The 119034-nt window shown below is 48.8% G+C and overlaps 6 protein-coding genes across 6 annotated transcripts; 3 read left to right on the forward strand and 3 right to left on the reverse strand.

Annotated features, from left to right (window-relative positions):
- The first annotated feature begins 4501 nt into the window (after window positions 1-4501).
- Window positions 4502-13708, forward strand: SAMD13 (sterile alpha motif domain containing 13). Its single transcript, XM_066597851.1, has 4 exons — window positions 4502-4595; window positions 6905-6983; window positions 8222-8333; window positions 12309-13708. Exons 1-4 carry the CDS (start codon window positions 4586-4588, stop codon window positions 12450-12452), a joined length of 345 nt encoding a protein of 114 aa, XP_066453948.1. The 5' UTR covers window positions 4502-4585; the 3' UTR covers window positions 12453-13708.
- Window positions 13709-22302: 8594 nt separating this feature from the next.
- LOC136621952 (uricase-like) lies at window positions 22303-39499 on the reverse strand. The gene is made up of 8 exons (XM_066597852.1): window positions 39240-39499; window positions 34361-34579; window positions 33377-33493; window positions 31980-32058; window positions 31698-31884; window positions 29979-30102; window positions 26775-26858; window positions 22303-22477 (listed from the first exon to the last, which is right to left on the reverse strand). The coding sequence occupies exons 1-8, from the start codon at window positions 39267-39269 to the stop codon at window positions 22403-22405; spliced, it is 915 nt and encodes a 304-aa protein (XP_066453949.1). The 5' UTR covers window positions 39270-39499; the 3' UTR covers window positions 22303-22402.
- Window positions 39500-50907: 11408 nt separating this feature from the next.
- Window positions 50908-74184, forward strand: DNASE2B (deoxyribonuclease 2 beta). Its single transcript, XM_066597854.1, has 6 exons — window positions 50908-51078; window positions 58047-58218; window positions 61115-61193; window positions 70381-70542; window positions 71809-72006; window positions 73750-74184. The coding sequence occupies exons 1-6, from the start codon at window positions 50954-50956 to the stop codon at window positions 74097-74099; spliced, it is 1086 nt and encodes a 361-aa protein (XP_066453951.1). The 5' UTR covers window positions 50908-50953; the 3' UTR covers window positions 74100-74184.
- Window positions 53683-55143, reverse strand: PPIL1 (peptidylprolyl isomerase like 1). The gene has a single exon (XM_066597855.1). It carries the CDS (start codon window positions 55100-55102, stop codon window positions 54596-54598), a length of 507 nt encoding a protein of 168 aa, XP_066453952.1. The 5' UTR covers window positions 55103-55143; the 3' UTR covers window positions 53683-54595.
- A 6899-nt stretch (window positions 74185-81083) lies between the features above and the next one.
- RPF1 (ribosome production factor 1 homolog) lies at window positions 81084-90679 on the forward strand. The gene is made up of 9 exons (XM_066597856.1): window positions 81084-81346; window positions 82352-82408; window positions 82732-82812; window positions 83155-83250; window positions 83496-83649; window positions 83820-83902; window positions 85118-85299; window positions 85381-85507; window positions 90163-90679. The coding sequence occupies exons 1-9, from the start codon at window positions 81116-81118 to the stop codon at window positions 90202-90204; spliced, it is 1053 nt and encodes a 350-aa protein (XP_066453953.1). The 5' UTR covers window positions 81084-81115; the 3' UTR covers window positions 90205-90679.
- A 3224-nt stretch (window positions 90680-93903) lies between these two features.
- GNG5 (G protein subunit gamma 5) lies at window positions 93904-102550 on the reverse strand. Its single transcript, XM_066597857.1, has 3 exons — window positions 102394-102550; window positions 100942-101080; window positions 93904-95866 (listed from the first exon to the last, which is right to left on the reverse strand). The coding sequence occupies exons 1-2, from the start codon at window positions 102472-102474 to the stop codon at window positions 100955-100957; spliced, it is 207 nt and encodes a 68-aa protein (XP_066453954.1). The 5' UTR covers window positions 102475-102550; the 3' UTR covers window positions 93904-95866; window positions 100942-100954.
- Window positions 102551-119034: the final 16484 nt, after the last annotated feature.

Raw genomic sequence — 119034 nt, forward strand, 5'->3', positions numbered from 1 at the left:
GCTGAGAAAATCGTTCGAGATTTGTGCGTTACGAGATGCATGTCTCGCGCAAATCGGCCCGATTTTTTTTTTTTTTAAATGCAGTCATATACACAGAAGTGATTTTGTATTTTTTTCCTTTAAACCCTCGCCGCAGTGCAGGAACAAAATTGTGGCATGTCCCATCTTTGGGCGTTCCCTCAGACGTCTCGCCCGTCCTTTTCAATAGGGCCAGAAAACATTGCACTGTGTAAACAATGGGAATCACTTGCCATGGCTGATTGCAACATCCCAAAAGTGATGGGAGGTGTTTTTGACGCAGAACCCCCTTGCATCCGCAGGGGCATCATATGTGCACCAGCGATAGTTGGCTGAGTTTCACGGCCCCGTATCGTGCTTGCCCATGTGAAAGTAGCCTAAGACTAATCAGCAGATAGGTGCTGCTGTCCTAGGACACTGGCTGACCCTGGGTCATATTGGCTTAGCTATATGGGATGGAGAAGGGTAGGAGATCTAGGTTTTGGTGCAACATGTTGTTGGGCATCAGATGGAGACTGAATGGAGTTGATAAAAATTTGGTGTTTTAGAAATGCACTTTATTCATAAGTAGCAGGTAATGTGTTTCAGCGTCTGCAGACCCCTTCATCAGCGTGCAGATCATACAAACTCCTCAGTCCAGCTATGTGATTAATGACTGATGGGTTCTGCCTAGATCTGTCTTCTCCATTCTATATCTTTGCAGAGGGATGATTTATTGACTCCTTTTCATAATTAAGCAAGCCCCTTCTGTCTCTCCACTGACAATTCAATTCACAGTGCAATCTGTGGCAAATCGCCACAAAAGAAGTGATGCGTGAGATCGGCCGTAGATACGGATTTAGTGCAGAATACGCCATAAAAATCTATAGTAAATTCACCCCTTTAAATGAGTTCCCCAGCTTCATAAATGTGAAGGGTGGGATGAGCCATCAATATCTGAACAGTGGCAGGCTTTCTCTTGGCATCACTGGTGCCAATCAGCTGCTGGAAGGAGCGCCTGTCGCCTTCATTGTTTGCGCCTGGCGATTGTCTGCTGCTGACTTCTCCTGAGCAGTGGTGATCGGACTGTCAGAGATCATAAACCCCTAAGGACCGAGTGCAGTAAACATACAGAGCTTGGTCCTGGGCTTTACACCCCACCAATAGAAGTTCGGCGCCGGGATTAAAGCCTCTGCTCCGGCAATCAAGCAGGTCGGGTCCTCGGCTCACTCAATGAGCGCTATGTACTAATGAGGGAAAGTAGAAGTATTACTTCTGCTCTTCAGCCTGGCCATCATGTGACTGCTGGAAGCCTCCTGTCACAGCAGAGCTGCAGGGTCCTACAGAACCCGGTAAGCTCTCGTATTGTCACTACAGGGGGATGGTTTTACCTATAACTTGGGCTCCTATGGACGCCGCAGCTACCGTGGAACAGTATGAGGGGAAAAAAGCCAATGTGAATGACCCCCGGGGGTCTTATATGATGTCATGGGGGGCATAGATGGTAGAAAAAAAACTTACAACAATAAGTTAAAAAAAAAGATAAAATAAAAATCTATGCATAAAATAAAAATGGCCGATGCCAACCACAACCATCGCCGTACGCAACCTGTAATCCAAAACGATACAAACTATTATATATCAAATCACATCTGAAACAAAGTGACAATCCCATTCCCGTACCTTTTTACTTTTTTAGTGGAAATATGCTAATTTTAAAAACAAACCTTTACATTTTGAAAAAATCTGTTTTACCCTCAATAAAACTAAAAAAAGGGAAAAAATAGTCAATTAAAAACGACATTTAAAAAAAAAAAAAAAATAGCCCTATGGCTAGCTTGACATTGGTGAGTGCGATAGTGAGCTTGGCAGTATGCGCTGTCCCCGCGGGTGCATGGCGGTTTTATGTCAACACTGCTTGGCATCACTTTGGGGAGTAGCGATCCTCCATCTCTCCCTGCCGGAGGATCGTAGAGTTTCTCCCATTATTTTCAACAGGGAAACCTTGCAGCGCGCCGCGTGCACTTAGATGTGGTGTGATGCTGCCGCCGGCCACGGTGCGGACAATGGGAGGTGACGGCACGGCCACAGATAGGAGTTGCTGCAATCTGTTTTCTGCATCACTGTGCCATGCGGGAAAACATTGCTCATGTGTATCCAAAAGGATGGGGCTCATATTTGTGTGTCTCGCAATGCATAAATCAATAGAAACTAATAGCTGCGGGAAACACGGCAGAAATCCGTCCGTGGGAATGAGCCCTGAAACCCAAATAACCAAAATTAACCTTGATCCCCAAATAGGATGAAACCTGCTAATGAGTGTACGGAGCCCCTCCCCCTGTAGAACACCTTTCATCACATTGACTCTTGATACTTAGTCGGTCGGCCTTCAGGGGGCGACACTTCTCCATGGGTGCGCCAATGACTTGGATGGCACCTTTAACGCTACACCTGGACCTTTGGAAAGACCTCATTTATGGATTGGCACAGTTAGATGGCGCTGCAGCGTATGGTTATTTGTACGGTATTGTATATCATACAGTAAGTCCTGCAGGAAGGAGCCCATAGCCGGTAAGTACGCCCCGGTACTATGAGGCCGCGCTCGCACACTTGGGATTATGGCAGGATTTAGGCCGCCATCACACGGGCGTATTGTCATTGTGCGCCACATGATGCCAGTAGCCCGTTGGTTACTGCTGGGTTGCGCACACAAGTATGTTGTGTTTTTTTGTGTGTATTACTCGTGCAAAAAAAAAAGGAATTTGCGCTATTTTGGCGAGTCTGCAAGTTATTGCGTGTTCTGCGGCTCACACCGTCATGGGAGCGCGGCCTTAGCTGCAGATCTATAAGATTTGCGCCATGTTGTTGTGGTCTTACGCTGCTCACTGGCATCGCCCACATTCATGTATGTATATAGTCAGGGGGATAGCGGGGCACAGAAGCAGGGTCTCCCGGGTCCATTCACTTATGTAGGTGTTTTAGGATCATCAGTTACTCCTCCTGGCAGAGGGACGCCGCCACCAGATTACTGAAATAGCCAACGTCTGCTAGGGGCGATCTGCCGGAAACTACAACTCCCAGCATGCCCTGACAGCCATAATAGCTGCCAGCTGTGGCCGTTGGGGTAGATGCAGACGTTAAGCGGTAGATCTGAAAATACACAATGGCCTGTCCACGGGCAGATCAGAGCCCGCTGCGGAATCCGCCCCTGCCCGCAGCCGAGGGCGCTGCTTACCCTTCCCAGTCTTCTATTTTCTTCACTGCAAATGTGGAGTTTTTTTTTTAAATTAAACTCGTGGAATTCGCGGTCCATCCGAAATTAAATTGCGGATGGGCCGCGGATCAGATGGCTTCCATTGACTTTAATGGACGCTGTCCGTGTTGGGGTCGCACTGAAATGGAGCACGCTTTAATTCAGCTGCGAACGCCCCTGTTTCGCTATGGGCAGCGTGATGCACAGATTCCGCAATTCAATGCTGGCAGCCGTAACGCGCCACTCTGCACCCTGCGGCACGGCGGACGTATTCACACCGAGAGGCCCATAAATCGCACGTAAAAGAAGCCATTATTATTCTGCGCAGGGATGCCTCCGTGTCCGGCAATATCTCCCATAAGCTTCTACCGAACCGTATAAAATCGTGTTGCGCTCCCAAGTTGTGCGGAGGACCAGCGAACGCGGCGCACTTTTTCTATTCTTGCTATTGAAACAGCGAGTAATTTTTAAGCATCGGTTGACGAGCACGGGCGGCGATCTCACATAATACATCACCCTCACAGGGCCGCAGGTGTGATGGCAGACTGAGAGAAGGCTGGTGTGGGACTACAACTCCCAGCATGCCGGCAGTATACGGATGTGTAACCTGGGGGCTCTGCAGCTGTTATGGGACTACAACTCCCAGCATGCCGGCAGTATACTGCTCTGTAACCTGGGGGCTCTGCAGCTGTTAGGGGACTACAACTCCCAGCATGCCAGCAGTATACTGATCTGTAACCTGGGGGCTCTGCAGCTGTTATGGGACTACAACTCCCAGCATGCCAGCAGTATACGGATCTGTAACCTGGGGGCTCTGCAGCTGTTAGGGGACTACAACTCCCAGCATGCCGGCAGTATACTGATCTGTAACCTGGGGGCTCTGCAGCTGTTATGGGACTACAACTCCCAGCATGCCAGCAGTATACGGATCTGTAACCTGGGGGCTCTGCAGCTGTTAGGGGACTACAACTCCCAGCATGCCAGCAGTATACGGATCTGTAACCTGGGGGCTCTGCAGCTGTTATGGGACTACAACTCCCAGCATGCCGGCAGTATACTGATCTGTAACCTGGGGGCTCTGCAGCTGTTAGGGGACTACAACTCCCAGCATGCCCGGACACTAAGGGGATCTGTAACCGTCCGTAGCCTCTGGCAGCCGGCTGGGGGCGCTGTAGTCCTGCTGTTATATAACGCCTTCTGTGTAACACAGCCCTTCGCGGGGAGAAAACTACATCTCCCAGCATCCTCTCTGGCGGCCGCGGCTTCTGATTGGTCGGACTGCGGCTTCTATCTGGAGTGTGAATGTGAGGGAGGAAGCCGCGGCTGACGGCAGGGATGAAGAGAGGTGAGTGGGGGGCAGTATATAGCAGGCGGTATACAGTGGGGAGGGTCAGTGTACAGCAGGCAGTATACAGTATGGTGCACAGACTGGAGGGGGTGTATACAGCGTGGTGGCAGTGTACAGCAGGCAGCAGACTGTACACAGTACACAGTATGGGAGGCAGTGTACAGCAGGTAGTGTACAGTGTGGTGGGCAGTATATAGCAGGGAGTATACAGTGTGGAGGGTAGTATACAGTGTGGGAGGCAGTGTACAGTATATAGCAGACACTATACAGTGGTGGGGAGTGTATAGCAGGTAGTAGGCACTGTACAGTGTGGTGGGCAGTGTACAGTAGGCAGTGGGCACTATACAGTGGTGGGCAGTGTAGATCCGGCAGGGGGCACTATACAGTGTGATGGGCAGTGTATAGCAGGTAGTGGGCACTGTACAGTGGTGGGGAGTGTATAGCAGGTAGTGGGCACTGTACAGTGGTGGGCAATGTACAGCAGGTAGTGGGCACTATACAGTGTGATGGGCAGTGTATAGCAGGTAGTGGGCACTATACAGTGTGATGGGCAGTGTATAGCAGGTAGTGGGCACTGTACAGTGGTGGGCAGTGTATAGCAGGTAGTGGGCACTGTACAGTGGTGGGCAGTGTATAGCAGGTAGTGGGCACTGTACAGTGTGATGGGCAGTGTAGATCCGACAGGGGGCACTATACTGTGTGGTGGGCAGTGTACAGTAGGCAGTGGGCACTATACAGCGTGGTGGGCAGTGTAGATCCGGCAGGGGGCACTATACTGTGTGGTGGAGTGTATAGCAGGTAGTGGGCACTGTACAGTGGTGGGGAGTGTAAAGCAGGTAGTGGGCACTGTACAGTGGTGGGGAGTGTATAGCAGGTAGTGGGCACTGTACAGTGGTGGGGAGTGTATAGCAGGTAGTGGGCACTGTACAGTGGTGGGGAGTGTACAGCAGGCAGTGGGCACTGTACAGTGGTGGGGAGTGTATAGCAGGTAGTGGGCACTGTACAGTGGTGGGGAGTGTACAGCAGGCAGTGGGCACTGTACAGTGGTGGGGAGTGTACAGCAGGCAGTGGGCACTGTACAGTGGTGGGGAGTGTACAGCAGGCAGTGGGCACTATACAGTGGTGGGCAGTGTATGGCAGGTAGTGGGCACTATACAGTGGTGGGCAGTGTATAGCAGGTAGTGGGCACTATACAGTGTGGTGGGCAGTGTATAGCAGGTAGTGGGCACTATACTGTGTGGTGGGGAGTGTATAGCAGGTAGTGGGCACTATACTGTGTGGTGGGGAGTGTATAGCAGGTAGTGGGCACTGTACAGTGTGGTGGGCAGTGTATAGCAGGTAGTGGGCACTATACTGTGTGGTGGGGAGTGTATAGCAGGTAGTGGGCACTATACTGTGTGGTGGGGAGTGTATAGCAGGTAGTGGGCACTATACAGTGTGGTGGGCAGTGTATAGCAGGTAGTGGGCACTGTACAGTGCGATGTGGGGCTTCCCTTGAGAACAACAGGAAATAATTGCCAATCCTCTAATGCGGCAGAAAGACGAACCGGAGGATCGCTGCTTGACAGAAGTGATGGGAGGCAGTGTCTGGCGTGAGAGCGCCTGCTGGCGAGCGCGATGTCAGGTCTAGTTTCTCCACCCAATATCGCGCTCGCCCGTGTGGGAAGACTGAGGGGGCCATGAGGACAAATGTCCTTGAGCGCCTGGAAATGGTTCCGACACACAGGGGTGTAACAATGGCGCCCCCTGTCTGTGGATGGCGAACAACGTAACTGTTGGAGCTGCTGGTGCTTGTTGGACGATCAGATGCTCCTCTCTACTGGTGGTCTGTAGGGGGCGTCCTGAGCCCGGTCACCTTGTGTGCCCCCATGCACTAGTCCCAACACCCCCTAACAGTCTGATGAGACGCTCCTCTCTACTGGTGGTCTGTAGGGGGCGTCCTGAGCCCGGTCACCTTGTGTGCCCTCACACATCCACTGGTCCCAACACCTCCTAACAGTCTGGTCAGACGCTCCTCTCTACTGGTGGTCTGTAGGGGGCGTCCTGAGCCCAGTCACCTTGTGTGCCCTCATCCACTGGTCCCAACACCTCCTAACAGTCTGATGAGACGCTCCTCTCTACTAGTGGTCTGTAGGGGGCGTCCTGAGCCCGGTCACCTTGTGTGCCCTCACACATCCACTGGCCCCAACACCCTCTAACAGTCTGGTTAGAGCAGCCCCGGTGTGAGGGCCTCCATACCAGCGGTGATCCTGTAGATCCCAGAGTCTCTGCATCCCAGTAATCTTGCATTCTGTTTTCTTCAACAGTTATAGAAACCAAAGAAATGGCCGTCCCGGACGCGGAGGAGGCGGAGGGCAGAGAGAATGGCTCCACCGACTCCAAAAGGTAACTTCTGCCATTGTCTGCCACATGAGCGGTGAGAGGTATAAAGCCCGATGCAATGGAGAAGTGGGGGAGAAGGACCTCCCCAGCGGATCCGACAACACCCACGATCAGTCTGGTGTCCATGTGGCCTGCAGGGTGTCAGCGGGACGTTGGAGCGGTCGTATTAAATGTACTGAAAAACATTTACACATTTCATAGTGGAGTGAAATGTAAAAAAAATATTGTTTCTACGGCGCACATACTGTGACAAAAATGGCGCACTAACCTAACTCTGTGGGTCAGCGCAGCTACAACGATAAATCTTTCCATTTTCGGCCGCCGCCTTCTGACCATCTTGAGTAGTTTTTTGTATTCCGACACAGTTGTGCGCGGCTCATTTTTCGTGTAGTTGGTATTGGTGCCATTTTGGAGTTGATATAACTTTTTGATGACTTTTTGTAGATGGTCACCCAAGAAGTGCATTTCTGGCACTTGTGCATTTTATTTTTTTGCAGGCAACGTTCACATTGCAGGATTTTATGTAGGAGGCGGTAATTGTTTTTTGTTGTTTATTTATTTTTTTAATTATGAGTACAGGAATTTAGAAAAACTTTTATTCTAACAATTAATAGAACTATTTATTTTTTTACTACTCATTTTTCCTTTTTTTGAGGGTAGGGACTAGAACTTGCAATTGTCTGATCACTCCTGCAGTACAGGGGCATAACTATAGGGGGTGCGGTTGCACCCGAGCCCAGGAGCCTTAGGGGGCCCATAAGGCCTCTCTTCTGCATATAGGGAGCCCAGTACTCTGAATAATGCATTATAGTTGGGGGCCCCATTACAGGTTTTGCTGTGGGGCCCGGGAGCTTCAGGTTACGCCTCTCCTGCGGTATATTGAGATGCCATAGGATTGCATTATACTGTATTCTCCCAAATACATGTTTTGATAGGCAATCAGCCATGCCAACCGAATGGCACCTTGTAATCTCATCGCAGGGCAACCTTCGAATACCGGTTATGGCATTTAAAAGGCTCACAGCTGCGATCACGGCTGTTGTGGGCTGGTGTCAGCTGTCAAAGAGAGACGGCACCCCCCATGTATGGAGTAGGATTGTCTCCCGATCCCGCTCCATATGAACCCCGTACGCTGGGACGTATATATGTACACCCTGGGGCATGAACGGGTTAATAATTCTATATTTCTGTTCAGTCTTGGAGTTACTGTAAGGGTCTTATGTTCTTATTGTGTCCTCCAGCTCCATAGAGAACGGCCGACCCCCGGATCCGGCACACTGGGCAATCGATGATGTCGTTAATTACTTTAAAGCAGCCGGATTTGAAGAACAAGCGGTCGCCTTTAAAGATCAGGTACGATAAGAGCGCTAAAGGAGAACCTGCGGCTGCGTGAAGAATCCCGTCTGTTCCCTGTGTTTGTACCCCTGAGGTTACAAGATGGTTTCTACATTGTTTCAGTCTGTGGCTCGCGTTTGGCGAGAACCCCTTCCACCCGTAACGTTCATTTTGGGGAGAAAGGGGGAAAAGTCTGCAGAACAGAGACCATATATAAATATCTATAAATCACAGTAAGTAAATGATCATTTACCCCCCTGTCGGACCCACCAAGGCAGGTTCTTTAACCCCTTCAGTGGTGGGTTTCTTACCCCCCTGTCGGACCCACCAGGGCAGGTTCTTTAAATGGGCCAATCATTTAATTTCAGCTAATTTTGCAGTCGCGTTCCAAGAGCCATAACTTCTTCATTTCCCCATTGACCCGGCCGTATGAGGGCTTGTTTTTGGCGGGACAAGTTGTACTTTTTGATGACATCATTTTTGGGTATATATAATGTATTGCATAACTTTTGTAAAAAAAAAATTGTAGGGAGATTGGGGGAAAAAAAAGAAATTCTGCTGTTTGTTTTTTGGATTTCACGTTTACGGCGTGCAGAATAAATCATGTGATGACGTTATTCTCTGAGTCACATGATCCCGGCGATACCGAGTTTATACAGTTTTTATGTTTTGCTATTTTTGTACATTTAAAACATTTTTTTTCTTAAAGGTTTGCTTTTGTGTCTTCACATTCCAAGAGCCGTATTATTTTTTTTCCCATTGCCAGCGCTCTAGAAGGCCGTGTTTTTTGCGGGATGAACTCCAGTCTTCATTTATCTCATTTTTTGGAACATGTAAAATTTTGATTGCTTTTTATTCCTTATTATCGCTTATTATTTTTTCTAGTGGCAAGATTAACAAAATCTGTAATTCTGCATGTTTTTTATTTTTATTTTTCCCCGCATTCTCTGAGCAGTATAAATAATGTATTAAAGTAATTCTACAGGCCGGTACGATTATGGCAATACCAAATTGTAAGAGGTTTTTTCTTTTTCGCAACTTTTTCACACTTAAAAAAAAAAAGTAATAAAAGTTTAGATCGCCCTCCTTTTGCCATATCTATAATAAAAAAAATCTAAATCATAAAAGAAAAATACATATTTGGTATCGCCGCGTCTGTAAAAGTCCGATCTATCAAAGTAGTGCATTATTTACCCCGTAGGGTAAACGTAGTCCGAAAAAAAAAAAATAAAGAACGCCAGAAATGCTCTTTTTTAGTCACCCTGCCTCCCAGAAAAAATGCAATAAACAGTAATCAAAAAGTCGTATGTATATTTTCTAAATTAGTACTAACGTAAACTACAGGACATCCCGCAAAAAATGAGCCTTTGCTCAAGTACATCGATGGAAAAATAAAAAAGTTATTGCGCGCAGAAGATGCAGCAGAGAATAATTGAAAAAAATTAAATGTCTTTGAAAAAAAATACAAGTACTACAGCAAAAAAAAACTATACAAGTTTGGTATTGTAGTAATCGTACCGACCCATAGAATAAAGTTATCATGTCGTTTTTGTTGCAGTTTGTGCGCCGTAGAAACAAGACGCACTGAAAGATGGCAGAATGTCGTATTTTTTTTCATTTTACTCCACTTAGAAATTTGTAAACGTTTTTCAGTACATTATATGGTACATTAAATATCACCACTGAAAAATACAACTCGTCCTGCAAAAAGCAAGTCCTCATACAGCGACGTCGATGATTTTTTTTTTTTTTAAACGTGGGGAGGAAAAAAAAAAGGGGGGGGGGGGAGGGCCGCGTCATTAAGGGGTTAAATGTACTAACTTCTTCCTCTGGGTTATTACAATGCAGGGATACCACATGTATAATTTTGTTTTGTTATTTTATTTACATGCTGCAGTCGCATAGACCACGGCATGTAAAGGGTTAACACAGCAGAGATCGGAGGTTTTCTCCATTCTCTGCTATGTAAGAACTGGTGCCTGGCTATCCTCTGACAGCCAAGCACCAGCTCTTCCTTCCATAGACACTATTGGCTGGCTTCTGTCAGGCCAATGGTCTCTATGGCAACCTGTAAACAAAGCAGTGCAGGACTTTGAAAATAGAAGCGGGAGATTGCCAGCAGATCGGCAATATCTTCCTGCTTCTGTTTTTCAAAGTCCTGCACTGCTCTGTGTGGGTCTGTGCAGGCAGAGCACACTGTCACAGCTTGTGACATTGTGTTCTGCAGCTCCCATAGTGAAACATAGCCCGGAAATCTTCTGGGCTATATCACTATGGGCAGTGGAGCTCGTCCCAGAAAATTTCCGGGTGTGCCACTCAAGGGGTTAAAGGGGTTTTCTGGGCGCAAACTGGAAATTCTGAAAATGCTGAACTCAAGGAGGCGCAGCTAACTGGCGGCAACCGGGACCTTTTATCTCTTCTTCATCCCGTACGGCCATCAATCTGCTGCTGTGTTTACATGCAACAGTCTTGCCCACAACTCCCAGCATGCATAGAGCTTGTTTACCAGCCATCGCTGTAGCTCCGCCCACAGCTCGTGGGTTCTGCAACTTATTAGCACCTACCTTCCTCACAGAGTGCCAGACAAAGCCGGCTGCAGCAGACCGGACCTTCCGGCACTCTGAACTGCATATGATCAATACAGCGCAGGGCTCCCGCCCTCCCATCATGCATTGCTCTCAGACAGATGTTGGAGGCTACGGACAGGGGCGGACAAGATGTCAGAGGGGTGGAGATATTTTTCAGGCGGAGGGTCGTGAGGCATAGAAAATAAATGAAAGTATCTTGACCGGGAACAGTGAATCTATAACAAAATGATTTCTTGTGATGTACGTTGGACTTTAACCCTTTCAGGATTGAAAAAGATTCAGTCAAACTTGTGGGTAGTTTAAAACTAGGGGACAAATATGTCCTCGGCCCTTAAAGAGTTGAAAATGTTAGTATGTGCCCAGAATAAATAATTATTTGGAATTGTATCCTGCTATAACGCTATGTTACCTCTAGATGGCGCCCTTGTTTTATGTCTAACGCCAACAGTGTCTTTCAAATAACAATGCAGATAGGAAATGGGAAAAACCCTGTCACAGCGCCACCTATTGGAAGGTGGCTTCCCTGTAAGTCAGCGTCTTATCTATAGGCCGCGGTCACCCGAACGATCCGGATTCCGCATGCGATATCTCGCAGCAGAATCCGAATGTGACCCCGGCCGGCGATCCTGCATATCTGCAGTTTCTGTACTGCGGATGACTGCGGACACTCGCCACCGAACATGCGTAGTACAGAGTTTAAAAAAAAATATATTTGTATTTCCTGCGCTGTCGCTAGGTTGTGGGAACCTGCGTCATTGCCTACCTGCAATGTCAATTGCAGATAGGCTGTGGGTTGTACAGCCTCCATTGACTTCAATGGGGGCCGTCCACATGAAGTCCGCAGCAAAATAGTAGAGCATGCTGCGATTTTTTTTTTTTTTATTTATTTATTTATTTTTCTTCTGTTCGTGGAATATGCAATTCGTTTCCGCGAGTGTGAAGAAAAAATACTTTTTTTGTTCTTGTGGTTGTTTTTTTTTTTTTTAACATGCCATTCAATGCATGCCATTTGCTGCGAATCCTCTGTGCGGACGCTGACCGTGCGATTCCGCAGTAGAAATCCAGTTGTGTGAGACCTACTTCAAATGGATGATGAGCGGGAAACTCCTCTTTGCAGATGGAGAAGACTCTGGCTTGACTTATATCTTCAGTCATGTTAGAAAGTCAGACATCGATTTATAAGGAAACTACTTTCTAATAGGTGGCGCTGTAGAGCTACTTTTCCATTCCCTGTTTGTATACCTTTTTCCCAGGGAGCATTGCAAGGTCTATAGAAGACTCCCTATGCCAACGTGACGCTCTCAACAAGGAGAACCATTATTAGACCCGCAGAGATGATGGAATGTATTACATTGTATCGACCTCGTATTTTGGCGTTATTTCTCTCTTTCTGCCTCCATATCAGGAAATCGATGGTAAATCTCTGCTGCTCATGACCAGAAACGATGTTTTAACTGGACTTTCACTAAAACTGGGCCCGGCGCTGAAAATCTACGAATATCACGTGAAGCCGCTGCAGACGCAGCACCTGAAGAGCAGCTCCCCGTAAGACGCGGTCTGTCATGTGACATCCTGTCCGCTAACCTAAAGCAGAGGATGCGTGAGCTGGGAATGGACACGCGGACCTGTGCAGACTTTCCCGCATCCCATAGGAAGATTTATTGTATTTCGTGATACTCAGAAGAATCTGAGAACTTTGTTAGTAAGTGACTCCCGCATGGAAAAATCCTATTGTGTACAGAACGTCCGCCGTCGCAAGGTCACGTGACTTCCTGCCTGATGTCGGATTGGGATTACTATGTGCCTGGAAATAGCTATGAGATTAGCGGTTTTTAATTTTATTTTTTTTAATTATGAACCTTCTAGATTTATAATACTAAACAGCGCCCCCTATTGCTCACACTGAGTAAGATAAAAATGAATTATTGGATATACGGGAAATGAAGCTTAGGGATAGAAATATGTAATATGTGCGGATCCCAGATGAATGGCGGACGACTTTATATATATATATATATTAGTGCTCGTCCCATATGTGATACAAGTGCCTATCGCTCTTGGCATCAGCAGCCCACCATTATTATGAATTATTGAGTAATTGGATCAGCGGCCGCCATTACCGCGGATAGGCTGGATACGGAGCCGGTAAGGATAGGGCTTCATGGTGACTTTGACAAACGGCCAATTATCACCATATTGCAATAGCTCAGCCAAATGTGCGTGAACGCGGTCATCTTGTTTCTCGTAAGTTACCGCCACCTGACAATCACAAAAAATCCAATCCTGCGGGACGACCGCTGCGGAAATTGAACCCACAGACGTCGGACCGCACCGGAAGCAGTAGATGTTCTATGACAATCGTGCGCTGTAGAAGACATTTGTAGAAAGGGAGTATTCCACCCACTGCGCCGCTTAAAGCAGCTTTATATAAAAGTATACTTGTGGGAAACTGCAAAAGTAGCGACTCCCTAATGTAACGTCCGGGCCGCTTCACAGCAGAGGGTTTGCTTTCCGCCTGGCTGTTCCGTCAGCAGCAAAATGGAAAGAAAACATGTTTAGTTTTAGAATCGAATGGAACTGAAGACCTTCAATCCTTTTCCCAATTTTCTGTCTCCATTCCGTTTTTTACACTGGAAGAAAAGCGCAGAGCGAGTTGCAAAAACGGGACAAAAGCTGATTTTTTTTTTTTTTTCTTTCAATGTAATCAAAAACAGAGGAGAGCAAATAATTTTTTATATTTTCTTTTCCGTTTTCATACCTGGTTTTATTTCTGAGCGCGCAGAAAGGACATGAGAATACGGGAAGGGGGGGGGGGGGAGCCAAGCATGGTAAACTGCTGAAAAAACGGAGAGGAACTTAAAGCATGTTGTTCGTTATTTGTAATGATTTGTTTGATGGTTCTGACAAAAAAAAAAAAAAACGGAAAAAATGCTCTCCGGTAATTTTCCATTTTGTAGAGTTCGGTTTATTTAGGAGGGAACAGGTCCAGAGTGGTGGAGTAACACTAAGGAAGTAATGGTCGCCTGCTCCTGTTCTTGACATCCAGACAGCAGTGTAACCGCTGCATCCAATCACTGGCTCTTCTGCAGCGGTCACATAATCCGGTGTCGGGGTGTGCACCCAGAGTTAGAATCCAGCAGGAGATCGGCCACCCAAAAAACGGGAACATCAGAGACAGGTGAGTATTACTACTTTTAGGGATCTTTCACACGGGACGGAATTATCCTACGCGGACGCTGCTGCAGCTTGAATGCCGCACCTGTTGAAATCCACACATATAAATAAATAAGTCTTGTTATTTGTACAGCGCCAACTTATTCTGCAGGGGTTCAGGTAATTTATTTAAGTTGGGTACTAATTTTACCGATGATGGAAGGCTGAGTCGGCTACCTGAACCACACGGGGATTGAACTCACAACCTTCAGGTTGTGAACGGACGCTTGGGACTGCGTTTCTGCGCCGCATGAGACATCTTCATCTCAAAACACAAGATAAGTTCTGCAGCAGAGAAGCTTTCCGCTGTGAGATTAGGGACTTCCTGCGGAATTGTTGTTGCAGATTTCAAACATCTGCAGGAAAAAAAAGGCAAAAAGATGTTCCGCAGTTAAAAACGCGACAAAATCCGTACTAATTAACAAAATCTGCATCTGCGTCCTGCAGAGACTTCTGTCCGATGTGAAAGGTCCCTTCAGGTTATCAGAGATGAGTGTGACCAGTGCGACAAGTGATTGCCACGGTTTCCTCCCGCCACACACTTGCCATTTCAGCTGCGGTTGGCCGGAGTGTTCCAATATGGCAGATCGGGTCTTTGGCAGACTAGGGTGTATTTTTTTTTACTTTGGGTCTATTTTTCCCTTACTTTGAAAGCAGCGGCTGCCTAAAAAGGCCAACACATGTTATACCGAGCAGCCATCCTCTTCTGTGTAAGCCACCTTAACGATAAGCCTATAATCCCGTTTACTGACACTCTGATACCGAAATGTGACATCAGTGGAAACAGAAATGTAAAACGTTTTGCTGCACAACATCAGTAATGTGTTCCCCTCAGAGGTGTATAATGTGACCCTCTCTGTCACCAGACACACATGGAGCCTGTAGTCGCATGCCGTACACGTTGTAGCGGATCAGGATTAATGGATGCAATGGCTTCTGGGAAGCCACAGATCATGGTGGGCGGTAAGGGGCCGAAGTAATCACAAGGCATAGGGTCCGGGACACATGGAGGCCGAGGAACAAGTTACTATTGTCGCCACCTGCACGGCCGATCTATCTGTTTGGTGGCCGCTCGCTTCTGACTTCATTGTGATAGTGGGGGGGGGGGGGGGGGGGGGCTGGCGGGAAAGCTGGAAGGCGGCTTCATCACTAAACAGTAAAGACTCCATGAAACCATCGCCTTCCATTATAGTGCGCAGACTCTCGCAGAAAGACCATCGCCGCGCTTTGTCGTCCGGTTGCGGAGCTGATAACATTCAATCAGCAGGATAGCGTTGCAGATGTTTGCGCAGAATCTTTCACACGGTCGGCGGCGGGACGTCCAATTCTCTGCTCGCTCCGACGGTGGGGTTCTGAGGACCGCATTTGAGCACGGACGCGACGCTGTTTCCACACTTACGGTAGACGGCCGGATGAGTTTTCGATCACAGATGGAACCTTTTTCCTTAAAACCGGAGTACCGCTTACGAATTGTGCGCCCGCTGGGCGGAGCTTCACCAAACTTTGTTTGAAGAAGACTGATAGATGTGAAAATCAAGGACACAAAACGCTCTTCCTTCTTTATCGGCAGCCATTTTGTCTCATATCCCCCCAGTGATGGTGGCAGAATGAAACTTTTTGGGCTTCATTTAGCAAAACGGTCTAACAGTAAGACGGGCCTTGTTGCCCCTAGCAACCAATCACAGCACAGCCTTCGTTTTACCTCAGCAGTATAGGAAATAACCAATCACAGCGCAGCTTTCATCTTAGCAGCTTCAGAAATGAACGCTGTGCTGTGATTGGTTGCTAGGGGCAACAAGGACGTCTAACTGGTCTACTAAAAGAACATTTTGGAGTTTGTTTTCATTGGTATCAAATTTCTGTATCTGAGTGTTATTAAACGGGAGTTATGGGGAGTCACATCGGGGGGAACAGCTGTAATATCTGATTGTGGTGGCACTTCGGGCCTCTTTTAACAAGCCTGTCTAACAGTAAGACGGTCCTTGTTGCCCCTAGCAACCAATCAGAGCGCAGCTTTCATTTTACCAGAGCAGTTAAAGAAATGAAAGCTGCGCTGTGATTGGCTGCTGTGGGTAACCGGCAGAGTGCAGCGTTCATCTCCACACCGCTGAGGTAAAGTGAAAGCAGAGCTGTGATTGGTTGCCGTGGACAACGAGGACCGTCTTACTAAATGAGCCCCTCTGTTCCTAGTGATTGGACGATGTTTCGGGTCCTTCATGCCCTCGTTATATGAAAAGACTTTATTTCATCCTCCACGGAGATGTAGTGTAATTAACAAGGCAAAGCTGTGGCAGCGAGTCGCACACGCTGTTCGTATGGCGGCCGCTATGAGGTGACTGCAGTGTAATCTGTAACCTCTGTGTGCTGAGATTGGGGGGAAACGGGAAATGTGCGTTGTTGGGGACCCTTCGCACACGACAAGACTGTCCGCAGGACGCAGTGCAGACGCGGCTTTAGCCAATTACTGCAGATTTTGTTGCATTATTAACTGCGGCACGCCTTGTGGAATTTATTGCGTTTTTTTTCTACGGACTTTAATTGTGTCATTAGGGTAATTTCACACGAGCGACTGCGATATTGGGCCATGATACCCGGCCTGCTGTCGCGCTCGCCAACGCGTGGTGTCACCGCGGATACAAGGCGTTTCTGTGTAAAAACCGCCTCATATTACTTCAGAAGAGCGCGGAGTGTTTCCTATTGTTTTCAGTGGGAAGCCTGGCGTCGCACTCGTGTGCCCCTATAACGCCGTGCGATGCTTCGCCAGCCCCACTGAAAATCGTATGCGATGCAAGGGAACGCCCAAAGATGGGACGTGCCGCGATTTCTTTTTTCCCCGCACCGTGATGGGTTCCTATTCGGGCATCTTGCAACACACACATCTTGCGCGATTTTTCTCAGCTGTATGAAAGCGTCTTATATCGGTATGTCAGAAATTCGCAACAACAATTCGGCGAGGCGTCCTTAACTCTGCGTCGGGGAGATTTTCTGCTGCGGAATTTAATCTTGCGGTTTTGAACTAAAGATGCGTCTTTAGTCTGCTAAAAATGACTTATTTTTTTAATAGGTGTGCGGCGCTGTGTGGCCTCCATGTTTGGTCCGCGTGTTGGGTGGATTTTTTTTTTCTCTATATGTTACGTATATTTTTTACTTCCACAAAAAAAATCCTGAAATAAGCCCAATTCTTTAAAAAAAAAAAAAACTACGAAAAAACCCTCCAGTGTACGCGGTGCATGCGATCCGTTTTCTCATGCAGTCCGCTTCTTTGTGACAAAACTTGGCAGTGTGTGTTGTACTGTATAATAATATAAGGCCTCATGTCCACCGACTCGCACGGATTCCGCATGGCGACCCTGCATACCCGCCGTGTCTTGCGGTTCTGTACTGCGGATCTGTGTGGCAGTGCCGGCCGACGCGTTGGCGTACATGCGCAGCGCAGATTTTTATTTTCAGACTCCTTTTCCCGTGGAATCTGTGCCCCATCTGCAGCATCAGTTGTGCATGGGCCGCGAATCAGACGGTTTGCATTGACTACAATGGAAGCTGTCTGCAGAAACCGCAGTAAAATGGAGCATGCTGCAATTTTTTTTTCCATCTGCAAGCAGAAACCGCAATTGGTGCGTGAAACGAGCAAATACTTGTCCATCAGGCTGCGTTTTTTGTGCAGCTGAAAAAAAATGCGCAGCAGGGCGTCTCTGCTGGACGGGATGTGCCGCCGACAGCGATGATTCTGTATGGGGGACAATCCATCGCACAAATGATCATTCAACAAACCAGCAGCAATCATTAGATCGGCCCTTGTGAAAGGACCCTTCTAGGCGCTCTATTACAATAGTTTATCTGCCTTTGACCCCATGAAAACCCTTCCTGCTCCGCTGTCCTGGCCACTCCCTGTTGTACAATTGGGTCTTATTGAAGTTGGTCGCCAACCAACCGGAATTTCTTAAGCACAAGTAAGAAAACTAAAACAGAGTTCTGAGTGATTCCTATAAGGCACAGCGACAGGAGGTGTTGCCATGGGGACACAGAAGTTTTTGTTTTTTTACAGATTACTTGTAAACAAATTTTAAAACCCAAGTCCCGAGCTTCAGCGCAGATCTTGTAGTTCCCTTTTCAGTATATTATGTTGCTATCTTCATCCAAAACTGCTGAGTTAACACAGATTATTTCCTGGTTTCACTTCTGCTTCTGCCGCTCCCTCCTTGGGGGAACTGATTACTGCAGACGGTAGAGAGAACCTTGTGGCGTCACTCTAGAACACTGAATGGGTAAAGGGGTCTCGGCAGCGTACGGCCCCCACAGCTCGTGTTGTATAAATGATGGGAGTTGTAGTTTACGGACTGCCAGGAGTTGGGGGGTGCGGTTCTGTGGACTCAGCCGTTGTATATATATTGATGTGCCGTCTATAATCCGCCACTGCTTACATCACTTATAATAGCTCCGCCCCTATTCTCATATAACCCGATAAGGACCAATCATCGTACATATACCGCACTTATCCTGGGCTTTAATCCCACGCCATCGTAAATATATGGCGCAAGTTTAAAGTTCCTGCAATCTGCCGGGAGCAGGTCGGACGCTCGTCTGTCGGCCAAGGAGCTCGAGGAGAAGACATGCTGTGTCTAACGGCTTCTGTCTTCTCCTTTCCACTATATGTTGTGAAGGGGGTAAGCAGCAGTGCCATTTCCTCTATTGGACCTGATGATCGCTGGCGACCCCTGGCGTAGCAGGACTTCTGGGTCGTAGCCCTGCGGTCACTATAGCGGGGACATTCAGTGGGAGTGTGCGTGCGCAGCCTGGAGCTTTTAACTCCGATGCATGATCCGCACCCTGACTGTCAGGGCTGACCGCGAGCACCAGGGGGCAGGCAAGTATGTAAAATACCTCTTGGGGCTCCTGGGAACCTGCCCACGGGCAGCAGGACTTAGATTATGGTATTCATAGCCGGTGACGGGTTCCCTTTAATAATGGGGTCACATTTGAGTTTAGGCACCAGGGGACTTTACCTTACCATGTATCCTGGATGGCATTTGTGCACTAGTCGCCGCTACCTGCGCTACGGGTCGCACTTCTACGCGCTGTGATTTTTGTTGCATTATGTGACCAATGAGAAACCGGAATTTTTTTATGCTGTTTTTGACTCGCTCTGTGCGCTCGCGTGTTGTCGGGTTTGCTGGCTCCAGATTAATTCTGTATGGATCTTTCTAGAAGGGTGACGCCTTTATTTTTATGAATTTTATATGGAAACTGCGATGAGATTAAAAGACCAAATAGAACACGGCGAGCGGTATGCAGGATATGGACGTTCTTCCTACCTGGCCAGTGTGGCCCCTACATGGGCGGTGTCGGCACCGCAGCCTGCAGCATACGGGTCACTGGACCTCCTATCACGGTAAGTCATTCTGATGACCAGTAGTGTCCAAACTGCTCTGCAAAACCACATCTCCCAGCATGCCCGGGCAGCCTCAGACTTTGGTGGTATCCTGGGAGTTATAGTTTTTGCAACAGCTAGAGGTTGGAGGAAACTACTGTAGACTTGCCAAGACTGGTTCAGATTAAACGCCCATATAAGATGCCACCTAAAAGACTTTTGTGACGTCAGTGCCAGGAGCGAGCCAATGCTGGCGCCACTGGTCAGTGGGCAGTGTCTGGGTATGCTTGGCGACTCTCCATTGACATGATGGGAGTTCTGGACCGCTCCCACACTGATTAGACTGCAAGCGCCCGTTCACACCGTTTTCTGGATTCGTCCAAGGATTCTATCTGGATCGCCAAAAGCAGCATCCAGACGCAAACCTGGATGACACCGCAGGCTTCCATTACTCAACCGGAGACCAGCATGGAGCAGGGCTTTGTTATTTCTGGCAATCATGCAACAGACACTAGTGTGGTTGACTATTGTAAGGAACCGCAGAGTCGCCTACACTAAACAGTTAAAAGAATGGTGGGCTGATGCTTACCTCCCTGACAGACGTGCTTTTGGTATACAGCAGGTTAGTGGGGCCTTATGGATATGTTTTGTGAATGTAAGCAGCTACCTACAAGAGGTTTTTCAAGCAGCGCCTGCAGTCAGTCCCGGGATACACCGGGTCGGAACCCAGCACTTGCAACAGGAACTGCAGGAGCTGTGTAGAGTCTGCTGGGGTCATGGAGATGGGGATACACGTGCTGGAGCAAATGGGCCCTGAGATAGTGGATTGAGTAAACGAAGATCAATTAGGGAATATCTGGACAACGCTTTCTTCCCGTCGTACTCTGCGGACTGTAAGTGAGGTTAGCCTCCATAGAGATGGTGGTTGTGCACACTCCTAGAGACTGAGTCAGTGTAACAGGAACACTACATCTATTCCTAAAAGGGACATTGCTCGCAGTATATAGTGGGAAGGCTGCTGATTGCGGTTTATTATACTGTTAGCAGTGAGTGGATCCTTTTCTGAGGAGCGACTTCTGTGTTATAGAACATATCTTTGCAAAGGAAATTTAATTTTGTTTTCCTGCCACCGCCGTTTTCTCATTGCTGTGTAAATTTTATTAATGGAACGGAGTTGGTGCAGGCGGCACTGCGCCAATAAAACCAAAAGCCAAATTTTTTGCTTGTTCTCATTCTGGGACTTAATTCATTCTATCTTCAAAAATAAACTTCCTTTATATTTTTGGTACCACCACTACTCACGTCATGTATATGGCGGGGGCTTTCTGGCACATTGGTAGCGTATTAGATCTGCGTATTGAGTGGCCGACACTGCTCACATGATCAGTGCTGGCCAATTGGTGAGCAGTGTGAAGCGCCTCGGACTACCAATGGCCACTGCAATTTTTTAACTGTACGTCTTGCAAGGCCAAAAACGAGGACTAGTAACCAGTGGACTCAAGGAACAAGGGCTTAGAGGACGGACGGCGGGTTATGTAACTCCTCCCTCCGATCCCCGAGACGGAGTTACTTATAATGTTATGGTATAAATATTACAGATCGGCTCATTGATTTGGAACCGCAGATTATGGAACAAGGAAAATGCTGCTTTTACATTTTTTGATGTTGAAAACCAAAGAAGAGATTTATTTCATTACTGGAGAAATCTGCATGAGCCGACACAAATATCTACTAGAACATGGCCGCCCCTCGGGTGTTTCTTTTTACCTTCTGTTGGACTGGAAATCACCCAGATAGAATTTGTGATTGGTGGTGGTGTGCATAGCGTAGATGGGGACCCCATTGCGGTACCACCTAGGACAGAAGGGCATGGTGCTTCATTCCTCCTCCATGCTCTGTCCTTGGGCCAATTGCCTACTTCTTTGTTTGCTTTAGAGAGTTCTGCACAGCTTCTCCTGCCTAATTGCAAAGGGGATGAGACCCACCGAGGCTGAGCCCCCCTATCTTAGGACCCCATAGCAGCCACATTGTTTGCCTCTATGGTAAATATTCCTTTACCAATTACTTTTGTCAGAAAGCAGATCATACAATATGTAATAATCGGCCTTGGTCATGCCATAACAGACCAATAACGTGTAACTTCCTGCTAGTAGCGGTATATGAGGTGCATGTATTAGTGTTGCTGGCTCATGGAAGCACTATGACCGCCACTATTATGGAGACATAATAACTTCATTTGGTATGGGAGCCTTATGACGGGTACAATAATGACACTGTAATGGGGGCACCATGGCTGGTACTATAATGGCACTATCCCTGGCACAGCTATGAGGTACTAATGGAGGCATTTTGCCACCACTATAGAGCCACAGTAGTAGGGATGATTATGAAGGCATAGCTAGAAAGCATTATGGGTTGTACTGTAACGGGGGCACCACAATTATGGAGGCACATCAGCTTTCCCTGGCACAGGGGCATTATGACTAGTATAATATTGGGGCTGGCTCTGTAATTGAGACACTACAACGGCCACTATTATGGAGGCACAGTGGCTTGGTCTGGCATGGGGGCCTTACGACTGGTGCTGTAATGGCACTGGAGCTGGCTCTGCTGTGGGCCACTAATGGAGGCACTATGACTGGGGCTGTAAGGGGTATGTAGGCATTACAGGCTGGCATGTAGTGGGGGCACGGTTACCACATCTACCCGTTGCTCATCAGTACCGGCAGAAGTTGGCGGTAAGATAGCCGTGTGCTTACGATCCCCCAGCAGCCCCCAATCTGATTGTATAAGACATCTGGGCCCAGAATCCTTCAGATGGCTCTGAGATTCCTTTATTACTTTGGATTTATGAACACATCCAATAATAAGATCACATGATACATAATTAGTGGTGATTGGCCGTCGGTCACAGAACATCACAACCTGGATAAAGCTGTTCTCCTCACAGTCCCGGTGATTTTCCCAGAAGGTTTGTCTGAGGGTTGCAGGATCTGTGGAAATATCAGAGATTCTTTATTTTTCTGACATCTGCATCACCTGTTATACCGCCATAACGTTCTGTACACCTGTACAATAATAATATACCGCCATCACACTCCCTACGTGTGTACCATAATATTATACCACCATCACACTCCCTACCTGTGTACCATAATATTATGCCGCCATCATACGCCCTACCTGTGTACAATAATATTATACCGCCATCATACTCCCTACCTGTGTACCATAATATTATACCGCCATCACACTCCCTACCTGTGTACCATAATATTATGCCGCCATCATACGCCCTACCTGTGTACAATAATATTATACCACCATCATACTCCCTACCTGTGTACAATAATATTATACCGCCATCATACTCCCTACCTGTGTACAATAATATTATACCGCCATCACACTCCCTACCTGTGTACAATAATTTTATACCGCCATCATACTCCCTACCTGTGTACAATAATATACCGCCATCACACTCTCTACCTGTGTACAATAATATTATACCGCCATCACACTCTCTACCTGTGTACAATAATATTATACCATCACACTCCCTACCTGTGTACAATAATAATATACCGCCATCACACTTCCTACCTGTGTGCAATAATATACCGCCATGATGTACCATACCTCTGTATAGTAATGTTATACTTCCATCATATGCCTTACCTGTGTGCGATATTATACTGCCATGATATGCCATACCTTTGTACAATAATATACCACCACAAGACTTAACTACCTGTGTACAAAAATAGTCTACCGTTATAATGTTCCATGTAGCCGTACAATATTTTACTACCATCATACTCCCTACCTATGTACTACTGTCATATGTTGTACCCCAGTACAATATATTGTACCACCATCATGTGCTGTACTACGGTACAGTAATACCATAATGCAGGGGTGAAGACATGAAGATGCAAATACAATTAATCAGGTAAGACATTTCCCTATCTAACAGTAACAGAGCTTACACTGCTGAACTGCATTCGGGAGTGTCATCATATACCGATACCATAGAGGGCTAAACCAAAAAGCACTGAGAGCGTAAAAAACATCACATGATAGAGGCCACAGTCCCAGCCTGATAGATAGAGAGGGTTAACATGAAGCTCTTGGGCCCTAATGCAAAATCTGTAACAGGGCATCATTTACAGTATTGTCCCAGAGGAACAGCGAGTGCCTCCTAAGTTTATCTTGACCTTAGTAAAACATTTGACAAAGTATCTCATACCATCCTTATTGGAAAAATGACCAAATACGGGATTGACAAGGCAACTGTTAGGTGGATTCACAACTGGCTGAGTGATCGAACTCAAAGAGGGGTCATAAATGGCTGCGCATCCAAGTGGAAGAATGTATCAAGTGGGACCACAAGGCCCAGTGTTGGGCAACATTGTTATAAATGATCTGGAGGAGGGAATTGATGGGAAACTGATCAAATTTGCCGACGACACAAAGCTAGGAGGGATAGCTAACATTAAGGAAGAGAGAGAGAGAGTATTCAAAAAGATCTAGAAAAGCTTGAACAGCGGGCGGCGACTAACAGAATGGTATTTAACAAGGAGAAATGCAAAGTCCTACATCTGGAGAAGAAAAATGAAAAAAGCACATACAGAATGGAGGAATTGGGCTAAGCAGCAGCACATGTGGAAAAGACTTGGGTATACTAATAGATCATGAACATGAGTCAACAATGTGATGCAGCAGCCAAAAAAGGCAAACACAATTCTGGGATGTATTAAGAGAAGCATAGAGTCTAGATCACGTGAGGTCATTATCCCCTCTACTCTCCCTTAGTCAGACCTCATCTGGAATACTGTATCTAGTTCTGGGCACCCCACTTTAAAAAAGACAGACAAACTGGAGCAAGTTCAGAGAAGAGTTACCAAGATGGTGAGCGGTCTGCAAATCATGTCCTATGAGGAATGGTTAAAGGATCTGGGAATGTTTAGCTTGCAGAAGAGAAGGCTGAGAGGAGACTTAATAGCTGTCTACAAATATCTGAAGGGCTGTCACAGTGCAGAGGGATCAGCCCTATTCTCATCTGTACAAGGAAAGACTAGAAGCAATGGGATGAAACTGAAAGGGAGGAGACACAAATTAGATATTAGACAGTGAGGGGGATCAATGAGTGGAACAGGTTACCACGGGAGGTGGGGAGTTCTTCAATGGAAGTGTTCAAACAAAGGCTGGGCAAATATCTGTCTGGGATGATTTAGTGATGCTGCACTGAGCAGGGGACTGGACCTGATGACCTTCATCTCTACCATTCTAGGATTCTATGACTCTGAGGCCTGGTTGCGATCACAACTTAGCACCACTAGAGTTACACCCCTGGGTAGATGGATATACTGGTTTATCCTAAATTTCTAAACAGTGGCCTGTGTCCTAAAAGACCATTTAACAAACGTTTGGCTAAAAATGGACAATTCCTTGAAGACGGAACTAGCGCTGACTGGTCTGAGCTCATGCACTGTGCCAACCCATGCAATATCCTTGGTAGTGTTTACTGCAGAAGTCCCCAACTGTTTGTATTTTGTGTGCCACAGTCATAGATTAATGATGGTTGGAAGCCATATTTAACTTAAAAGTGCAGGAGAGACATATAAATATGGAGGAAGAAGAAATCACAAGTTTGCTCCTGTGTGGATGCGAATTTTAGAGGGAAATTTGACACTTGTACAGTCCAAATTCTGATTAGAATATGTCTGAAATGATCGCTAGTTTATATGATCGGGACCGGCTCCATGTTTACTTGGACTCTTAGTCATTTCTAGGATCTCTTGTGCTCCCTGAGTCCTCAATAAGGCCCCACTATGCTATCTGAGTCATTTATAGACCCCCTCTGCGCCCTTAGTAATTTATAAGCCCACTCGGCCTCCCTAAGTAATTGATAGGTCCTACTGTGCCCTCTTAATAATTGATAGGTCCCAATGTGCCCCCTGAGTTATTTATACGTCCCACTATACCTCCGCTGTAATTAAATAAAGTCATGCTATGCTCCCTGAATAATTAAAGGGGTTGTCCCGCGCCGAAACGGGTTTTTTTTTTTCAACCCCTCGGTGGACCGCAGGGCTTCTGTGCGGTCCATTGCCGATTCCAGCCTCCTGATTGGCTGGAATCGGCATGTGACGGGGCGGAGCTACACGGAGTCGGCATCCTGCACGAGCGGCCCCATTGAGAAAAGAAGAAGACCCGGACTGCGCAAGCGCGGCTAATTTGGCCATTAGACGCCGAAAATTAGGCGGGCTCCATGGAAACGAGGACGCTAGCAACGGAGCAGGTAAGTGAAAAACTTCTTATAACTTCTGTATGGCTCATATTTAATGCACGATGTACATTACAAAGTGCATTAATATGGCCATACAGAAGTGTATAGACCCACTTGCTGCCGCGGGACAACCCCTTTAATTAATTAAAGGCTCTACTGTGTCTTCTGAATAATAAATAAGGCCACATTTATAGGCCACCAACTGTACCACCTGAGTCATTGATAGGCCCCACTGCGCCCCCTTAGTAATTGATGGGTACCACTGTTCCCTCTGAGTCATTTATAGACTCCACTGTGTCCCCAGAGTAATTAAGGCCACATTGTCACTTATAGGCCCTACTGTGCCCCTTGAGTCATTTTTGGCTCTACTGTGCCCCCTGAGTAAGTAAGTAAGTTCCATTGGGCCTACTGAGTCATTTATAGGCCCCACTGTGCCACCTGAGTTATTTATAGGCTCCACTGTGCCCTCTGTGTAAGTAACATAGGCCCCACGGTGCCGTCTTAGTAATTGGTATGTCCTTCTGTGTAACCTTAGTAATTGATAGGTCTCAATGTGTCCTCTGAGTCATTTATAGGCTGCATTGTGCCTGGCAATAAAATAAAATATACTCACCGACCTTCATCATATTCCCACGATGTCCTCAATCCTCTGCCTTGGCTTCTTCTGGCCCGGTTCATACGCAACAATGCAGGTAGTGCAATGACATTTATTGCACTGCCTGCATGAGAGAGAAGGCGCCATACAATGCAGCAGCTCCGCTTCCTGCACTGCCACTTTCATGACCAATGGTATTCCTGTCCTTAAGATGCAGATACAATCGATTTTTAAAAAAGAGGAGTGAATCAAACCCATCCCTCAGCGGGCCCCCAGGCTTAGGGGGCCCCCCAGGCCTAGTGAGCCCCACGGCTTTGCCGGATGCTTATGCTGGCCTAGAATATGATCATAACTCCATAGTGAGAAACACGAGAGGACCACTGATCTACTGGAATCACATTACCTCATTATTGTTGGTCAGACCAAGCTTGCTCAGGTCGAAGATATAATAATGCTTGTTCGGCAGTGTAATTTCAATTTCTTCAATCTGAAATAAATATAAGTGATGATGTTGTTAGTATCAGCACTGAATAATGTGAAGACCCCAAGTTGTCCTTTTAACTGGGTGACGACCCCTGCGGGAGCTGTAGCACCTGCAGATAGTGAAAGAGTTGGCCAGTTCTTAACTAGTGACGCCTATGGCAAACCGCTGATCACTGGGGGTTCGCACCAATCAACTTTGATGAGCTGTCCTGTGGATAGGTGGTCAACAATAGTAAATTCCTGAAGGCCCCCAGGGCTGTCGCAAATGAATGTCTGAATGCAGGGGTGTAGCTAAAGGCTCAGGGCCCTGAGTGCAAAAGTTTATCTTTGGGCCCCCAAGTTCTCTTAACCCCTAAACGCAGAGGCGTAACTTGAAGCGCCTGGGCTCCCAATGCAAAACCTGTAACAGGGCCCCCAACTCCTGGGGCTCCTGGCCCGGGTGCAACCACAGTCCCTATAGTTACGCCAGTGTCTGAATGATAGACTGCCTGTCAGAATACAGTATAATGCAATTCTACAGTACTGCATTATACTCTAATAGTGATCAATGATCAGAAGTTCAGGTTTCCTATGGGATTAAAAAAAAAATAAAGAGTTTCATTAAATATCAGAAAAATTTGGTATCTCTGCATCTTCAATGGTCCAGATGATGAAAATATCACATTATTAATCCCGCACAGTGAACAGCATCAGAAGAAATATGCATGCAACATATGGGTAAATAAGAAAAAAATAAAAACTACAGGTCACCGCGCAAAAAATGAGCACAACCTGATCAACTAAAAACAAGGGATGGGGGTCAAAAGATGGTGACAGAAAGTAATTAAAAAATAAAATATCTCTTTTTTTAAGTCATGCTACATTAAAAAAGACATCCATTTGGTATTGCCATAATCGTACTAACCCACAGAATAAAGATGTCATTTTTACTGCAGGGGGAATGTCATAAAAGCAAATGCTCGTCACAAATTGCGCAATTGCATATTTTTTGCAATTTGTTTTCACTAAGACATTTTTAAAAGTTTTCCAGTGCATAATGAGGTACGTTACATGGAACATTTGAAAAATCCAACTCGTGCCGCAAAAAACAAGCCCTCATTTAGATATGTAACCGGAAAAATAAAAGAGTTGTGATTTATTTTGAACGTGGGGAGGAAAATGAGAAAACAAAAGGCTGCAGCGGGAAGGGTTAATAAGAATTGTTCCCAAACTCCTGAAAGGCAAATCTGCATAGAGTTGTCCGGGGCAATATGGGATGTATCATTGTGTAACATCACACATATCTGTTTAGGTCTCAAGGAAAGCCCCTTGGAGAGAGCTGTAACGTTGTCACCCACGCTCCCAGGCAGAACTAAAGATCTTAAAACCATGGAGTTATAAGTAAATATATAAAGAGGAGCGACAGATAAAGAACACTTCATCTGATGAAAGAACTCGCTCACTGTCCTATGAGGCTGCGGCCACATGATGTGGCTGAAACGCTGCCCACCCAGCGCAGCTAATGGGTGCACAATTTCGCCGGCATTGTTAACAAGATCATGTGGCTACTGGCTGCGGTGGTGGTTGAGGCCTCTTTTGCATGTGGCTACTGCTACATGGGGCCACCGCCCGAGGGTGCGTTCTCACCGGAATGTATCAGTAGCGGATTTGGGGCAACCACCTTAGGCCCGTGGCTAAATGTTTAGAACAGTGCAATATACTGCTAATGGTGTCCGCCCTGTCATTATCATACAATGATCTATCCACTGAAGTGGAGCAAGCACAGCCTTCATTGCCACACTGGAGATGACGTGGCACACAGGTAATGCTGGCAGCCGCAGCCCACCCAATGCTATGTAGCATGAAGAGGTTTAAGATCCTGCTGACTGTGGAACGCCGGGGTGGGAGCAGAGGAAGAGGATGATCTGGCTGGGAGAGGAAAGTGAGGAGACTCTCCTGAAGAAAGGTGCCCCTAGCCAGGCTGGACCTGAACTTTAAGTCCTTGTCCTATCTGTGGGGTGGATGGGAAGCAGAGCTCATGAAGCTGCAGCCTATAAGTTTTCTACAGGCAGCAGCAGCGTCACCGAAATATTTTATTTTTTAATGGTTTTCACAATCTCAGCCTAGATTTTGTCCTGGGTCCCCTCCATGGTGTTGTCCTCCAAGGTCTCCTGAGTCCCTACACCCACTCTGCCCCCTAGAACTCCTGTTGCTTTGTCTTCCCCTGCCCCTCCCGCCCACACAGAGCTCCTGCCACTTTGTGTCCTACACAGCCCTATCCTACAAAATACAATACAGCAGAACCCATAGTTTCCTTTTTGAGTGCCCCTCTGATCGAGTGCCACCATGTCGGTCTCAGAAGCTCCTGCAGCACTCATGGGCCAGTTCATTGTTCACATGATTGCTGAAGGTGATCGTTGGCTTCAGCGGTCACACAGAGACCAGTGATTGATGGCGGCACTCATGTGAATGATGACCCAGCCTGTGAACACTACAGGAACTTCAAGAATATTCCAAGGGAAACAACGATGTGCCCACCAGGCCTTTGGTTCCCTTAGTCCACCACTGGCAAGTACTGTATATAGGGATATTCAGTATCTGCTTTTTAATTCCCTCCTTACTTTGGCTTCAAAGACTGTATCTAAATTGCACATTTAAAAGTACCCTCAGAGCCTGTTCAGATGTGGCAGATGACAATTTCTGCTTATTAGAAGGGTCCCTTCATCAGCTGATCACAAAGTGTCTTCTGCTTGGACCCCTAATGATTGACTGTAATCTGTAGGGAAATTGGGTAATACGTGTTCTATTTCCCTGCAGCACCCCCACAGGGAAAATGAAGCATTACACCGTGTCCAGTCCTATTAATGGGATGTCTGTGTAATGCAGGATATGACAGGTCCTCCAGAAAGAAACACTAGGTGTAACTGCGGATGAGGGTCCTGAGTAGCAGACCCTTCTATTAACAGCAACTTCCCTGATTATGGGGTTTATAGACCAGACATCCCTTTCATATCTACATGAATTATGGAAAAAGCGTCCAGTTAGTGAATTTCTACCGTAAAATTTAATATAGAATTTTATTACATTTCTGTCTAATTGTATGAAGAAAAGCGTCTCTTGCCGGCTATACAGGACTGTACCGTACCTCAGGGACGTGGCTCAGGATCAGCACCTGCATGTCATACAGAGTCTTCTGCACGGATGGAGAATATTCTCCTTTGTCGTACGGACCAGAAAATTTGTCAAGGACAATTTCTTTCACAGCGCGCCTAAAGAGACGAGAAAGTATTAAAGGGGTTGGGCCAGAATTGACTTTTTTTCCACCTGTCCATAGCATAGATGTTAAAAATCTGATTGGTGGCGATCTCATTGCCAAGACCCCCACCAATCCTGAGAATAAGGGTCCTGTGACCAGGGGCGCCTCTGGTGACATACTACAGGACCTCAGAGGAGCGGCAAGTTGCCACGCTGCTGGTAATTATCCTTTACTGGTCATACTAATGGACAGTAAAAAGTGATTGCCAGCTGAGAGCCGGCCGGGCAGCAATCAAAACAAACGGTTAACTTAGCCTGCAGTTCAGGTTGGGCGGCAGCCACTGCTGTAATCACTCTGTGACTCCTGACCTCCACCCCAGAGTCTACATGCAGGAACAAAGATGCCAGAGGTCAGGGGTCCCAGAGTGAGTACAGCAATGGCAGCCAACTGACTGGAGGTGCAGACTGAGTGAATGAAATACTTGTGGCGTTGCTGCCCAGCCAGAGGTCCATTACCGAGGGTACTATTACTACTGTAGCCAAGATGGAGGTTACTATTCTAGCTGGAGGCCACTATAGGGAGATCACTAATACTACTTGGTTCACTATGGGGAGGCACTATTACTATTTTGGCCACTATGGGAAGGTCACTTTCACTACTATAACTACTATGGGGGACACCATTACTGCTGGAGGCCACTATGTGGATCACTATTACCACTGAGTCCACAACTGGGGTCACTATTATTACTGTGGCCACTATAGGGGACATTATTTCTTCTCGGGCTACTATAGGGGGTCACTATTAGTACTGGGGCCATTAAAGGAGTGACTGTTACTATCAGGGCTTCTAAGGGGGGCACTTACTATTGGGGCCATTACTGGGGTTACTTCAGACAAGTCTCAATGGTTCAAATATGTGTTGGGTATTTTGTGTATTGGCACTTTCAATGCTTGTAAAATGAGTGTTTTGTTTTTTTCTTGAGGCAATGGGCACCATTTCACACTTCACCTCAGGCAGCATAAAGCCTTGGGACACCCTTACCTGTGACTCGCTCTTCTCCTCATTATAGGCTCACTGCACCCCTGCAATGAGGAGGAGAGTAATTGCAGTGGCCACTCCGTTCATTTCAATGGAGCTGATGGAGGTAGCTGTGTTAAACCCATTGGTGGTCAGCAGTGATGTGTTAACGGTCAATGGCAATAGTAGGTCGGCTGCTTACTCATCACAGCCAGCCAACAATGCTTTTGACTGCCTTTGCATAACTGACCATGAGGCATTAACATGCAATCCCATACTTATCCAGCTGTCAAGATGAAGAGGTCTGCAAACCTCGAAACACGTTACTTACTGGTTCGAAATCCAGCTTATTTTAATCAACTTCTTTGGCTTCTTCGAGTCAATACCTACCAGCAGATCTCGCTAGTGCCTCAATTTTTTAACCCTCGTTCATAACAGCATCCAGTGCTAACATGACCTTAGCGTACTTGGACAGCAGCGACTCCCTCATACCGCTTCTAGTACATCACTGTAGTCCGCTTTCTCTGCCTTAGATTTCCCCTTGAGGCTGCTCCGCCTGACTCTCGTTCGTTTTCCCTTCATACTCACCATGTGGAATCAAAGTTGATCCCCTTATAGGAGCCGTATTTCCATTTGCAGTTGATCTCGGTTGCGAAGCAGCGATCTTTCACTTCGGGGAGTATGGTATATTTATCTTTTAGGAAACCTTCAAATCCGGACTGCGTCGTCTTCAGAACTCGGAGATCTTTAATCCCAGAGTAAACGACAGGCTGCCCTGCAGAGAAGATGCACGTTATAGGACATTGGCGCAGATGCCACAACACGTGGAGGTCCACCACGCTCTCACGCCAATTAACTGTTCCGTTTTACCTCCTCGCTCCTGCTCTACTTCACAGAAGTGAACACCCTCGGGTGAATAGACAAATGCATGAACATGTTGGACGCCATTCTAAAAGGGAGGGAAGCAAGAGATGCGTGAGCGGACGGACGGATACCATCTGCTAATACAAAGTATTACAAAGTTTTGTGCTAATTTCATTTTCCGTTTTTTTGGACCGAGCTTTAATTCCTGCGCACTGACACAGATGTAAAGAGAACCCGACGTTGGATTTAGAGATATTAAACCGATTTGCATGGTGGAACAGGACTTCTACAGGCTATTACAATCATGGTTAAATCTTCTGGTTCGGGGTTTCAGAAGGAAACTCAGGAGACGAGTCCGCACCATCCGCATCAGGAGCCACAGACTGACAGCCAGTCTCCGGGTGATGCAATGATTAATGTTGACCGTGGTATTTATGGAAGTTAGCAGAGGGAGGGCGCTCCCTCCGTGACATAATCGGCCTTCAACCATGAAAGCGCGGATGGCTGATGGGTTTCCATGGCAACCAGAGGCCTAACAATGGCCTCCAGGTTTGTCATAGCAAGGATTGGCAAGTTAATCATATAATATACTGTAGTATAGAAGTACAGCAGTATATTATCTAAATGATCATAAGATCACAGGTTCAAGCCCCCTAAAGGGACATAGAAAAAGGTGGAAAAAAGGTTGAAATGTGAGAAAAACAGTAAAAATCAATATAAAAAAACAAAACATTTTTTATGCACTTTTCCACTTTTTTTCCATTTTTACTTTCACTTGTTATCTTGGACAGCAAATGATATATTTCCCCTTCCAGAAAAACACAGTAAAAATGAAAAAAAGTCACATATACCCAGAAATGTGTTCTTACACCCTGACACCCCCCCCCTAACCCCTCAAAAAATAAAACTGAGCCTACTACTGGATCTTATGTCCTCGCCTCTCCTCTGGATAGGTCGTGAATAGATGAATAGTGGGGGTCTCTGCCGATCGAATTATTTTCAGCACCACTGCCAATGCGGACAGCGCCAAGAGCAGATTGTGCTGTCTGCAGTGCAATGAATTCAATGTGAACTGTGCCTGAATTACCAACCTGGGCCACTGCACTACGGACAGCGCTATCTGCTTCCATCACTATCCCTGTTAAAAGTACATGCTGAGAATCAGCTGATTGGGGGGATCCTGAATGGCAGACTCCCACTGATCACCGACCTATCCTCAGGATGGGTCATCAATATAAAAAATCCCAAAGGTTCCAGACAACTCCTTTAAGAGGCTTGTACATCTTGATAAATTTAGAGCACTTCATGGCAGCGCCCCCTTTGTTGGGACTGGCACTTAAAACGCCAATCTAAGTAAATCTACCTCATTAAGTATAATGATGATATCACTAATCTACCAATACCTTTTCAAAGCGTCTCCAGGGGGTTTCTTCAATACACACTTTTACTCGTGTGACATGGCTGAATGAAGTGAGGAAGTGATTACAAATCTCCAGAGAGAACTCCTCAATGGTTGATATCTAGAAAAAATAAAGTATGATAGAAGGTAAATACAGATTAACAAAGTTTAATTGAAAGTTGTTGTAAACTGTTGATGGCCCACCCACAGGATAGGTCATTAGTAGTAGTTCAGCAGGAGACTCACACTGATCAGTAATTCACTGGACCGCTGAACTTGTGCACAAAGCTGATTTCTGCAGGAAGCAGACAGCTCTGTTCCCACTGTAGTGGCCAGGTTTGGTATTACAGGCAAAGTTCCCACTGAAGTGAATGGCCTGTAATACCAAGCCTGGCCACTGCAGTGGAAACAGAGGTGTCTGCTTTCTGCAGAAATCAGCTCAGTGCACAAGTGCTCCACCACAGAGGACAGCTGATAGGCCATAAATAATTTACAACAAGACAACCCTTTAAATGTGACAATGTGCGGCAAGAAGTTATCTTAACACAACAAACGCCACTGAAACGTTATTGAAGAGGAAATAAACTGAAGCGCAGAACATTTTCTTACCATAATAAGTGCCAAGTTAAACTTTACTGCCAGCGGCCATATGTACTTATATACTAATATAAAGATACACGAGGGCCGGTACAGACATCACTGCCAGCAGAATGCAGACAGGCAGGTTGCTGTATGGAGGAGCGTTGCACAAGTGGGATGAATCATATGTGGCGTCATTAATAGATTGTAAGCCTGCATGGTGCACTACATGTATCAGTGGGACTGGCACCCTTTGTATGCACTGGCATAGCTATTGGGGTTGCAAGGGTTGCAATTGCGTCCGGGCCCCTAAGCTGGGAGAGGCCACAGGCCCCCATTTATAGGTGCTGAATGTAGCAGCTGCCACCAGAGAGGAGTAGCATACATTTCATATCCTAATAATAATTACCCCTTTCAGTTTGGCCAAGGCATAAACCGTATTCTTCACGGTGTCTGTGGGAATGATGTCACTGTTGTCCCCATACAAGTAATCCTTCTTAGACTTTAGGGTGAGTTCTACGCAGGCCTCGATCTCCTTGATGTAATGCTGTTTGCCGTCTCTCTTGATCTGCAGAACTTTCACTGCATTCTTTCCATAAGCCGTCCGTACGAACGCCACGTCCGGGTCCTGCAAGAATAGAGACGAAGCAACGTTTACTGTGAATTCAACCGCTGTCTGTACGTGCTACAAAGTCATAGGACATCGTGGAGGGGTCCTTGTTGGGGACCCCCTCTATGAGAGTGGAGATCATATGGGTGAAGTCTGTGATTAAGGAACCACCACTGATTTCCAGAATGACAGGACTCTAAAAAGCCCTCAGACCCCTTTGGCGCTGCTCGCAGGTTTCTGCTACACAATGGGGCAGACTTGCAAATGCACTAGTTTAAGGGCGAGCACCCACTGGCGTTTTTTTACCTGCGTTTTGCGTTTTGCGTTTTTCCTGCACAGGCATAGAGATAACATGTGTTCCTGTCCACTGGCGTTTTTTTTGCGTTGCGTTTGCGTTTTTAACATAGGAACTGTCAGTTGCATATGTGTCCTTATTTTTCTCCTAATGCACCCATGAAAGTCAATGGAAATGAATGGAAAAGCCGCGAAAACGCCGCGAAAAACGCGCGGAAAAATCGCGGGAAACGCGGCGAAAACGCAAACGCCAGTGGGTGCTCGCCCTTATGCAGCAGTTTCCACCCAAAAAAACTGCCTTATATGCTTTGCACCACATTCATTATGTGTTTTAAATACTTTTTTGTATCATCAAAAGGGGTGTGGCTTCATGGGGAAAGAGGTGTGGCCTAAATGCACCACTGTGTGCCAAAAAATACTGGCGTTAGCTGAGCCGACTAATAACTGGTGAAAACTTAGAAAAGGCGTGAAAATGTATGTTCCCCTTTTTGGCACACTAAAGGAGTTGTGACAAGTTATAAAGCTATACCCTATGAGGATAGCTCAAGATGGGGAGTAATGATTGGTGGGGGTCTGACCGCTGGGACCCCCACTGATCCTGAGAATAGGGGCCCAAAGATCCTGGCATGAATGAGGCAGGTTCACGCATTCGCACCGCCGCTCCATTCACATCTGCAGGTTTTTGTGGAAAGTGAAGTTCTACTACATGTTGGTCAATTACAGGGAAATGGCGTGTATACAGCTCCAATGCAGACCTATGTGTCTCAAAGGCTACATGAACCCTGTGCACTCTGATCTCGCAGTCATGTGTGACTACATTCCTACCACAGTGCTTCTAAGAACTCAGTGTTGCATGCACAATGATTTCCTCCCACAGCTCCGGATCCAGGTAACACAGACTCCTTGTCAAATATATCCCGCCCCCAGAAGAAGTTGTTTTTCTGCAATACCCGGCATGCAGTTCCATCTCAGGCAGATCTGTAAATGATGAGAGCTGTGATGTGATTAGATGGACGGTCTTGTCAACTGAGCCTTAAAAGTGGTTCCCCTCCCTTGGCCTATAAGAGGCTCTCGGAGGCTCCTTGTGTGTAGTGACCGCTTCTTCCACTTGTGTAGACCTTGTTAATCACTAGACGCCTCTACGGCGCAAAGAAGAGATTTCACCTCATTACCAGAGGGGGGCGCATTATTGGGATGTGAGAAGCTGGATGGTCGTATCGATGAATTGTCCCCCACCAGCCGTTCTGACCAGACTGTTAGGAGGTGTTGGGACCGGTGGATGTGTGAGGGCACAGAAGGTGACCGGGCTCAGGACCTCTCTGACAGACCACCAGTAGAAAGGAGAGTCTGACCAGACTGTTAGGAAGTGTTGTGACCAGTGGATGTGTGAGGGCACACAAGGTGACCGGGCTCAGGACTCCCCCTACAGACCACTAGCAGAGAGGAGCATCTGACCAGACTGTTAGGGGGTGTTGGGACCAGTGGATGGGGGCACACAAGGTGACCGGACTCAGGACGCCCCCTACAGACCAACAGTTGAGAGGAGCGTCTGACCAGACTGTTAGGAGGTGTTGGGACCAGTGGATGTGTGAGGGCACACAAGGTGACCAGGCTCAGGATGTGGTATAACAGAGTACTAAATCCTTAATGCCCAACATATCACATCTTGTATCCAAGCAAGAGGCAGTACAACAGGGTACTAGAGCCACCATGCCTGCCCGTATCACATCTTGTATCCAAGCTGGAGGAGGTGCAACAGGGTACTAGAGCCTCCATACCTGCCCGTATCACATCTAGTATCCAAGCTGGAGGAGGTGCAACAGGGTACTAGAGCCTCCATACCTGCCCGTATCACATCTAGTATCCAAGCTGGAGGAGGTGCAACAGGGTACTAGAGCCTCCATGCCCACCCGTATCTCATCTTGTATCCAAGCTATAGGTGATACAACAGGGTACTAGAGCCTCCATGCCCCCTGTATCACATCTTGCATCCAAGCTAGAGGTGATACAACAGGGTACTAGAGCCTCCATGCCCGCCAGTATCACATCTTGTATCCAAGCTAGAGGTGGTACAACAGGGTACTAGACCCTCCATGCCCTCCGTATAACATCTTGTATCCAAGCTAGAGGTGGTACAACAGGGTACTAGAGCCTCCATGCCCTCCTGTATCACATCTTGTATCCAAGCTAGAGGAGATACAACGGGGTACAAGAGCCTCCCTACACGGGGTCGGTTCTCCACAATAAATGACCCTCTTGCTCTGATATTGTAATCACTTATATCAATGTTACAATCACTGAAAAAGTTTCATTCCATCCGATAACTTCAATACACACACACATATATATATATACACTCCTTCTAGGGGAGGGATGTTTTGTTATAAAGAGTGTAAATGTTCTAAGGGAGGAATTAGCCCGCAGGACGCACCACAAGCCACCACGAATTCCACACCAAAATCTATTTGCTGAATGTTGATGTGGAATTTAAACTGGCTTTAACATGGGAATTCATGGTCTGGAGCCCCGTCCATCAACTTAACGTCCAGCCCACTGTCAGCCTGGGAATGGGAATGCCACACTGCTATTCCACTTCCTTCTCCTTCAGGGTCGGGATGTGATGGGTGCTTTCACTTCCTGCCTGACCACTGATTAGGATGTCCGGCCAGCTGCACGGTCAACTACTGATAAGTCCCCCGGTGCAAACTTGACATTTTCTCAGCAGACTGTTTTCGCGGTTTGGTTTGCCATTGCCTTCAGTCATCTTTCCCCCCAGCAAGCTGGGTACTCATTTTACCGACATCAACCTTGAGCCAGCTACCTGAACCAGGCAGAAATTGAACCTGCAACCTTCAGGATCAACTCGGTTTCAATACTATTCAAAATCTGCAATGGATAGGAAGTCCCCAAACAGGTATTCCAAAAATATACTTTTTTATCACATTATTTTGATGAATGCATTTTCTTTTTAAACAAAAAAAAAGAAAAACCAACAACCCCCCCCCCCCCCCCCACCCTCCATCCCATTCCTAATGTTAGGTGCACTAAAGGATCCAAGTAAGTACACAGCGGATATGAAATTTAGACAACATTAGAGCCCCAATTCCTAATAATTTCCCAGTTGAACCTCATTTACATTGTAGGTCACTCTAAGAGCCCTTGTACACGGGACGATCTGTCGGGCAACCAATGTCCGTAAGGTCGTCCCAGCGATAATCATTCTGTGTAAAGGCACCTTCAGAGAGAAAACTCTGTCTCTGGTCAGGCAGCCGTGGTCAGTCCAGACTCATCTAGCCACATGGACCAGGTATCCCCTAATTTCCGTATTGTTCCTCTCTTAGTATATATCGGTTTCTCCATCAGTATTAGTTTTAGCAATGAATCCTGGAACAGTAGGAGGTGTTCCTGTAGAAGCGATGAGTTTTCTAGCCAACACAATGATCTGGCGGCAGCTATTGTCACCGAGTCCCAGATAGGTAAATCATCTCCATACCCAAGGATACATAGACGCCATTGGTGCAATATTAACATAATCCAACACTTCCGACCGAAAGTGTGCCAACCTGGAGCAGGACCCTAGATGGTAGATCAGCCACAGCTAATACAGAGGGGAGATTCACGCAGCCTAGTATCATCCAGAAAGGTTGGCATCTATGTAGCAAGTATAACTGCAACACTGGGGGCTTCACTAAGTGACAGTTCTGGGATATTTGCTACAATGTCTCGCCATTGCCTCTGTTCAATGGGTCAAAGATCTCTTATCTCTTTCCCTTTGCATTTAGAGGAAATTTGTTCAGTTCTCGATATAGCAAGTACATAAAACGGTGACATAAAGCTGCTTGAACTTCCTGATGCGTACAGCAGATTCAAAGTAGATTTCAATCACCTATCCACAGGACAGATAATAAAGCCTGATTGGTGGAGTCTCACCGCTGAGGCTCCCGCCGGCCCCGAGAATGGGGTTGTTGTTTACCCCTCACCTCCTCGCTGGGGGCTCTCTGCACCCCGACCCCCCGCAGTGAGAAGGAGATTGAATGGAGCTGCGATCGAGCATTTGCAGTGCTGCTCCATTCATCTTCAGTGGGACTGCGTTTGTACTCGACTATTTCCATCACCCCCATTAAAAAGAATGGAGCGCTGCTGTGCATGTTCAACCACCATGCCATTCGATCTCCGTGTCAAAAGTGAACAGTGGAGTGAGAGGCTGAATATCTGCTCTTTTTGGTGCAAATCAATAAGAAATTTGGCTAAATTGATTAGCACCAAAAAAAGTGCAACTTCTTCCAGAATCCTGGGCATTACATATTGCTTACATACATATATATGCATTACATACATATGGCAGTAAATGGGCTGCAATATGTATTTTTTGCTTTGGTCCTACCTTGAGTGCTGCGCCCTCGTTCTGCGCCATCGTTCAGCTAGCGATAGTAGCCGCGATATTCCAGCTAACGGTTTCTCGTAGTAGATGGGTATGGAGAGGGCTTGACCAGGGGCTGTAATTGTACGCGGACTGCGGGCCAATCAGCTTATGTTTGCTGTTAGTTGAAGTGTAATCTCTACTCGGAGGCTCACAAATAAGTGGTCAGTTATTGTTTAACTGGGACCTTGTATCTCCTCAACAGCAATTTCTGACAAGATAAATAACTAGAGACGTTGGCGTCTACTTATTTGTCTTGGAGGTGTTGGGAGGAGCATCTGTGGCCCCATTGCCCTCGCTCCTAGACCTGAATTACTGCTTTTTCAAGGGATTAGTCCTGCTGTCTAGATTGTCTTCTCTTGGCAACTATCCACAATGGAAATTAGTATCATCATTATCATACACCCCATATACTGCAATTAGGTGTATACTTTATATTGGGTGTATGCGGGGCATGACTACAAAAGGCTGAGCCCCCCTTCAGCATGAATATTTATAAGTTCTATGGAAAAGTTATGTAAAGGTTATATGAGGACGCACATTCCTGCCAGGTGATACCTAAAGAAAAGAAAAACCAGTCCACTAAGTGAGCTCTGACCCTTACAGGCTTAGGACTTGTGTAACGAACAGCTAAATACTAATACGTTCCTACTGAAGACACCCCTAAATTATATCCCATGCCATACTTACCAGGTGCAAATATCACCAATTACCTTCATACTGTTACCAAACAAACCCCTATGCCAAGACCAATAACAACAGTAAATAATACCGCTACACCATGATCACATGATACCTCCACACAGTGAGCAAATAGTACCACTATAAGCCTATATATACCGTTACTAAAATGCTATACAAAGACCAACATTACCAATAATACTGTAACACAATGCTCACATATCACCACCACACAGTGATGCGATAAAACAACCATACAGTTACTAAAGAGTATACAAACACTACCTTTACCTATAAGAACACCATATAAGGGCAAAATAACAGCATCACGCCGTGATCACACAATACCACCACATAGTGTCAGAATAATACCACCATACTCTTACTGAATAAAGACCACGACTAAGATCACTATTACCAATAATACCACTATATGAGGTCCAAATAATACCCCCAGACTATGACCACAAAATACCACCACATAATGATAGAATAATACCATTACACTGTTATTGAAATATACCACTATACCAATATTACCACCATACAGTGACTATATAGTAGTAGGTACCAGCTCTTCACTGGTACTCTGCAGACCATATTAGTGATTGCGGTACTGTTTTATCCAGGGATCACAGGAAACGTTCCCTCTGACTGGGGCTGTTCACTTTCCTTTTTTTTCTCCATCCAGCCCAGAACACAATGACAACTTCTCCCGGTCACATTATATGTCTGCAGTAAATGACATACAGATATCTTTGGCTTCTTGCGTTTGCAGCACCCTACATTTCCCTCACCTCTACACAATCTCCCCATCTACAGTGCCCCAAATATAATTTGGTCCCAAACAGTAATTGCCTCTTTTAATACCCTCCACACAGTAAAAGTGTCCCCTTTTATGCCCCCGTAAGTTATAATGTCCCGATGAATAAAAACATCCATGATTTATGCCTGAAGAATACCAAAACACGCCTTATATTGCTAATCTAGAGATTGGTGCAAACATAGCAAGTCCTTTGCAGCATCTCCAGCTGTGCTGCAACCGAGGGACGCCTGAGCGGCCGATCTATGGAGTGGGTAACGCGGTTCTACCACCGATGGAGACGAGGGCAGGAGAGCTTCTGAACAATGAGGAATATTGGGGTGTTGGCTACTTCTTGTACGCGGATGAGAGTCGCTGAGTGTTTGGTTCTTTGCAGTATTATAGCGAGTGCAGAACTAGACAGTATTGGGGTGTGAATGGTATTCTAGATGCGTTTGTGTTTCTTTTAGGCTTGAGGCTATTTGTCATGCGACATCGGAACAAGGAGGCTAAAGGTGAGGGCGGAGCCTGGCTATGCAGGAGTAGGAAGCAGGAGTCCTAAGCTCCTGCTGTAGCCACCGGTAAAACTTACCCAGCAACGGACCATGAGCAGGAAAAAGACCCCAGGTGACACCATGGTGAAGAGGAGGGTTTCTGGGAAGCCGCCGGATGCCGGGGAGGAAGACCCGCCGACCATACAGCGCTATTTCGGGAGCCGTGGCTCGGCACCCACCCTTCAAGATGGCGCCAGATCATGTGCGCACGGCGCTGAGCTCGGCAGGTAGCGGAGGAGAAGAGCCCAGGACTGAGGAGGAGGCGAGACAGCTAAGTATAAGGAGGCAGCTGAACTCCCATCTCCACCTGCGACCCCCCCACAGCAAACTACAGGGCCTGAAACCCCAGAGTAAAGGAGAAGATCTCCCTACACATAGAGCCTCGTCCTCCCACCCCTCCTCCGCAAGGGACTATGAACTCCCCAGAACACCAAAGGGTAAAATGGGCAAAAAGCAGGGCCCCTGCATATATGGCGCAGAAAGGGGGAGCAGCAGCTCTCAAGAGGGGAGCCATAACCCCTCACACAAAGCCCGCAGAAGCGCCGCCATAGCAGCCAGGCCTAAAACGCCCAGATATAACCCGCAATGCAGAGACCCCACGTTAGGGGATGAATGGGACTGGAGGGATCATCTGCGTGCTTTACCAACCAAAAGCGATTTTCAAAGGTTGGAGGCCTCCCATAAGGAAGCTATGTACACACTGCAACAAGAGATCAAGCAAGTGGGCAACAGGCTAAGCACAGTGGAGGAGACACAAGAGAAGGTCCTTGCTACAGTAGATACCCACAGCCAAGCAATAAATGCGCAGGCCATACAAATGGCGGATATCTTGACCCATATCGATAATATTGAGAACCGCCACAGGCGGAATAACTTACGCTTGAGGGGCTTATCAGAAGAGATCATTCCGACACAACTAGAGGACCGGGCTCGCAATTTCTTCAGTTCACTGTTGCAAAAGGGGCCTGAGAGCCCGATTGAGATTGATCGTATACATAGGACTCTAGGCCCAAAACCAGACAACCCAAACAGACCACAGGACGTAGTTTGCCGTATTCACTACTTTAAAGACAAGGAAGTCATTATGAAAAAAGCCCGCGAAAAAAAGGACTCTATAACGCATAACGGTACCCCCATAGAAGTGTTCCCAGATTTGGCTCGCTGCACATTGCAGCTACGTAGGGCAGTGAGACCGATTCTGGATGAGCTGAGAGCGAACAACATCCTGTATAGATGGGGGTATCCGTTTCAACTTACAGCAACAAGAAACCGGAAAACGGCTTCCTTTAAATCGCCAGCGGATCTACCAGGGTTCCTGGGAGCTCTAGAGTTACCCATGGTGGCGATTCTAGATTGGCCCTATGTCCCGGCCCTACCTATTGAGGCTCCAAGAGAGTCATGGCAAGAGGTCAGGCCACACAGATCCAGACCTCCTGAGACCAACAACAAGGTAAAACACTGAGTATTTGATCATAGAATTGCCTAGGCGAAGAAGGAGTTATGGACAATTGCCATAGTATTTTGCGGGAAGTGTAATTCGGACTCTAAACGATGAATATTGATAGGCCCCACGGGTGGAACTATCTGGTTGGAGAGAGGAGGGTCACCTGGGATTGAAGTTTAGCATGTTAAAGTTATAATTTGCATTACGGTTGTATAAGCATTCTAGATTATGCGAAAAGTAAGGTTTGCTAGATCATCATTAAGATTTGGGCTGAGTTGCCGGTGGAGGCGGCGGGGGCTCCCTCTGCTGCTTGGTACTCCACCCCGCGGGATGGACGATGCTTATGTATCGTCTGCAGCCAACCTTAGGTTGGTTTCCCACTCTGCTAGATTGGAGACCTGGAATAATGGTTTTCTGTCACCCACCCCCATTTCACACCCCTCTTCCATCTCTTATTTTCTTCTTCCTCTCTTTCGTGGATCTAAGCCTCATTAACACTTCGGACGTGGCTGGACCTCAGAGCCACCCGCTACCAAAACTATCAAACTATGGCTAGTTTAACTTTTTGCACATATAATGCCAGGGGAATGAATGTGCCAGCCAAGCGGGGCCAGATCTTGGCACATATTGAAACAAGTTATGATAGCCCTCTTTCAGGAGACACACTATAAAGCAGGGCAAATACCAAAAGGTGACAATAGATATTATACCAACTGGTACCACAGTGTTCACCCTGACAAGAGAATCAGTGGAGTGTCGGTCGCAATTCATAAGACCCTCCCACATACAGTATTGGCCACAAAAGTAGACAGTGAGGGGAGGTACATATTCCTAAAGCTTGATCTGGGAGGACGTATAATAACAATAGCTAACTAACTGTACTTTCCAAATTCCGGACAGGTCTTGTTTGGATGCCGTGCCCTGGGAGAACTGGCGCGGTTCGCCTCAGGTTCCAGGATCGTCCTCGGAGGGGACTTCAACATCAGCATAGACCCAGAACTGAATTCATCCACGGGTAAGTCTGGATCTTCCTTGGCGGCCCTGCGTAGACTGCGGAGACAGTTGGCGGAGCTGAGACTCGTTGACCTCTGGAGGATTCTTCATCCAGGGGTCAAGGATTACAGCCACCATTCAGTGTCCCATAACAGCTACAGGAGATTGGACTACATTTTCACCTCACACGATCTCCTAGACCTAGATCCCAAGTGTTCAATGGGCAATTTCATATGGTCGGACCACTCACCTGTCTACGGGGCACTCATGGGGCAGGGGAAAAGAGGGGGTCTGAACTCCTGGAGATTAAACGATAACCTTTTGAGTGACTCGTGCTGTCTACAGGAGATCAGAAAGACCATCGAGACCTTTGTAGAAATACACAGTACAGATGCTACAACACCCACAGTGCAGTGGGAAGCCCTCAAGTGCGTGCTGAGAGGGGTATTTATATCCCACGGGGCACGCCTAAAGAGGGATAGGACAGGTAAATTGTCACACTTGATTGCCCAATTGGACAAAGCAGAACAATCAAATAAAGCGAAACCCACACAGACCTTAAGCGCAGAGATCTCAGCCCTACGCCAGCAGGTGCTGGGAATTCTGGTCAAAAACCACCTCTGTATGAGGGATAGGCTTAATGGAAAATTCTATGAATACGGCAATAAAAGTGGATCATGGCTAGCGCGAGCCCTAAATCCCAGGGGTAATCAAACTTATATATTAGCGATGAAATCCAAAGAGAAAGGGAAAATCCACGCGACAAAAGACATTTTAGAAAGCTTCCAGAGCTACTCTAACGAGCTATATAATATAGAGAACCCAGTAGATCAAAGGGAGATTGACCAGTACCTGCAGGCACACACATTGAAAGCGATACCCGCAGACCAAGCACGGGCATTGGAAGAGAATCAAAGAGCTAAAAATAGGAAAAAGCCCGGGACCCGACGGCTTCACTCCGAGGTTTTACAAAGCTTTTGGAGATCTCCTAGCCCCTAATACTAATATTGGCACGAAGATCTTTGCGAAAGTTATCACAACACGCCTAAGACCGCTAACCCGGGAGATTAGTAATAGAGATCAAGTGGGGTTTGTTCCTGGAAGGGAATCCAGGGACAACACTATAAGAACACTCTCCCTGATGGAAAGGTCGAAGGAGGCCAATAAACCATTTTGCTTACTCTCAGTCGACGCTGAAAAAGCTTTTAACCGGGTCAACTGGTCATTCTTGGAAAGTACACTGAGACAGATAGGAATGGGCAATAGGTGTAGGCAATGGGTAATGGCCCTCTACAACAATCCCACTGCTCAGATTAGGGTAAATGGCGCGCTTTCCAAACCAATTAGCATAAAGAATTGAACACGCCAGGGGTGCCCTCTGTCTCCGACTCTGTATACATTGGTAATGGAATCGTTTGCCAATGCCATCAGGGGAAACAAAGAAATATCGGGTTATGAAGCTATGGGAAATAAGCATAGGGTCGCGTTATTTGCGGATGACTTATTGATTTACATGACAAACCCCAAAAATGCTATACCTGCTATCCAAAGCGAATGTGAAACATATAGCCGAGTTAGTCATTTCAAAATTAACATGACTAAGTCTGAGATACTAAACATCACTCTCCCCACAAGGGATATCACTCAATTAGCATCAAAATTTCCCCTAAGATGGCGAGAGGACCAAATAAAATACCTGGGGGTGGCCCTATCCCCAGATACTGGGAAACTATACGGGTTAAACTACGAGCCCATCCTTACATCTATCATAAAAGATCTAGATAAATGGAGAGCATTGAATTTATCGTGGCTTGGCAGAATCAATACACTTCAAATGAATGTCCTACCCGGACTTCTCTATCTCTTTCAAACTCTACCCATTAATATACCAAAAGACTACTTCAGTAGATTCCAAAAAGTAGCAACGCACTACATTTGGAAAGGTTCCAGACCACGTCTTAGCTACAAACTACTAACACAACGGAAGAACAACGGGGGTCTGGGACTCCCAGACTTGAGATCATACTATAGAGCCGCAATATGTAAAGTAGTATTAGACCTGACAGGAAATGATCCCACGGAACACTGGGTGGAGCTGGAACGAACAACTAAACGAATACAAGGGCTATTTTGGCTAAAAGGAGGGCTGGGTAGACGCGGTGCAAAAGTATCCCCCTTAATATGCTCCATATTGAAAATCTGGGACGGATTCGCAGTCAGGTGTGGTCTGATAAGAGTACTGGGGCCATGGACACCCCTGACGGGAAACCTGGACTTCCCCCAAGGAGAAGCTGGATTGCCGCTGATAGAGGGACTTAGACTGCAATGCCCCAGGGTGCGTGACATCATAGATAAGGATGGGATCCTACAAATGGAGGCACTTGTTGGAGAGGGGGGGCCACGGGCAGGTGCGTGGTTCCAGTACCATCAGATTGCACACTACAGAAGAACCTTGGCACCGATAACCAAATTGACACTAACCTCGACACCCTTTGAGGAGCTATGCGAAGCTCCACAGAAAAAGAGAGGTGAGATCTCCGCGGTCTATAACATCCTGGTAGCCGAGGGGGGTCGGGACGCCGGGGGAGGATTCAGGAAATCATGGGAGAGGGAGCTGGGACGAACCATGCCAAACGAGGATTGGGCAAAAGCCTGGTGTATGACACACAAGATGACAGTGTCAGGCAATCACCAAGAGCTAAATTATAAATTGCTCACACGATGGTACCGCACTCCGGTACGATTGGCCAGATTCTATCCAGGGGTCTCTGATCTTTGTTGGAGGTGCCTGGCGGAGACTGGGACACTCTCTCATGTCTGGTGGTCATGCCCTCTGATTTCTCCCCTTTGGAAGGCGGTTGAGGGACTACATAACGCCCTGACTAGAGACTCTCTAGTCTTCACCCCCGAAATCGCGCTCCTAACAATACTACCGGGGCCATTGGGGATAAATAAGAAAAGAATTCTTCGCTTTTTTCTAGGGTCACCATTCCTCGTCTCTGGAGGTCGCAGGTCCCACCCTCTAGATTGAACTGGGTGACAGCCCTTGATGAAATATGCCATATGGAGGAGTTAAGAGCGGAGGACGACTACAAGTACGTGGCCTTTCATGCGACCTGGGAACCCTGGCTGACGTTTCGTAAGTCAACAGACTTTGATGGGTGACTGCAGAGGGGCGAACCACCCGCACGATAACAAGCTCTGGGATGGGCTCGCGGTTCGAGGCAAAAGGTAACACGAGGCTTTCTCTACTTCCACATCTCTCTGTTCTTTCTTTCCTACTCTAATATCCTCTCTTTTCCCCTAAATCTCCCCTTATACCCCACTCTCTTATCTTCCCTCGCCCTATTCTCCTTTTGTTCTCCTTATCATGATTAGATTATTATTATGGTATTCAAGGTTATCTCTGGTGCTGGCAGACACCACACTCGGATATTCTCCGGGGCGGGATGGCTGTTGGCTGCTAGAACATAATTTTTGATATGTGGTTATAACGTTGGTTATTCATTAGAACAGAACTTAGAAGCAACGTCAGTTATAATTCTAAAATAGATACGAGGGAGCGCCGAAGTCACTGGACAGGTTAGGAGGAAAAAGATGACCAGCAGAAAAGTATATTTGTACATCTCATTTTAATGGCAAATCACTAGAAACACGAATAATACATCTTTGTTTGACGCAAATTGACAATGCTGTAAAGTATGTTGAAAAAACCAATAAAATACTTTTGAACATAAGGAGACTAAAGGCTACATTCACACGGGCGAGAATCTCACGGCACATTACGCCCACAATTCACGCCCGCGTAGTATGTGGTGAATGGAGTCAATGAAAGTACATTGATTTTCATTGATCCATTCACATTAGCGTATATACATTTCGCAGCGTGTCCTTTTTCACCACGTATTCCGCTCGTACAGCCCTGTTGTTCTCTATGGGTTGTGTAGTCAACTCTGTGCATATGCCATGCCGCTATGAGACAGAGCGGGGAATTAGAACAAGAGTAACACGTCACACTGCGCATGTTAACGAGCGTGAGATACACTGTCAGGCACAATCGCCGCCATACACGCTGCGTGATCCGTACACCCAGGGAAATGAGCCCGTACTTTTATGCTTTTTCCACAGATTACTTCCTCCAATGTGGCTACAAACTCTTGTGAAACAAAAGGGGAGAAAACAATGAGAGTCAATGAGCACAAATACATAATGTACTGGATGGACAGGAAACAATTATGATTAACGAACAGAGAGATTCTAAGTATGTCCTCTGATGGGGCGCGGCTGATATGTCAGAAAGGAGGAACTGAAGGTAATGCAAAAGAAAAGCTGATGAATATGATAACAAGGGGCCGACCCGCCAAAAATGACAATTGTGAGTTCTTTATTAGTAAACACAGAAATACAGAAAAATGTCTGAATTAAAAACAACAAAAAACAAATTGTCCCACCCAAAATTCAGGGCTCAGAACACAGAGGTGTAATATATAATATAATGATACAGAGTCATGATTAGTAGAGATGAGCGAGCGTACTTGGTTCGGGTGTTTTTGCACTCGAGCATCACTTTTTCCGAGTAACTCACTACTCGCACGAAAAGATTCGGGGGGGAGGGGCGGGAATGAGCGGGGGGTTGCAGAAGGCAGTGGGGGGGGGGGGGGGGGGAGAGCTCCCCCCTGTTCCCCACTGCTACCCCCCCCCCCTGCTCCACCACGCCGCCCCCCAAATCTTTTCGTCCGAGTAGTCAGTTACTCGGAAAAAGCGGTGCTCGAGTGCAAAAACACCCAAACCGAGTACGCTCGCTCATCTCTAATGATTAGTATTACATCGCTGTGTTGTGAGCCCTGAATATTGGGTGGGACAATTTGTTTTTTGTTGTTTTTAATTTAGACATTTTTCTGTATTCCTGTGTTTACTAATAAAGAACTCACTATTGTCATTTTTGGATGGGGCGGGGCTTTGTTTTTTCATTACACTACTGTGCAAAAGTTGGAAAAAATCCTGCAAAGAAGAAAGTTTTTCAAAAATAGAAAGCATCAAATTGGCTCCAAAGTTATTCTGTAGCAGAACAACAACCCCCAACATCCAGCCAATGTCACTAAAAACCATCTTCGGAGTAAAGAAGAACAAGGAGTCGTGGAAGTGCAGATTCGGCCCCACAGAGCCCTGATCTCACACCATCCAGTCTGTCTGGGATCACATGAAGAGACAGAAGGATCGGAGCGAGCCAACATCCGTAGAAGATCCGTGGTTAGTTCTCCAAGATGTCTGGAGTAACTTCCCTGCCGCGTTCCTTCAAAAACTGTGTGCAAGTGTAACTTAAAGAACTGATGAAAGTAAAGGGCGGTCACACCAAATACTGATGGGATTATATTTCTCTCTTGTTCATTCACTTAACATTTTGTTAATAGACCAAAAAACTATTAAAGGGATTGTCGAAGAGGAAACATTTTTTTTTTAAAAGGGCCGTCCAGTGTTGAAACATAATAAAGAGCTCATTCTCACCTCTTATCACTCCACGCTGCTGGCTCCAGCCTCCTCACTGATGTCATTTCTACAGGCTGGACCCGTCTACACACAGGCTGCTGCAGCCAATGACAGTGCTCAGTGATTGTTGCTGAGCCCTGTCATTGGCTGCAGGGGAATCTATGCGGGGCGTCACTGGCTGTAAACAAACAATGCTGAGGAGACCCAGAGCTGACCATGAGATCTGAGAATGACTTCTATGAGCTTTTTTATTATGTTTCCACACTGGGGCAACCCTTTCTAAAAAAAATTATCTCAGACATCCCTTTTAAGACTTATATTTTTGAAAGCATTCTTACTTTGCAACCTTTTTTCTAACTTCACCAAAATGATCGTTTTATTTTCTCATAAATCAGAAGACTTCTTTAAGCCATAAGCCCTTAGCACTCTAGCTCTTTATGGGTTAGAGGTCTCGCTGTTATCACCCTCCCTGGTTATTGCAGGGTGCAATATTGTCAATGCAGCTGCATTCCCTGCACATGCAGCTCACCCTGTAGTCCATGAGTGGCCCCAACCTCTCCCTCTTCCTGACAGTAGTCATGTGTACATTATCCAAAGACTGGTATATATTGGATCTGCTGTTGTGACGCTCCAAAACAACCAGCCAGTAGTAGTAGGACTGTAACACCCGCTGCCTGCGGTCGGCAGTTTTCTTCTCGTTCTCCTCCCACCATTTGTAGCCCTCAGCATTTTCAGCGCCCTCTGTGTAAGATACCGCACCATCTCCTCTACACACTGTACTTCTCATAAGGTGCACATACACCCAACTTTCCCATTCCCATCCAATCCGGACCGTCTCCTAGTTATTTAAGGTACCGCTTCCCTCAATGATATTAGTTTTGATTGACTCCCAGCTTTCCCATCTTCTCCTGTCCTTACCTTGACCAGGATTTATCTAAATGCTGCCTGCCTGACTCTTTACTCAAGAACCCACCTGCCCTGACCTCAACTTGTAATGTCGACTACCTGTCCCTGCAGTACCGCGCTCCGCGCCTCTCACCTGTCATTCATTCATAGGCATTGGGACAATGGTTACATATTGCTCATTTTGGGTTGTGAATATGGAGCGATTTGAGGTTCGGCACTTGTTTTTATTGTGGCAACCCAACCTTCAATGTGCTCTTTTACTATGCTACAAGGTGAGCCGGTCCATATATGGAGGGTTCCTAATGGAGTTCCAGGTCACACTTGAAATGTGTCAATCTATGACTATATATGAGCCAGAGGAGCGCATCCCACTGCTGAACCCTCAGGATAGCTTGTATTACATCTGGAATATGAACAGTAAAAGGGCTTATCCCAAAATGTGAAATCCAATACACACAAGGAGCCTCCGAGAGCCTCTTATAGGCCAAGGGGGAACCAGTTTTAGGGCCTCCGGTGACAAGACCGTCCATCTAATCACCACAACTCATCATTACAGATCTGCCTGAGATGGAACTGCAGGACGGGCTTGGTTGCAGAATGACAACTTCTTCTGGGGGCCGGAGTGATTTGACAAGAGTGTATATATGGGGCAGTCGGACTTGTAGGTCGTCTAGCGACAAGAGGCTCCTGGAATCGTTCCGGTGATCCCGGCTGCTACATAACTTTGCACATAGGGTCGATGACACCGATCACATGATGTTACTTCCTCTCTGAAGAGGATCAGAGACGAGGGGACTTCTCCTTCACAGCAATGTATGAATCATTCAGAGAGAAGATGTCGGGGCTGCGGGCGTTCTTTGTGATTTGTATGTTTGCCGTTTCTCGTGTTACGTGCGAAATCGCTTGTCGAAATGAAGCTGGAGATCCAGTAGACTGGTAGGTGATGAGCACTCAACTGATCTGCGGGTCTGAGCATGCACCAGATTTACCATTCAAGGGGTTTTCTGCCCATAGGCTTCCATATTGATGAGGTGTGATCATGAGGGTCTGACCTCTGGGACCCCCACGCTCTCTGAAACCATCCTACAGCCCTGTTTCAGGAATTACAATTCCCCCACCAAAACACTAACGACATAGATAATTAAGGAGCCACCGATACGTATGGTGGGAATACACCCTAAAACGTGGACCGCCTCTCTCCATGACGCATTATTCTTATGGCCACATTTTAATGTCTTGGACCCCGGGGAGGCGATGAATGAGTCATTAGACGCACCACTGGGATTTGCAGTACGTTTCAGCCATCTGAATGACACCTAAGGGTCTGTTTACCTTTTTCCTGGACTCAACTATTAATAACATCCTAGTTGCGGCTCCCCACCGATCAGCTTTCGGAAGAGGTTGTGACGCTCGCATGAGCACTGCGGTCTCTTCTCAGACATGTGATGTCACATTTATCGGTCACATGGCCTGAGAGCAAGTCACTCCCTACAAATGAGCGAGATGGAGCTGCTATACCAGGCATCACCACTATACAATGTACGGCGCTGTGTTGGGAATAAAGTGGCAGCGGCGCTCACTGGAGCTCTGTGGCCGGTTCAAGCACTTAACAGAAAGATAGAAGCTACTTTTCTATCTTGTATCATCGCTGCAATAGAAAAATCACACGAAATAGACCATGGAAGACAATGCGGTCTGTCCCAGTGCGAGCTTAGAGCGTCTCGCAGCGCATAAAACTCTTGCAAGAACCTTGCTTGTGGGAATCAACCTCAACGGAGACGCATCCCGGCTATAGAAGGAAGAACGGAGGCCTCACTGGTGACGGCGACGCAGCGCTCCGAGTGTAGCTGGAAGGACTGGTAGAACGGGGAGGGATGGGGGGTAAGCAAGGAAATGGGGAAGCAAAGAGTCAATGCGAGGTGAAAGAACATAAGATGAAGAATGTGATGTACAGCCGACAAGTGGGACAAGGTGCGGACTGTCAGCAGCTCCTCCACAAGTGGGACAAGGTGCGGCAAGTGGGACAAGGTGCGGACTATCAGCAGCTCCTCGACAAGTGGGACAAGGTGCGGACCGTCAGCAGCTCCTCGCTCATTACACTAAAATATTCCAAGATGCTCGAACATTCAGATCTCTGTTGTCACACAATTGTCCCTCCCTACCTGCCCTGAGAACAATCAGGGGCGCCGGCAGCCGCTCGTCTCTCTCCGCTGATCAGATGGGCACATATATTCGCCCTCCTCTGCTAAACACCTCAATCAGCGTCGTGTAGCTGTCGCAGCACCCTGTTTATCAAGCTACCACTGGTGTCTGTATGGCGGGATGTCAGCAGCGTCTGCCCCAAAACTCAGACCACTTGTTGCGGGTTTATCGCATATTCCTGTACGGAATTCCCACCCTAATTGGGACGGCGATATAATTGACACGCTGCGGAACTGAATTTGCGCCACATGTCAGTTTCCACGCGGCTTTTGTGCAGATGATTTCCGCGGCTAGTGAACGAGACTTTCAAAATCTCCTCCACTTTGCAGCCCCTGTAAATGCCATGGAGTTTCCTGGGGGTCCGCACGGACATTCTGCAGCACATCTGCCCCATGTGAACCCTAAATGGCGCAGATCAGCGGGAGACGCGTCCCGCCGGCGCTAATATATATCAGATCTGAGCAAAGGGTTATAAACATCCCAACTGCAGGTCGTCCTCCATCCACAAGATAGGGGATAACTTCTGATCGATGGGGGTCTCACCATTGAGACCCCCACTCCCCCTCACTGTGCGGTTCCTGCACCCCCTGCCGTGAGGAGATGGCTGAATGGAGCGCTGATCATATTAGCACCTCATTCACTTCCAATGGGACTGCAGGGATGGGCGAGTGGTGCCCGCTCGGGTATTTCAGTCAGCCCCCTTGAAATGAATGGAGCGCTGACCGCACGTTCTCAGCCAGTGCTCCATTCACAGCGACCCCCACAGTGACAGGAGTCCTGTATTAGAGATCAGCGGTGAGACCCCCACAGTGACAGGAGTCCTGTATTAGAGATCAGCGGTGAGACCCCCACTGATCAGCACGTTATCCCCTATGCTGTGGATGGACGATGACTTGAACGTCTGGTCCCTCTAAAAGGCTTGTCGGGGAAAGGGGGGGTGGGGGGTGGTGTTGATGAGCTATCCTATGATGATCAGCAGCGGCTGCAGCGCAGGACCCCCACTGATCAGCGGACCCCCAGCACGGCTGTCATTGCAGTGCAGATTATACACCGCATTGCAGCAGCCAGATTGGCAGAGTGGTATTGCCTTTAATGTTCTGTGCCCGCCAACCCCTCTGCCAAGCGACGGTCAGTGCCATCTGCTCCTGCGCGGGCCATAGTGACAGCAGTGCCAGGAAGCAGCAGGCCATGGCGGGGATCCCAAGTGGTGGACCCCCGACGATCATCTGTTGCTGACCAATCCTGAGGATAAAGGTCAGCAATAGAAGAATTCCAAAAAGTTCGTCAGGCGGCACCAGCCGCTGAACGCACATGAAGTGACGGGACGACGATCGGTGCTCAGTTTTAATGAAAAAAACAAAACTTTATTGCTACAAAACACAATGAATAGAAAAAGTAAAATATTAGCAAAATCGTCCACAACGTATGAGGGGTCCGGGGGGCGGGACAGGCCAGAAAGGAGAAGGAGGCCCCCAACGCGTCGCATCGGGGTTCAGACGCGTCCAGAGAGTATGTTGGGGTCCAGACACATCTGTGCAGAAGGGTCCTTGGAGTATAAGGGGGTCCGGACAAGTCTGTGCAGTATGTTGGGGTCCGCACAGTACTTTGGGGGTCCAGACAAATCCGTACTGATCAGTCCTTGTTGTATAAGGGGGTTCGGACACATCTGTGCAGTATGTTGGGGTCCGCACAGTACTTTGGGGGTCCAGACATGTCCGTACTGATCAGTCCTTGTTGTATAAGGGGGTCCGGACAAGTCTGTGCAGTATGTTGGGGTCCGCCCAGTACATTGGGGGTCCAGACACATCCGTACTGATCAGTCTGCTCTGTGTAAGGGGTCTGGAATGTCCGTACTGATCAGTCCTTGTTGTATAAGGGGGTCCGAATTACACAGTACGTTACAGTCTGGGCAGTATTCGGGGGGTCCGCACATTTGGGGGGTCTAGATACATCCGTACTGAACAGTCCTTGGAGTATAAGGGGGGCAGACATGTCCGCAGTTTGTTGGGGTCCGCACAGTTTGTTGGGGTTTGCACAGTTTGTTGGGGTCCGCACATTTGGAGGGTCCGGACACATCTGCACAGTACTGGGGGGGGTCTAGTTACATCCGTACTGAACAGTCCTTGGAGTATAAGGGGGGCAGACATGTCCGCAGTTTGTTGGGGCCCGCACAGTGTTCAGGGGTCCGCACAGTTTGTTGGGGTCCGCACAGTGTTCAGGGGTCCGCACAGTGTTCAGGGGTCCGCACCCCTCAGCCCTGCGGATTGGCCCGCAGGATCTTGACCTCGTCCAGCGGCCGGTCCTGGCTGTCCGTCTCCACCATGCCCAGCCGGTTGAGGGTCCCCAGGCCCTGGCACACTCGCCCGAAGATGGTGTGCTTGGCGTCCAGCCACTGCGACGGGGCGAGCGTCAGGAAGAACTGGCTGCCGTTCGTGTCTGGCCCGGCGTTGGCCATAGCGAGGATCCCGGCGCCGGTGAACTTCAGCTCCGGGTGCAGCTCGTCTGCGAAGTGCTTCCCGTCATAGATGGAGCCGCCGCCGCGCCCGGTGCCCGTCGGGTCTCCGCCCTGCACCATGAAGTCCTTGATGATGCGGTGGAACTTGGTGCCGTTATAGTAGCCGCGGCGGGAGAGCTCCGCGAAGTTCCGGCACGTGAGGGGGGCATGCTCCCAGTACAGCTCCACCGTGATGGGGCCCATGCTGGTGTCCAGGGTGACGGCGGACGGCCGCCAGTTGTCCGGTGGGATCCCCGCCATCATGCACACATGCGGGAGGGGGACTTCCGGGTGCCAAGCCTCGTTCTCACTCTGCGCGACGCTGCTCTTATAAATAAAGATGTATTTGAATATACACGCTAAACCGTCAGGTGACCGCAGCAGCCAATCAGATCGCTTCTCTCATTTTCAAACGTCCTTAAGGAAAATAAAAGCTGGGATGTGATTGGTTGCTAGGGGTGGCAGTGGGTCTGTCTCTATGGGAGTAAAACCCAGATAGGCTCTTTATAAATGGTAATATTACAAGAAATGTATCACTGGTGGCTCCACCCTGCGGGGTCCCTTCAGGGTCTCTGCTCCGGGTTTAGAGGATACAAACTGGAAATAAAACGGAACCCCTTTGTCCCTCGTTGATTGCAGCAGGGTTACAAATAAGCCAAAAGCAAACAAGAAAGGCCCCAGTTTGCCTCCATTCCATCAGGTTTCCTTCTTTTAGACGGGAGAATAGCGCAGTCTGCAGCGTTATTTTTCTGTCTAAAAAACGGAAATCTAACGGAATGGAAGCAAACAAAGACCGTTTTTTTGAAACCCAACTGAAATCAATGGAGAAAATAATTAAGTTTTTTTCCGTTCTACATCAGTTTGTCCGCTTTCACATCAGCGACGCGGGTTCCATTTTCCTGCTCCTTTCGAGGAGGAGGAAAGGTGAATCCTCCGTCCAAATGGATCTGTCTTATGACGAAACTGAACAGCGCCGAACGGGCCCCATTGACTATTGCATGTAAAGTCAGCCGTTCCTCCAAAAATGAATCAGAAAGAGTCCCTGAACTGACCCTAACGCAGGTCTGAGGGCAGCCTCACCTGAACTGACCCTAACACCGGTGTGAGAGCTGCCTCACCTGAACTGACCCTAACACCGGTGTGACAGGAGTCTCACCTGAACTGACCCTAACACCGGTGTGACAGGAGTCTCACCTGAACTGACCCTAACACCGGTGTGAGAGCTGCCTCATCTGAACTGACCTTAATGATAGTGTGAGAGCAGCCTCACCTGAACGCTGAAACAATCCCTCTGCTGCGATTTTTAATCCTCGCATCGCAGCTTGCCCTTAAACATCGCTAATGGAAAGGTTGTCATAGAACAACATGTGCAGGACTTTCCTGCGAGAGCTCACACTCTCGCATCGCACTGAAAACGCACGATTATCTCGCCAGTGGAAAGGAGCCCTAACACTGGTGTGAGAGCTGCCTCACCTGAACTGACCCTAACACTGGTGTGAGAGCTGCCTCACCTGAACTGACCCTAACACTGGTGTGACAGGAGCCTCTCCTGAACTGACCCTAACACTGGTGTGACAGCAGCCTCAACTGAACTGACCCTAATACCAGTGTGACAGCAACCTCACCTGAACTGACCCAAACACCGGTGTGACAGGAGTCTCACATGAACTGACCTTAATGCCGGTGTGAGACCAGCCTCACCTGAACTGACCCTAACACTGGTGTGAGAGCTGCCTCACCTAAACTGACCCTAACACCGGTGTGACAGGAGTCTCACCTGAACTGACCCTAATGCCGGTGTGACAGCAGCCTCATCTGAACTGACCCTAACTCCAGTATGACAGCAGCCTCACCTGAACTGACACTAATGCCAGTGTGACAGCAGCCTCACCTGAACTGACCCTAACACCGGTGTGAGAGCAGCCTCACCTGAACTGACCCTAACGCCAGTATGACAGCAGCCTCACCTGAACCAACCTTAACGCCGGTGTGACAGTGGCCTCACCTGAACTGACCCTAATGCCAGTGTGAGAGCCATTCATCACTCGCGTGACCCTTGCCGCTAATCACCAACCTCAGAAGCCACACATTGTTTATACATACATGACCACTGAAGCTAATGATTGGCTGCAGCGATCACATGACTGACGGACATGACATTATGGGAACACAGTAATCAGGTGTGTATAGAATATTGGGGCTCATTTACCAACAGCGTAACTTTATACAAGTTCCCGACAGTTGTAATCATATTTCTAAAAGAGGTGAATGGCGCTTGTAAGGGCTTCTACCCGCTAGCGTTTTTTTTAACGCTGCGATATCGCTGTGCTTTTTTCAATGGGACTTTTTAATGTTAAAGTTGCATCGCACAAAAATCGCAAAAGCAAAAATTTGCGATTTTTGTGCGATGCAATTTTAACATTAGAAAGTCCCGTTGAAAAAAACACAGCGATATCACAGCGTTAAAAAAAAACGCTAGCGGGTAGAAGCCCTTAATGAGGTGAATAATTAGAAGTCCTGCAAAACTGATAGATGCGCCAAAAATGTATAACGTTTACAAAAGAGATGCGTGCAGCCAGGAAATAATCAATGGAGGAGATGCGCCAAAAATAATGTAGATGCGCCAAAAATAATGTCGATGCGACAAAATGTGAATTTGTTCAAGCTCATTTACCCCAGAGAGCGCGCCGAGCGTTCGCATTCAGAGCCGTAAAAGGCTGTTGTTTCACTTATATCCTAAAAATGTTTGGAAAGTTTATGTAAGAGCACTGCGAGCGCCAAAAATAATGGGATTCTCCAAAATAGCTTGGATGCGCCATAGCCTGTGCTAAACCGTTACCTTCACTTTATAGACCAAGTTTTATGCTTGTTTTCTGACATTCAGTTTCTTAAATATGTCGAAAACATCTGACCCATAGAGGCCACGCCCACATTCGTAAGACTGGCAGAGCCATTTGCAAATTTCCATTCTTTTTGGCGCAAATCAAATGTAAATATATCGTAATTCTGGCACAAATATGAGCTTCATAAATAAGCCCCATTATGTAACAGAAATATCTGAGCAGCGCCAAAGGCGTTCGTGCGTTCTGCGGAGAGCTGCTGATCACGAACTCCACCAGTCCGACATCTGAGGCCATGATTTACACTTTTTTCCCTTTTATGCCTCTTTTTCACGTCCCGTTCACCAAATCTCTTTTGTATTTCATAGGTTCGTGGTGTATAAGTTACCGCAGCATATGATCAATGAGACTCACGGATCCGGACTGGACTACTTGTATCTCGACTCGAAAACACAAGGCTGGCAAGTCAGCAAATTCCTCATCAACACGACCGAGGGGGCCGTGGGACGAGTGCTGCAGCAGCTCTACCGGTCCTATAACGTGAGTGCAGACTTCACCCTCTACCTATTTATTATGTTATGGGAAGCTCTAAATACTCGGGCCGGGGCGTCCCAATAGCAAGCAGAGGCATGGCATATGGTCAGCGGTGTAAAACACAATGTACATGGTGGGGCAGATATCCTGGGCGCTCAGAGGCGTAACTTGAAGCTCCTGGGCCCCAATGCAAAATCTGTAACAGGGCCCCAACTATAATACTTCATTCATAGTACCGGGCTCCCTACCGTATATGGAGATGAGAGGCCTCTGCATCCCCTATAATTCCGCCCCTGCCTGGGACTACACTCTTTCCCACCTATAGCAGAAGTTGTCATTTCCTGTAAAATGGGCATGCGGTTCCATCTCAGGCAGATATGTAAATGATGAGAGTCATGATTAGATGGACGGTCTTGTCACCTCCTCCTAAAAGTGGTTTCCCCCTTGGCTTATAAAAGGCTCTCGGAGGCTCCTTGTGTAGTGGCCTCTTCTTCCACTTGTGTAGAGCTTGTTGACCACTAGACGCCCCTACGACGCAGAGACGAGACCCCATTACCAGAGTCTGAGAGGGGCGCATTATTAGGATGTGAGAAGCTGGATGGTTAATCGATCAATTGTCCCCCACTGGCCGTTCTGACCAGACTGTTAGGAGGTGTTGGGACCAGTGGATGAGGGCACATAAGGTGACCGGGCTCAGGACACCCCCTACAGACCACCAGTAGAGAGGAGCGTCTGACCAGACTGTTAGGAGGTGTTGGGACCAGTGGATGAGGGCACATAAGGTGACCGGGCTCAGGACACCCCCTACAGACCACCAGTAGAGAGGAGCGTCTGACGAGAGTTTCAGGAGGTGTTCGGACCAGTGGATGAGGGCACACAAGGTGACCGGGCTCAGGACGCCCCCTACAGGCCACCAGTAGAGAGGAGTGTCTCACCGGACTGTTAGGAGGTTTGGAACCAATGGATGTGTGAGGGCACACAAGGTGACCAGGCTCAGGACGCCCCCTACAGACCACCAGTAGAGAGGAGCGTCTGAACAGACTGTTAGAAGGTGTTGGGACCAGTGGATGTATGAGGGCACACAAGGCGACCGGACTTAGGACCCCCGACAGACCACCAGTAGAGAGAAGTGTCTGAACCGGCTTGTTAGGAGGTGGGAACCAGTGGATGTGTGAGGGCACACAAGGTGACCGGGCTCAGTACGCCCCCTACAGGCCACCAGTAGAGAGAAGCGTCTGACCAGGCGGTTAGGAGGTGTTAGGACCAATGGATGGGGGCACACAAGGTGACTGGGCTCAGGATGCCCCCTATAGACCACCAGTAGAGAGGATCATCTGATCGTCTGACAAGCATGAGCAGATTGAGATAGATGGCGCCATTGGTACAGGTTCCTGTGTCTGTTGGAACTATTTCCAGGCGCTTGGCTGAAGGACATTTGGTCTCACAGCCACTATTACGTATGTGGCCTTTGACACCCACCATCGCCTCCGTTCGCAGGGTTGTCGCGAACGATGAAACTGGACGCTACGGAGAGGAACCGGGTTGTCTTCAGCAACGTATCCAGGTTTAGTTTGCACGCTGACAAAAGCCGTGTTTGTGTCTGGAGGCCTTGGGGTGAGCGCCCCAATCCTGCCTTTGCTGTGGAGTGTCACACTGCCCCCTCCTGGTGTGATGGTCTGGAGGGCCATCCCATAGGACAGTCGGTCCCCCCTAGTAGTGGTATATGGAACAATGACAGCTCAGCGATATGTTCAGGACATCCTGCAGCCACATGTGTTCCTCTCATGGCGGCTTCCAGCAGGATAATGTATGGCCACTACAGAGAGGAGACAGCTAGACCAGAGTTGAAGCCTAGTGTGGCGTGAGAGGTAAAAAACAAAGCAGAGGAAGATTCCTGGTACCCAGATGCTAAGCGTTGACCTCCTGCGTACTCCAATAAAGCAGTTAAAGGGGTTTTCCCGGCAGCGCTGGCTGTCAGATGTGGGATACACCGGGGTCGGACCGAAAGCTGGACCCCTATGTTGTGGTCGGCACTCGTTATTAAAATCAATGGCACACCAGATGGCAATTACGATCTCCAGCAACTGCACAGGGGTCGGAGCAGTGTCTTCCGCTCCAACCCCAATGTATTCGTGGTTCTGTCAGTGGATGCACAATCAGCTGATCGGTGAAGGTCCAGAGCGACAGATCTCAGCCGACCCACTACTGATGACCAATCCTGAGGATAGTTCATTAAGAGTATTTTCCATGGAAAACCCCATTCAACATGCAGCAGGATGGTGAGATCAATCAATGGCTTCCATGATACGAATTCTGCAATCTGCACCTTCGCTATCAACATGCCCATCAAAATGTCCAGCCATACTGGCAATGGGGCCACCGGGAGAAGAGGGGCACAATGTGGTCTATCCCTAAAGAGATGTGGCCGTGTCGGCAACCTCAAGTAAGTCCCCTAAGCCTATCCCGGATTGGGAGACCGCGCCTCCTGTCCCAGTGCAGGATTTTCAACTCTGTTGCCCAAGGGCCCATGCCAAGGTGGAGCCAGCCCTGGCGGGAACAATGTCTCTTTGGACCTTCTGTCTACCCACTGTGTAGGGAACTGCAGCACATCTCTGTCCAAGTAACCCTGCTAAAATAAGTGAGATCCACTGAAGAACAAGGTCCCCATTATCACACCTGTATATCAATGAGAACATGGAATAATAGATTTGGTTTCACCGGGAAGCAACAGCCTGTTTTTTTTTACCTCCCCACTTGGCATTTTGCGTGTTCTACAAAGTTTATTCTAGTGGGTGAAAGTTATCAAACTCCCTTTTTAATGTGAATGTGAGAATATGTAACATTTCCTGACATCCATCATTGCATCTTTTGTCTCAGTCTTACTTTCTTTCCATTCCCACAGAGAAACGACAGCGGATATCTGTTATATAATGACTCCCCCCCGGGTATGAACAGCTCCTTCACAAGAGGGCACTCCAAGGGTAAGTTACAATCCGCCTTTAGCGGCATAAGGTCTACTGGTTTTCGGGTTTCATTCCCTCCATCACTCTGATCCCCGCTGCTTGTTGAGTAGCTCAGTCACATTCCATATAAGCACGCGACTGCTGCAGCCAATCACTGGCTACCAATGCTGAAGCCAGTGATTGGCCGCAGCTGTCACATGCTTAGACACCCTCATGAGCTACCAGGAAGTGAACAAAGACCATGATCGCCGAAGCACCGGGGATCACAGCACAGAAAGGGATGACAGAGATGAGTATAGTCTGGTTTATTGTTTTACAAGAAGTCACATGACTTATTCTAAATATTTTACTTCCTCGAAAACCCCTTTAAGGCTGATATAGTCACATGACTTCAGTCTGTGACCCCATCCTGGGAAAGTACTTATTGCAGACATCCTTGGTCCAATAGCCATGAGCATCTACCAGTTTACCCCAATGTCTACCTTGCATAAACTGTACGACCAGGAAATGTTATCACAGATTTAACGCTGCACTACCATCCTTCGCCACTGCAAAATGTATGGTGCTGTGCCTAATATCTACTGAAGAAGCAGTAGCGCCCACCCGAATGCAGTCGCTATTTCAAATAGCTATTTGGCAGAAACCCACCGATCTGATATTGATGACCTATCCTAAGCACAGGTCATCAATATTTTAGCCCCAGAAAACCCCTTTAGCCCCTTAAGGACGCCCCTCTTTTTTTTCATGTTTGTTTTTCAAAAAAATCATTCCTTTTTCATGTTTCTGTTTACATAGCTGTGTGAGGTTTGCCTTTTGCAGGATGAATAGTATATTTCTATGGTGACATTTATTGTACCCTATAACTCAGTGGAAAAGTTTAAAAAAATTTTAAATGGAGTGAAATGGAAAAAAAACTGCAATTCTGCCAGTACCTTGGGGGGGGGGGGGTCTAGATTTCATGGGGTACACACCACATGCCATAACGGTATTCTGCGGGTCAGCACTATTACTGCAATACCAAATTTATACAGATTTACTTTTGCTTTACTACTTTTAAAAAATAAAATATTTTGCGGAAAAAATAAAAAAAAATTTCTGCCGCCATCTTCTGACTGCCAGAACTTTTTTATTCTTCCAGTGAGATAGCTGTGTGAGGGCTCCTTCTTTTGGCGGGACGTCCTACAGCTTCTATTGGTACCTATTTTGCTGCTCAGGTGACTCTTTCATTGCTTTTTATTCCTTGTTTTCTCGGAGATAGCGTGAGCAAAAATGCGCAATTCTGACTTGGTGTATTTTTTTTCTGGAAACGTTTACCATGTGGGATAAACGTTTTATAGACGCGGCGATTCCAAATATCAGTTGGTAGACTTTTTATCAGAGGGTCCAGGGTTCAAGTCCTCGGTCAGGTTACTTGTTGACTTAAACCAAAGTGTAAATTGTATTTTGGGGGGTAATAGGCTGAATTAGAGGGACATAATATTTTTTTCGTCTTTACATACTATGTAGTAACATAGTTTAGAAATGATGTTCTCCGCTACTTGTACTGACTTGTACTCCGCTACGGTATTTCCATCAACCCTCCTTGAATATGGTAATATATCAGGAGGGCTGATGGAAATAGCGGAGTACAGGTGCTCTTGTCCCATTGAGGATGAATGGAGCAGCATGTTCAGCCATCACTGCATTTAATCTCCTCACTGCGGAAGTTGCAGTAAGCCCACAGTGAGGAGGAGTGGGAGACGGGACCCCTGTTCTCAGGATCGTGGGGGTGTCAACAGCGAGACCCACACCCATCAGACTTTTATCACTTATCATATGGATAGGTGATAAAAGGTCATTATGGCAACCCCCTGGCTGTGAGAGGACTGTGTTGAGAGGCCAATGGCCTCTGTTAGGAGGTACTAGAGACTGAACGCTGCTAGAAGCCATAAGAGGAGAGAGAGTCACCACACTATTGCCCCAACCTGGTGAGGTACACTGGACTGGAACAAGGATCAAGAGAAGCTATGGTAGAGTCTTGCTTCTAACCTCAGACAAGCCTGGGTCGGTAGAAGCAGGGATTCCCACATAATGGATCCGTAAGTGAGGACAGCCTCAATTCTGACACTGGGTGTGCACACGGTTAGGTAGTAGTCAACTGGCCTGTTGCAACAACATGAACGACACTAAGGAGGACGTGCTGTTCAGCCAACTGTTGTCACTTGCAGTTTGGTTACTCCATCTGCTGCATCATATCCTGAATCCTTCTTCGTAATATTACCACCTACGACATCGGCACACTGACTAAAAAATACAGTCATGCTCACAGAATGATTTGCAGGAGTGACATCGAGGAAACAGGTGGGCAGGTAAGTATTAGATGTATATCCCTGGACTCCTTGATCGCTGTCCTGTAAGCATCATAACTTAGTTTATGGTGGTTATAGAATATTGCCGATTCCCTTTAAATGATACAATTCTGCAGCCACCACTAGGGGGAGCTCATGAGCTTACTGCAAACAGTTTTATTATTGAATTCAATGTATGATCAGTATGCAGTGAGCTCCCTCTAGTGTCTATTCTGGGTATTTGGAGATCTATATCACAAGCCACAGCTCCAACTGCTATAAAATGTACTAAGAAGTTCTTTAGCGCCAAATTTTAGACCATTTTACAAATTAGTCTTCAAGGGTTAGATATTCACTTTAAGGTTTAGCAAAGGTGATCTTATGTTTCACAGTGAGGCTTTGAGTAGCGATAGGAACTTTCTGGAAAGTCGAGGCTACATGGATGTTCAGTGTCACTGGAGGACATTTATGTGGCGTGATCCAGCGGCTTCCTTCAGCAGGCTGATATTACACCCGTTACATATATTGATGGGTCAGGCGGACGGTTAATAATTCTCTTCCTTCAATTATTACAGCACACGTATAGCGCTGCCCTAGAGTAACTTTACCAGGAATCGCTCCCGCTCAGTGCTTCACTAATTCATCAACATCGGAAACTGCACTTTGAACATTGAAAAGTCGACTTTGCAGAAAAGTGTTTTCTTACAAATTGTATAATGTGCAACTCGTCCTTAAAGTCCTGGAGAAACAGACAGAAACGCCCCGCATCAGATCCTCGGCGCTGCACGTCCCAGAACGGGGCACTTGTGGGAGTATATCTAGAACAGCGTCTCCTTTGCTGGCTCTACCTCCCCTCCTCTTCCCCTTGCTGTTGGGGTCCCCCAGGGCTCGGTCCTCGGCCCCCTTCTTTTCTCCATCTACACAGCCCCTATTGGACAAACCATCAGGAGATTTGGCCTCCAATACCCCCTCTATGCTGATGACACCCAGCTATACACCTCTGCCCGTGACATCTCTGCACCCTTCCTCCAAAACATCACTAACTGTCTGTCCGCTGTCTCTAACACCATGTCCTCTCTCTACCTAAAACTAAACCTCTCTAAAACTGACTTACTGGTATTTCCACCCTCCACTAACCGACCTCCTCCTGACATCTCCATCTCAGTGTGTGGCGCCACCATAACTCCTAGACAACACGCCCGCTGCCTTGGGGTCATATTTGACTCTGATCTCTCCTTTACCCCCTACATCCAATCTCTGGCCCGAACATGTCAGCTGCACCTCAAGAACATCGCAAGAATCCGCTCTTTTCTCACTGTGGACACGTTAAAAACGCTTACTGTTGCCCTCATCCACTCCCGGCTCGATTATTACAACTCGTTGCTGATCGGCCTCCCCTGCACCAGACTCTACCCTCTCCAATCCATCCTGAATGCGGCAGCCAGGCTCATCTTCCTGTCCAGCCGCTACTCGGACGCCTCTGTCCTGTGCCGCTCACTGCACTGGCTGCCCGTTACATACAGAATTCAATTTAAACTCGCTACCTTCATCCACAAAGCCCTCCACAGCGCAGCGCCCCCCTATATCGCCTACCTCATCTCAATCCATCACCCAGCCCGGGCTCTCCCCTCCGCTCTGCTAACGAAACCAGACTGCGCGCCCCTCTAATTTGAACCTCTCATTCCCGACTCCAAGACTTCTCCAGGGCAGCACCGGTCCTCTGGAACGCACTACCAAAGGCTACCCGAGCAATCCAGGACTCGCAGAACTTCAGGCGTGCTCTAAAAACGCACCTCTTCAGGGAGGCATACCGCATTCCCTAAACAAACCCCTCTGTACTCCGCCTGATAACATGCTCCCTGACCGTCATAAACCGCTCCTGCAGTCATACCGATCCTGCCGTCGCATAGCCAAATGTCTGACCATTGTCTATGTGTATAGCATCCCTCACTCTCCACCCCGCCATACCGTGCACATCTCCACCCCCTTTACCTTCTGTATCACCCCATTACTTGTAGTATGTAAGCTCGTTGGAGCAGGACCCGCACCCCTATTGTTTCCACCAACTGATTACTATGTAACCGTGGTTCTGTAATGTTTGTACTTTTGTCTTTCTGTATTCCCCTGTCTATGTAAGCGCTGCGGAATATGTTGGCGCTATACAAATAAAGTTTATTATTATTATTATTATAGAACAATGATCGGCGTCACAAACGGAAGGAAAGAAGGATCTTCTGTGCAGAAGTCTACAGACAAAGGGCTGCTGGGAGGTTTAAAGGGTCATAATAATAAGCTTTATATAGCGCCAACATATTCCGCAGCGCCGTACAGATAACACCAGACATTACATACAGCATTACACTAAAACCATTCAAATAGAATGGTCCTGCTTGAAAGAGCTTACAGTCTATAAGGAAATAGGGGGACACAAGAGCTTACAATCTATGAGGCAATAGGGGGAAACAAGAGCTTACAGTCTATGAGGAAATAGGGGGACACAAGAGCTTACAATCTATGAGGCAATAGGGGGAAACAAGAGCTTACAGTCTATGAGGGAATAGGGGGACACAAGAGCTTACAATCTATGAGGAAATAGGGGGGACACAAGAGCTTACAGTCTATGAGGAAATAGGGGGACACAAGAGCTTACAGTCTATGAGGAAATAGGGGGACACAAGAGCTTACAGTCTATGAGGAACAGTAGCGACACCAGAGGTAGTCGTGCTTGTTTTGTATAGTGGTCGGCCATCTTGCATATAGACAGGGCAGTATACATAAAGCTGTATGAGCCGCACAGCAGCCGCTATCCGTGTATGTGCAGATATCAGGTGTAGTAGGATGTATGGGGTGGGATACTGCTGTGACTGGCACAGGGTGGAGGTATCAGTGTGGTGACTGGCATAGGGTGGTGCTAGCAGTGTAGTGACTGGCACAGGGTGGAGGTAGTAGTGTAGTGACTGGCACAAGGTGGAGACATCAGTGTAGTAACTGGCACAGGTTGGAGGTAGTGTAGTGACTGGCACAGGTTGAAGGTATCAGTCTAGTTACTGGCATAGAGTGGAGGTAGCAGTGTAGTGACTGGCACCGGTTGGAGGACGTGTAGTGACTGGCACAGGTTGGAGGTATCAGTGTGGTGACTGGCATAGGGTGGTGCTAGCAGTGTAGTAACTGGCACAGGGTGGAGGTAGTAGTGTAGTGACTGGCACAAGGTGGAGACATCAGTGTAGTAACTGGCACAGGTTGGAGGTAGTGTAGTGACTGGCACAGGTTGAAGGTATCAGTCTAGTGACTGGCATAGAGTGGAGGTAGCAGTGTAGTGACTGGCACAGGTTGGAGGACGTGTAGTGACTGGCACAGGGTGGAGGTATCAGTGTGGTGACTGGCATAGGGTGGTGCTAGCAGAGTAGTAACTGGCAGAGGTTGGAGGTAGTGTAGTGACTGGCACAGGGTTGAGGTAGCAGTGTAGTGACTGTTACAAGGTGGAGACATCAGTATAGTGACTGGCACCGGTTGGAGGTAGTGCTCTGGATATGAATTTCTCCAGCAGGTTCTGGGGTATTCTGTAGCTTCCTAATTGCAAAACTCTGATATACGCATGGAAGAAGAATTCAGACGGAGACACGTGTCAGTGTGAAGCTTACAGAGAGTTCTGGGGAAAACCAATCCCAGAGCTTCTTTTATTAAAACACATAATACCTGCCCTTTATGGGCGTATAACATATTATTTTACGTAATGTATATTTATTTTTATTGGTTAAACTATAAAGAATCTCCTCCCCCCTCCCCACCTCCTCAGGCCCCGTGTACAGACTAGCCTTTGTCTCCTCAACACGTGGTTAGGCAAAGACAAGTTCCTTTGTCTCAGAAGTGTTGAGGTGGGGGTCCTGGAGGACTGAAGAGAAACCAACATTACTTTCAGTTTCACTGTATACCTATGTAATTTAACCCTAGAGTGGCTGCATTGGAACTTTACATTGGACTACTGTAATAGCACACTACAGAGTCAAATCACTACAGCTATGTAATACATCTAGTTTATACAAATCAATAGACATTTTACGCTAATTAATCATTTCTACTTTAGTAGTGTAGGGACTGGCCCAGGGTAGTGGTAGCAGTGTAGTGACTGGCATGGGTTGGAGGTAGTGAAGTGACTGGCACAAGGTGGAAACATCAGTTTAGCGAATGGCACAGGTTGGAGGTAGTGTAGTGACTGGCACAGGGTGGAGGTAGCAGTGTAGTGACTGGCACAGGTAGGAGGTAGTGCAGTGACTGGCACAGGGTGGAGGTAGGCGTGTAGTGACTGGCATAGGGTGGTGGTAGCAGTGTAGTGACTGGCATGGGGGGAGGTAGTAGTGTAGTGAGTGGCACAAGGGGGAGACATCAGTGTAGTGACTGGCTCACGTTGCAGGTATTGTAGTAACTGGCACACATTGGAGGTAGCAGTGTAGTGACTGGCATAGGGTGGTGGTAGCAGTGTAATGTCTGGCACAGGTTGGAGGTAGTGTATTGACTGGCACAGGTTGGAGGTAGTGTAGTGACTGGCACAGGTTGGAGGTAGCAGTGTAGTGACTGGCACAAGGTGGAGACATCAGTATAGTGACTGGCACAGGTTGGAGGTAGTGTAGTGACTGGCACAGTTAGAAAGTAGTGCAGTGATTGGCACAGGGTGGAGATAGCAGTGTAGTCTAGTGGCCCAGAAGGTCCTCCAGGGTAGTCACACAATCATCAGTCCTGTAACACCTAGCTATGTGCTCCTAGGAGACATAGGGGGTGCTGTACGTCGGAAAGACCCTATCTTTCCCCTTTTTCCACAAGTTTAAGCTAACTACTCGGCAACAGCTGGCTGCTGATTGGCTGCTTGTCATGCTATCCCTGATTGGTAGAGGGGGAAGGGTGAGAGCCAAAAGCCGGAAAATGAGTAGGGTGAGGCAGGATGTTAGGAGGAGTTTGAAGGGAAAGTGCGGGAGAGAAGCCAGGAAGTGAAGGAGGAGTTAGGGGGGGGTAGTAAGAAGGTTGTTGTCAGAGCAGGATGTGAGAAAAGATGCTCCTCGGGGGTAGGGGGGGATGAGAGGACTAACGTTGCCCGTTGCTTGAAGCAATTATTTACAGGCTTCCTGATCAAGCGCGATGTGGAGGAGAAAGTTTGGGACCCATCTACACAATAGTGTAGATGCCCCTGTTAACAGTAAAGCCAGGGAAAGTGAAAGCGGCCCATCTTTTAATCAACTTCACCAACTGCAGAATAGCCTTCTAGAAAGCATCCTCAGATAACTAGGACTGTGGGAATTCTACAGAGTAACCTCTAAATGCAAATAGAGAGAAAGTGTTGAAACTCAACTTGTGTTGTACTAAATTGAACTGTGGAGCAACGGTAATGGCGATACCTCTGCCATTACCGAAGGACTGTACTTGTTGTTTTGAATATTCCAAAAACGGAAGTAAACTGCGTAACTCCAGTTTGCAAATCAAAGCTACCAGGACTCGTATCAGGTATTTCATCATTAGCCCTTGGAGTCCCTGGAAAAGACACGCTGGCATCACGTGACAAACCACCGTCGATAATTGCAAACCCTAGTAACCCTTTTGCCACTGTGCGCGACCGATAGATTACAGAGCCACCTGTTTAGCCATGGTCTCCCCCACTTTGGCGCACCGCTTGGACGCTGCATGCAGTGACTGGCACAAGGTGGAGACACCAGTACAGTGACTGGAACAGGGTAAAGATAGTAATGTAGGACAGGAAGATGAGCCTGACTGCGGCATTCAGGATAAATTGGAGAGGAAAGAATTTAGTGAAGGGAAGGCTGATCAGTAGAGAGTTACAGTAGTCAGGGTGGGAATGGATCAGGGCAACAGTCAGAGTCTTTAATGTCTCCACAGTGAGGACGGATGCTGGGGATGTTTCATGTACAGATGATATAAGTAATCAGGTGATTGAATATACGGAGTAAAGGAAAGATCAGAATCAATTGTGAGGTGGGGGGGGGGGGGGGGGGGGTCATCTCCGGACCCTTTATTTATTGGGGAATTGGGGACCTTTGACTCCAATTTGCTGATTCAAACTGTCAGTCAGCTGAAGTTATGTGAAGTCCTGAATGCCACTTTCTTGCAGCAGGCGAGGGTCCTAGAGGGGGGCACCATCCATCAGGCATTTATGGCATGTCTGTGAATGGCCAGGAGGCCCACTGTGCAGGGATAAAACTGGGAAGGGCCCTGTAGCGCTAAGGCAGGACTGCAGCCCCTTCATTCCAGGACCCTGGCCACATGGGAAGTGCTTGGAGGTCCATCACACGAGGCTGATCTGTTACTGAAGTTTCTGCTATTGAACATCAGTTCTGTTCATCTAAATGGGTTTGTTTTGGCAAGAAGCGCGGGGATTTCTGCAAGCCCATGCAAATGTATCGGACATTCGTGCAACAAATCTGCCGTGGGCATCTACCCTTAAAGGGGCGGGCCACTCTCTGCTATAAACAGTGTGTTTTATTACAGGGCACGCTATAGAACCTCGGTACTTACTGGTCTCATGGCCCCCTGCTGCAAATGAAGACAACAGCAGTCACATGATTTAACCGCTTGACCGCTCTCTTGGTTGTTCTTCCTTACAAACTCACAACTTTGCCCACTACTACACAGGTGTACCGGCCCATTTGCCACCTACACATGTGCTGAATGAGTTTGACGCAGAAGTGGATGGAGATGGGGAACAGCTGGGGAAGCAGTCATGTAGATAATGGCCACCATATTCATATGTTACTGCCCATGGTTCAGCACTGCACAGAAGTAGACAGAACCAGGGGGGGAAATGCTTCCACTCACTTACAGCAAGCATGATTCGTGAAAACTGAAAACATTTCAGCATTTGCTTTCTCTTCCAGGAGTTCTGCTCTTTGACAGCTATCAGGGATTCTGGCTCGTTCACACTGTACCACATTTCCCGCCATTTCCAGGAGACGGCTTTGGATATCCTAATACTGGTAGACTATACGGCCAGGTAGCCTTATGTGTGACTTACAAATATAACCAGTTCAAGCAGATTGGTGGGTATTCTCGAGATCATTAATACAAACTATATGTAAAACTTTATGTAAAACAGAATTGTTCCATGGTACGATTTCGACCCCCGCCCTAACGCAAACTCATTGGTTGCCGAATCCACTGAACAAACATAGATGTGAGTGGGCTCCGAGTGAACATTCAGCGGTGCCAGAGGCCGCGGCAGGGAGCGGTCCGTCAAAGACCGAAAAACCAGCCAGAGGCCGCGGCAGGGAGCGGTCCGTCAAAGACCGTAAAACCAGCCAGAGGCCGCGGCAGGGAGCGGTCCGTCAAAGACCGAAAAACCAGCCAGAGGCCGCGGCAGGGAGCGGTCCGTCAAAGACCAAAAAAACAGCCAGTGGCCGCGGCAGGGAGCGGTCCGTCAAAGACCGAAAAACCAGCCAGAGGCCACGGCAGGGAGCGGTCCGTCGAAGGCCAGCAAGGACTGTTCAGTCGAGGACCACTTGCACGTGTTTATGTGTTTTCTGGAACCAATGAGCTTTAAGTGGGAGGTACACGCCAAAAAAATCGCACACCTCCCTGCAAAGTTGCTGGCAAGTCGTTGAAAGACAGCGATTACCTCTTTACACCAGACAATAACTATTCAACCAGACACTGGCATAACTATAGGGGATGCGGTTGCACCCGGGCCCAGGAGCCTTAGGGAACCCATAAGGCCTCTCTTCTCCATATAGGGAACCCAGTACTATGAATAAGGCATTATAGTTGGGGCCCTGTTGCAGGTTTTGCATTGGAGCCCAGGAGCTTCATTTTACGCCTCTGCTTAAGGGGGTTAAGAGAAGTTGGGGGCCCCAAGATAAACTTTTGAACCCGGGCCCATGAGCCTTTAGCTACGCCCCTGCTGAACCAGCAACTATTTTTAGGTGAACTGAAACAAAGCGACTAGTGACTGAATTCTCGCTCGTCACCCGGTTGGTGGCCATGTTTGCACGGAACAACTGTCGCTTACATTTGCTCTATCAAGCGACTATTCAGACGAAAGTTGTTCCATGTGAAGCCCCCCTTGGGCCCCTATTACATGGGAAGATCTGTCGAGGTCATTCCAGCGATAAGCGTTCTTGTGTTTTTACATAGGAACAATCCTCGCTCAGTGAATGGAGGCGGAGCGGAGCGGGGATCATCCCAACCTCCATTCACAGTACACAGGCCGCCATGCACTAATGAATGACTATTTACATGACTGATCGCTCACTCCGTTTTCTGCATGCGTTATGTAAGCCTAACATCCTGTCTTCCATTTGATGAAACAGCCGCCCAGTTGTTGTATTACAATCCAAACGTCTACAACTGCTCCCTCCCCGGCATCTGGCAAGAAGATCTGTGGGGCTTGTACAGAATTTGTCAAGGTTTGCGCTTCCCTTGGATAGAGACTACAAGACTCGCTTCACTGCAGTCGGCCCAAGGAGAATCCTTTCTGAACTTTGCAAAATCCAAATACTTCCAAGATGGTAAGCGTGCAGAATACAGCGCAGTGTGCAAAAAGGTGCACATAATAAGTACAGTAAATGCAAAAAGTCCAAAATCTAAAATGAGCACGGCTCTGGTGGATGAGGAAGGCTGGACTGGGAACATGGCATCTTTGTCCAGGCTTTGCTGTTGGACTTTATATACAAATGCATCATGTTAACTGACACCGGCCTTGTGTGAAATATCGGATTGAAGGAACATTGGCTTCCCCCTGCCACCTATGGACAAGATAGTTCAGCGCTTGTTAAAGGGTCACTATGATCTCCTTTTCTCTACAGGCCTATGTATTTCACATCTACTACTAGTCAGAATAGGAGCTATGCGGGAGAAACTTAGTGCAAGAACTGTACCGCCCAGCGGGCTGCCTGATGGGTTGGCGTCCTGCCCTTGGATCGACCCATTGTTATCGTGTCTATGGAGCCCTCTGTACACGGGTGTAGCCGTAGGGGGTGCAGAGGTAGAGGTCTCAGGCCGGGTTCACATCTGCGCTGGAATCTCTGTTTGGAAGTTCCATCGCAAATCCAGCCCAAAATACCTGAAGCATTAGCGCCGCATGCAGTGCTTTGTCTTCCGGTAAAATGCTGAGTGGAAGCCGATCGGATCCCATTGTAGTCAACGAGGTCCGTTCAGGGCTGTTCAGTTCCATCATAAGACGGATTCGTTCAGCGAGGGGATTCCCCAAGTGGAAAAGAGAAATGGAATCCCCGCTGCAGATGTGAAAGCAGCCTTACTCAGGTCTCGTTGTCTCAAGGGCTTTAATGTTCCTCTGCCATATAGAAAGGCATCAGTATTATATGTGCCACCTGGCAAGTGGGGGCCTTGCTGCAGTTTTTGCATTGAGGCCCAGAAGTTCCTGCTGCCCCGCTCTACTGGGGAACCACTTGCTAATATGGCCGTATGCAAGAGATATCTTAGTGACCTCCTACTTCAGATCTGTCATCCTCTATGGGCTAGAAAGAGCTGAAGCCTGAGATGCCTCTTTTATACTTACCTTCCTCAGCATTACTCCGCTGTCAACTTGCATGCGTCCCACAGACTACTTATGTGCGCCCATAGCCCTTTCATTGTGTGCCCATGTAGTCCACGGGCTGCAGGCAGCAACAACGAGGAAGGTAAGTGTTCTAGTGGCATCCCTACTATCAGCGCTTTAACTCCTATGAGTTCATAACTTTAGTTTATACCGTTCATAGGAGCTGAAGATTCCCTTTAAGCCTTGAAGGGGCTCACAGAATAGACTTTTATCATCTAGCCATAGGATAAGTGATTAAAAGCATGATCACCGAGACTCCTACCGATCGTGAGAATGGGGGTCCCGTGTCCCCCTCTCCTCATCATAGCAGGCTCGTGGCACTTACCTGCAGACTGGGTGTAGCGATGGCTGCCACTCCATTCATTTCAGTGCGATCAACTATCTCCAGCAGTCCCATTGAAAATGAATAGAGTGGCGCTGCGCATGTGTAACCGTCGCTCCTTTCAGTCTCCTCCTCCTTATTGCAGGGGGTGTAGTGATGTCACAGTGAGGAGAAGAGGGGTACACAGGACCCATGTTCTCGGGATTGGTGGGGGGCTCTGCAGTGAAACCCCCACCAATCAGACTTTTATGCATAAGTGATAAAAGTCTCTTCTGGTACAACCCTTTAAAAACCCTGTAGCCCCTTCCGCACCTCCGCTCCACCAATACTTATACCCGGGCCCTTTCTCATGGAATTGTCCTGTTCCAACAGATATCTTTGTAGCCTGGATGGCTCAGAAACTGGAGACGGATTTATTAACGGAAACATGGCAGCCAACGAAAGTGGTGGTCCAATCCAACTGTACGCTGCCCTGGCACGTATACACCATCAGGAAAATCAAACTCCCCACCGGCTCCTTCTACTCCCGCAGCGATCACTCGAAATGGTGCGTCTCCCGGTGGAGCAGAGACGGGTGGACGTGTATTGGAGACCTGAACCGATACCCTGAGCAGTTATGGAGAAGCGGAGGCTTCATCTGCACCCAAAACAGGCTCATCTATAAGGCGTTTAGGAACATTGTGGCGTTTTATAGTGACTGCAAAAAAGACAGACGTAACTGAGACTCGGATGGGAACAGCCGAGCCGTCTGATTGTATCGTCCAATTGCTCATCAGCGGTGCTTGGTATAAAAGGCGCTTGCATGTCCTTCCTTTGCAAAGGTGTCTCATTGGGTTTCCTGCTGTTTGGGTCTCGGTTGATGGTGAGATTTATACAGTAATGATTTAAAGGGATTTTATGGGACTATAAAAAAAATGTACTAGGCGGGGAATGGCTCCTGCGCTGGATGGTAGGCTCCTTTAACCCCTTGAGTGGCGGGTTTCCTACCACCCTGTCGTGCCCACCAGGGCAGGTTTTTTAAAATGGTCTAATGATTGAATTTCAACTAATTTTGCAGTTGCGTCTCAAGAGCCATAACTTTTTCATTTTTCCATTGACATGGCCATATAAGGGCTTGTTTTTTGCGGGACAAGTTGTGATTTTTTAAACAGGGGGGAGGAAAAAAAGAAATGGGGAAAAAAGAAAAAAAGGGGCCATGTCATTAAGGGGTTAAATAATGTATTACCTTCCTTCTCTGGGTCATTACGACGCATGGATATCACATGTGTGATTGTATTTTTGATTTTTTACAAAGTAAAGGGAGACAAGTGTTTTTATTATTTTTTTAATAATTTTTTAACTTTTTTTTTTTTATTTTACATTTTTTTTTGTCCCTTTAGGGGACTTCCACAGGGGACCCATCAGGACCCCCTGATCACATTCCGGGGGTCCGATGGTGACAGCCCTTTACATGCTGCAGTCACATAGACTGCAGCATGTAAAGGGTTAACACAGCAGAGATCGGAGGTTTTCTCTGATCTCTGCTGTAAGAGCTAGTACCTAGCTGTCCTCTGACAGCTAACAACCAGCTCTCCCTGCCACAGAGACCATCGGCTTGCTTCTGACAAGCCGATGGTCTCTATGGCAACCTGTAAACAAACCAGTGCAGGAGATTGCCGGCATATCGGCAATATGTTCTGCTGGTTTTTCAAAGCCCTTGCTTTGTTCTCTGTGGGTCTGTGCAGGCAGAGCACACTGTCACAGCTTGTGGCATTGTGCTCTGCAGCTCCCATAGTGATACATGGCCCGGAAATCTTCCGGGCTATGTTGCTATGAGCAGTGGAGCTCGTCCGGAAAATTTCCGGGCGTGCCACTCAAAGGGTTAAGAAGGTGAATACAGCTGATTTTATTTTAGTTTGCAACCTTTTCCTTTACCTGCCCACAGATTCTGGAAAATCCATTTAAAGTACAAGAGAGAAATGTAAATCCCGTCAATATTTGGTGTGACGCCCTTTACCTTCACAACAGCATCAGTTTACTGTCCATTGAAAGTTAAGCCCCATTTACACACAAAAATGAGCCTCCAGGAGTTGTATGGTCTATAGCTGGTCTGTTATCTGCATACGGCCCTTTGTTCTCCCGCAGGACTGCAGCTGATTACAATGTTATCAGTGCTCCCGTGGAGAAACACTGTGTCCGGTCCCTGCTATCAGCTCTCCGGCCGAACAATGGATTTTAAACTCAACTAAAAGTCATCGTTCGGCCAAAAGAAATCAATGTCCATCATTTACACGCAACGATTACCGCTCATAAGACATCGTTTAAGCAAATTTTGAGCAATAATAATTGTGCGTAAATGGGGCTTTACATATTCCTTGAAATTAATAGTAATTAGCAAAGGTTCTCTTTGGAGATAGCAAACTATTCTAATGCAAGTGGGTCAGCCCCCTCTGAAGCTTCAGGACTTCTGTAAGACAGGTCGACATTTCTGCAAGCAGGATAATATGAAACCCTGAAGCTTATCCGAGGTATACATGCATACTGTAATCTACATGAATTAGAGCAGTGAGGAGGATAACAGGAAAGGGGGCTTCACGAATAGTTATGGATTCTCCAGATGGGATAAGTATTAATATAAGGGGTTTGATTCATAATGACAACCCCTGTCCATATGTCCTATTATTGGGATTTAAGAAGCTAGACCCACGGCCATCAGCCGCACTGACTTGTCTTTTAAAGGGGCTGGACTTTCAAGGGGTTATGCAAGGAGAATACTATTGAGGACCTGTCCTCAGGATAGGTCATCATTGGTTGATCGGCTGGGGTCCGTCGCTAGGGCCCCCGACAGAGCAGCTCAGTGAAATCAACGTGAGCTGTGCCTGCAGTTACAAGCGCCGGCCACTACACAGAGGTCGGTGTGGAGACTTCCGCCGTTTCAGCTCCGACCTCTGTGTATTTGCAGTGCTGACAGCAGGCGCCCCCGCTCAGCTGATCGGTCAGGGTCCCGAGCGACGGACCCCAGCCAAGCTATTGATAACCTTTCCTGAGGATCGGTCATCAGTAGTATTCTCCCTGGAAAATGCCTTTAACCATCCAAGCCTACCTACCGGAATTACCCAGCTACATACCCCTTTATTAGACACTTTTCATGAAAGTAAAAGGGTTGTCCGGTGCTTTTAATTTTAATGACCTGTCCCCAGGATCAGCTGATCGCCAGGCCCGCTGTCAGCGTGGACAGCTCTGCAGGCAGATAGTGCTGTCAACTTTACAGTGGACTGCTTTCGTACTACAGACATAGCTTCCATTGAATTCAATGAGAGTTGTGCCTACAGTACCAAACCAGGCCACTGCCATACAGATGGCGCTATGTGCTTCCAGATCTGGCTGTATTGACAGTAGGCCTGGTGATCAGTACAGCTTTATAGGTGCTTTGTATAAGGCCTGCTGCACACGAACGATCTGGATTCTGCATGTGGGTTCCTGCAGCGGAATCCGTCTGTGACCGCGGCCGGCGACCCCAGGTACCTACATTTCCTGTATTGCGGGTGACCGCGGACACTCGACATAGGTGCTCTGTTTGGTATGGACTGAAGTGGCAACAACCACTGTCACTTTAATCAGCTGATCATGAGTGCTAGACCCCAGCCGATCAACTATTGATGACCCATCCTGAGGACCGGACATCAGCAGGGTAGTAACGGAAAGGATGCGATGTAGCAGGGCCATATTGTAATCTTTGACTGTGCAGTGTGTCCTGCGCCCAAAGTTGACTGGTAGCCTTCGTATAATGGCTCTGCCCCTGTGCTCAGCCTGATGTGAAATGTAATATATATATATTCAAATAAAAACACTGATTGGCTTATTGTTCGATAAGCATAAAAGAGCGTTTGAATTACAGCGGTTTGTCTGACAGGTGCAGATACTACACATCTATTTACTCCCTGCTTGGTCTATGATGTTGGAGGACCCCTTTACATTTAGACTCAGTAATAAGGCTACCAGCATCAGAGTTCTCTCATGCATCCAAATTAATTAGTGATGATCATCGAAGAAAGAACAAGAGGCATCAACTGTGTGAAGTCCCCACTGTGCTCTTGCTGAGGGACCAGCTCAGTGTTAACTTTATTACTAGTACAAAATAGAACAAAGAAACATGTAAAGTCCAATCACAACAGAGATTACCTACAGTGATAAGAGTAAGAAATGTGGATACAATGACTAAACATGGTGTCCAGGAAACGCTCAAGGCCCGACTACTAAGGACAGCGTTACGAGCTTCGGACTGACTGTATTAACCCCTGATTTACCAGTGTCACAGAGGTAATCTTAGCACTCTCACAATGTCACCATGGGGCGGGGGGCGGGGCCCTCATAGCAGTGACAGGTTCCGCCGCTATCAGACATCTATGGCACAACAAATATTATACCGTCCGACTTTACGGACAGTCCAACGGGGGGCACTTAGAGGGGCACTGTGTGGCAGAACCATTTTTTCACCCATACGTAGACACTGGAGTGCTTATAATGTAAACGTTAGCACAAAAATCATTGGGATACCGAATATTTATAATCCAGAGCGCCCCACGTGATGCCGTAATATGCAGACAGTCTATGGCGCAAAACGGAAGGTTTATTAATCAATGGTCTGCGGATATAGAACCCTCAGCTGGGAGTATATAGGAGGGGGGACAGCAGGGAGTGTTTAGGAGGGGGGACAGCAGGGAGTATATAGGAGGGGTACAGCAGGGAGTGTTTAGGAGGGGGGACAGCAGGGAGTATATAGGAGGGGGGGACAGTAGGGAGTGTATAGGAGGGGGGACAGCAGGGAGTGTTTAGGAGGGGGGACAGCAGGGAGTGTTTAGGAGGGGGGACAGCAGGGAGTATATAGGAGGGGGGACAGCAGGGAGTATATAGGAGGGGGGACAGCAGGGAGTATATAGGAGGGGGGACAGCAGGGAGTATATAGGAGGGGGGACAGCAGGGAGTGTTTAGGAGGGGGGACAGCAGGGAGTGTTTAGGAGGGGGGACAGCAGGGAGTGTTTAGGAGGGGGGACAGCAGGGAGTATATAGGAGGGGGGACAGCTGGGAGTATATAGGAGGGGGGACAGCAGGGAGTGTTTAGGAGGGGGGACAGCAGGGAGTATATAGGAGGGGGGACAGCAGGGAGTATATAGGAGGGGGGACAGCAAGGAGTGTTTAGGAGGGCGGACAGCAGGGAGTATATAGGAGGGGGGACAGCAGGGAGTGTTTAGGAGGGGGGACAGCAGGGAGTGTTTAGGAGGGGGGACAGCTGGGAGTATATAGGAGGGGGGACAGCAGGGAGTATATAGGAGGGGGGACAGCAGGGAGTGTTTAGGAGGGGGGACAGCAGGGAGTATATAGGAGGGGGGACAGCAGGGAGTGTTTAGGAGGGGGGACAGCAGGTAGTGTATAGGAAGGGGGACAGTAGGGAGTGTATAGGAGGGGGGGCAGAGAGTATATAGGAGGGGGACAGCAGGGAGTGTTTAGGAGGGGGACAGCAGGGAGTATATAGGAGGGGGGACAGCAGGGGGTGCATAGGAGGGGGACAGCAGGGAGTGTTTAGGAGGGGGGACAGCAGGGAGTGTTTAGGAGGGGGGACAGCAGGGAGTATATAGGAGGGGGGACAGCAGGGAGTGTTTAGGAGGGGGGACAGCAGGGAGTATATAGGAGGGGGGACAGCAGGGAGTGTTTAGGAGGGGGGACAGCAGGGAGTGTTTAGGAGGGGGGACAGCAGGGAGTATATAGGAGGGGGGACAGCAGGGAGTATATAGGAGGGGGGACAGCAGGGAGTATATAGGAGGGGGGACAGCAGGGAGTGTTTAGGAGGGGGGACAGCAGGGAGTGTTTAGGAGGGGGGACAGCAGGGAGTGTTTAGGAGGGGGGACAGCTGGGAGTATATAGGAGGGGGGACAGCTGGGAGTATATAGGAGGGGGGACAGCAGGGAGTGTTTAGGAGGGGGGACAGCAGGGAGTATATAGGAGGGGGGACAGCAGGGAGTATATAGGAGGGGGGACAGCAAGGAGTGTTTAGGAGGGGGGACAGCAGGGAGTATATAGAGGGGGGACAGCAGGGAGTGTTTAGGAGGGGGGACAGCAGGGAGTGTTTAGGAGGGGGGACAGCTGGGAGTATATAGGAGGGGGGACAGCAGGGAGTATATAGGAGGGGGGACAGCAGGGAGTGTTTAGGAGGGGGGACAGCAGGGAGTATATAGGAGGGGGGACAGCAGGGAGTGTTTAGGAGGGGGGACAGCAGGTAGTGTATAGGAGGGGGGACAGTAGGGAGTGTATAGGAGGGGGGGCAGAGAGTATATAGGAGGGGGACAGCAGGGAGTGTTTAGGAGGGGGACAGCAGGGAGTATATAGGAGGGGGGACAGCAGGGGGTGCATAGGAGGGGGACAGCAGGGAGTGTTTAGGAGGGGGGACAGCAGGGAGTGTTTAGGAGGGGGGACAGCAGGGAGTGTTTAGGAGGGGGGACAGCAGGGAGTATATAGGAGGGGGGACAGCAGGGAGTGTTTAGGAGGGGGGACAGCAGGGAGTATATAGGAGGGGGGACAGCAGGGAGTGTTTAGGAGGGGGGACAGCAGGGAGTATATAGGAGGGGGGACAGCAGGGAGTGTTTAGGAGGGGGGACAGCAGGGAGTGTATAGGAGGGGGGACAGCAGGGAGTGTATAGGAGGGGGGACAGCAGGGAGTGTTTAGGAGGGGGGACAGCTGGGAGTATATAGGAGGGGGGACAGCAGGGAGTATATAGGAGGGGGGACAGCAGGGAGTGTTTAGGAGGGGGGACAGCAGGGAGTGTATAGGAGGGGGGACAGTAGGGAGTGTATAGGAGGGGGGGCAGAGAGTATATAGGAGGGGGACAGCAGGGAGTGTTTAGGAGGGGGACAGCAGGGAGTATATAGGAGGGGGGACAGCAGGGGGTGCATAGGAGGGGGACAGCAGGGAGTGTTTAGGAGGGGGGACAGCAGGGAGTGTTTAGGAGGGGGGACAGCAGGGAGTGTTTAGGAGGGGGGACAGCAGGGAGTATATAGGAGGGGGGACAGCAGGGAGTATATAGGAGGGGGGACAGCAGGGAGTGTTTAGGAGGGGGGACAGCAGGGAGTATATAGGAGGGGGGACAGCAGGGAGTGTTTAGGAGGGGGGACAGCAGGGAGTATATAGGAGGGGGGACAGCAGGGAGTGTTTAGGAGGGGGGACAGCAGGGAGTGTTTAGGAGGGGGGACAGCAGGGAGTGTATAGGAGGGGGGACAGCAGGGAGTGTATAGGAGGGGGGACAGCAGGGAGTGTTTAGGAGGGGGGACAGCTGGGAGTATATAGGAGGGGGGACAGCAGGGAGTGTTTAGGAGGGGGGACAGCTGGGAGTATATAGGAGGGGGGACAGCAGGGAGTATATAGGAGGGGGGACAGCAGGGAGTGTTTAGGAGGGGGGACAGCAGGGAGTGTATAGGAGGGGGGACAGCAGGGAGTGTTTAGGAGGGGGGACAGCTGGGAGTATATAGGAGGGGGGACAGCAGGGAGTGTTTAGGAGGGGGGACAGCTGGGAGTATATAGGAGGGGGGACAGCAGGGAGTGTTTAGGAGGGGGGACAGCAGGGAGTGTATAGGAGGGGGGACAGCAGGGGGTGTATAGGAGGGGGACGGCAGGGAGTGTATAGTTAGACCTCGTTTCCATGACAACAGAGTGACCCGGAAGCGGAAGTGCGGCGGTGGTCCCGGAAGTGCCGTCTTCTGCTCCCACATGGCTGCAGGAAAGAACTCCGAGTCTGGAGGGGAGAAGAAGGGCAAGAAGAGGAAAAGTAGAACGCCGGAGGGGAACCATGAGCCGGACGGGAGCGGGGAGCAGCCCGGGGGCACCGGGGAGCAGCAGCCGGCCGCCGCCGCCTTCCCTCCCGCCTTCTCGGTGTCGGAGATCAAGAACAAGCAGCGCCGACACTTCATGTTCATGAAGCTGAAGATGGAGAAGAGGAAGGTGAGGAGCGCGAGGCCCCGGCGTCCAATCAGCGCGCAGCTTCTACTCTCTGCCAGCCTGGGGGATGGAAGCCGCGAGCTGATTGGTTGTTCCTCTGGTCTCCACCTGTGTGACTGAGGCTCGGGGTCTGCAGCGGGATATGGGGGGACCGGCGCCCGTTTATTTATGGTAATGTAGGGGTTACACATTAGTACCGCTGCGGGAACTATTGGGGACGTTGGTGTCGCCATGACGCATCCCTCGAAGTGACCCGGACCCCCAGCACAGTGCGTTATACCCGCCGCCGCTGGATCTTGTTCACCCCGATGACCCTTTTCAGTTTTTTGCTAATGGAGTATAACAGCATAGATACAGCCGGTCGGCGCCCCCCCCCCCCCACCCCCCCCCCACCGCGGGGCCGTCTCCATGCGTTGGGACCTCCACACAGCGACCGCTGCGCCCCCTCATTCCTGCGTATTCGCGGAGCGCTGTAACGCCATCCGTAGTGCAGCTCTGGGCGGAGCTCGGAAGTCTTGTAGAGCTTCCAGGACCTGCGATGCTGGCAGTAAGGTAGCAGCGCCCGCCCGGGTACAGCGCCGGCGCCCGATCTCTGGAGAACATATTTGCATCACCACCTATGGTGTGGCTGATTACTGATGTCCGTGGGCAGTATGATGGCAGTGAGGGGGCCGCGGTTGTACCCCAGAGTGTCAGTTAGGGTTTCCTATTACGGTGATGTGTGACCGTCTGTGCACCTCTGTGGGCTGGAGGCAGACTGCGAGCGCGTCGATCTTCCCATAGAAGTGAATGGAGCCGCGTTCACACATGCAGACCACCACTGCATTCACCAGGCATTGGGGTCCATCAGTTTCAGGACCGCCGGGGGTTCACGGCGATCAGACATGGAGATCTCATCTGCGGGGAAGCTTTGCGTACGGGATGAATGATGGCGGTGGGGTTTCCCTCGGACGACGGTATGAGGTCATTGTGCAGAACTTTGTATTGATGGATTTTGTCATCTTGCAGGAGAAGCTGGCCCTCAAGAAGAAGCGGAAGAAGGAGCGAGAAGCCCTCGGGGACAAGGTGTGTTGTGGACCCTCAGGGCCGATGTGGAAGGGTTATTAACCAAAGGACCTTCCCCCTTAGGATTAATTCAGACAGGCGTGTTGTCTGAGACACTTTGGCGCAGCACTACCAGACGGCGCGTTTCATGTAGGACGTGCAGCGGCTCACACAGACCCCCGGTGACCTGCGTACAGCCTCATAGGTTACAATGGGGCTCTGGGATACGTGGGCCAGAAGGTTGCCTGTCTGAGTGGCCCCTTAACCCCTTAATGACATCCAGTCGGAGGGAGATACGGTTTTTATGCAATTATTAATTTTTATTTATTTTTATTGTTTTTCAGGCGCCACCAAAAGCGGTTCCCAAAACTATTGAAAATCAGCGAGTCTACGATGAAACGACCGTCGATCCAGCAGATGAGGAGGTGAATGGCTGGTGCTGAGCACGTAACACGCTGCCCCCTAGTGACCACTTCCTTGTAAAATGTTTGCCATAAGTTTATGATAAGACGAGGTGAAACAATAGAAATATTCCGTCTTCTCTGGAGCCGCGTCTGTTGAATTAGCCGCTGACGATCCGCGATCGGGTCATGTGACTCTAGACCGGGATTATGCGGAATGACTAATAATAAAAATAGATCAAAAGTGCCACAAACGCAGCGTTGTATGTGCAGAAGAAGCGTGCGGCGCTCTGTACACTGCGGTGTGCGGCTTGTATCCAGGATTTTGCGCGGTGATGCTGACGCCCCCCTTGTCTCTTCCCCCAGGTGGCTTATGATGCGGCTACAGATGAATTTGCGCCTTACTTCAACAGACAGACGACACCCAAGATCCTCATCACGACCTCGGACCGGCCCCGCGGTGTAAGGGCCCTCCTGCTTCTCAGCTCTTCTCTTTAGTAGCTTGTTAATCCCTTTATATTATTGTGTTTGAGGTGGGGGTCCCGCCTAGTACTCAGGGGGGGCTCCCCTGACCCACCGATGCGAAGACTAGAGAGGTGGCCACATGACCACTGCTTTTGTCATCCGCGGCTGTGGGCGTGATGGAAGCGGCTGAAGATGCGTATTTGGCCATGTCTATAATTAACTCTTTCCTTTCCATCTTCCAGCGTTCAGTGCGGTTCACGGAGCAGCTGTCCTCCATTATACCGAACTCGCATGTATATTACAGGAGGGGTCTCGCGCTGAAGAAGATCATCCCGCAGTGTGTAGCCAGAGATTTCACCGACCTCATTGTCATCAATGAAGATCGCAAAGTTCCAAGTATCCTTAAAAGCAACAACTTTCTTTTTTTTTTTTTCCCTTTCCTTCTTGTACTTTATTTATGATGACAAACGAAATGTTGCAATGACTTGTACGCATCTGCCGCTTTCTCCCATCCCGTATGGATATGATGCTTCTTACCCCGTTGTGTCCTTGACTCCGGTGCCCAGACGGTCTTGTCCTTAGTCATTTGCCTGATGGGCCAACCGCTCATTTTAAGATGAGTAACACGCGCCTGCGTAAAGAAATCAAGGTATGTTTGTCCATTTGTACCCATTTCAATCCTGAACCAGGTATATTACTTAAAGCGACCCTCCAGCCCTGTAGACACAGGACCGCCGCACCGCTTCTGACTGCCTGATGCACAGTGTATTGGTATGCAGTAATGGTCTCTGACCCCACCTGCTGCTCTGACTGATCGGTGCGGCTCATGTGGGCAGCACTGGCCAATCAAAGGAGTGTGTAGCGTCTTAATGTTGCACTAGCAATACACAGTGTGCATTACATAGTCTGAGAAGCGGTGCGGCGGTCTGTTTGTCCAGGACTTAGAGGGTCTATGTGTTTTTTGTGGCTGAGGACTGAATGCACAAAACAATTTAAAGCGTACCCGCTGCTAAGGTGCCCCCTCGGTCCATTGTAGCTGCTCTGAAACCATGTAGTTTCTGCAGTGCATCATGTGCCATTCAGCCAATCACAGGCTTCAGCAGTGACTCTGCTGTGAACGGCTCATGACTGCTGCAGGAACGTCCTGGTTTTGGAGCGTCGGGGAGTGGAACAGCTGCGATGTACTGTACCCAGGGCTGCGGTTTTGTGCCTTCCTTAGCCACTTTTTTTCTCCTTCTTCAAATGTGAGAAAATCCCTTTAATTTCCTCATTCTGGAGCACGTCTAAGGATGCTTTCACATCTGGATGTGGATATGCATAAAAACTGCAGCATCTTTTGCGTTCCTGATTTTTGGTGCAGATGTTGATGTGGAGCCGCAGCAGTCGTCACCCTCTCAGTTCAATGTGATGACGTCTGCTGCGGATCTGCACCAGTGGTGGGGATTTTGCTGCAGATTTTACGTCCGGACATTCTGCATAGAAAATCCCCATCATACAGGAGCAGCAGTATGGGTGCTCACACTGCCGAAAAGGTCTGCATTACATCAGGGCAGAAATTGGCCCGTGGTGCGACATTTAAACCTGCAGCGTGTCAATCTTGGCAGCGGAATTGCAGTCCAAATTCCACTTTTTCAAAATTCTATATAATTCTATGTCACAAAATGTTAATGTGGATTTGCTGCAGACTTTCTGCTGTGGGTGGATCCGCTCCATGTGGATGTAGCGTAAAGATGGAAACTACAAGCTTTCAGCCACTACCTGTGCAGCCTCGCCTGGAGGAATGACGGAGCGCCGTGACCTCAGGAGGCGTCATATGTTTGTATACTCGTACACGCATGTATTTCCTGTCTTGTACTGTTTACAGAGAAAAGGCAAGGAACCCACGGAGCACAAGCCTGAGGTCATCCTAAACAACTTCACCACCCGCCTCGGTCACTCCATCGGTCGCATGTTCGCCTCTCTCTACCCGCACGACCCCCATTTTATAGGAAGACAGGTGGCGACTTTCCACAACCAGCGGGATTACATCTTCTTCAGATACCACAGGTACTTGGAGGCTGCGGCCGCCAGTTGATGCGTACGACACCGACGGCGGCAAATCTGTGACCTTGTTTGTTTCATTTGCAGATACATTTTTAAAAATGAAAAGAAAGTGGGAATTCAGGAGCTCGGACCGCGATTTACACTGAAGCTGCGCTCCCTGCAGAAGGGAACGTTTGACTCAAAGTACGGAGAATACGAGTGGATTCATAAGGTGAGTCCGATGGGAGTTGTGGTGATCACCAGGCTGCCGCCATTCTGCTGTTTCCCATACTGGTATAGTGGTCAGACATGCCCGGTTAGCCGGAGACATACTTGTCCCAATCCAGTTTGGGTCCAACAGTGCAAGAACATCCACGACTGGCGTAGATCATACACTGGGTCACATGGTATGGTCTTATTGCCCCAGTTGGTGAGGTCATCACAGGGGGCGCCATTCAGCTCATCACAATAAATAAGCACATCCCCTCTCCAGTCTCTGTATCCTCTGTGACGAGGGAGGACGGCGGGCTTATTTATTGAAATGAACTAAACAACCAAATCCCTGCGATGTGTTGGCTGCCCCCAAGAGGGGAGGAAGAAACTACATCTTACGATGCAGCTTTGTGTCTGGATGCCTTTTAGGACCAAAAACATGTTCTGATTTGACGTTTTGGTAACAGGAAGTCTTTGTGGCAGGTGAAGTATCCCTGCAGCCTGTAGGGATTGGCCGGCCGCCTCGGCTGGTCGTCACTACGGCTGTAAAGTTAATGAGGCCTAGTACAGGGCGCAGTTACAAATACGGATCCGGCGCCAAATCTTATACCGCTGTTCTATATTGAAATAATAGTACCGTACTTGAATAAGAAGACATGGATGCCCTACATCAGGGGTGTCAAACTCATTTTCACTGAGGGCCACATCGGGCTTATGGTGACCTTCAAAGGGCCGATTGTAAGACAGTATAGTGAGGGCTTGTTCACACAAGCGTATTTGCGTACATAATATGCAGTGAATAGAAGCCATTGATTTCAGTGAGTTCAGTCACATGATGTATATTTTCACACAGCATGACCTATTTTGTTGCGTACTACGCACCCCAATAGGCCATTGAAGTGAATGGGCCGTGCAAATATGTGGTGAATGCGCAGGAAACCAATGTATTCACTGCATATTTGGGCACCATCTCAGTGGCCCCATCTGCGTTCTTTTTTCCGTGCCTAAATATGCAGGCATTAGCAATTTTTGATTGCGCAAATACACAGCGTATTTGTGCTACCGAAATACCCATGTGAACAAGCCCTAATAGTGACCCCCCCAGCAGCCACCATTAACCCCCCCCCCTCTCAGCAGCCACCATTAACCCCCCCCCCTCTCAGCAGCCACCATTAACCCCCCCCCCTCTCAGCAGCCACCATTAACCCCCCCCCCCCTCTCAGCAGCCACCATTAACCCCCCCCCCCCTCTCAGCAGCCACCATTAACCCCCCCCCCTCTCAGCAGCCACCATTAACCCCCCCCCCTCTCAGCAGCCACCATTAACCCCCCCCCCTCTCAGCAGCCACCATTAACCCCCCCCCTCTCAGCAGCCACCATTAACCCCCCCCCCTCTCAGCAGCCACCATTAACCCCCCCCCTCTCAGCAGCCACCATTAACCCCCCCCCTCTCAGCAGCCACCATTAACCCCCCCCCTCTCAGCAGCCACCATTAACCCCCCCCCTCTCAGCAGCCACCATTAACCCCCCCCCCCTCTCAGCAGCCACCATTAACCCCCCCCCCCTCTCAGCAGCCACCATTAACCCCCCCCCTCTCAGCAGCCACCATTAACCCCCCCCCTCTCAGCAGCCACCATTAACCCCCCCCCCTCAGCAGCCACCATTAACCCCCCCCCCTCAGCAGCCACCATTAACCCCCCCCCCCTCAGCAGCCACCATTAACCCCCCCCCCCTCAGCAGCCACCATTAACCCCCCCCCCCTCTCAGCAGCCACCATTAACCCCCCCCCTCTCAGCAGCCACCATTAACCCCCCCCTCTCAGCAGCCACCATTAACCCCCCCTCTCAGCAGCCACCATTAACCCCCCCCCCTCTCAGCAGCCACCATTAACCCCCCCCCCTCTCAGCAGCCACCATTAACCCCCCCCTCTCAGCAGCCACCATTAACCCCCCCTCTCAGCAGCCACCATTAACCCCCCCCTCTCAGCAGCCACCATTAACCCCCCCTCTCAGCAGCCACCATTAACCCCCCCCTCTCAGCAGCCACCATTAACCCCCCCCTCTCAGCAGCCACCATTAACCCCCCCCTCTCAGCAGCCACCATTAACCCCCCCCTCTCAGCAGCCACCATTAACCCCCCCCTCTCAGCAGCCACCATTAACCCCCCCCTCTCAGCAGCCACCATTAACCCCCCCTCTCAGCAGCCACCATTAACCCCCCCCCTCTCAGCAGCCACCATTAACCCCCCCTCTCAGCAGCCACCATTAACCCCCCCCCTCTCAGCAGCCACCATTAACCCCCCCCTCTCAGCAGCCACCATTAACCCCCCCCTCTCAGCAGCCACCATTAACCCCCCCCCCCTCTCAGCAGCCACCATTAACCCCCCCCTCTCAGCAGCCACCATTAACCCCCCCCCCCTCTCAGCAGCCACCATTAACCCCCCCCCCCTCTCAGCAGCCACCATTAACCCCCCCCCTCTCAGCAGCCACCATTAACCCCCCCCCCTCTCAGCAGCCACCATTAACCCCCCCCTCTCAGCAGCCACCATTAACCCCCCCCCCCTCTCAGCAGCCACCATTAACCCCCCCTCTCAGCAGCCACCATTAACCCCCCCCCCCTCTCAGCAGCCACCATTAACCCCCCCCCCCTCTCAGCAGCCACCATTAACCCCCCCCCCTCTCAGCAGCCACCATTAACCCCCCCCCCTCTCAGCAGCCACCATTAACCCCCCCCCCTCTCAGCAGCCACCATTAACCCCCCCCCCCTCTCAGCAGCCACCATTAACCCCCCCCCCCCTCTCAGCAGCCACCATTAACCCCCCCCCCCCCCTCTCAGCAGCCACCATTAACCCCCCCCCCCCCTCTCAGCAGTCACCATTAACCCCCCCCCCCCCCCCTCTCAGCAGTCACCATTAACCCCCCCTCTCAGCAGCCATTAATACCATTAACACCCCCCTCGGCAGCAACCACTAAATCCCCCCTAAACCACATACTTACCTCCTCCTTGCTGTCTGCGCTGCTTCCCCCCCGCTCACATATTAACATTTTCCACATCACTTCTGCTTATTCAGCAGTTCCAGCAGCCTGATTGGTTGTTTGGGTTGGCTGATTCACCAAGCAACCAATCAGGTTGCTGGAATTGCTGAATAGGGCAGAAGTGTTGTGAAAAATGTTAATATGCCAGCGGGGACCTGCAGCACTCCAGCTGGTAATAGCTTAGTGGTGAGCAGCGTCGGCACGCCGCGGGCCACATGAAACGAGGCAGCGGGCCGGATTCGGCCCGCGGGCCTTGTGTTTGACACATGTGCCCTACATGATGGGATGGCGCCCGGGCCCCTGGGGCCCAGAACATGGATTTCAATTTTGTGTTGTGGCCCCTGTAACCTGGGGCTCATCTGCACCTTTCACTATAGGACATCAGTATGAGATCGAGCGTCGGATCCGGCTTTTTTCACTGCACCCCGGATCTGCATCCAGCCTGCGGGGAGGTCCTTTCATCACGTCGGCATCTCCTGCGTTATAGTTTCTCTATTTGTCCATTATTTTATTTTCTTTTATCGTCTGTTATTCCTCTACATACGGATGCATCATAGAGCGTATCTTACAATCCATGCGGGTTATTTACTTCCGCCAACAACATGCTGGTCTATATGAAGCCTGCGTCGGCGATCAGTGATCGATGTATTAGGAGATGCAAGCTGCACCTAACTGGGATCTGCAATAGGATTTTGGTGGAATCTGTCAGTTTCTGACCTAGATTATAGTAAGAGGCGGCTGTACCCCTTGTAAAGCTGCGTCGGGGTGCAGCGTACGGCCTCAAGTCAGTTCTTAAATAGGCCCTGTTGTTGGTGCCTGGGGTGGAGGGATTACCCGTCTACTATGAACAACACGGAGTAAATGAACAAAAGGCTAATAGCGGCCGAAGGAACCACGCTGGAGATAATATAAGGAAGCTGAGCTGGAGATAATATAAGGAAGCTGAGCGGAGGGCTGTGTACCCTGTAAAGGGGGTCCAACTGCACAAATTACATATGGAGGAGAGGAAAGTATTTTAGCCCCAGTGGGGAGGCCTGTGGTGTCATGTTGGGGGTCTCGATTACTGATTTGGTGCCCATAAAGTATTATCAAACAGAAAGGTGCATAAATGGGGCCCATGTGGTTAAGGCTAGAGCTGCATCGTTACTTCTGGTTGTGTGACCAAAAATCACAGTGCAGCCCAAAAATGTTGAACTGCCCCTCAGGTTGGTTGCATTCAGTGCGAGTTGCAGGGTGCAAAAAATAAAAAATTGCGACAGGTGGTGCAGTTGCACCCGGGCCCAGGAGCCTTAGGGGGCCCATAAGGCCTCTCTTCTCCATATAGGGAGCCCAGTACTATAAGTAAAGCATTATAGTTGGGGCCCTGTTACAGGTTTTGCATTGGGGCCCAGGAGCTTCAAGTTACGCCTCTGGCCAAAAGCAGCAAGTGTTAGTGAGACACCGGTGCTTGTAGGAAAGAATCCCTCTATAGCGCCATCCGCAGGAGCGTGGGCCTCTTCTGCTGTAGTCATACAGAAAACTGTGACTTAAGACTCCCAAACCGCTCTGCGGCCCCGATTACGGCTCTATCACACCAACCGCCTGTCTGTGACATTCTTATAGGCAGTAGAATTGATTACTTTCTCTTCTCTTCCCTCACAGCGACATCAAATGGACACAAATAGAAGAAAATTCCACTTATAGGACTTTTCACCCTTTTGCCTGGAGCTGCAGACAAGCTGTAATGGAATTACCTGCAGAGTCTTCCTGCGCGGCGCCCTCTGGTGGAGGTGGGGAAGAAGACGTCTGGAGAGGAAACATTTTTTTTAATTTTTTTTCCTTCTTCCCCATTGGGACAGACTGGGCGGGCGGCTGGCTGCTGCTTCTGTTGTGAGAGATTCCCCTTCCCAGGATGCTGTGCAGGCGGCTGCAGCCCCTCGCTGTGTCACATCCCAGGAGTCAGGAAACACAAGACTTCTGGTTTCTAAGAATTAATGTTGTATTTCCTGCCTGTCTATCTTATCCATCAGCTGGAGGCTCTGTTCTCTCCCGGGGTCTTCGCCTCGCCGGGGGCAAGTGGGCCGCTCACAGTGTGAGAGCAGAATATACAATAAAACCGATAACTGTGTTGCAGCCTGACTGCAGACCAGTGCAGCGCAAATATACAGTATTTATAGAAGGGCAGCGTGGCGGGCTTTCTTTCTTTATGGAATTAATCTGTTTTGCTCAGGAACTGCGCCCCCCTTAGGCTGTGGTGTGGTACTGCAACACTGACTGGAATTGAGAGGGATTAGTCTTCTAAAACTAAATGCAAGTTACTAACAATATGGACGTATTAGAAAGGTTTACGTTTTGGAATTTCTGCACAGATTCACGTCACAATCCGCCGCTGTTAGGTGTGGATTTCATCCCCTCGTGTAAATCCACAGCACACAGTGACAGAGGATGTAAAATCTGCGCTGAGGGTCACTTTATGTTGCAGCTGTTTTCTTTCTCCCCGCGGGGTCGATGGAATTGCTTGAACTATCCCCAATGTAACCGTCACAGCCCGTTCCACTAGTAATCCTCAGCATTGCTGCAGTGTGAACCCCGAGGATGGATTTGGCCTCCGGCTGCTGTTATAGGGATGGGCGCACATGACAGATGTTATCCTTCTAGGGCACATGTGTCAAACTTAAGGCCTGCGCCCCAAATCTGGGCCGGCACATCATTTTACGTTGCCTGTACGGCTCTCATACCCCGGCTGGTCCTCACTACCTTTTACTGCTCCTGGGTAAACTTCAGCACCAATACTCTGGAATGGCCGTCGGCTCTTGCGCACCACAGTCTCCCCTTTAAGGTACCTTTAAAGAGTATCTGTCTGTTTCGGAAGCTTTTGACATGTTAAACGGTTTGAGCAGTGGAGGACCCGCTCCTGAGACCCTGCTGAGCGCAAGAGTGGCACTCACCCTGGTGGTGCTTCGTCTGCCCTTGCAGGTTTCTGGCACCTACCTGCAGCTGCAGGCACTCGTATAGGGGTCTATAGCTCTCGCTGCAGGCACTCGTATAGGGGTCTAGAGCTCTCACTGCAGACGCTCTTCAGCAGACACCGTTCTAGCAAGCGGCAGCGGACTCAGCATGCTGAACCCCCACGGATCAAAAGTTTCTGAATAGTGCAGTTACTTTATAGTTCTTGTCCATTCAGCGAGCGCAGGACACAAGTTTTATCATTAATCCCCCATCCTGTCCTTGGATCTATTCTTGTTTTTCTGCAACAAGTAGCCATAATGACCCGTACAGATCAGATCTGGCAGGAGGTCGTTCACACCGCTGCTGATTACACCCCTTCGGTTTGAATTTAGTTGAAAGGGTAAAATCTGCTGCAAATCAGCAACGTGTGAACGCATCCCTGATAAAGCTGGAAGTCGGCAGTGACTCTGCGACTCCTCCTCAAAGAGAAACCAGTCCCTAGAAGTTGTCACATGGACTAAAACATTGTGTGATTGTAACGATATACAGGGGGTGAACAAAAATATGGAAACACTGTATGAAATGCATGCAGTCACATGGGATTATAAATCAGATTTCAATAAGAAACATAGAGGCTGATTTTACGCAGAGGTTATGACACAGATGCTGCTGGGCAGAAGTGAACATCTGTCTGAGCAAGACTGTTCCATAAACACAGATGTGGAGGGAAACCTGTCAGCCAAGCAGGGGTCAAGAGGACAGCTCAGTGCTAATAGTTAAAATCCTATGCATTTCCTACGGCGTTTCCATATTTTTTTCCCCCACACCCTGTAAGTTAGGCCGCCTGCATAGGGCCAGATTTGCATTTAACTGCTGGTATTGTTTCCCCAATAGTATGTGATTTGCCACATTGCGCTATAGGAAGCAAGGAGGCCTTTATCAGCATTGAGAGCAGATTTTCCAAATATCTTGCCTACCGTGCTGCGGTTCTCAAACTTTGACTTTAAACCTTGGAAAAATGAAATAGGCTTACCCACTGTGAATGCATTTTTGCAAGGTGATCACTCAGTCATGAAGGCTTTATAGCTTCATTCAAAAATGCCTTTACACAAACAAGACAAGCTACCCATTTATAGAAGGGATGAATCCGTATTTCAAGTACTCATTTGAATGTTGACACCATTTTTTTATAGTATGGACTGCTTATGTCGCTCTATCATATGATATGACTTTTATAACGCCATGACTCCGCTACAGATCAATCTTACTGAACAACCTAGCCTGCTGTATTTCATATTACCGCTGATTGGCTGGAACTTTCATTTGGTTGGGTCTCTGGGAGTTGTAGTTTATATCAGTGTTCTGAAGAAACTTGGTGTCCATGAAGACCACAACTCCCAGAGACCCACACAAGTGACCGTTTGAAACAGTTCCAGCCAATCAGTGGCATTATGGATTGCAGTGGGTTAGGTTATCCAGTGTTAGCTGTAGTGGAGTCATGGAGATATTAAAGTCAGACATTATATGATAAAGGCACGCTGGCTCCACCCAACTCCAATTACATGGAAGGAATTCATATGGAAATAATTGCCTCAGTTTTCACCGATTGTTTTTGGACAGATAAGATGAAAACAGGAGGTATCCTTACTAAGTTTTAGAAAAATGTAGTTACTAGACAGAATAAATAAAACAAAGCAAACATAGAACGCTCCCCTGCCCTTTTCCTTCCACCGCCCCCTTGAGAAATAAAAACGCCCTCCGGGGGCAATAACGCGCATATTGAGAACCACCGCTCTAGTACCCCATGGTACTGCCTATAACTTGGGGAAGGTGCAATTCAGATGGGCATGGAGGTTCTAGTACCCTGTTGTACCGCCTCTAGCTTGGATACAAAATGTTATACAGGTTCTGTATGATATCCTATTGCATAATCGCTCCACATTTGCTGTAACTGAGTCTCTAGATCGTGCTAACATGTAGACTATAAGAGTTGGTATCCCAGATGGTCCCATATATATATTTTTTTTCTATTGCCGACCGGGCAGCCATGGAAGTGTGAATGCTGTAGTTTACCAACTGGTTCTAACAGTCTGGTCAGACGCTCCTCTATACTGGTGGTCTGTAGGGGGCGTCCTGAGCCTGGTCACCTTGTGTGTCCCCATCCACTGGTCCCAACACCTCATAACAGTCTGGTCAGACGCTCCTCTATACTGGTGGTCTGTAGGGGGCGTCCTGAGCTCGGTCACCTTGTGTGTCCCTATCCACTGGTCCCAACACCTCCAAGCAGAAGATGATGTCACTACACACAAGGAGCCTCCAAGAGCCTTTTATAGGCCAAACTCATTTACAGATCTGCCTGAGATGGAACTTCTCCTGAGGGTGGGATTGTTTTTTGGCAGAACACGTAGTTTTGACACAGATTATAAACAACGGATCAAGAAGCCAACAAGACGCTTCTGGTTAGACAGTTTAATAAAGCTTTGCTGAAAAGTGTAGAAACATTTAATGTTAAAGTTTACAAAAACACAACCATACAAGTTGGAGACGTCGGTGAAGTTGTCACATTCAGGTCTACTGATGGTTTCCTGCTTACAAGTAACTCATTTACAAACTATGGAAAACCACTAAGAAAAGCTCCAATGTAGAGCCCTCCTCTAGTCGTAGCGAGCGGCGGGGATGGCGATACATTGACCACAGCGGGGCCAGATCTTGGGGAAGGCTGTCCAGGTGAAGGAGGAAACCAGGGAAGTCAGCAGCGCTCTGCAGGCCACCCTCGGACTGGATCCACTGCAGGTCCTTACAGCCCGTTCACACAGATGGGATATTTTAACAATATATCATTTGCATTTCCAGTGTGGAACTTACCCCCTATGCAGTACGCAATGCAGGAATATTCCACTAAACCAAAGGCTACATTCACACGGGTGAGCACGTTATAGTGCATCCCCCCCCCCACCCCGATGCAAGGCGTTTATTCAAAAACATCTCGCATTCGCTTCTGTGAAGTGTTCCTCAGACACGTCAGAGGACTGCAAGTGTTTAGCATTGGTTTTAATGGGAAACATCACAGCACTTGCACGCCCTGTGAGGTCTTTAAAGGTCCCATGTAAAAACAACATTAGAAGATAGAATATGTAGTATTGTGGTGGGGGGTGAGTCGGTGGAGGCGGGATCACTCATGTTAATAAGTCCATTCAAAGAATGGATCTTGTTTTCGTGGGTCTTGTGAGATTCTCACCCGAGTGAATGTGGCCTTACAGAAAAGGAGTTTTCCTCTCATGACTTGCTTCACAGCCCCTCTATACTTCCTGGCTGCTGCAGCCGATCACTGGCTGCAGCAGCGACTGCCTATAGTCAGCGAGTTACTGCAGCAGTCACATCCTTCCTGGTGGCCGCTGACCGGACCAAGAGGTGGTGAAGCAGTTGTAAGTCATGGGGAAACACTTAGATCTAAAGCTCATGCATGTGAATAAGTCCTGCCTGCAGTGCATGATTGGGAGCGGGCCCATTACAACCACCAATGGTCTTTTTTACACTTTCCTCTTAAAATTAACATTCTGGTCCAATTTCTGAAGAGGTCAGTAACTCATCTAAGTCAATGGCATGCAAAAAGAGTGGGGAGAGACATGACACGATATGACATCTATGCGCCCAGTTTGGAGAATTGGTCCTTTTTGCACACAAGGAAATAGACGACGCGATTATAAACCGGACTGTGCGGCACAAACAAACATGGATTAAAGTTGGTTCATCTCTAAGACAGATCAGAGTTGGACAGGTGTGAACGAGACCCTCGGAGATCCGGTATTCCTGCACCTAGAACACATCCAGAATATTCCAATGGAGTTCAGCATTACCGACACATTAGAATTCTTCTTGCTCTTTGCTTCTCCACCGACTTCCCGCCATATTGGTGTTCGATTCCAGCACCAAAGATCACATTAAAGTTTGCACAACTAGAGGAACTAAGATGATAAAGCCGCATTCAGACAGCCGTAACACAACCACAAGATGGTGGCCGTATTGTGGTGTAACCCCGGACCTCACGCAGCCGCCCAGAACCCAACGGATGACCGCAGAGCCCTCCGCTCATCCGCGCCCGGCTCAGTGAAGCTGCAGCCACAATACGGACGGCATCACGTCCCTGTCTGAATGCGGTCTACGGCGGCGCTACATCAACCCAGACTGAGGAGAACGTAAAAGGGAACATTTATTGTGATTAGTCACCAGTGTATAAAATCTCTTAAAAAGATAAGAAAACGAAAGTGACGGCGAACAGCTGACGACGCAGAGGTAGATGTTAAACTTCTGTTGATAGCAACGTACAATAGAAAACTTGGCACATCCCGGGGACGACGGTGTAGAGTTATACCGGGCCGTTCCTGCACAACCACGTGTGATCCAGCTAAGGTTACATCTAGAAAGAAGCAGAGAAAGGAGAACATGTGAGTCAAGTTCAGGTACCAAGTCTGGAGAGCCCCCTCCCAAGAATCTGGAGGGCCTTCATACATACAAGAGCAGACAGAAGGCTCAAAGTCTAACAGGGCCCATTAACACCTCTGCCATGCGATGGGTCAGATGAGCGCTTCTGCCCTTTGTTTTAGCAATCAGTGGGAGTCTCCACACGTACCCCACACTGATCAAAACTAGAATAAGTTATAAGCTTGCAAGAAAGTCAGTAAAGCCCCACTTACACGCAACGATTATCGCTCAAACGATTGCTTTTGAGTGATAATCATATGTAAAAACTTCCATCTTTCACTCTTCGCCTGAATGATGATTTTTAGGTGAGCATAAAATCCATCGTTCAGCCAGGGAAAAGATAAAAACAGACCATGCGCTGTGTTCTGCATGGCAGCGGCTGATTACATTATATTTAGCTGACAGCACGTGCGAAAACAAAGGCACTGTATGCAGAGAACAGACCACATGCTGTGTTCTGCAAGCAGCTCCTGGAGGTTCCTTTACATGCAAATGAAGCTGATAAAGTGCTAATGGGCATTAGTGCCCATTAGTACTTTATGCAAAGTGATCACCGAAACTGTCAATCTTTCAATCATTTGAAAGATTGTCTTTGCATTGTAAGTGAGCCTTCACACTTTACCCCTTAGTTTCCAGCCGAGTGATTTTACTTTGTCACATTGCAAGTCCCCGATCTGATGACAGCAGACTTGTTTATTTTGGGACAAGTTCTATATTTTAATAGCCGCACTCTGGGGGTCCATATAATGTGTTGTAGGACTCATTACATTTTTGGGTGAAATATGAAAAAACATCCAGAATATCCAATATTGTATTGGGGGTTTTGTTTCTGCAGCGTGATTACAGCGATACCGGGTTTATAGAGAGGTTTAAAAAAATGTAACCACAACTTATGTACAATAAAGACATTTATAAAGAAAAGGCCGACCTACTGTGGGAAGAGCTGTACCCCAAATTGGTACCAATAAAAGCTACACGTGACTTTTGGATTGCTTTTTATTACTATCTTTGGGAGGCAAACAAAAGAAAAGCCAATTCTGCTGTCGCTTTAAGTATTTTTATGGCGCTCATGATGAGATATTTACTGTCTGGGTCGTTATAAACGCAGTAATGTGTGTGGCTTTAAAAGTGTTTGGGGGTTTTGTATCTAGTTAAATTAGGTGTCCCGGTCAGTAGACCAAAAACATAGGTGGTCGTAATGGATCAAGAGTCAAGTGTGTAACCTGATCTGTGTAATAAAGGCATTTAAAAAAAAAAAAATTAGGTGTTCCCGGCTGTCAGTAACCAAACAAGCCACCACCTTAAAGAGGTGTATGTGCAGGTTTAAAGCCCATCAATGAGGTCAGTAAGGTGGCGTATTGGTCACTGAGGGGTTAAGGGTTCATAATAATATATATATATATATATATCACACACACACACACACACTATCTGTAACAGCGACTCCACTCCACCCAATTAACATCACTTTTAAGCTGCACCCATTTACATTAAAGGGGTATTCTGGCCATTTTTAAACTGATGCTCCATCCTCTGGAAAGGGCCATCAGTAGCCGATCGCCCATTCGGGACCCCCATCCATCATCCGATTGTCTGGCCGGCTGTCAGTGTAGTTGGCCGGACATCAGCGGACGGGCAGGGCAAGGGAGCGCCAGCGTAGCTCCTGGTGAAAGCATTAACCCCTTAGTGAGAGCCCTATCATGCTGTTGCAGGACGTGTATGGAGGGAGGTAGCGGCGCTATCTCCCTCCATACAGCGCGGGCATCAGCTGTTTATTACATCTGACACCCGCGGGCAATAGCTGCGCTCGGCCGGTCGCGGCTATTAACCCTTTAAATGCCCCAAACGCTGTTCGGGGGTCCCGCACGGCCCCCCCGCGGTGAGATCGGGGGATCCGTGCAGGTGTCATGGCAGCCGGGGGCCTAATGAATGGCCCCAGGGCTGCCTTAGCAGACTGCCTATCAAGCCATCCACACAGGGTGGTTTGAAAGACTGCCTGTAAAAAAGCAGTATGACGTAATGCTATAGCATTACGTCATACTGCAGGAGCGATCAAAGCATCGCATGTTAAAGTCCCCCAGGGGGACTTCAAAGTAAAGGAAAAAAAATAATCATAAAGTTTTTTTAATTGTTTAAAAAAAAAAGTTACAACAGTTTAAATCACCCCCCTTTTGACAAATCAATTATTAAAAAATCTAAATCATAAAATAAAAATATGTATTTGGTATCGCCGCGTCCGTAAAAGTCCGATCTATCAAAGTAGTGCATTATTTTTCCCGCACGGTGAAAGTCGTCTGAAAAAATAAAAAAATTTAAAAAAATAAAGAATGCCAGAAATACACTTTTTTAGTTACCCTGTCTCCCAGAAAAAAACGCAATAAAAAGCGATCAAAAAGTCGTATGTATTCCAAATTGATACTATCAGAAACTACAGGACATCCCGCAAAAAATGAGTCCTTGCACAACTAAGTTGCCAGAAAAATAAAAAAGTTATCGCGCGCACAAAATGACCGCAGAAAATAATTGAAAAAAATTAAATATCTTAAAAAAAATACAAGTACTACAGCAAAAAAAATACTATAAAAGTTTGGTATCGTAGCAATCGTACCGACCCATAGAATAAAAATATCAGGTCGTTTTGGTTGTAGTTTGTGCGCCATAGAAACAGGACGCACCGAAAATGGTGGAATGTCGTTTTTTTCCCCATTTCTCTCCGCTAAGAATTTTTTAAAAGTTTTTCAGTACATTATATGGTACAATAAATAGTGGCATTGAAAAATACAACTCGTCCCGCAAAAAAAACAAGCCCTCATACAGCGACGGCGATGGATAAATAAAGGAGCTACGATTTTTTAAAAGGGAGTAGGAAAAAACAAAAATGGAAAAAAGCAAAAAAGCTCCGTCACTAAGGGGTTAAGAGCCGCTGCTCCTCTTTATGGTCAGGACGTCCGCTTGTGACCCCAAGAGGTGCAGGAAGTGTAATAGAAGCGAGACACCCCAACCTCCTGCCCATCCGCTGATGAGGACACCCAGCCCTCTACACTGACCACAGGCCAGACAAGCAGCTGACTGACCGGTACCCTGAGCGGCGGGTCCCAGTCAATCAACTAGTGATGACCCATCCCAGAAAAAAAAACACCCACAATACCCTTTAAGCAATTATTTTGCACTCATTAGGCCAACATGTTCACAAAACACCAAGTGGTGGGAAGACTCCCCAATAAGACCCTTTATAGAGGAGCAGTGAACCCCACTATACATCAAGTGTTCAAGTCTTCCCAAAAGGGAAAGAGATAAGCTGCTGCTCCCCAAGACGCCCTCAATGGCAGACGTTGGGGGCAAAAAGGACCTGGCACGCTGGATTTTAACTCTAGGGCAGTCTTATCCCTTCTCTTTGAAATCAAATGCATTGTCTGACAGCTATTGAGGTACCCCGTCTACAGGTTCATGCCGCCCGAAACACAAAGATATGCCCGCTGCCCCTCACCAGATATGCCCGCTGCCCCTCACCAGATATGCCCGCTGCCCCTCACCAGATATGCCCGCTGCCCGCATATAAATTAGATTCTGAAAGGATTTTAGAACAAACACTTTAAAGTTGGACTTGAGTCCCGGAGGTGGGCCGCGGCGGGCTCTCCCCATCTGCGTATAGAGAGCCGTCAGCCACCAAGCAGCGGGCAGGGAGAGCCCTGTGCGGCCCACCGCTGACTCAGAGCACTTCAGCCAAACTGTAAAGGGTTTTCATGCTGAAATCCCGCAGCGTTCCACAACATTTACATGGGGGCAAACCTGTCTGGGGTCAGGCAGGCAGATCTCTGCAGGGGACTTGAACCCACGACCCTATGATCCTACACTGCAGTACCCCTATACTACACTGCAGTACCCCTATACTGCAAGGTATCATCACTAACAGCAGTTAGAGGCCGCGGCTGACCGGACACCGTTCTCTGGCATCACGGGAATTCTGCGGCATCTACAGTAGCGGCAAAATGGAAGAGATTTAGAATCTCTCACCTACAAGCTGCAGATTAACATGCGGAGCACAATCCCATCAGATGCCAATCTTATGGCCGTTTACACTGCAGGATTTACATCTTCACAAGGAGGGAGTGACTGCCGCAATAAAACCCACGTCACAATCCACACCCAGTTCTGTCGGTTCAGATGCAGGTTTGTTGCTGCAGATCAGGATAGGTGACTGACCACTAGAGGAGCCGCCAGGGCAGCATCAGGGACCCGACAGGCGGGGCTTAAAGAGGAGGTCGGGGTGCGGGACAGTTTATATTCAAATGGATCCAAATCTGTTAACACAATAGAAGCAGTAACAGATCCCCGGCGATCCACCGCTGCAGCCCTGCCCTCCTGCCTGTCTGTCTGTTCTCATGGCATCGCTGCTCGGATGCCAGGAGCCTTCATGCCAGGAGAGCAGCACCCAACCGATGCAGCGGTCAGATGGGAGCCATTCAGACCGGGACGGCGGTGGAGCGGCAGCGCCGGGGGAGGGGCAGCGGCAGGTATTGTTTTAACAGATTTAGATACTTTTTTTAAACAGTCTCCAGCCGACTTGATACATTTCTCCTCACAAGCATGTGACCGTGGATGCAGCTGCAGCCTACATAACTGACAAGTTTCTATGGACTGCCATAGCAATCCAAGGGCCACAAGAGGGCCCCACATCATACAAGGCCCCCCTGAGATCTTCACAGTAACTTTTCAAGAAAGCTTTTGCAAAGGGAGAAATAGTAACCACTGAGTGACTCCCACGCCGGGGGCTCAAAGCTCAGGAGGATTAAACCGCTACATGGCAGCAAGTCACAAAATCAAGCACGGTTCTGGCCTTGTGTGACCAGACCCCCGCCACCAGCTGCCAGCGACCAGACCCCCACCACCAGCGACCAGACCCCCACCACCAGCTGCCAGCGACCAGACCCCCACCACCAGCTGCCAGACCCCCGCCAGCAGCTCTAAGTAATTTTTGCCCCGCTGACTTCTAGGACTCCAGACACTTACCATAGAGAGAAAGTTACAGGAAAGAGCAGACTTTGGGGGGCCGGAAGGGGTTTGTGCTGGAGGAGATCCCGGTCAGTAAGGGGTCGTGTTGTGCATTCTGCATACAGAACTGCTTCAGATCGGCCGCCGCCTGGGAGACCTGCGGGACAAGAAACGGCATTCAGCAAGATACATCATGGCCGCCGGTCAGTCCCATACGGGATACAAGACTCCGGATCCCTTGTGGCAGATTGGCGCATTGACTGTGACCCTGTGACACGTACAGAGCAGACAGCCGCAGTCAGACAAGTACCGGAGAGACAGCCAGCGCTACGGGGCCCCAGCCATGTCGGCTCCATTCCTTCCAGGTAGTGAGACCTTCATGTGGACAGTAAACGCTGCAGACTTTCCACGGCGTTTACCTACAAGGCGCGGGAACGAGAGCCGGCGGGTCCCTCCGCCCCTCCGATGGCTTCTGCTACGCAAAACCATGAAGTTTGAACAACGCTGCGATTTACGAGTGCGAAGTCCGTTAATACCGCCGAAACGCCGCAGATCGTGTCCATAGAGAAAAACAACATAACACATCGTAATCCGCAAAAACACCGCACAAATATACAAGAGCCACAGAACTGGGGAATCCCTGCGCCCGGCAGGAAAGGGGAATCCCTGAGGCCAAACAGCAAAACCGGGCGCCATAATGGCGGCCATCTCTCCTGCGGACGTCACAGCGGTTGCCATTAACCAGTTAGATGCCGCTCTCACTTCCGTCAGCAGACGCCCAGACGGAGTGCGGCCGATCAGCGCCAAGAACCTGTTAACGCTCCCGCTTCCCGGATGGCGGCACGGCTACAATAAGAGGAGATCACCGGAGTTTCGCAGGGAGGACTGCCTGTGAAGAGGCTGTGCCACGATAAAAGGGTCTGACGGCGGGGGTCCGCCACCGATCCCAAAGACCCCCCAGAGAGCAGCGTTTCCATGGCAACTTGTACTCCGCAGTCTCCTTGAAACAAACGGCGCAGCGGATGGACTTCTGCTCCAGTCATGCCAGCACCTTCAGGACCCCCAGTCCGGGACCACAGGGGTCCCGGCAGTCAGACCCCCCATTATATACCGGCACAACCCTTTACTGGGGTCCGGCAGCGCCAATAATATCACAGCTTGTTTTTTTTCCCCTGCTGCTATGACAACCAAAAATTACAGAAAATCCAGAGAGAAAACGTCAGGAAGGTTGGGGGAGGGGAAGTAGGAAAAGCGCACAATGTGAAAGGCTGTCAATACACGAGCGGGGCCCTCTGGGTAGAGATACAGGTTACACCCCTCTTGGGGGGTCTCTATCTATATAGTGCGCCCCTATAGGGCACCTCCGTATATAACGGCTGGCCGCTCCCCTCCCCCACTGCCGGCAGGAAGTTTGCGGTCTTTGTACTTCTGAGTTCCCGGACCCGCTATGTGCTTGGAGCGCCTTCTCACCTTCACCCGGTTGATGCCGGCCTCCACCCGCAGCTGCTGCACCACCTTCTTCATAGCGGACACGTTCGCGGTTCCCGACATGTCGGCTGCAAACTTTCCGCCCAACTTTTCCGCTGTAGTACTCCCCAAGGCCGGCACTGCGCATGCGCTTTATCGCGCCCCTAGCGGAGGGACAGGGGCGGGGCAGGGCGCGCGGCCACACTGGAGGCTTCGGGGCGGCGCAGGAAAGGGCGGGAAGCGCGTCGTGTGTGTGAGGGGGGAGATGGCGGCCTGTGTGAGGGGGGTGAGGGCGGCCTGTGTGAGGGGGGAGATGGCGGCCTGTGTGAGGGGGGAGATGGCGGCCTGTGTGAGGGGGGTGAGGGCGGCTTCTTCTCGTTTTCTGAGGGATGCTTTGTTGCTTCTCATCAGGGCAGATAAGACTGAGCTCCTCAGCAGAAACACCGTCTGACCGGCGTTATATGGGTGAAGATCTAGAAGGTTCTGTGGAGGATCTCAGTGGTGGATCACTGTGGAGGATCTCAGTGGTGGATCTCAGTGGTGGATCTCTTCCTGTGGTAGATCTCTTAGATCTCGCTCTGGTGGGGATGATATTTTCCCCCTGTATAAATAGTCATAAAATAAATCTACTGTATTAAATCTTCCCTTTTTGTCCTCATTTCTGTATGCGGGTCGATCATAGACTGAATAAAGCCGACTATATATACACGGCGGCGCGGGCGCTGCCTTAACCCTTAACATACCTGCAGTTCGGTGCGCCTCGCAGAGCTTCATGGACATTGTTTGTGTGTAATGATGGTGTATTTGCAGGGGAACGCATGGCGGTACAACAGCCGCTGTCACAGGTGTTCAGAAAATGCCGCGTCTAAAACCGCAGTGTTTTACCGTAAATTCACGTGGCATTTTTAAACACGTTACAGCGTTGAACGCATGTGTGATGTCGGCCTTAGCATGCAGGCACCATGTTTCTATCAATGTCTGAACAACGGAAGGAGGGGCGCAGCATGGATCACCTCAACATTCTTATGCCAGCGCCTCTCATTGACAACCTCATAGTGATAGTGTCCTCTTAATACCAATAGTGCCCTTCGGTGACCTCACAGTAATAGTGCCCCTAAGTGACCCCTCACAGTAATAGTGCCCCTAAGTGACCTCACAGTAATAGTGCCCCTCAGTGACCTCACAGTAATAGTGCCCCTCAGTGACCTCACAGTAATAGTGCCCCTCAGTGACCTCACAGTAATAGTGCCCCTCAGTGACCCCTCACAGTAATAGTGCCCCTCAGTGACCCCTCACAGTAATAGTGCCCCTCAGTGACCCCTCACAGTAATAGTGCCCCTCAGTGACCTCCTCACAGTAATAGTGCCCCTCAGTGACCTCACAGTAATAGTGCTCCTCATTGACCCCTCACAGTAATAGTGCCCCTCAGTGATCTCACAGTAATAGTGCCCCTCAGTGATCTCACAGTAATAGTGCCCCTCAGTGACCCCTCACAGTAATAGTGCCCCTCAGTGATCTCACAGTAATAGTGCACCTCAGTGACCCCCTCACAGTAATAGAGCCCCTCAGCGACCTCCTCATAGTAATAGAGCCCCTCAGTAACCTTACAGTAATAGTGCCCTTCGGTGACCTCACAGTAATAGTGCCCCTAAGTGACCTCACAGTAATAGTGCCCTTCGGTGACCTCACAGTAATAGTGCGCTCAGTGACCTCACAGTAATACCTCACAGTAATAGTGCGCTCAGTGACCTCACAGTAATAGTGCACCTCAGTGACCTCACAGTAATAGTGCCCCTCAGTGACCTCACAGTAATAGTGCGCTCAGTGACCTCACAGTAATAGTGCACCTCAGTGACCTCACAGTCATACCTCACAGTAATACCTCACAGTAATACCTCACAGTAATAGTGCGCTCAGTGACCTCACAGTAATAGTGCGCTCAGTGACCTCACAGTAATAGTGCCCCTCAGTGACCTCACAGAAATAGTGCGCTCAGTGACCTCACAGTAATAGTGCACCTCAGTGACCTCACAGTAATAGTATCCTCTCAGTGACCTCACAGTAATAGTGCACCTCAGTAACCTCATAGCAATAGTATCCTCTCAGTGCCCCCCTCACAGTAATAGTGCACCTCAGTGACCTCACAGTAATAGTGCCCCTCAGTGACCTCACAGTAATAGTGCACCTCAGTGACCTCACAGTAATAGTGCGCTCAGTGACCTCACAGTAATAGTGCGCTCAGTGACCTCACAGTCATAGTGCCCTTCAGTGACCTCCTCAGAGTAATAGAGCCCCTCAGTGACCTCACAGTAATAGTGCCCCTCATTGACCTCCTCACTGTAATAGTGCCCCTCAGTGACCTCACAGTAATAGTGCCCTTCAGTGACCTCCTCACAGTAATAGTGCACCTCAGAGACCTCCTCACAGTAATAGTGCCCCTCAGTGACCTTCTCACAGTAATAGTGCACCTCAGTGATCTCACAGTAACAGTGCACCTCAGTAACCTCCTCACAGTAATAGTGCCTCTCAGTGACCTCCTCACAGTAATAGTGCTCCTCAATGGCCCCACGGTAATAGTGCGCTCAGTGACCTCTTCACAGTAATAGTGCACCTCAGTGACCTCACAGTAATAGTGCACCTCAGTGACCTCTTCACAGTAATAGTGCACCTCAGTGACCTCACAGTATTAGTGCCCCTCAGTGACCTCACAGTATTAGTGCCCCTCAGTGATCTCACAGTAATAGTGCACCTCAGTGACCCCCTCACAGTAATAGAGCCCCTCAGCGACCTCCTCATAGTAATAGAGCCCCTCAGTAACCTTACAGTAATAGTGCCCCTCAGTAACCTCCTCACAGTAATAGAGCCCCTCAGTGACCCCTCACAGTAATAGAGCCCCTCAGTGACCTAACAGTAATAGTGCACCTCAAAGACCTCCTCACAGTAATAGTGCCCCTCAGTAACCTCCTCACAGTAAGAGCCCCTCAGTGACCTTCTTACAATAATAGTGCCCCTCAGTGACCTCACAGTATAGTGCACCTCAGAGACCTCCTCATAGTAATAGAGCCCCTCAGTGACCTTCTCACAGTAATAGTGCCCCTCATTGACCTCCTCACTGTAATAGTGCCCCTCAGTGACCTCACAGTAATAGTGCACCTCCGAGACCTCCTCATAGTAATAGAGCCCTTCAGTGACCTTTTCACAGTAATAGTGCCCCTCAGTGACCTCACAGTAATAGTGCCCCTCAGTGACCTCACAGTAATAGTGCACCTCAGTGCCCCCCTCACAGTAATAGTGCCCCTCAGTGACCTCACAGTAATAGTGCCCCTCAGTGACCTCACAGAAATAGTGCGCTCAGTGACCTCACAGTAATAGTGCACCTCAGTGACCTCACAGTAATAGTATCCTCTCAGTGACCTCACAGTAATAGTGCACCTCAGTAACCTCATAGCAATAGTATCCTCTCAGTGCCCCCCTCACAGTAATAGTGCACCTCAGTGACCTCACAGTAATAGTGCCCCTCAGTGACCTCACAGTAATAGTGCACCTCAGTGACCTCACAGTAATAGTGCGCTCAGTGACCTCACAGCAATAGTGCGCCTCAGTGCCCCCCTCACAGTAATAGTGCACCTCAGTGACCTCACAGTAATAGTGCGCTCAGTGACCTCACAGTCATAGTGCCCTTCAGTGACCTCCTCAGAGTAATAGAGCCCCTCAGTGACCTCACAGTAATAGTGCCCCTCATTGACCTCCTCACTGTAATAGTGCCCCTCAGTGACCTCACAGTAATAGTGCCCTTCAGTGACCTCCTCACAGTAATAGTGCACCTCAGAGACCTCCTCACAGTAATAGTGCCCCTCAGTGACCTTCTCACAGTAATAGTGCACCTCAGTGATCTCACAGTAACAGTGCACCTCAGTAACCTCCTCACAGTAATAGTGCCTCTCAGTGACCTCCTCACAGTAATAGTGCTCCTCAATGGCCCCACGGTAATAGTGCGCTCAGTGACCTCTTCACAGTAATAGTGCACCTCAGTGACCTCACAGTAATAGTGCACCTCAGTGACCTCTTCACAGTAATAGTGCACCTCAGTGACCTCACAGTATTAGTGCCCCTCAGTGACCTCACAGTATTAGTGCCCCTCAGTGATCTCACAGTAATAGTGCACCTCAGTGACCCCCTCACAGTAATAGAGCCCCTCAGCGACCTCCTCATAGTAATAGAGCCCCTCAGTAACCTTACAGTAATAGTGCCCCTCAGTAACCTCCTCACAGTAATAGAGCCCCTCAGTGACCCCTCACAGTAATAGAGCCCCTCAGTGACCTAACAGTAATAGTGCACCTCAAAGACCTCCTCACAGTAATAGTGCCCCTCAGTAACCTCCTCACAGTAAGAGCCCCTCAGTGACCTTCTTACAATAATAGTGCCCCTCAGTGACCTCACAGTATAGTGCACCTCAGAGACCTCCTCATAGTAATAGAGCCCCTCAGTGACCTTCTCACAGTAATAGTGCCCCTCATTGACCTCCTCACTGTAATAGTGCCCCTCAGTGACCTCACAGTAATAGTGCACCTCAGTGCCCCCCTCACAGTAATAGTGCCCCTCAGTGACCTCACAGTAATAGTGCACCTCAGTGCCCCCCTCACAGTAATAGTGCACCTCAGTGACCTCACAGTAATAGTGCGCTCAGTGACCTCATCAAAGTAATAGTGCACCTCAGTGACCTCACAGTATTAGTGTCCCTCAGTGATCTCCTCACAGTAATAGAGCCCCTCAGTGACCTCACAGTAATAGTGCACCTCAGTGACCTCTTCAAAGTAATAGTGCACCTCAGTGACCTCACAGTATTAGTGCCCCTCAGTGATCTCCTCACAGTAATAGTGCACCTCAGTGATCTCCTCACAGTAATAGTGCACCTCAGTGACCCCCTCACAGTAATAGTGCACCTCAGCGACCTCCTCATAGTAATAGAGCCCCTCAGTGACCTCACAGTAATAGTGCCCCTCAGTGACCCCTCACAGTAATAGTGCCCCTCAGTGACCTCATAGTAATAGTGCACCTCAAAGACCTCCTCACAGTAATAGTGCCCCTCAGTGACCTCACAGTAATAGAGCCCCTCAGTGACCTTCTCACAGTAATAGTGCCCCTCAGTGACGTTACAGTAATAGTGCACCTCAGCGACCTCCTCATAGTAATAGAGCCCCTCAGTGACCTTACAGTAATAGTGCCCCTCAGTAACCTCCTCACAGTAATAGAGCCCCTCAGTGACCCCTCACAGTAATAGTGCCCCTCAGTGACCTAACAGTAATAGTACACCTCAAAGACCTCCTCACAGTAATAGTGCACCTCAAAGACCTCCTCACAGTAATAGTGCCCCTCACTGACCTCACAGTAATAGAGCCCCTCAGTGACCTCACAATAATAGTGCCCCTCAGTGACCTCACAGTATAGTGCACCTCAGAGACCTCCTCATAGTAATAGAGCCCCTCAGTGACCTTCTCACAGTAATAGTGCCCCTCATTGACCTCCCCACTGTAATAGTGCCCCTCAGTGACCTCACAGTATTAGTGTCCCTCAGTGATCTCACAGTAATAATGCCCCTCAGTGACCTCACAGTAATAGTGCACCTCAGTGACCTCTTCAAAGTAATAGTGCACCTCAGTGACCTCACAGTATTAGTGTCCCTCAGTGATCTCCTCACAGTAATAGTGCACCTCAGTGACCTCACAGTAATAGTGCACCTCAGTGACCTCTTCAAAGTAATAGTGCACCTCAGTGACCTCACAGTATTAGTGCCCCTCAGTGATCTCCTCACAGTAATAGTGCACCTCAGTGATCTCCTCACAGTAATAGTGCACCTCAGTGATCTCACAGTAATAGTGCACCTCAGCGACCTCCTCATAGTAATAGAGCCCCTCAGTGACCTCACAGTAATAGTGCCCCTCAGTGACCCCTCACAGTAATAGTGCACCTCAGTAACCTCCTCACAGTAATAGTGCCCCTCAGTGACCTCACAGTAATAGTGCACCTCAAAGACCTCCTCACAGTAATAGTGCCCCTCAGTGACCTCACAGTAATAGTGCCCCTCAGTGACCTCACAGTAATAGAGCCCCTCAGTGACCTTCTCACAGTAATAGTGCCCCTCAGTGACGTTACAGTAATAGTGCACCTCAGAGACCTCCTCATAGTAATAGAGCCCCTCAGTGACCTTCTCACAGTAATAGTGCCGCTCAGTGACCTCTTCACAGTAATAGTGCCGCTCAGTGACCCCTCACAGTAATAGTGCACCTCAGTGACCTCTTCACAGTAATTGTGCCCCTCAGTGACCTCACAGTAATAGTGCACCTCAGTGACCCCCTCACAGTAATAGTGCACCTCACAGTATTAGTGCCCCTCAGTGACCTCACAGTAATAGTGCACCTCAGTGACCTCTTCACAGTAATAGTGCCCCTCAGTGACCCCCTTACAGTAATAGTGCACCTCAGCGACCTCCTCATAGTAATAGAGCCCCTCAGTGACCTCACAGTAATAGTGCCCCTCAGTGAACCCCTCACAGTAATAGTGCACCTCAGTGACCTCACAGTAATAGTGCCCCTCAGTGAACCCCTCACAGTAATAGTGCACCTCAGCGACCTCCTCATAGTAATAGAGCCCCTCAGTGACCTCACAGTAATAGTGCCCCTCAGTGAACCCCTCACAGAAATAGTGCACCTCAGTGAACCCCTCACAGTAATAGAGCCCCTCAGTCACCCCCTCACAGTAATAGTGCACCTCAGCGACCTCCTCACAGTAATAGTGCACCTCAGCGACCTCCTCACAGTAATAGTGCCCCTCAGTGACTCCCTCACAGTAATAGAGCCCCTCAGTCACCCCCTCACAGTAATAGTGCCCCTAAGTGACCCCTCACAGTAATAGTGCCCCTCAGTGACCCCCTCACAGTAATAGTGCACCTCAGCGACCTCCTCACAGTAATAGTTCCCCTCAGTGCCCTCACAGTAATAGTGTCCCTCACTGACCTCACAGTAATAGTGCCCCTAAGTGACCCCTCACTGTAATAGTGCCCCTCAGTGACCCCCTCACAGTAATAGTGCACCTCAGCGACCTCCTCACAGTAATAGTGCACCTCAGTGACCTCACAGTATTAGTGTCCCTCAGTGATCTCCTCACAGTAATAGAGCCCCTCAGTGACCTCACAGTAATAGTGCACCTCAGTGACCTCTTCAAAGTAATAGTGCACCTCAGTGACCTCACAGTATTAGTGCCCCTCAGTGATCTCCTCACAGTAATAGTGCACCTCCGTGATCTCCTCACAGTAATAGTGCACCTCAGTGACCCCCTCACAGTAATAGTGCACCTCAGCGACCTCCTCATAGTAATAGAGCCCCTCAGTGACCTCACAGTAATAGTGCCCCTCAGTGACCCCTCACAGTAATAGTGCCCCTCAGTGACCTCATAGTAATAGTGCACTTCAAAGACCTCCTCACAGTAATAGTGCCCCTCAGTGACCTCACAGTAATAGAGCCCCTCAGTGACCTTCTCACAGTAATAGTGCCCCTCAGTGACGTTACAGTAATAGTGCACCTCAGCGACCTCCTCACAGTAATAGAGCCCCTCAGTGACCTTCTCACAGTAATAGTGCCCCTCAGTGACGTTACAGTAATAGTGCACCTCAGAGACCTCCTCATAGTAATAGAGCCCCTCAGTGACCTTCTCACAGTAATAGTGCCGCTCAGTGACCTCTTCACAGTAATAGTGCCGCTCAGTGACCCCTCACAGTAATAGTGCACCTCAGTGACCTCTTCACAGTAATTGTGCCCCTCAGTGACCTCACAGTAATAGTGCACCTCAGTGACCCCCTCACAGTAATAGTGCACCTCACAGTATTAGTGCCCCTCAGTGACCTCACAGTAATAGTGCACCTCAGTGACCTCTTCACAGTAATAGTGCCCCTCAGTGACCCCCTTACAGTAATAGTGCACCTCAGCGACCTCCTCATAGTAATAGAGCCCCTCAGTGACCTCACAGTAATAGTGCCCCTCAGTGAACCCCTCACAGTAATAGTGCACCTCAGTGACCTCACAGTAATAGTGCCCCTCAGTGAACCCCTCACAGTAATAGTGCACCTCAGCGACCTCCTCATAGTAATAGAGCCCCTCAGTGACCTCACAGTAATAGTGCCCCTCAGTGAACCCCTCACAGTAATAGTGCACCTCAGTGAACCCCTCACAGTAATAGAGCCCCTCAGTCACCCCCTCACAGTAATAGTGCACCTCAGCGACCTCCTCACAGTAATAGTGCACCTCAGCGACCTCCTCACAGTAATAGTGCCCCTCAGTGACTCCCTCACAGTAATAGAGCCCCTCAGTCACCCCCTCACAGTAATAGTGCCCCTAAGTGACCCCTCACAGTAATAGTGCCCCTCAGTGACCCCCTCACAGTAATAGTGCACCTCAGCGACCTCCTCACAGTAATAGTTCCCCTCAGTGACCTCACAGTAATAGTGTCCCTCACTGACCTCACAGTAATAGTGCCCCTAAGTGACCCCTCACTGTAATAGTGCCCCTCAGTGACCCCCTCACAGTAATAGTGCACCTCAGCGACCTCCTCACAGTAATAGTGCACCTCAGTGACCTCACAGTATTAGTGTCCCTCAGTGATCTGCTCACAGTAATAGAGCCCCTCAGTGACCTCACAGTAATAGTGCACCTCAGTGACCTCTTCAAAGTAATAGTGCACCTCAGTGACCTCACAGTATTAGTGCCCCTCAGTGATCTCCTCACAGTAATAGTGCACCTCCGTGATCTCCTCACAGTAATAGTGCACCTCAGTGACCCCCTCACAGTAATAGTGCACCTCAGCGACCTCCTCATAGTAATAGAGCCCCTCAGTGACCTCACAGTAATAGTGCCCCTCAGTGACCCCTCACAGTAATAGTGCCCCTCAGTGACCTCATAGTAATAGTGCACCTCAAAGACCTCCTCACAGTAATAGTGCCCCTCAGTGACCTCACAGTAATAGAGCCCCTCAGTGACCTTCTCACAGTAATAGTGCCCCTCAGTGACGTTACAGTAATAGTGCACCTCAGCGACCTCCTCATAGTAATAGAGCCCCTCAGTGACCTTACAGTAATAGTGCCCCTCAGTAACCTCCTCACAGTAATAGAGCCCCTCAGTGACCCCTCACAGTAATAGTGCCCCTCAGTGACCTAACAGTAATAGTACACCTCAAAGACCTCCTCACAGTAATAGTGCACCTCAAAGACCTCCTCACAGTAATAGTGCCCCTCACTGACCTCACAGTAATAGAGCCCCTCAGTGACCTCACAATAATAGTGCACCTCAGTGACCTCACAGTATAGTGCACCTCAGAGACCTCCTCATAGTAATAGAGCCCCTCAGTGACCTTCTCACAGTAATAGTGCCCCTCATTGACCTCCCCACTGTAATAGTGCCCCTCAGTGACCTCACAGTAATAGTGCCCCTCAGTGACCTCACAGTAATAGAGCCCCTCAGTGACCTTCTCACAGTAATAGTGCCCCTCAGTGACGTTACAGTAATAGTGCACCTCAGAGACCTCCTCATAGTAATAGAGCCCCTCAGTGACCTTCTCACAGTAATAGTGCCGCTCAGTGACCTCTTCACAGTAATAGTGCCGCTCAGTGACCCCTCACAGTAATAGTGCACCTCAGTGACCTCTTCACAGTAATTGTGCCCCTCAGTGACCTCACAGTAATAGTGCACCTCAGTGACCCCCTCACAGTAATAGTGCACCTCACAGTATTAGTGCCCCTCAGTGACCTCACAGTAATAGTGCACCTCAGTGACCTCTTCACAGTAATAGTGCCCCTCAGTGACCCCCTTACAGTAATAGTGCACCTCAGCGACCTCCTCATAGTAATAGAGCCCCTCAGTGACCTCACAGTAATAGTGCCCCTCAGTGAACCCCTCACAGTAATAGTGCACCTCAGTGACCTCACAGTAATAGTGCCCCTCAGTGAACCCCTCACAGTAATAGTGCACCTCAGCGACCTCCTCATAGTAATAGAGCCCCTCAGTGACCTCACAGTAATAGTGCCCCTCAGTGAACCCCTCACAGTAATAGTGCACCTCAGTGAACCCCTCACAGTAATAGAGCCCCTCAGTCACCCCCTCACAGTAATAGTGCACCTCAGCGACCTCCTCACAGTAATAGTGCACCTCAGCGACCTCCTCACAGTAATAGTGCCCCTCAGTGACTCCCTCACAGTAATAGAGCCCCTCAGTCACCCCCTCACAGTAATAGTGCCCCTAAGTGACCCCTCACAGTAATAGTGCCCCTCAGTGACCCCCTCACAGTAATAGTGCACCTCAGCGACCTCCTCACAGTAATAGTTCCCCTCAGTGCCCTCACAGTAATAGTGTCCCTCACTGACCTCACAGTAATAGTGCCCCTAAGTGACCCCTCACTGTAATAGTGCCCCTCAGTGACCCCCTCACAGTAATAGTGCACCTCAGCGACCTCCTCACAGTAATAGTGCACCTCAGTGACCTCACAGTATTAGTGTCCCTCAGTGATCTCCTCACAGTAATAGAGCCCCTCAGTGACCTCACAGTAATAGTGCACCTCAGTGACCTCTTCAAAGTAATAGTGCACCTCAGTGACCTCACAGTATTAGTGCCCCTCAGTGATCTCCTCACAGTAATAGTGCACCTCCGTGATCTCCTCACAGTAATAGTGCACCTCAGTGACCCCCTCACAGTAATAGTGCACCTCAGCGACCTCCTCATAGTAATAGAGCCCCTCAGTGACCTCACAGTAATAGTGCCCCTCAGTGACCCCTCACAGTAATAGTGCCCCTCAGTGACCTCATAGTAATAGTGCACTTCAAAGACCTCCTCACAGTAATAGTGCCCCTCAGTGACCTCACAGTAATAGAGCCCCTCAGTGACCTTCTCACAGTAATAGTGCCCCTCAGTGACGTTACAGTAATAGTGCACCTCAGCGACCTCCTCACAGTAATAGAGCCCCTCAGTGACCTTCTCACAGTAATAGTGCCCCTCAGTGACGTTACAGTAATAGTGCACCTCAGAGACCTCCTCATAGTAATAGAGCCCCTCAGTGACCTTCTCACAGTAATAGTGCCGCTCAGTGACCTCTTCACAGTAATAGTGCCGCTCAGTGACCCCTCACAGTAATAGTGCACCTCAGTGACCTCTTCACAGTAATTGTGCCCCTCAGTGACCTCACAGTAATAGTGCACCTCAGTGACCCCCTCACAGTAATAGTGCACCTCACAGTATTAGTGCCCCTCAGTGACCTCACAGTAATAGTGCACCTCAGTGACCTCTTCACAGTAATAGTGCCCCTCAGTGACCCCCTTACAGTAATAGTGCACCTCAGCGACCTCCTCATAGTAATAGAGCCCCTCAGTGACCTCACAGTAATAGTGCCCCTCAGTGAACCCCTCACAGTAATAGTGCACCTCAGTGACCTCACAGTAATAGTGCCCCTCAGTGAACCCCTCACAGTAATAGTGCACCTCAGCGACCTCCTCATAGTAATAGAGCCCCTCAGTGACCTCACAGTAATAGTGCCCCTCAGTGAACCCCTCACAGTAATAGTGCACCTCAGTGAACCCCTCACAGTAATAGAGCCCCTCAGTCACCCCCTCACAGTAATAGTGCACCTCAGCGACCTCCTCACAGTAATAGTGCACCTCAGCGACCTCCTCACAGTAATAGTGCCCCTCAGTGACTCCCTCACAGTAATAGAGCCCCTCAGTCACCCCCTCACAGTAATAGTGCCCCTAAGTGACCCCTCACAGTAATAGTGCCCCTCAGTGACCCCCTCACAGTAATAGTGCACCTCAGCGACCTCCTCACAGTAATAGTTCCCCTCAGTGACCTCACAGTAATAGTGTCCCTCACTGACCTCACAGTAATAGTGCCCCTAAGTGACCCCTCACTGTAATAGTGCCCCTCAGTGACCCCCTCACAGTAATAGTGCACCTCAGCGACCTCCTCACAGTAATAGTGCACCTCAGTGACCTCACAGTATTAGTGTCCCTCAGTGATCTCCTCACAGTAATAGAGCCCCTCAGTGACCTCACAGTAATAGTGCACCTCAGTGACCTCTTCAAAGTAATAGTGCACCTCAGTGACCTCACAGTATTAGTGCCCCTCAGTGATCTCCTCACAGTAATAGTGCACCTCCGTGATCTCCTCACAGTAATAGTGCACCTCAGTGACCCCCTCACAGTAATAGTGCACCTCAGCGACCTCCTCATAGTAATAGAGCCCCTCAGTGACCTCACAGTAATAGTGCCCCTCAGTGACCCCTCACAGTAATAGTGCCCCTCAGTGACCTCATAGTAATAGTGCACCTCAAAGACCTCCTCACAGTAATAGTGCCCCTCAGTGACCTCACAGTAATAGAGCCCCTCAGTGACCTTCTCACAGTAATAGTGCCCCTCAGTGACGTTACAGTAATAGTGCACCTCAGCGACCTCCTCATAGTAATAGAGCCCCTCAGTGACCTTACAGTAATAGTGCCCCTCAGTAACCTCCTCACAGTAATAGAGCCCCTCAGTGACCCCTCACAGTAATAGTGCCCCTCAGTGACCTAACAGTAATAGTACACCTCAAAGACCTCCTCACAGTAATAGTGCACCTCAAAGACCTCCTCACAGTAATAGTGCCCCTCACTGACCTCACAGTAATAGAGCCCCTCAGTGACCTCACAATAATAGTGCACCTCAGTGACCTCACAGTATAGTGCACCTCAGAGACCTCCTCATAGTAATAGAGCCCCTCAGTGACCTTCTCACAGTAATAGTGCCCCTCATTGACCTCCCCACTGTAATAGTGCCCCTCAGTGACCTCACAGTAATAGTGCACCTCCGAGACCTCCTCATAGTAATAGAGCTCTTCAGTGACCTTTTCACAGTAATAATGCCCCTCAGTGACCTCACAGTAATAGTGCACCTCAGTGACCTCTTCAAAGTAATAGTGCACCTCAGTGACCTCACAGTATTAGTGTCCCTCAGTGATCTCCTCACAGTAATAGTGCACCTCAGTGACCTCACAGTAATAGTGCACCTCAGTGACCTCTTCAAAGTAATAGTGCACCTCAGTGACCTCACAGTATTAGTGCCCCTCAGTGATCTCCTCACAGTAATAGTGCACCTCAGTGATCTCCTCACAGTAATAGTGCACCTCCGTGATCTCACAGTAATAGTGCACCTCAGTGACCCCCTCACAGTAATAGTGCACCTCAGCGACCCCCTCACAGTAATAGTGCACCTCAGCGACCTCCTCATAGTAATAGAGCCCCTCAGTGACCTCACAGTAATAGTGCCCCTCAGTGACCCCTCACAGTAATAGTGCCCCTCAGTGACCTCACAGTAATAGTGCACCTCAAAGACCTCCTCACAGTAATAGTGCCCCTCAGTGACCTCACAGTAATAGTGCCCCTCAGTGACCTCACAGTAATAGAGCCCCTCAGTGACCTTCTCACAGTAATAGTGCCCCTCAGTGACGTTACAGTAATAGTGCACCTCAGAGACCTCCTCATAGTAATAGAGCCCCTCAGTGACCTTCTCACAGTAATAGTGCCGCTCAGTGACCTCTTCACAGTAATAGTGCCGCTCAGTGACCCCTCACAGTAATAGTGCACCTCAGTGACCTCTTCACAGTAATAGTGCCCCTCAGTGACCTCACAGTAATAGTGCACCTCAGTGACCCCCTCACAGTAATAGTGCACCTCACAGTATTAGTGCCCCTCAGTGACCTCACAGTAATAGTGCACCTCAGTGACCTCTTCACAGTAATAGTGCCCCTCAGTGACCCCCTTACAGTAATAGTGCACCTCAGCGACCTCCTCATAGTAATAGTGCACCTCAGTGACCCCCTCACAGTAATAGTGCACCTCAGTGAACCCCTCACAGTAATAGTGCACCTCAGCGACCTCCTCATAGTAATAGAGCCCCTCAGTGACCTCACAGTAATAGTGCCCCTCAGTGAACCCCTCACAGTAATAGTGCACCTCAGTGAACCCCTCACAGTAATAGAGCCCCTCAGTCACCCCCTTACAGTAATAGTGCACCTCAGCGACCTCCTCACAGTAATAGTGCACCTCAGCGACCTCCTCACAGTAATAGTGCCCCTCAGTGACCCCCTCACAGTAATAGAGCCCCTCAGTCACCCCCTCACAGTAATAGTGCCCCTAAGTGACCCCTCACAGTAATAGTGCCCCTCAGTGACCCCCTCACAGTAATAGTGCACCTCAGCGACCTCCTCACAGTAATAGTTCCCCTCAGTGACCTCACAGTAATAGTGTCCCTCACTGACCTCACAGTAATAGTGCCCCTAAGTGACCCCTCACTGTAATAGTGCCCCTCAGTGACCCCCTCACAGTAATAGTGCACCTCAGCGACCTCCTCACAGTAATAGTGCACCTCAGTGACCTCACAGTATTAGTGTCCCTCAGTGATCTCCTCACAGTAATAGAGCCCCTCAGTGACCTCACAGTAATAGTGCACCTCAGTGACCTCTTCAAAGTAATAGTGCACCTCAGTGACCTCACAGTATTAGTGCCCCTCAGTGATCTCCTCACAGTAATAGTGCACCTCCGTGATCTCCTCACAGTAATAGTGCACCTCAGTGACCCCCTCACAGTAATAGTGCACCTCAGCGACCTCCTCATAGTAATAGAGCCCCTCAGTGACCTCACAGTAATAGTGCCCCTCAGTGACCCCTCACAGTAATAGTGCCCCTCAGTGACCTCATAGTAATAGTGCACCTCAAAGACCTCCTCACAGTAATAGTGCCCCTCAGTGACCTCACAGTAATAGAGCCCCTCAGTGACCTTCTCACAGTAATAGTGCCCCTCAGTGACGTTACAGTAATAGTGCACCTCAGCGACCTCCTCATGGTAATAGAGCCCCTCAGTGACCTTACAGTAATAGTGCCCCTCAGTAACCTCCTCACAGTAATAGAGCCCCTCAGTGACCCCTCACAGTAATAGTGCCCCTCAGTGACCTAACAGTAATAGTACACCTCAAAGACCTCCTCACAGTAATAGTGCACCTCAAAGACCTCCTCACAGTAATAGTGCCCCTCACTGACCTCACAGTAATAGAGCCCCTCAGTGACCTCACAATAATAGTGCACCTCAGTGACCTCACAGTATAGTGCACCTCAGAGACCTCCTCATAGTAATAGAGCCCCTCAGTGACCTTCTCACAGTAATAGTGCCCCTCATTGACCTCCCCACTGTAATAGTGCCCCTCAGTGACCTCACAGTAATAGTGCACCTCCGAGACCTCCTCATAGTAATAGAGCTCTTCAGTGACCTTTTCACAGTAATAATGCCCCTCAGTGACCTCACAGTAATAGTGCACCTCAGTGACCTCTTCAAAGTAATAGTGCACCTCAGTGACCTCACAGTATTAGTGTCCCTCAGTGATCTCCTCACAGTAATAGTGCACCTCAGTGACCTCACAGTAATAGTGCACCTCAGTGACCTCTTCAAAGTAATAGTGCACCTCAGTGACCTCACAGTATTAGTGCCCCTCAGTGATCTCCTCACAGTAATAGTGCACCTCAGTGATCTCCTCACAGTAATAGTGCACCTCAGTGATCTCACAGTAATAGTGCACCTCAGTGACCCCCTCACAGTAATAGTGCACCTCAGCGACCCCCTCACAGTAATAGTGCACCTCAGCGACCTCCTCATAGTAATAGAGCCCCTCAGTGACCTCACAGTAATAGTGCCCCTCAGTGACCCCTCACAGTAATAGTGCCCCTCAGTGACCTCACAGTAATAGTGCACCTCAAAGACCTCCTCACAGTAATAGTGCCCCTCAGTGACCTCACAGTAATAGTGCCCCTCAGTGACCTCACAGTAATAGAGCCCCTCAGTGACCTTCTCACAGTAATAGTGACCCTCAGTGACGTTACAGTAATAGTGCACCTCAGAGACCTCCTCATAGTAATAGAGCCCCTCAGTGACCTTCTCACAGTAATAGTGCCGCTCAGTGACCTCTTCACAGTAATAGTGCCGCTCAGTGACCCCTCACAGTAATAGTGCACCTCAGTGACCTCTTCACAGTAATAGTGCCCCTCAGTGACCTCACAGTAATAGTGCACCTCAGTGACCCCCTCACAGTAATAGTGCACCTCACAGTATTAGTGCCCCTCAGTGACCTCACAGTAATAGTGCACCTCAGTGACCTCTTCACAGTAATAGTGCCCCTCAGTGACCCCCTTACAGTAATAGTGCACCTCAGCGACCTCCTCATAGTAATAGTGCACCTCAGTGACCCCCTCACAGTAATAGTGCACCTCAGTGAACCCCTCACAGTAATAGTGCACCTCAGCGACCTCCTCATAGTAATAGAGCCCCTCAGTGACCTCACAGTAATAGTGCCCCTCAGTGAACCCCTCACAGTAATAGTGCACCTCAGTGAACCCCTCACAGTAATAGAGCCCCTCAGTCACCCCCTTACAGTAATAGTGCACCTCAGCGACCTCCTCACAGTAATAGTGCACCTCAGCGACCTCCTCACAGTAATAGTGCCCCTCAGTGACCCCCTCACAGTAATAGAGCCCCTCAGTCACCCCCTCACAGTAATAGTGCCCCTAAGTGACCCCTCACAGTAATAGTGCC

This window comes from Eleutherodactylus coqui, chromosome 3 (genome assembly GCF_035609145.1).
Source record: "Eleutherodactylus coqui strain aEleCoq1 chromosome 3, aEleCoq1.hap1, whole genome shotgun sequence".
NCBI lineage: Eukaryota > Metazoa > Chordata > Amphibia > Anura > Eleutherodactylidae > Eleutherodactylus > Eleutherodactylus coqui.

What these genes read in the sequence shown, in the direction of transcription:
- DNASE2B (XM_066597854.1), top strand. Translation starts at nt 50,954, where the DNA reads ATGTATGAATCATTCAGAGAGAAGATGTCGGGGCTGCGGGCGTTCTTT. An exon ending in GCTGGAGATCCAGTAGACTG is followed by an intron (nt 51,079 to 58,046) that starts GTAGGTGATGAG and finishes TGTATTTCATAG; the next exon opens with GTTCGTGGTGTATAAGTTAC. An exon ending in TAACCAGTTCAAGCAGATTG is followed by an intron (nt 70,543 to 71,808) that starts GTGGGTATTCTC and finishes TTGATGAAACAG; the next exon opens with CCGCCCAGTTGTTGTATTAC.
- RPF1 (XM_066597856.1), top strand. Translation starts at nt 81,116, where the DNA reads ATGGCTGCAGGAAAGAACTCCGAGTCTGGAGGGGAGAAGAAGGGCAAG. An exon ending in GAGAAGCCCTCGGGGACAAG is followed by an intron (nt 82,409 to 82,731) that starts GTGTGTTGTGGA and finishes ATTGTTTTTCAG; the next exon opens with GCGCCACCAAAAGCGGTTCC. An exon ending in CCTCGGACCGGCCCCGCGGT is followed by an intron (nt 83,251 to 83,495) that starts GTAAGGGCCCTC and finishes TCCATCTTCCAG; the next exon opens with CGTTCAGTGCGGTTCACGGA.
- PPIL1 (XM_066597855.1), bottom strand. Translation starts at nt 55,102, where the DNA reads ATGATGGCGGGGATCCCACCGGACAACTGGCGGCCGTCCGCCGTCACC.
- GNG5 (XM_066597857.1), bottom strand. Translation starts at nt 102,474, where the DNA reads ATGTCGGGAACCGCGAACGTGTCCGCTATGAAGAAGGTGGTGCAGCAG. An exon ending in CCGGCATCAACCGGGTGAAG is followed by an intron (nt 101,081 to 102,393) that starts GTGAGAAGGCGC and finishes CTTGTCCCGCAG; the next exon opens with GTCTCCCAGGCGGCGGCCGA.
- LOC136621952 (XM_066597852.1), bottom strand. Translation starts at nt 39,269, where the DNA reads ATGGCGCAGAACGAGGGCGCAGCACTCAAG. An exon ending in ACGAGGGCGCAGCACTCAAG is followed by an intron (nt 34,580 to 39,239) that starts GTAGGACCAAAG and finishes CTATTCTTGCAG; the next exon opens with GACCCGGACGTGGCGTTCGT. An exon ending in ATCAACTTTGATTCCACATG is followed by an intron (nt 30,103 to 31,697) that starts GTGAGTATGAAG and finishes TCGTCTCTTTAG; the next exon opens with GCGCGCTGTGAAAGAAATTG.
- SAMD13 (XM_066597851.1), top strand. An exon ending in GGCTCCACCGACTCCAAAAG is followed by an intron (nt 6,984 to 8,221) that starts GTAACTTCTGCC and finishes TGTGTCCTCCAG; the next exon opens with CTCCATAGAGAACGGCCGAC. An exon ending in CGGTCGCCTTTAAAGATCAG is followed by an intron (nt 8,334 to 12,308) that starts GTACGATAAGAG and finishes CCTCCATATCAG; the next exon opens with GAAATCGATGGTAAATCTCT.